We start from the raw sequence: 144,179 nt of genomic DNA, 5'->3' as shown, positions 1-144,179 counted from the left end.
TTGACCAAAGATCGCGGACTCTGCAAGTTGCCCTGCAACTCCTTTACCAACGATCAACTTCAAAGTGCGCCTGTTTTACAGATCCCTTATACAATTGAGTGCATTGATGGATGAACATGGACAAAAGTAGGACACAACCTATCTTTTAACGTTTTTTTGACTATTACAATTGGCCATCACATAGCCCATCTTCAAATGTGAAATGTAGGTTAAAGCTTGGGCTACACAGTGACATTTTATGCGTGATTAAAAATATCATTAAAATTGTTAGACAAAAACTGCGTGATTTTGATGCAATTGTGCATGTCACAGTGATTCTATATGGATGTGCCTGCGATTGCTTGTTTTTTTTAAACTATAATATAAAGATTGAAATTTGTTGTCTACCGCTGCACAAATTCTTAAAAAACAACATGCAATAATATGGGCTGTGAGCAAAAGTAAAGGAAAAATTATAAAGAAAGTAATTGTAGTCGCATGCGAGTCACTGCCACATGTGACACAATTGATGCGTATGTTGGATTTTTTGCGACTGTTGCATCTCAGTCGCAGCATGTCACCATAGAAATGTATTACATTTTTTGTCTCATGTATTTAATGTCAATTTAAGTAGCGTGTGTAGCCCTTAACTAAAGCAGGTGGCACACGACCGTGTGCTAACCGTTGGCTATGAATGAACAACACAGGCGGCACGCAGGCTGCACATGGATTTCATCTGTGTGCCGCCTGTTCTTCCAAAGTCCCTTTCATTCAATGAATAGAGCTGCGAAAGCAGGACCACATGAATAGGACCTGTTCCATATTTTATGTCCTACACACGGAACCGTGTAATTGTTGGTCATGTGTATAGGCCCATAGTAATGAATGGGTCAGCGTGCTAGCTGGGAAAAACCCAGCTAGCATGCTGACCATACATACAGTGTCTGCAAGGAGGCTTAATCCTGAGGTTTTGGGTTTAGTTGCCATTAGCACCCAGGTGAGCTGCGTAGTAACATGTGCTACTTCTTAGTGCAATAAAAGACATACATGCAGCTCTTATATAAAAAGGTGCTGGGAAGGTACAACCTCCTGGGTTTGGGTGCTCTGAGTCAAGGGTAGGGGCCTGCAGTGGGCTGCAAGTTGCTTATTGTCTCCCTGTTTAGGGGTGAAACCTTTACCAAACCAAGTGGCCCCTGCAGGTAGTGATAGTGCCAAGATGGAGTTTATAAGCAGCAATGTACAAAAGCAAGCTGAAATCTTTCAGAGACAAACTGAAATTCGCCTGGCTGGGGAACAACTGAGGTGAGGGCCTTTTGTTTGGTTCCTTAAATCAATTGTTCAGTTGTATAAAACTAAGCCTAATCCCTGTATAATGTTCAGCCCCTACCCCACACCATGGTATGATATATTATATCCTCCTATAGAGTTAAACTACTAGAACTAATAAAGCTTTAGATGTGCCCACCAGTCATGCCATAGGCCCTGTGTCATGATCACACCAAGATGGATGGCACAGTGGTAAGAAGTGGAGTACGCACTCATATCCTTTAAATTTAATCTCTATTTTCATAAAAAATTGGTTCAGGCAACTACTCCACTTTGGCTTTGTACCATTTGATGGGTTCCAGTCAGACTCTTCTGTTCATCTTCTAAATCAGGAGTAGAGTATGTCTGGCTTACAAATATTGATGAAATATTGCTGTGTGAATGGGGCCTGTACTCTTACTTTCTTGCAGACTGCGACTGCACAATGCCAAGCTGATAAAGGACAGAGGTGTTCAGAGGTTCACCTACCCAAGCAGCTTTGTGGCAAAGGAAGTAGTTGATTGGTTACTTGCCCGTAAAGAGGCGCCGCACAGTGAAATCGCAGTCAGCATCATGCAGAAACTCTTTGAGTCTGATGTGATCCATCACGGTAAGATCTAGTGGTCGTCGTGCTTCTAGGATAGAAGTTCTGAATGCCTAGCTTCTAGTTATAAGACCCTAAATGCTAGAATACTGCCCCCGTATAAGAATATAGCTACTTGATGTCCTCAGAGGTCTGGAGAACATTGCTATTGGAGAACATTGCTATTGCAGTACCTCTGACACCCTCAGGTTTAGACTATTTCTTTCTCTCCACAGTGTGTGATGCACATGCCACCTTTAAAGAAGACAAACTGTTCTACCGGTTTCGAAATGATGATGGTACCTCAATCCCTACTAACCAGATGAGGATGGCTGTCCGGTGTCAGCGGATTTATGAGAAGTGAGTATTTAGCAGTTTTCTAAAATAATGCCCAATAATACAAGGCACTTGAGGGGAGTTTTGTAGACAGGGCTGTAACAGTTATGGTACTGATGCTAGTGTCCCTGTGTAATATAATATTGGAGTAGGGGAGAGGAGTGGTGCACAGTTTGTTTCCTAATGTATCAGGTTGTCTCTAGTTTTAGTACAAAGTGTTCCAGCGAGCAATGACGCTTATTAAAAACTGGCTTCTGCAGCTTGGAAGTCAGTCTCTATAAATCTGTGTATAGTAATATTTTATACTGGAGAAAAACCTCATTGCTTTGAGTCACTATATGCAGAAACAATAATGAGCAAAACTCCAGATGTCGGATATGTTAACACAACAATCCATGTGCTGAGAAAATTCTGTCTTCTCCAAACTTATTTAAAATGATCTGTATCTATACTATGTGATAGAGGCAAGAACAGCCTGTCATGGCTAACATTAAAGGGCAAACCACAATGTCTCAGTGGCCCCAACACACAGTATAATGTACCATAGCGGCCCCAACACACTGTATAATGTACCATAGCGGCCCCAACACACAGTATAATGTGCCGAAGTGGCTCCTACCACAAAAAAAAATTTGGGTTTTGTAGAACCTGAAATGTTTTTGCAATTCACTCCCTGCAAACTATATACTGGGGGCAGACTCTCTTCAGACACTAGAGTATGGCATTTTCAGTTCAATGGACAGCAGCAGTGACATAAGTAAATGGGGCCAGTTACGGCCTGCCCCTATCCACAGGACTTGTATCCCACCCAACTGACGGGATAGTGCACTTGTGTGACCAGTGCTCCACTTATAAGGAAGCTTCAGGGAGACTGCAGGACTCGGCATTGGGAAAGAAGTGTCCTTAACAGCACAGGACTTGAGACTATGGCTTTATTCTTCTCAGGAAGTGTCTGTTCACATGGCATTGTCACATCTCCATATCTTTAAAATGAAGAAACCTTAGAAGAAAACTTTCTTTTTTGAGGCCTGCACAACCCCTTTAAGAAAAAAAAATCTCTAGCTATAATTAGTCCATTAAAGATGACCTTTCATGTCTTTGAATTCAGCGGACTAGCATGAAATACCGCCATGCTCCAGAGTACTATCAGCTTTGCCACTGTGTGAACCCTGGTGCTGTTAGTTTCAGCTCTGAAATCCCATCTCTGTCAGAAAGGTTGGCCTTAGACTAGCATCATTGCTAGGCTGTGACAAACTTTGACAGCTCTCTTCCATAGCCTTGTACTGTCTGGCACTGGGGCACATACCGGCAAAGCTGGCAGTGTGCTGAATTTGGTTTTCAGCTTTCTAGCAGTATAAACGCTTATCTCAGAGGACATGAAGGTCCTATTTAAAATATGGAGGAAAGGTGGTCATTGCTACCTGCTGCACGTGGTAGAACACAACTTATCTAGTGTACAGTTCATGTACACAATGTATATCCAAAAGGTATAATACATAACACTACAATAACAAAGCTTCAACCCATCAGTCCCTAATGACGGTGTGAACATCATAGTAACGTATCATATACCAACCAGGGTAAAGCGTACCCATTTACTGGCAGTCACAACCTAGACCCAACCTGCATCTCATCTAGCTGCTTCTTCTGGAGGCTTCATATAGGCTGGTGTATATCTAAGATTATGACAGTATAATAAACTAGCTAGTATGTCTATATGCTGTGCATGCACTGGAGTGAGATGACCTCTAGGTGCAGAGTTGGGCCACCAGTTTTCTTCCCAGATCCCAATGTCCAGTTATGCTGAATCTTTCTGCTGCTGTGTAGGTGCGTATCCCTGGCTCAGTTAAGGGGCCCTAGCTGTATGACAAGCAGGCTGCTGACCAGAGGCAAGGGCTAGGCAGTAAGCTACTACTTGAAGGATGGGAGATTGATGGGGAATGTCAGCAATTTTTTTTGGAATATGCAAATGTCAAGTGAAACTTGCACTGGCTATATAGTGTGCCCCAGAATGAATCTTGCTGGTGGACAATACAGAAAATGTTTCCTTTTTCTTCCCAACTCTACTCCCACCCACCCCCCTGCTATTTCACAAGGATGATAAATGAGGATAACTCAATAATTAAAGTTCGGACGGAAGGCTCACGGCAATATAGAAGAACTTTCTTTGGTTCTGAGATCTTGGACTGGCTGGTAAAACATGGTGAAGTTCACTCTAGAGCAGATGGTGAAAAGTTGTGCAAAACATTGGTAGACTATGGCCTCATCCGACATGGTAAGTGATTTGTGACTTGTACATGCAGCTATAGACCTTCTCCGTGCAATGTATTACGGGTTGGAGGGTGTTTAATATGGTAACTTCCTATTCGAATTGTATTCAATTATGGTAATGGCAAACTGCTACTGCAGTTAATGCATTCAAAGCTGCTGAAAATACTTTTTTTTTTGTCCAGTACTCCATGTTAATGTATTGCAAATGCCAGCCAGAGCTCTTAAAGTAGATGCATAAATATAGATCTTTACATATACGAGATATGAATATTGTACCCCATGTGAAGCAATGTTGTCTTCCTGATTTTAGTAAAAAAAACTAGATCCTTTTCCTTTTATTTGCAAGTTTTTGCCTTAGTCCAAGCATGATGGCACCTGCTGCAATGCACATATGAGAGAGATTAGTGAACACTTGCATGCTCTGCATCCTTTCCCTGCCAGGCTCTTGCAGAATTGTAAAGACAGTTACCCCAAGATTAGTCTCTTGTTTGCCAATGGATAGAATCATGAATGCAGGAACTTCCTATGGTCAAGGGACTTGCCTGAAGCCCAGCCATGATCTACTGTGGTCAGGTTATCAGGCACACACTACACATGAGAAGCTAGCACAGCTACATAAGGAGGTCATGGACTGGCTTCTGCCAAATATGACCATAAAGTTATTGCGTTCATGGTGGCTTCCATTGACAACCAATGAAGACTATCTTGTCACCACAAAGATGACTTCTATATTAAATTCAAACTTATCTATATTTGTTACATTCCTGGAAAGAAAATAGCATCTGATATACCCCTCTTCTCTCCAGTCACAGGGCGATATAAATTCTGCGACTCAAACATGCTTTTTCAGTTCACTATAAATTTTCGACGTAAGCGAAAACTAACTGAAATCCTTGGTGACCCTGCAGAGGCTCGACAAGACTCTCCTGACAGTCCATTCAGCCTGGAAAAACTGAGTGATGAGCTTCCCCAAAGCAGCTTTGTATGTGGTAAGAGAATTCAGGATAGATTTTAAAGGAACATTCATGCAAAAATCCTGAAAATCTCTCAATCTTCTCAACTAGTTGTAACCCGCTTTTCATCTATGGAATGAGTTCTTACGACAATGGGTAGCCCACAATGCAGGGATTCCTTCTGTAGCACATAGTATCCCTGCACTTTGGGTTATAGTGGGAATTTGAACTTTAACCCTTTCTAGTGCAAGTGTTCCTCGTTTTGATAGGAGTAGATCTTCTAGACTGGGTATTTTGCAAAGTCAAATTGAGTGCTTTGTAAAAAGGGGTTACCCACAATGTGCTGTATCAGTTTGATGGAAATGCTTATGACTAGGGAGCAAGTGGTAGTGTTGGCATAAAGCTCTGCATCCCCCAAAAAGGGTGTGTTACAATATCCTACACCCTCCACGTTACTTAGAGTCAACATATGGGAGGGTGGAAAGAAATGCCACTGCGATACCTTATTTCCAAAGGAAATGGCATGCCTGCAGACACATCAGAGGAATAAAACTAAAATGAGTCACCTTGTCACAATTCTACATTTTTTTTTATTTTTTTTGTACTAGAATGATCATTGTTTTTTTTTTGTTTTTTTTATATACAGTAAAATGGATACTAGTTACATGGACACAATAAATTGCATAAATGGACCTTTATAATTAGTGATCTGCAAACTATAGCCAGGTGCAGTAGCTATAGGAGAGATATATGCACTTGGGACCTGGTGCCCAAATGGTTGGTTGCATTCACAATGGTGGTAAAATACAGTACCTCCTGTGCATAAATGGCACCTAATAGTTCCTATTGTTACTCTGGAACTTGGCTACCTAGTTCAAAACTGGAAATAGAGTAACAAAGTATAACAAACCACTCATGCAATCGGTACAGGTAAATATGCGCTCTGCCCTTCTGTGACTGGGTGAGGGTGCTTCTACAAAGTTTTGCCCAAGGTGGCACCAAAGCTCTTAAATGTCCAAGGCGCTTTAAAGATGTATTCAACACTGTCCCAAATAGGGATCGCTATCTAAATTCCCTATCAGTATGTTTTTGGAGTGTGGGAAGAAACCGGAGTACCTGGAGGAAACCCACACAAGCATGGGGCCAAACAAAGTCCTTGCAGATGTTGTCCTTGCTTGGGTTCAAACCTAGGACTCCAGCACAGCAAGGTAACGGTGCTAACCACTGAGCTACTGTGGGGTTCATGCTGACTTCAATGGCTAACTGAAGATATTTAAGGTGCTTTTGACATGAAAAATATATATCCTCGAACTAAAGGATGGATGATAAACCACTGATCAGTTAGGGTCTGACCACTGAGACTTCCACTGATCCTAGCGGCCAACCACAGTGGATGTTGTACACTACCACTACCATGCACTTAAATGGGAATACTGGAGTTGGCAGAAGTGCAGAACCCTGCTAAATCGGTGCTCCTACTGAAGTCAATGGGAGCATCTGTGGTTGGGGCTTGGTTGCATTCACAATGGGGGTAAAACGCCCACTGTTCTCCGTGGTCAGACCCCCTTCCCTCCAGGATAAGTTGCCTTTCATCCTAATTGATGTCTCTCGTGGCATAATGCCTTCTATTTCATTACTTTATTTTTGTACACTTTACAAACCGGACAACACCTCAATTTCTTGTTACATTTTTTTTTTTTTTTAATTCCCATTCCCTTTGGAGCCAGCGACCCAGATCCTATACCTCTTTCACCCACAAAAAGAAGCGGTGTCGGAAGAATGGGGAATATTGTTAGCTACATGTACCAACCAACCAATCCCTCTCCTGCAAAGGGGCTCCCTTCAGGTATTGTGGCTGCTAATGTTAAGTATCCCCTATATCTGGCAGAGGCAGACCTTTGTTGGTCCCTGAGGTGGGACATAATTTTAAAACCTTGGAGTTAACAGCTTGTTCTGTCCTAGTGCTGAAGAAACCAGTAACTTTGGAGGAACTACTGGCACCAGGGGCACCGTATTTCATGAAGAAACTCACTGTGAGTATGGAAACTATTTTAAGGCATTTTTCTGGATTAGAAAAATATGTATGTAATCAGCTCACCAGTCCATATAAAGTTGAACTCTCCTGGGAGACCAGATGTCGGAACGGACTTTTCCCGAAGAAATATTCCACCAAAAATAGTAAAAATTGGCTCCAACCAGGAGGACAATTCCAACACGATCCGAGGTATATTACTTATTTTAAAAAGTATAAATTTTATTAGTAGAGCCGATTTTTACTATTTTTTGTGGAATTTTTCTGGATTAGTTATACTCTGCACTAGGCAATAGGTGTTGAATCTAGACTTATTCTTCCAAGACCTACACTGACATCTAGTGACTTAATTTAAATATTCACAAGTTACAACCAAAGCGGTGTTCAAAATTCTTATGGCTCTTGATGGAATGATTCCAATCCCCAGCTGCAAACCTACTCCTATGGGGTACTTCCTCTGACTCTAGCTGTTGCCTTATTTTTCTGGATCGGAGTCTGATATTCATCCTTTTGAAATGGAGAATGATAGAACATTTCTGATCTGATATTAAAAGCCTTATGAAGCGCCGTGAACGTAGAGGAAGTTGAAACAGTCACAATTATATGTTTAGAGGGCCTCAATACCATAAAGAAACTAGCTCTTCCCATTAAGGAAAATCTTAAGGCGCTAATGAGTAGAATTCCCTGGAATTAAAAAATGGGCTGCTTCTACAAATGGGATGAACTTGTCAAAACTGGCATTAAAGTGGCTAGATTTACAGTTTGAGGACACTGCCCAAATAAAATCTGTAAATCTCACTCCCTATTGGAAGATTAGAGAAGCAGCCTTGGAGAATCTGGATTAATGTAGCAGCTTCCTCTATAATTGATATTAAAAGCCATAAACTCTTACCATTACAAAAATCAAAGCATGCAATAAAGTATTTGCTCAAATGACATTTGGATCAAGCAAAAAAACTAACCAACCCCGTTCCCAAGCACTTATGGAAACCCTCCACAGGCCAGCCTTAGTGGGGTATGAATACCATTTGTAGATAGTAGAAAATGGAAGGGGGGGGGGAGAATGTATTCGCGTTGAATGGAAAGTGGAAATTCACTAGCAACTGGATAACTTATTCCCCTGGTGCTGACTACACTGTCGTGTCAAGAGAAAGGAGGAAATCTCCTATTTAATATAATTTAGTTGTAGAAGCCTAAGACCCCACGTTAAATGAACAGTTTTTTTTGTTTTTTTTCCTCGCCAATTAAATGGATCAGTTAAAACTGACACCATAACACTAAATCCTATAATATTCTTACAGGTTGTAGGTGATGATCTTGGCTGGGGATTTGTGGTACGAGGTAATGGCCCATGTCATGTTCAAGCACTGGATCCTGGAGGACCAGCTCAACGTGCTGGAATGAAGGTACTTCATGGGACATGTAATTTGTCTAACTGTTCCTACGCTGTAATTTTGAAATGTCGTCTTTGTGTTAAGATCCGCCATTTTATCAAGAGTGTCAATGGGTGTGACTGTCTAAAGTTTCCTTACCAGAAGATCAACCAGCTTGTAGGTTACGGTCCTAAGCATGCCATCATAGAAGTACTGGAGCACATTGACTGACCCACACTGTTCCAACATCCCACCCTGAAAATGTTTAGATGAGTATAATGGAATACCAATTCTCTCATGAGGAGAACTGTAACAATTACTTTGGTTCTGGTTCCCTAGAAAGTTCTTAAGTCTGTGCCCTGTTTTTATTTGTGCAATTGTCAATTTCTAATAAAATCAAGCATGAGTCTTACTAAGTGTGATGTCTAGACAGCATTTCCAAGTAGTTGGGGGGGGGGGGGGGGAGAGAGAGATGCAGTAGTTTACAGGATCAACTTAGGTAAGTGGAGACACGTGAAAGTTTGCCACAGGGCCCCGCTGTTCCTAGTTATACCACTGTATGTAAGTAAGGCTGTGGGTCTGCAGCAAGAGTATTTGTTGGGTGAAATCCAAACAAATACTGGTGTTATACTTGGTGGGGGGAATGTTGGTCTTTTTAGACCCCAAAGTATAATGATCAGAGGCCCAGGGGAGGTGAGCTAATATAAAAACCAGTAAGCCATATCTTTGTTTATGATGTTGGGAGAAGCCCCCCCCACACACACACTCAAGTCAGTTTGCTATGGGGCTCAGTGTTTGCTAGTTCCACTCCTGGTTGGAAATGGTGAGAGGTTCTGTTTTGAGGATCACAGGCCTATGATATTACTATTGCAGTTATGATGCAGTCTATGGGACTTGTAGTCAAATGATTTCAGGGTCAAGATCCCTAGGGGGTCTAATAAAATGTGTGAAAATCTAAATTAACCCCCTTTCCCTAGAATACATCAAGTAGAAAATGACAGTGGCTGGGATCGGTAAGTGACTCATTGGGCCCCACAAACATCATTCTACTCAGTATACGAGTCTAATGATCGGAGGTCCAGGTAAGGTAACATAAAAAAATTAGGCAGGTTCGGGCCTACTTCTGGATGTTCCCTGACTTCACATGACCTGGGACACAGGTGGTGTGACGTCATTGAAGAAGGCAGACACCACTGAGGACTGCAATAGAGCTGGAGATAGGTAAGTAACAGATTTTTTTTTTTTTTTTTTTTTTTTTTTTATGTTGGTATCCACTTTCGGTCTCAGATTATACTCTGGGGTATGCACAGTGGGGCATAATAGTGTTTGTAGGGGCCACCATGGGGCATAATACTGTGTGCAGGGGCCACTATGGGGCATAATAGTGTGTACAGTGGTCACTAAGGGGGATAAGAGCACAGGGGTGTGTGTGTTGGGGGGTGTAGTCAGTCGGGGGTCTTCGACAGGTGTCGGTCGCCCCCCCCATGTCAAAAGTTCACCACGGGGCACCACAGTTCCTAGTTACGCCACTGCTGGAACACATGGGTAACCCTGTGTCTGAGTGCCTGATCTACACACTGATAAATATTTTTCCAGCACAGTGAACTTTTTTTTTTCTTTTTTTTCCCCTAGTCCTTTGATTTGAATAAAAGCGATCCAAGCAATAGACCTTCCCAAAAATAAAACTAAAAGGTACACCTGACCCCTGTGGAAAATGACCCATCTCCATACAGCTGCAGGGTCACCTGTTAATGTGGCCTTGCAGCTGTTGCAAAACTACAGCTCCCATATGTTAAATATTTTACCACTTTTTTTTTGCTACCCCATTTTCCTGTTCTAAAACCTAAGTGCGTTTTATGGTCCAAAGAAATATGAATGGTGGTAAAAGTAATAACTGTTTGCCATCTTGCCTTACAAAATGTGGAATAAGTAATATGCATGTCTCATCCCACAAGACATAAACTAATTCGGTCAACAGAAAAGTAAAAATTGTGCACTTGAGGTGATAACCCCCCCTCCACCCATGGCTTTTTATTCTAGAAATTAACACTTAAAGCCAATATAAGCTAGATATCACCATAGCCATTCAGATGCATGGAATAAACACTACCGAACATCAAAAACGTAAAAAAAACTAAGAAAATTCCCCCCAACCAGTGGATGTGATAGCAAATTTATAGGCACTAGAGATGAGTACTGTTCGGATCAGCCGATCCGAACAGCACGCACGCATTGAAATGAATCGATGTAGCCGGCACGCGGGGGGTTAAGCAGCTGGCGTCAAAGCGGAAGTACCAAGTGTTTCCATTCATTTAAATGCGTGCGTGCTGTTCGGAACAGTACTCGCTCATCTCTAATAGGCACCTCTCTCAAAAATGGCATCATTAAAGTGTATTGACCCCCCCCCCCCCCAATAAAAATAAAAAAATAAAGATTTGTGACAGCAAAGGAAACATAGAAGTGTAGCGTACATATCAGGGTATACCCCAGGTTTAGTGATTTAGCTAGTATGACAAGGACGGAGGATTTGGTGTAAGCCATTTATATTTGGCTTTCATATCTTTTGCAGTGTTTGGATTTGGGAAAACTAATGCCCACTGAACCCCTTAATAAACTCTGATGGGTCCAGTTATTAAAATGGGCTCTGCAAATGTGACATGCATTCAAAATTTGCAAACTTCGTGGGCTTCTCTTCTGAATCTTGCTGTACCCAAACAGCAATTTTCATCCACATTTCTGTACCTGGAAAAAATTGCATATCAAACTTTTTTTTTTTTTTTTTGTGAAAAACTTACACTACAGTGCCTATTTGTAAAAATGTCATTCTTTGTTAAAATCTGAAACTGTGGGGTAAAAATGCACACTATGCCCCATACTAAATTTCTAGAGGGATGTAGTTCTCAAAATGAGGTCACTTTTGGGTTTTTCCACTTTACTGGCACCCCAAAATCTGTTTTAACCCCTGCTGTCTATTCCTACATCAATTTTAAGGCCACATATGGAGCATACCTGTGCTTGGGAGAAATTTCATATCTTGTGAGATGCAGATTCTCCATTAGCCCTTCCAAACTTTCACTATAATAGTACACAGTGGCGTAACTAAGAATGGCGGGGCCCCGTTGCGAACTTTTGTCATGGGGCCCCCGCCCCCTACCTGACCGACACCGAAGACCTCGACCGACCGACCCCCCCCCCCCCCCCTGCAAGCTCTATTATGTCCCATAGTGGCCCCTGCACACAGTACTATACCCCATTGTGGCCCCTGCACATGGGATTATGCCCGATAATGAACACCCATAAACAATTATTATACTCTGGGGTATTTTCAGACCCCAGAGTATAATAATCGGAGACCGAGGGGAGATACAGACATAAAAAAAAAGTTACTTACCTGTTTCCGGCTCCGCTGCAGTCTTTGGTTGTGTTTGCCATCTTTAATAACACACTGATGTCACATGACATTTCATACCCTCCCTCCATCTGCCCCCAGTTTCATGCACCCCACATTTTCATGTCCTCCCCTCCATCTCTGCCCCTAGGTTACTGTTGCTCCTCACCACAAATACATACACACTCACACATACACACTCACACACACTTACACACACACACAGACACTTACACACAGACACTCTCCATCCTGCATCTCCCTTCCCTCCCCCTCCCCTTCATTACCTAGCAGCACAGCTCTCCTTCTCTTTCCAGGACTGTACGGGCTATAGACACGCCCACCCAGTCATGTGACGGATGACGTCACACAAGGTCCTTCCAGCTTTCCCCTGCTCTTATCGCAGTTAAAACAGTTTGTCTGCGATAAGAGCGGGGGTAGCAGAGGTAGCTGTCGCCGGGCCCCTAATGTCCCGGGCCCTGTGGCAGCTGCCTCTGCTGCTATGGTGGTAGTTATGCCACTGCGCTGATCATTATACTCGGGGGGGGTCTGCAAAGACCCCTGAGTATAATGATAGTGTTTGTGGAGCCCGCGGTGTCACTTGCCGATCCCGGCCCAGCCAGGATCGGCAAGTGAATGGGGCCCGTAACGGACTATTTAAAAAAAAAAAAAAAAAAAAAAAACGCAGCGGTAGCGGCTGTCACCGGGCCCCCACGGTAGTTACGCCCCTGATAGTACAGTAGATATTAGGTATTTTAATATGGCAACCATTCACTGCTACCATATTATACAACAGAGACCCGGGCTAATGCCTGTGGTCAGTGTCCGCAGTGATTGCCAGCATTAAGGTCCCCTACGCCTCAGTCAAAGGTGACAAAGACACCATTTTTCTGGGGTTTGCTGGCCCCCTGGAGCTAGATCTAGAACTGGATCCTAGTTCCCTTGACAACCAGGGACCTATTGAAAGTCTCCCAGGCAGTGGTGAACCTAGCCTCTCTGCTGCCTGAGGTGGATGATCAAAAGACGCCCCGTTACTGAGTCGGGGGAGGGGGGGAGGGTGTTGGCGTTCATCTCTTGATCGTTCACCTCAGGCAGCGGGGGGGGGGTTGGGGGTGCTAGCGCTAACATTGATTAATAAATAAAATGCAGTAGTACTTTGTACAGTAATACTCACAGGAGACGTCTTCCCACATTTCCCGTATCTACCCTTTGGACTGCCATGACCACTTCTTGCAGCTGTGACTTGTCTCTGTAAAGTCTGGAACAGACATCTTTGACTCTTCACTTTTCCACGCACCTATGTGTTTACCACATTGAGCATAGAGAAAAGAAAGAAGACCAAAGAACTGTCTGAGGACTTGAGAAGCATAATTGTGAGGAAACATGAGCAATCTCAAGGCTACAAGTCCATCTCCAAAGACCTGAATGTTCCTGTGTCTACCGTGCGCAGTGTCATCAATAAGTTTAAAGCCCATGGCACTGTGGCTAACCTCCCTAGATGTGGACGGAAAAGAAAAATTGACGAGAGATTTCAATGCAAGATTGTGCGGATGGTGGATAAAGAACCTCGACTAACATCCAAACAAGTTCAAGCTGCCCTGCAGTCCGAGGGTACAACAGTGTCACCCTGTACTATCCGTCAGCGTCTGAATGAAAAGGGACTGTATGGTAGGATACCCAGGATGACCCCACTTCTTACCCAGAGACAGAAAAAAGCCAGGCTGGAGTTTGCCAAAACTTACCTGAGAAAGCCAAAAACGTTTTGGAAGAATGTTCTCTGGTCAGATGAGACAAAAGTAGAGCTTTTTGGGAAAAGGCATCAACATAGAGTTTACAGGAAAAAAAAAAGAGGCCTTCAAAGAAAAGAACACGGTCCCTACAGTCAAACATGGCGGAGGTTCCCTGATGTTTTGGGGTTGCTTTGCTGCCTCTGGCACTGGACTGCTTGACCGTGTGCATGGCATTATGAAGTCTGAAGACTACCAACAAATTTTGCAGCATAATGTAGGGCCCATAGTGAGAAAGCTGGGTCTCCCTCAGAGGTCATGGGTCTTCCAGCAGCACAATGACCCAAAACACACTTCAAAAAGCACTAGAAAATGGTTTGACCGCCTGCTGCGACCATCGCGGTCGCGGCTTTCCCCTCCGCTGTCGGCTCAAATGAATGAGCCGACATAGGAGGGTGCTGCCCTCCTATGTCGGGTGCTTTCCTGAAGAAAGGACATGTCGCTGCTTTTCTCCGCTAGCAGCAGCCTGCTGCTAGCGGAGAAAAGAAGCCTGGCTGTCTGCATAGAGCACCATTGTAAAGGGGAGGTTTTTGACGCGAAATCCGCTGTCAAAAACCTCCCCTTTGCTCACGTGTGAACGAGCCCTTAGGGTCTCCAATTATTATACTCTGGGGTCATACAAAAAGGATTTTCCTATGCTTTGACTCTCAGGTTCCTTTTAGAAAGGGAAGGTTATCCTTTCATTGTCTAGATGTCAAGAAGTGTCTTCTAAGATACTTGGCAGTTTCTTTGGAATGGAGGAAGAATGAGAATTTTGGGGTAATAGGCAGAGCCTTAAAGCTCTGCCTATGCCACCATTGCTAGATGGATTAGATTGGCCATATGTCTTGTATATTACCCCACTCCAATCCTTCACTCCTCTCGTGGGGTTTGTGGCTCACTCCACCAGAGTGTTTGCTGCTTTTTGGGTGAAGAGAGCTGATACTTTATTTTCTTGGATTTGTAGAGTGGCCACGTGAAGCTCTCCAGGTACGCACCTCTAATGAGGCGACACTATCAGGAGGGGCGGCATGGAGGAGCACTGGTCTGCATGCGTCCTGTCAGGTACATCACTCTGCAGGTAACTTTACCTCACAGGACACACGCAGCATAGGCTTCCCTCCTACTCCTAGACTGCCCTAGGCCATTAATATATGCTTCACTGTTAACTAGATCGGCATCTGCAAGACACCAATCTAGTTAAAACTAAATCTGTGACTGTATTGTAAACTGCAAGCAACTGCGGTTTACAAGACACCGAGAAGACAGACGCAAGACGTCTGCTTCTCTGTGTAGGAGACACGATGCTATGACATCACACGCCTCCTACACTGAGACGCAGACGTGATCCTGGGTGATGAAGAGGAGACGGCAGCTTTTTTTTTTTTTTTTTTGCCGAGTAGTGGGTGTATTAAGGGGTTATTAGGAGGGGGCACTTTATATATTAACAGGTGTTATTTATATAAGGGCTATTAGGGGCATTATTAGCCCATTTATGCTGGAGGTTGAAATTTTTGAGTTGTGTGCTATGAGGCTGCTATTCCAATAATGGATCTCTAGGCATAAACGGGTTCATACAAGGTATTGTACTGTGGTCATGGCTGTCCAAAAGGAAGAGATGAGAATGTTATTGCACTGTATTCACTGTAATGTTACCAGTAGCACCTCCCTTCCCTGGTATTCAGTCCGGAAGGGGTGGGGGTTCTTTCTATCTTCCGCCTCAGGCAGCAGAAAGGTTAGGTTCACCACTGGACCTCTCCCTAAACTTTCAGCACTATAGTCTTAACCCTCCATTGGATTTGACTGTCTCCTTTGGAAGGAAAGAATAAAACAGCAATTACTCTTACCGTTAATCATCTTTTTTGGAAGCCCATGACAATTCTGAGTTCTTTCCCTCCTAGTTTCTTTTTGTTAAGGGCAGTCGCCTTTTTTTTTTTTTTTTTTTGTTAGGGACATAATTTTCCAGACTGGTTCCCCGTTTCTTTTAGGGAGATTGGGCAGGCTCCGTGCCCTTCCTGGGTTAACTTTTAGGGTGCGTTCACACGATGTAACGTGCCGCGTGATGTGGCACGTATATGGCGTGTGAGAGTTTGTGCGCCGTAAAAGCTCCCATTCATTTCAATGGGAGTTAGGATCGTATACGCCGCGTTATTTTGCGGCCATGATTTTGCGGCCGCAAAATAACGCAGCGTATACGATCCTAACTCCCATTGAAATGAATGGGAGCTTTTACGGCGCGCAAACTCTCAAACGCCGAATACGTGCCACATCACGCGGCACGTTACATCGTGTGAACGCACCCTTAGAATTCTTGTTCGGTTGGGACCCCTCGGTCTGTCCTCTTTGTTATCTGTTTTTTTTTTTTCTTTGTTTTATTCTTTATCTACTCTCCCCTCTGGGTGGTAGTCTTGCAAATCTGAGGTGGTTGGAGATGTGGTCTCTTTTTATATGTTCCAGGTTTCCTTTCCCCAGGTAGGCAGATTCCTCCTTACATGGGTGTTGTCATGGGCTTTCAGATCGGCAATTACCCTTACCAGTAATTGGGTATTTCCAATATTTCTGCTTGCTTACAGTAAATGTCAACCAGTACTTTAAAGAGACTTGGAGTTTTTCTTCTGAATCCTTCAAGGAGCCATGTCAGGACAGTGTAATTGGCATCAGTAGTTTCTCATTTAGATCTCGTCTCTAGAAGATTATAACTTGTTATTGGTCATAACTTTTGTTCTAAATCATTCTTTAATGAATGCCTCTCAGCGCCAGTGGAATGCTGCACAGCAGAAGCTGACTTGACTCTTGCATTGTGTAAACTGTCTTCCCACTCATCCTCCCCCGCATCAACCATTGCAGTATCCTTAAATAAATCTAATAAAATCTGTGTCCTCTGCCCGACACATTAGGCAGTTCTTATATTTCTGTAACTCTCTTCTACCGTATTCATCCCATTATGGTGACACTTAATTTTATATAGCATTATATTTTGTACAATAAAAAGGGCCCTATACACTGCAGTACATGCAATGGATTTTCAATGCATGTTTTCTTGTGTAGATGGGAGTAAATGTGGATCATCTTTTGACTCAAGGCTTGCTCTTGTGCCGAAGAGGCGCCACAATGATCCTTCTGTACTGTCCCCCCACCCACCTGCTACTTTTTGTGAAGGAATCTGGCACATGTATAACTCAAGACAACTTTCAGACGCTATAGCAATCTCGTATGTTAATTCCTGTGCACATGAGTGTGGCTGAATTACTAATGCAGCGTCCCAGAGTGAGCTGCTATATGTTTTATGTTTGTTTACATGTACCCTGGGGTTGTCCTTTTTGTCTTGTCTTATATATGTCTATGGTAAATGCAATATGTCTGCCATTTTACTGTACCTATGCACTTTCATATAATGCTGTTCTATCTCATGACCAATCACAGGCCACTGGGCGTGGGTTCTAGGAAAGTGTTTATATTCTCTGGTAGCTCTGTTGCCAAAGTTTGTCCAGGGTGTGTCCAGGATTAGCTCAAGTCCAGTCCAGAGCAGATCCAGTATCTAGTTGCAGAGAATAGAGTTCCAGCATCATTCATCTTGCATATATCCTGATGTGAGAAACAGTAATAGAATTCAGCTGAGTCCCTTCAGTCATCAGCCCAGGTTCTAGGAGTGAAGCCATTTTATTCCAAGGTACAGCCGGAGGCTGCCTGGAATTAGTGAGTGAACTTTGGGGAATCTTGAGAGACATTTGTATCCATGCCATTAGGAGCTACAGAGGTACCTGACAGGAGTATTCCCTATCAGGGCTCATAGCCCCACTACAGTCCCCTATCTGCTGAGTTAGGAAGTGGTACGAGAGGAGAAAAGTATGTCAAGTACTACAGTGTCTATAGTGCCTTTGCTAAACTCTTAAGTCGTGGACATTTCATATTGAACTGTATGCTGTATTCATCTTGCAAAGCTGCTGGAGCATCTGTTGACATTGTTCAATAAAAGTTATTTGGTTTACCCTGCAACCCTGGACTCCTGAGCCGTTGCCTGCATCACCATCAGGACAGCTCCTGAACAACATCCACACCGTCTCAGTATTGAGAGGACCCCTCTCCAACAAGGAGTGCCCCGGGGGGGAAACAAGTACTCTACTGCATCCAACAGGTAGTTCTGCAGGACCCCGCTTTTCTGCACAGCTTTGTGGAGGAATCGGAGTGTGTGAGCACCGTTGCAGGCCTAGTAGGTGGCACAGACCGTGTTGTCTCATTTCACTCTCTCTGTTCTCGTCTGCTGGGTTGCTGCACTAAGAGCCTGGAGCCTCTTACTAATTCAAGCACAGTAACTGCCAGTGGGGGTTTACAACTGGTTTACAGAGTGCCAGTTTTAATAAATCTCCCCCCCCCCATATTTTTGATGCACAATAATACTAATGTCGTGATGGTGTACATGTTGAATTGACGAAGTGGGTTTAAGTCATTACCATATTTGCTATAACTGCGCAATCCGATGAGTTGTTACATTTAAATCATGCACTTGCCATGGAGTAAATGTATGGCATGGTACAGAAATGGATTAATCTTTCAATCGTGAAAAGTTCTGCAACTTTATTAAATGTAGTGAACAACACAATTAGAGAGTACACAGAGAATAAGGCTTGGTTCACACATGCTTATGTGATCAGTCCGTTTGAATTCAGTTTGAGACTAAAAACGGACTGATGCACATACTGATTGCATACTGACACCTTTTTATGCTGATAGCAAATGCTGTCCATTTGAAATGTGTCAATTAATCTTGGAGAAGACTTGACTAGAGGACAGATAAGGGGATTAAAAGTAGAAAATTGTAAACAGAGTAGAGATAAGGACATATAATTATCTCTAATGCCCGAATGATTCGTGCGGGCATTACGCGGTAAGCACACGGACCCTATTATACTCTATGGGGTCCGTGCGCTTTAACTGCACAGCGCTAGCAGTTGCGCTTGTATTACATCCAGGGGGGTCCTGATGCGGACTCCTTGCAGACGGAACACATAAGCTAGTGTGAACCAACCCTAAGGCACACATTTACCAGTATCTTTGCACATGAGCGAGCGGGTGGGTATCACTCCTGTTCTCACTGGTGATGCTCCTTGCCACACACACAGACTAAGCTTTCAACCTCTTGTGGCATGTTGATTGCCCCCAAAAGGCTTGCAGAGGCGTAAAATGATGTGTCAGGCCCAGGTTCAACTGCACCCTTTGAACTCCCTGAAGTTACTCACCTGGTAGTTTGTTTACAGCAGGGGTGCCGAATACGTCGATTGCGATCTACCGGTTGATCGCGAAGGACGTATGGGTCGATCGCAGGATTGGTGTCTGCTTGTTGACAGCGCAGGATGAGAATCATCTCTGGACATTGGCAGGCCGGGGCCTTGTACTCGTTCGCAGTCAGGGCTGCTGTGGTTTCCGCCTGCCAGTGTCCGGAGATGATTCTCAGCCTGCTTTGTGAACAAGCAGACACAGGAGAGCTGTCTCTTGCTCTCACGCTCCGCCCACAGGCTCTGCCCCTGGCCTGCCCTGGCCCCGTCCCCAAGAAGTGGGTAGTAGATCTTATCCCTTGATCAGTTTCTAAAGTAGCTCACATGCTCAAAAAGTGTAAGCACCCCTGGTTTACAGGGTGCTTTTGCCCCGACATAACCCAAGAATCTTGCTGCATTCAATGCGGGATCATACTACTAGACATACCAAACAATTCTTCCAGTTGTGCACCCACTGTTCTGCCCATACATTTTGCACCTGCAAAGGAACCACATTATTATACACTTTGCATTACACAGCACATCTGGAAAACATACACAATTGAACAAAATCTTGAATAAACAGAAGCTCTGTGTATGACCATTTGCAGTTCCCCAAGTAAGGTTGCTCAGCTAAGGCGGTCACCTTGACCTTCTTACTTCTCTCTAGGGTATTCTGTTGCTCCTTCATTGTCTAAGTTAAGCATGCTGTTGTTAGGGATAACAGTAAACATTTACCCATGCCTCATTTCTACCCATAGGTTACCTCACCCTGGGTAAACCAAGGGCCCCACAACAGTTTGTTGGCTGCCAGAAAGTGGACTTCAATGCTGTTATAGGGGTTTACCTCCCCCTCTACTTAACCCTCTAGTATTTGGAGTAGTATGGCCCTGACATGGGTAACTGCTCAGAGGTGACCTGCTACTGGAGACTGCTGTGCTGCTAAACTGGGATTCTCTTGCAATAACCAACAGCTATATGTCTCAGCAAGGTCTACACACTTCAGGCTCCAGGAGATATTTCCACCACTGACTCAAGCTCTAAGTAGGACCACTAATCTCACTAACTTATCCTGGCCTTCTTGTTTTCCAAATATCACTGTACATACATATACCGTAGGTGCAGAAAACCATTGGGGGAGGGTGGGAGGAGCAGTGCTATGGTCACGGTAACTAGAATCTCACCCAAATCCACTAGCTCTCCTCCTAAGCTGGTACAATACTGAGGGAGCCTACAAGGTATCTAATAGTAGTAGCAGTGTTTTCCCTAGGGTACCTTCTAGTTGTTGTAAACCTTCCTGAAACTGATTGGGTTTGGAGTGCTTGTGATGGTCGTATGGAAATAAGACTCAGGAGACATGATGTTTGTAGTACACCATAACTCACCTTTATTTTTTTTTTATATATACTTGAGGGTAACAATATCCAGTTACTGGAGGTACAGTTGTTGCTTAGTAAAGACTGCCGGCTAAGCTGGTTGTTGGTACTAGGCGTCTTCATTGCTGGGGCAATTCCATGTTACCTAGTGTGCTATTCTCTCTCATAAAGTGTACAAGTTTCTACTAGTTTTCAACTGCAGGGTGTAGATATTTAAAGGGATTCTACCATTAAACTTCCTTTTTTTTTCTAATGAACATGTCGGAATAGCCTTAAGAAAGGCTATTCGTCTCCTACCTTTAGACGTGATCTCCGCCGCGCCGTTCCGTAGAAATACCGGTTTTAACGGTTTTTAGCCATTTTTGGGTAGCCGCTCTTGCAGTTCAATACAGGAGCCGGCCGGCGGCCATTTTGGGGTGGCCTCTCTATGCTCCTGTATCGAACTACAAGAGCAAGAGAAGCCAGAAGAGGTGGAGTTGCTGCAGAACAAGGAGGCGGCGCAGGAAAGAGCTCTCGGGCAGCAACGGGGATGCATACCTCCCAACCGTGTCAGCTCCTCGCTTCGCCGCTGCCGCCGGCTCCTGGCTTGTAGACGCGATGTACAAGCCAGGAGGCGGCGGCAGCAGCGAAGCGAGGAGCTGACACAGGTCAGCTCCTCGCTTCAGCCGCATGTGTCAGCGAGAGAGAGAGACGCAGCGGCGAAGCGAGCACGCGAGCAGCTTCAGCCGCGTGTGTCAGGGAGAGAGGCGGGCAGCGGCGAGGGAGCGGAGGAGAAGGTAAGTTTAATGTGGAGGTGGAACGTGAATCTGGGGGCAGATGAAGGAGAGGACGGCATGACACTGGGGGCAGAGATGGGGGGACATGAATCTGGGGGCAGAGATGGAGGGACATGAATCTGGGGGCAGAGATGTGGGACATGAATCTGGGGGCAGAGATGTGGGGACATGAATCTGGGGGCAGAGATGCAGAGGACATGAATCTGGGGGCAGAGATGGAGGGACATGAATCTGGGGGCAGAGATGGAAGAGGGACATGAAACTGGGGGCAGATGAAGGGTGTATATGAAACTGGGGGAGAGATAGAGGGGGGACATATAATTTACGGGTGACTGTAGGAGGATTATACTGTGTGCGGGCACATAAAAAATTAATGAATGGGCGGGGTCAACACAACAGTGGGCGGGGTTAAATTTGCCGCGGCGCACTATGCGCGCCGCACATTTTGTCCCTCTTTCGGTTCTTCAAAAGTTGGGAGGTATGGGGATGCACTCGTCGGCCTTTCAGCGCTGGGGCCCGCCCTCATTGCTGCGGAGAGCTCATTTGCATAACGGTTAAAACCGGTATTTCTACGGAACGGCGCGGCGGAGACCACGTCTAAAGGTAGGGGACGAATACCTTTTCTTAAGGCTATTCCGACATGTTCATTAGAAAAAAAAAAGGAAGTTTAATGGTAGAATCCCTTTAAGGTTGCCCTGTCTTTCCTGAGGCTGCAAATGGGGTTGTAGCTATAAGGGGCATATAACTTATCTTCATATCCTGATGCTTTTCTCTAGGTTGAGCAAGAATAAATCCCAACTACTTCTGAATGACACAAGACTGTTCTAGATGGTTTTGCTCCAGTCTAGTTTTGGGCTGTAATGAGCGCATGGCAAAGCCAGGTAGTTGCTGGAGCCCACTCAGTTTCTGCAATGAGGGCTTCCATCAATATAATCCAGTTTTTGGGATCCTAGCTCAGTCCTTTCACAGATCGTGGACAGGCCATATCACAGAGAAAATCAAATGTCCACCTTATTCAGTTTTTATGTCAGTTCTAATTAACTTTTTCCCACTGGATGGCGCTGTCCAGGGTCTGTACTGGTTATTAGAAGTACCAGGAAAAAGGCTTTAGACTGTTTCCTTGTACGGAGTGAGGTTACTAGGCAGTGCTATATTTTCCTACCTCCGAGCTAACGTCAACTCACCAGGAGTCTCCCAGTTTTCGGGTGACCTGGCTGCCAGCTCGTTGGCATTCAATGCACTGTGTGGTCACCTCAGTGCAGTGAATACTAATAAGGAGGTTACTTGGGGATCTATGTTTTGATCAGATCTAGTGAAGATGTATGGGGGCAGCCACCTTACTGCTTGCACGATGGCCTCCATTATTGTGAAGCTGGTTAGGTGTGATATTTGGTGTAGTATATAGTTTTATGGTGTTAGCTCATTTGGTGCTGGTCTGTAGGTCACACAGTGATGACACAATTCACAATTCCACAATCCAAGGATGGCTGAGTCTCAAAGTCTCTGAACTTGCAGTTTAAACAACGTCCCCAAACACTTTTTCACAGTATTAAGAACAAATCCAACATGGTGACTCACTTGACGGATGTAATACTCTCTTCAGAGCTGCAGCAAGCTATTTGTACAAAAGAGTACCATATATTGCTCCCAATATGGACGATTAACCTCACTTGTTCTGGAATAAATGTAATCCACATTTTCTGCACACCTCCATAGAACATCAACCCCAATTACCAAGTCAGCCCCCTTTAGGGCTTACATAGTAACAAATGAAGCATATAATTGGCAACTTGAAGTCTGTCAAATAACTTAGAGGTTGCGCAGCAGAATAATGGCTCTAGTACAAGGCACACAGTGGTTCAGAATCCAGTTTGGGACACCACTAGAGATTGCAGCAGCCCATTGGAGGAAGCCAGGATGCTATGAGTAGTAATACTGTGTCCAAATACTCTAACTCTTCTCTTGGGCTGGTTCATTGCTGAGTAAGTCTATCCTTATGGTGGTAGTATTTTCTCCCCAGGGGATTATCTAGACATTGTAAGTCTCCCAGAGCCTAATGGGGTTTGGAGTGCCATTGACGGTCACACAAAAATGAGACTCTGTAAAACAGCATAACTCATTTTTTACTTGAGGTATGACTGTATAACAGCATCGAGTACTGGAAGTACAATTCTTACAGAGCTTCCACCGTAGGCTGGGGCTAGGCTACTCCTGTTGAAGGTAATCCTGTCGACATTCCATATCTCCCTTGTTATACCCTCTCTCGCAAAGGTCAGAACTTTATACAAATTGCCAACTGTGGGGTTTACATACTCAAGGTTGCCCTGTCTGCCCTGAGGCTGCAAACCGGACCATAACTATGAGGACCATGTAAAGCTTATTCTAATGTGGCACACTTTCCCCTGTCCACAAGTTGAGCAGGGATAAATCTCCTCTTCTCATTGCTGAATGACACAGGACTGTTCTAGCTGGTTCTCCTCCAGACTATATCAGGTCTCTGACTTTCAGCTCCTCTGTGCATACCAACACATACCATCCATGTTTCCTTTCTTTCCTAGACTTCCCTCTGTCTCGGTCATACCATCAACTCAGCACCCGTTCTGAAGTTGTTTGGTTCAATAAAGACTCCGTTACAAATAAGGGGGCGTTCACACTACCGTCAGTGTCTGACAGGTAGTGTCCGCTGCTAGTGTCCGTTCAAAATCTCGCACAGACATTAGGAGCGGACACTAGCTGTATCCGTTACATTTTTCATTCATTTAAATGGCGATCGGGTGCGTTGTTTTACACTCCGTGTCTGTTATTAAGTGTCCGTTCCTAAAGATGTCCGACTATTCAAGCAGACAGCAAAACCCGACATGTAGGTTTTTTCTGTCCACTTGAAAAGTCGGACATGTTTACGAAAGGACAGTTAAGGACAGGCACGGAGTGTAAAAGAACGCACCCGATCTCCATTTAAATGAATGAAAAATGTCATGGACACAGCTAGTGTCCGCTGCTAATGTCCGTGCAAGATTTTGAACGGACATTAGCAGCGGACACTACCTGTCGGACAATGACGGTAGTATAAACGCTCTCTAAGTTATACACAACAGCGCAAACATGGTTTCACAAAAGCTTCTAGAAAATGGGACATTCATAGGCAACACATAAACAATGACCATAATAACTTGGTAAGCTAAATAAATAAGTAATCACTTCATCTTCTGTTGTCTTCTTCTGGGCCTTGGCTCCTCCTTCCAGATGTAATAGGCAATGGCAGGAAGTTACCAGGATGGTGGCAATATGACTGCTCCGCTGACGTCACATTCCTCCGCAGCCTGTGTGCCGTTGTTTCGGGTGTGTCTCCAGCACAGGGCCATACCACTGCACTTTCCAGGCAACTTCTCATGCTCTGTGGTGCAACCAGCGTTTTGTCCACATACATTGCATCTGCAAAGGAACCACGCTATTATATACTTTACATTACCAAGGTTAGGCCCTATTCACATCTGCGTTCAGGTTTCCATTTGGGGAATCCACTTGGGGTCTTCCCGAACCGAAACCTATATGCATTAAAAAGCGATTACCTGGGAAACCCACAGATACCATTCACTATAAGATGCAGAGAGAACACGAAACATGCAGAGAGAAAAGTGCTGCTTGCAGGACTTCTCTCGCCACATGTTTCACGCAGAAACTGAGTTGAAACCTCGCGGATCCCATTATAGTCTATGGGGTCCACGCAGTGGCGTAACTACCACCATAGCAGCGGTAGCAGCTGCCACAGGGCCCGGGACATTAGGGGCCCGGTGACAGCTGCTACCGCTGCTATCATTATTCTCGGAGGTCTTTTCGGACCCCCGAGTATAATGATCGGGGCCCCCTGCTGGTGGAATACTTTCTGGCTCCTGTGAGCGCTTCAGGACGCTCCCCCTCTCTCCCCCCTCCCTTTCTCTGCTGTCCTCTGCCCACCAATGAGAGGAGGAGGCGGGGCTTATCCCTGCCGAGCTCCTGCCGTCCTGCACTGGAGGAAGAAAGGAAGAAGGAAAATGAAACTAAAGCTACACAGGTACGTACTGGGGTTACTTATTAATGTCAGGCATATGGGGTGATTACTTGTGTTTTAGTAACTCCATGTGCCTCATATTAATAGCAGTTAACCCCATCTCCCTCACATTAACCCCTGTGTGCCTCACCATAAGAGTTACTGATATGTGAGACATATGGGGGTAATAGTAATGAAGATACTTTATTATTACCTCCATGTCTCTCACATATCAGTAACTCTTATGGTGAGGCACACAGGGGTTAATGTGAGGGAGATGATGGGGTTAACTGCTATTAATATGAGGCACATGGAGTTACTAAATTGTAATGCACATGACCAGATTTTTTATCCACAATTTGTCCTGGTATAGCGGTCAGCGGGTGACGTGACAGTATTTAGTCCTGTAGGGGCCACTATTGGGTATAATACTGTGTGCAGGGGCCACTATTGGGTATAATACTGTGTGCAGGGGCCACTATTGGGTATAATACTGTGTGCAGGGGCCACTATGGGACATAATACTGTGTGCAGGGGCCACTATGGAACATAATAGAGCGCGCAGGAATGCGTAGGAGGGACTCGGTCGAGATCTTCGGTGTCGGGGGGGCCCCATGTCAAAAGTTCGCCACGGGGCCCCGCCATTCCTAGTTACGCCACTGGGTCCACGGGTTTCCTGAAGGCAACCACTATTTAATGCGTATAGGTTTCCGTTCGGGGGGTCCCCAAGCGGACTCCCCGAATAGAAATTCAAACGCAGATGTGAACCGGGCCTTACACAACACACCTGGAGAACAAACACAATTGAACATTAAATCGAATAAACACAATTATTACTCAGATTACAAACCTTTCTGGGCAGGGACCCTATATGTAGTCATTTATGGTTTCCCAACTATGAATTCTTTACTTTTACGTACTTACAAGTTTCTTTCCATGTAAACCCCTGTTGACAAATGTCAGGTCTTTCACATTTATCCTCTCATATACTCTGGCATCATCTAAGCAGTTATTTTGGGGGAGTGGGCTCTCTCCAGCGACTAAACGGTCCCTTGCAACAAGAGCAGTTCAGTTGCTAAGGCAGCTGAGAATCTTCTAAAGGAGCTCAATATAAATATAGCAATTTTACCTCAGATTGTAATACTACAGTATTGTAGTCTATGGTATAAGGGATTAAATGATTGATTCACGTTTAAAAAAAAAAAAAAAAAAAAAAAAAAGGGATTGGTGACGTATGTGAGTTATGCTACCGGTCCTTCCTAATGCTATTCTATTCAATATATTCCAACAAGTCTTTCTTGGTGTATTATTTATTTTGTCAAACATGTACCTTAATTAGGGAATGATGTGGCAGAAAATAATTATGAAGATATAAAGTGCAAGAAACCAAATGGTTGCCAATCATTTTATCTACACGTCTGCTTAGTCTTGTAGTTTTCCTAATTACATCCTGGAAAACATATCTGCATATTCCCCAGAATCCCCCAGTGGAGCAAAAATGGCTTGAAAGTCTCCATACGCCTGAATGGCACTCTCCTTAAAGAGGACCTTTCATGGTCCGGGGTACACTGCTGGAAAGCTGACAGTGCGCTGAATTCAGCGCACTGTCGGCTTTCCCGATCTGTGCCCCGGGTAAAGCGCTATCGGTCCCGGTACTGTAGAGCTTTACAGTCAGGAGGGCATTTCTGACAGTTAGCCAGGGACGCCCTTCTGCCCAGCAGCGCCTATCGCGCTGTAGAGAGTGAGCGAGGAGGAACTCCCCCCTCCCTCTGCTCACAGTGCTCGTCCATAGACGAGTGTTATCAGGAGGGGAGGGGGCGTTCCTCCCCGCTCGCACAGCACGGCGCGATAGGCTCTGCTGGGCAGAAGGGCGTCCCTGGTTAACTGTCAGAAACGCCCTTCTGACTGTAAAGCGCTACGGTACCGGGACCAATAGCGCTTTACCCGGGGCACAGATCGGGAAAGCCGACAGTGCACTGAATTCAGCGCACTGTCAGCTTTCCAGCAGTATATAGAACTGCCTGTGCCCAATCTGATGAAAGGTCCTCTTTAAGGCATTTTCTTAGTCCCTGACCCTAGTCTTGTAGTGAATGACATCCTATACTACAGTACGTCTCTTTTACTAGATAAAATGACTGCTCAGGTATAGGAATCTTGGCTAACCAAACTTATTAAAGGGGCTGTCCCATCTTAAGGATCCTATCTATACTGGTAGCTAAATTTAAGCCGATTCCTAAATATATTGCTTTAGAAATGCTGCTTTGTTCTCCTGTTATGTGACCTTATTCCTCACATTGTTTACACAGCGTTGCTATAACCACAGACTTATAGGACAAGTGACGTCACTCACTCACTGCTCTTGCCGGAAGGACAATCTGTTCAGATAATTGCAGTTATCTCATAAATCCGAGTCTGTTATCTCCGTATGTAAACACACAGATAACACTTTGTTTGTTCTCTACAAGAATCTGCAGATTTTCTGACCTGCACAAGTTTTCTGTGTCCTGTTCAGCAGGAGGGAAGGGGAGGGAGAGAAACACAGGAAGTGAGAAGCAGACACTGCATGCAGTCTGGCTGAAAGGCTGAGCTGGGAGAACCCCTTTAATCTCTTCTTAATTCCTTGACTTGAATGACAGAGAAATAAATATAGATATGTTGGAAGGCTGGTTGTTCTTGAATTGTAGTGACAGGAACAAAAAAAAAAAGAACAACTAAAACTTAACGTTTATTCTATGAATCCCTAAAAACTAGGTAGATAAAACCAAAACTCATGGGGAATCAGGCATGCATGTTACCGGATGTAATTGATTTTTCTTAACTGTAAACATGGCAGTAAATAGTTGTATAGAGCTGCTCAGGATCCAGAGTAGTGTTTGATGTTAGTCATCTTTAGATATATGAACTCCAGTGCAATGTCTAATAAAAATCAGATAAACGCATAAAGTGGTAATAGCTATGTCTCATACACTCTATGGAGATATACAATCTACTATCATGGATATGATATGTACAAATTTTTCACTAATACTGTTCTCAAGAGCTACAGATAATCCACTTGCGCTATCTGTGATGGATAATTTGTGTGAGGACTATCTATTTCACTAGTCTCAGACCCTGAAGTGTAGACTGGGCCCCAAAGCAAACTTCTGACTTGCTCCTCCCCCACTGCAAAGTGCACCCTTTCTTGGCCCCCACACAGAATAACACCCCATTTACACACACTATAATGTCCCAAAGTTGCCTCCAGTTAGTATAATGTCCCATAGCTAACCCTCCACACACTATAAAGTCCAATAGCGACCCCTTCACAAAGTATAATATCCCAAAGCGTTCTCTTCACATAGTATTATGTCCCATAGTGGTCCGTCTACACAGTATAATGCCCCATAGCGGCCTCTCCACTCAGTACTATGTCCCACAGTGGCCCCTCCACATAGTAAAATGACCCATAGTGGCCCCTCCAAACAATACTATGTCCTAAAGCCTTCTTCAATCATGTCACAGATGTTACACCGGTATTGTGACGCTGGCCTGGCCCATGTGACATCTGTGATGTTACTAAAGAAAAATTGGCAGGGATTGTGCTGGAGCCCAGGAGAGGTAAGTAACACTGGTTTTAATGTTTGTCACCACCCCTGGGACTGAATTCTTCTACTTTGGGGTCTGAAAATAATAGACTTTGTGTTGGAGTTCGCCCAGGCAATACTATTGGCGCAGGCCCACAACCTTACTTACAAACCCCTGCTCACATCCACCTCCCCTGCCACACATCCACTGCTCTCCAGGGGCCCCAGTGATGTTATATGGTACGCAGAAGGGGAAGAGAAGGCGGCCATGAGCAGCAATGGGGATCGGTAAGTAAATAGGGCCTCTTACCTGATGGAGTAATCCAGTAGGTAATGGCCTATAAAAAAAAAGTAAGAAAAAAAAAAGCACGAAGGCCACCAGGCCTCTAAGGTCACAGACCCTGTAGGAGCCGCTATGGCTGCAACGGCGATAGTTACACCACTGCTCAGACTCCTTCACAAAGCACTCCCTGACCTTGCTACTGATGAATAAATACTGACCATTGGCTGCTACAAAACCTAAATAAATACAGACCCCACACATGAACCCCTATTATAAATCTGACACTATTGTACACTCCTGAGACTTGGAAACAGTTACTCATTCTTTGATGAGTTTCCTTGCAACTTTTTATTCTGGCTTCAGGACCTGCACACATAAAGTTATATGACCTTTTATGTGCATGTCCTTCTTTAGTAACAAGACCTGCACAAATGTGATCAGGTGACCATGTGTGTGCAGGTCCTTCTACGGTAAAAGGTCCTTTATTAATTTGTGGCTTAAGAGACCTCACATTGCAGCATTGTCACAATTATAACCAGCACTTATACTATACTAGACAAAAGCATTATTTGGGGGTATAGGGAAGCTAGATGACAACACCTGTGGAAGCTATAATAGTTGAACTATCCCCAGGTATCCCATACTTTTGCCTATTTTTTGTAGTAAACGACACTGAATCCCTTGTTAAGTAGGCAAATTGATGTTAAAAACTCTAGAAAAGCGGGATTAACACTTTTTAAATCTGTAATGGTCTCCCAAATAGTTGTTACCTAGGCTTGATTTTAGGGGGCATAACTCAATTCCTTACGAATTTCTGAATGTCATGAACTATTCCTTCAGCTGCTGCTGCTGTCCCCTGGTGTGTGCAGTAGGAGTGGGATGTAGGATCTGAGAGATGAGCTTCAGGGTTGGGCAGTGGGAGGTGTTGAGTTATAAACTGTCATCTCTCCTATATCCCGCAGACAGTGAGTTTGGGTCCTGCTGATGTCATGAAGAGACTAATGGGACAGTGAGGAGACACTGCAACTAGTGGGTGAGTGTAGGAATGGGGGCATAATATTACCTGCAGGTTACAATGGGCATGGGGCACTGTGTTGAGGGAGTTGTAAATTAACAATCGCAGGTTTAGAACTTAAATCACTAGCTGTTATTTCTACATTGTATTGCATATGTAGGTACTTAGTGGCACTATTATGGAAGCACTGTGTGGCACTTTTGTGTAAGGCGGTATAAAAGAATTTTAGTTCTTTAGATATTATCATATCGGCGTGTCTTTTTATGGAGCATAAACCTAATTTACTATGAAGGTGATTTGTAAGAAATATTTATTAAATTCACATCCAGATGAAATTGTGGTGTTAGATATTGTGCACTTCATGCTGCCCTCATAGTACAGTGCTGTTGCACCATTGTAAAATGTTACTCCAGATGAATCACGGACATCAATAAAGTGATGAGCCTTGTGTAAAAGTCATGCAAACAGATGCAAAAGGAAGTTAATTCCTGAGCATATTGCATAACACAGTAAAAAAAAATATGCAGAATAAGAAGAAAAACGTTCAATAGGCTTTATAAATCCCCTGCCTCATGACTGTTTCCATTTACTATCAGCAAGTAGAGGTCCGGTGAAACACAATGTATAGTAGGATACATTATGGGTTTTTAGATGCAGCTTTTGAAACCAAAATCAGGTGTGGATCATAAATGGAGAAAAAGTATAAAGAACATCAGATACTTTTCTTTTTAAACTGGCAGCAACTAGAGGGGAACATTAAACTGAGGGCAGCTGGCGGGACATTAAACTTTTAGGGTTAGCTGGTGGGGGAAATTAAACCGTGGGGGCAGCTGGAGAGGAACATTAAACTGAGGGAAGCTGGAGAGGGATATTAAACTATGGGGGCAGCTAGAGGGGTACATTAAACTGACGGCAGCTGGAGAGGGACATAAAACTGTGGGGGCAGCTGGAGAGGGGCATAAAACTTTGGGGTTAGCTGGTGGAGGAAATTAAACCGTGGGGGCAACCGGAGGGGGAGATTAAACTGTGGGGGCAGCTGGAGGGAGAACATTAAACTGGGGCAACTAGCAGGGGACATTAATGACAAGTTATGCTGAATATTTTCCCACAAAACTATATATCAATATGCTCAGCTCCTCCTCTATAAAATACTATAAAATACTGTCTGCAGATTACACTGAATTTTAATGGTTAAGGTTCCCTTTAGGGTGAAGGTTTTAACCCCTACCCAACATCTATCATAATAGTATGGTGAATACTACAGATGAGCGAACAGTAAAATATTCGATATTCATTTCGAATAGCCCCTCAATATTCGACTATTCGAACGAATATCGAACCCCATTATAGCCTATGGGGAAAAAATGCTCGTTTCAGGGGACTCAGGAGGGTCACCAAGTCCACTATGACACCCCTGGAAATGATGCCAACACCCTGGAATGCAACTGGGACAGCAGGGGAAGCATGCCTGGGGGCATCTAACATGCCCAAGTCACTGTATTATGTCGGGATCCTTGTCAGCTTGCGATATGCGGGAGCTGACTTTTTCCCATAGGAATACATTGACCAGAGTACAGCATTCGGCCAATCAGTGCTGGTTCTGCTGGAGGCTTGTCTGTGAGGAGGCGGAGTCTAAGATCGGACCAGAATGGAGACTGCTGTGTACTGATCTTAGACTCCGCCTCCTCCGGTAGAACCAGCGTTGATTGGCCGAATGCTGTACTCTGTATGGCATTCGGCCAATCAACGCTGGTCAATGCATTCCTATGCTGAGATGTAGCAGAGCTGGCCGAGCACTGAGCTCTGCTACACCCAACAATCCCTCCTGTGTGAGTGACATTCCCACCTAATAAAGGTAATCCCTAGCTAATCCTGCCTGTACATCTATCCCTGTCTCACAGTCACATAGTTCACAGTCTCAGATTAACCGAATGTTAAATCCACCATTCGTATAAATTGGAGGTCTCCTGATTTAGCCAGACAATTACTTTTTCCGATTTTTTTTCGATGCCTCCATTGTCGTAGTTCCTGTCCCACCTCCCCTGCACAGCTATTGGTGCAAAAAAAGCGCCAGGAAAGGTGGGAGGGGATACAAATTTTTACTGCGTTTGCTTCGTGGTATTCGATTGGAATTGAATACCTCAAACGGCCTGATATTCAGATATTAGAATAGATATTTGAGCGAACAGTGTTTGCTCATCTCTAGTGAATACCAGATATTTAAATATGGCAGCTGCCCCTGGGGCCTCCGTCAAAGCATGGGCACTGCTATTTTGGCGAGGATCACTGCACTTGGAACGAGATCTGGGGCCATTGATCCATTACCATGACAGCCGGGAGCCTATTAAAGGTTCCCAGTCTTGTCTGGCACTCATTTGTATATCAGGCTGCTTTATGCAACCTGTCATACAAATGCTAGAATTTTGCAATGCATTACAATTGTAACACATTGCATTAGTGATCAAACCCCCTGGGGATGAAGTCCCCTAGGGCGTCTAACAAATAAAGTACGCATACGCATTAGGTATCCTAGTATCTGAAAAAAAAAATCAAAAGTGCCAAACCGCCATTTTTCACTGTTTCACCTCTAATAACAATTAGAAAAAAAGGGATCAAAGCAATACACATTCCCCAAAATGGATTAAAAAGTATACCTGCCCCCGCAAAAACCCCAAACACCTAATACATCCTCATACAGGGAAAAAACTTATAGCTGTCAGAATATGGCGACTTAAAGAAAAAGTTTTGCAAAGTTTTTGAATTTTGTTAAGGGTTTAATAAGTAAATAAAACAATATAAATGAGGTATCTTCAGAATCATACTAAGACATAGAATACAGGTGAAATGTCATTTTGTGTGCACAGTGAACAACATAAAAACGAACCCCGTAAAAAAATTGCACAAATGTACTTTTTCTACAATTCCACCCCATTATGATTTTTTTTCCATCTTCTCAGTACATTTTACATTTTAATAAATTGTACCATTAAGAAGAATAATTTGTCTCAAACTCTAAGCCCTCATATGGTTCTGTGAATGGAAAAATAAAAAAGTTATGGGGTTTGGAAGAGGGGAGAGTCGTAAACGAAAATCGGAAATTGCCCCTGGGGTGAGAGGGTTAAAGAAGATGCCTGCTGTAGACAGAAGAGTAACTATAGAGGATGCAGGGGAAGCACTCATGCCCAAAAGCTTGAGCCAAAGAGAGTCCAAAAGGTTCCTCAGAACCATATGATGAGACAGGTTCTTTTAACATGTACAAATCTGGGCACTAATACAAATTGTTCAGATTTTTAGGAAAACTCATCTATGTATAAATAAATAAATACATAAATAAATAAATAAATAAATAAATAGCAATTTTGGACAATAGGGCTTGACATTGAAATTGTGATAGCAAAGCTACTGCTGAAGATATAAAGTTAGACGTATTGGTGATCACACAGCTTTCCTAGAAAGCAATATAACATATCTTCTGTGAGTGCAGGTTACTAAGGAAGAAAGGAAGGGGAGATATTACAGTAAGGTCTATAAATATGAGATATTTCTGGATTCCGTCCTAAACATCACCTGTCTCATTCCATACATCCTCACAGATCAGTTACCATGATGCTTCCATCCTGTCTGCTCCTGTTCACTGCCATTTCCATCCAAGTTGTCAGAAGTCACCAGAACCCAGGTAAGATGATGAGACCCTAAGGGAGAGAGTTCAGACTGTACCCCCAGGCCTGAGATTTCCACTCCACCCACAATGTCAATTCTAATATTTATTCAGCTGAATCTGGGTCTTCTCCACACGTAGAAGCCACTAACCATCAGAGGATTTCTATCATTTCTATGTCTATTATAAATATGAAATATTATTTAGTGCTCTAATGCTGTTCAACTTTGTTTGATGGTTACATTCTTTGGGTTGTGCAACCTGTGTAACTGTGAAGTGCCACGGTGCACATCTGCAGAGAGTAATGGGAAAGCATCGGTGTGAGTCACTCCGTGACAGCTGGTTCAGTTGTTCATACCTCTCTCTTCTTCATGTTTCTTTATCCCCCCCCCCCCCATTGCATTGGCCCTCAACTGCACCTTGTTCCTGTTGGAGATTGTCCTGCTGTCACATTAATAGAAAAGTATGCATATTTTCAGAGGACTTTACTAAGATTTTGTTTGATACTTAAAGGGAGTCTGTCAGTAAGAAATATTGAGATAAAGTACACACATGACTGTTCGATTCTAGATTGTGGTGCCTACTGTTGAACTAGAAAAATCCCCTCCTCTAACCCTAGTCCACCACTTCTGCAATTACCCATAACTCCCCACACAGCCCCTCCACTCTGTGTGACCCCCGATTAACTCAGCAGATGACACAAGAGACTTCTTGTTGGATAATTTGGCCACAGCAGCCAGTTTTTTTACAAAACATATATATAACGTAAAAAAACATAAAACCAATTAAATATGTACAATCCAAACGGAGGTCATTGGAGCTACAAAGTAAATGAGCTGGCACCCCCCAACGTATATGGCCACATTATACAAACTTTGCCATCAGCCGTTACCCCCAGCTCGGTGACACCGAACCTGGCCAACAAATTAAAGAGACTCCCACTTTTTGAGAGTCCCACCCTGCGCCAGATCACCCACCGCCATAGTCATACCACACTTATTAACAATGACCCCCCCCCCTCAAATTCCGCCAACTCCTGCCCGCCACGACCATTGTGACACCAGTGAAAAAACCTGGACAGCCCGTCAGGAGGACAGCTAAGACTCCTGCAAGAGAGAGCACATTACAGCCAAGGTGAACACATTTAAATCAAACCAAACATAAGGGAGGGACAGCTTTAACCGCTCGAAGTTATGCACAAGTTCTGCCCCTCACTTCCAGCACTCGACGCGGGAGAGCAGAGTGGCGCCATGTTTATAAGGGTAAGTAAAGCGCAGTTTTACTCTACCCACCGAACCACATTACAAACAGCAAGTTATCCTGGCACCCGCTATGGGCCTGTGGCCTCCCATTCCGGCCCTTCCTTTACCTTACTCGCCTTTGTATGCACTTACAAAAGATGTGTTTATTGTATTTGTGCAAGGCTCCATTATTCTGAAAAAAACTACTTTTAAAAATATGCAAATTAGCTGTAATGAATTTTAGGGGTGTATCATTTTTGCTATTGGCTTTGGTGGTGTATTTACTAACCACCCCTAAAACCCATGTATAGGCCACATAGTTCCGCCCTTTGTCCGGGCTTAGGTTTTGCATGTGCTTGGCGTCACGCTACACCCAGAAGTGTTCTGCAGTCATTTTTTTTTTTGTTGTCACATTTTAAAAGCCATAACTTTTTCATTTTAATGAAGCTATGTGAAGGCTTGTGTTTTTTTAACACAATTAATTTTACTTGGTTCAATGGTAATCATTCATAATATTTTACTGCTATCAGTTCGATTACTTTGATGCAACTATATAATTTTTTCCTTTTATGTTGTATTACATTTGTACAATAAAATCTCCAGAGCTCACACTGAAGTGAATAGGAACAAGGGTGCGACTTTATCAACAAAGGTACCAAGGAAGGGTTTGGCTACTTTTTCTGTGGCTGCCTTTACAATAGGGGTAAAACACCCGGATCTGAGTGGTCAAATCCCCACAATCAGCAAATGAATTACCATATTATATTATCTATCTCTAGCCTATGGATGGAGGATAAATATTGTTCGTAGCATAACCCCTTTAACTGTACTGTGCAAATGCACTCTAAGTGATATGACATGATCCTGCATCCAAGGTCAGCAAAAGAGGAGAACTTTGAGTTTTGTGTGCTTATATGTATTTTGTATTTAAACACATTACATGAAGCTCCTCGGCCCAAATACACCAGAATCCCAGCTATAATGTATCATCTATAGTACTGATTTCCTCTTATTGGGAAGAGACACTGTATGGATCATCTAGTGCTCCTTGGCCTCAAACTACGCCCCTGTTTGTATCCAACCCTTTATAGACAATGGCATTTCATTTATGCAAGTCTTTGATAGCTGACTAATGATTGTTCCCTTGCTTTTACAATACAACATATACAGTATATTGCATCCTGCATGTAGGATTTTTTTGTCTGTGAAAAAAACGGACATGTGATGGATTGGGTGTATATAATGGACATCAGGTAAAATTCCATTGAAATGAATGGAAAGTTCAGCTAGTGTCCATTGCTAAAATCTTGTAACGGATAATAGCAACGGACACAACTGATGCCTTCTTAATATAACAGGAACATGTAGTCAGCAGTCCCTAAATTTCACTACATTCCTATTATATACAGAACCGTATACAGTGCATTGCATAAGTATTCATACCCCTTGAACCTTTTCCCACATTTTGTCACGTTACAACAGTTTTGAAATATTTCGCAAAGAAGAATGGACAAAAATCCCAGTCTCTAGATGTGCAAAGCTGGTAGAGACAGACTCCAAAGACTTTTAGCTTTAATGGCAGCAAAAAGTGGTTCTACAAAGTATTGATATGGAGAAGGTCTATCACTTAAAATCTCAATAAAATATATTCAAGTTTGTGGTCCAAGGCCCGGTTTACATCTGTGTTAGGTATTCCGTTTGGGGAGTTTGCTTTGGGTCTATGTAGTTTCTTAGCTAACTGCTTTTTAATGCGTTTGGTATTCCGTTCGGGAGGTCCCCAAGTAGGCTCCCTGAACGGAATACCGAACGCAGATGGAAACCGGGCCTTATTTGACAAAAAGTGAAAAAGTTCAAGGGGTATGAATACTTTTGCAAGCCACTGTACATGGGTTTGTCTTGACTGTACGCTCCCATTTATAGCATCAGTCCTTACAGGTGTTTTCCAGGCAAAAAATGTTGTTGTTTTTTTTTTTAAAAAAAGGACTGTTAGTCGGGAAGGAATTTTTTCCCCTGAAATAGGGCAATTAGCATGAGCCTCATGGGTTTTTTTTTGCCTTCCCCTGGATCAACACTGTAGAGATTGTAGGGTTATAGGTCTGACTTGATGGACTAATGTCTTTATCCAACCTCATCAGCTATGTAACTATGTAGTGCTATTAATGGGTTAATAAATGCACCCATATACCTTTAGCAGTGTTTTGAGTGATTTCTGGGTGTCTCTGGGAGCTCCTGGTATCTTCTGCATGGTTCAAATTCCTGCTATGTAATTTTTCACCTCACTACTTGCCTTTTCTCTCTCCATCCCTCCTCTCTCCCTTCCTCCCATAAACCCCCTCCCTGTCTCTCTAGTTATTCCCCTCACAACTACTTGCCCTATCCTACCTACTCAGCTCAACCCCCGACTCCATTATTTTCTTACCACTCTTTTTTCAAGTCTTCCTTCTGCGGGAGGGCCCATCCTTTTTTTTTTTTTACTGCCGGCGCGTGCTATAGATGCAGGGCTGCTCTGTAGCAGACGATCGACCTCTACTGTGCAGGTCTCTGATGCTACTTTGATGCTTGCGAGGTAGAGGTGGAATATTGGCTTCAGAGCAGCACTGAATATATAGCATGCGCCGGCAGGCAGAAAACAGAGAGTAGCTGTCCCACAGGAAGAAACCTGGAAGGAAGAAGATAGGTAAGTATGATGGAGTGGATTGGGAAGGGGGAGTAGTAGTGAGATTCCATTTCCAGAATTGGAGAAGCGGATCGTCACCGGATAACTAGCAAATGTTCCTGTGACTTTCACGTGACTGCCCCAGGGGTAAGGGTAAATATACAGTTTTGATAAATTATGTTATTTAGAAAGTAGGTGGAGGGAGAGTGTATAGATTAGTGTAGGGATTTAATTTTATTCTGGACAACCCATTTAATACATGTATACATTGCATCCATTTTATATATTTAGGGGTCACTCCAGATACATCCAGTACACAAGCCCTATTGAAAGGTGCAAACTGTAATGTGCCCTCCAATATGTACATGGAAGACTGGTCCTCCCATCCAAATAGGCAATAATGCAAACACATAGGGAGCTGGATACAGTGGGAGCTTCATTAAACCCAAACATGTCATACTCCTCGATATATATAGAAGAAGGATTCCATGTTACCCATTGTGCATTTGAATGGGATCTGCAGTAGAGGGTAGATATAGACATATTATCTATAAGCTATTCTAATTATATGTATGTATATGGATGTAGCAGTTATGCCCCATTCACACTTGCACTCATTGTCCAGTTTGTCCATTCCGTTTTAAAACACATTCACTTGAATGGGTTTGCCAAGGTGACCATCCGTGTGCGTCTTCTGCCTGTCCGCGGGGAAACCATTTTTTTTAGCCGGGGCAGAAGATGGAAACCCAGCGGAATACATAAACTGGACAACAAGCGCAAGTGTGACCCCCCTTAGCATTCACCTGAACTGATTAAAGTGCTGCTGCCTTATATCTTATGTTATTTGTAATCTTATTGTTTTTGTTGTCTTCTGTGATAAGATATCACACTGGCTGTTACTGTTATGGAGATGTTGACGAACACTGTAGGGACACTGTAGGTGATACTGTTATGGGGATACTGTTGTAATCACCATTGGGGGGTACTGTGGCTGTAAATAAAACAAATTTATTAAAGGGATCCTGTCAGGTGTTTTTTCTACCCTAAACTGGTCCCGGTGTGTGTAGCATCAAGTAATGCCCTTTCCTATGATACAATGACCTCTTGACTAGATGAAGCTGCTGCCCCACTGACTAGTTGAGGTAAATTTGCATCAGATTTTAAAATCTTATAATGTGACTTTTCAATAACAGAAAGTTTAGTCAGGGGCACCATAGGAAAGATCATTACTTGATCCTGACAGATTCCCAGTTTACCAGCGTAAAAAACATCAGGAACATTGAGTTTAGACTTTTGGCATATTATTTGTGCCAAAAATTGTTCCAAGTAGTATTTTTATGTTGCCCTTGCCCTTATGAACAGGGCATGTGATGAGGGTATGCTGTGTGTTAGCCATAGGACCCTTCAGATTTGTCATCATTTACGCCATTTTCTAGTTTTAATAATCGCTGAAATCTATGCACGTAATATTGGTGCATGGCCTGCTGGAGGAGGTGCCTTGTCATAAATTAGTTGCATTCTCCACCAGTGCAGGAATGGTAAAGACTGGTGTGGAAAGTGACGTTCTTGATAAATCACTCCTAATGTCGGTGTTATGGGATCACTATGGTATAGCCACTATGTACACTTACTCTTCCATTTTCTTCTCCGGTCACTCTATTTAGCTGCTTCTTCATCCATGTTCGGCCCGTACTGGACTATCAGATCTTCTAGGCTTTCAGGTATTAGGTAACGTTACTCTTCTGGCCTGCTTCCTTCAGCTGTGTGTCTATGTTGATACAGCAGTAATGGCTGTATCCACAGCTATTGTTACTAGCGGTATGCATACATGAAGACATCTTAGAAAACAATTGTCAGAAACAATTTAAGAGGAAGTTTGTTGACATCTAATTTTCAAAGTTATGAAATGTGTTTACTTGCGAGCTTTGTGATTTTTTTTCTGACCCCAGGTCACCCGCTTTGCTACAATTAGATTTCAACCAAATATGTCCTGACACATTCCTAGGTTGTGTCTGCAGTAACAGGGTGTGAGGAGGGGGCCCCCGACCTGTCAATGTCACACTGTCTCTGACCTCAGACACTGGGTGAGGACCCAGCTGGGATACAGCAAGTGCCTAAGTGTGAGCTGGATATAATGGCCGCCATTGTTCTCTACAGACAGGCTGCCCTTGTTCTTAGAACAGAGGTGCCCTCTTAGCATAAGTGGGGAAACAGCGGAAATCCTAAATTCACCAACATTGTAGAAAAAAGAAGATATAGCCGGTACATCCATGTATTATGCAATGATCTGTTGCTGTTAAGCAAAAACTTAAAAAAGAATAAGAACTTCTTAGTACACGTTTTCATCAAGTTGTGCAAGCCCATTTGCCACTTCAAGTGACCCATATATTTTAATGGATAGTTACTTTACTGGGTGAGGCACCGCATGGCGACCACCACCACTGCAACACTCCAGGCGTATTGATCCAGCAGCCCAACAGCATCCTTGCAACCAGGCTAGACCCAATTGGATCTGGTCTACACCACCCCACAAGCACTATGTCACAGCAACCACCTGAACAGATCTAAAGAGCTTACTTTTCTATGTGCTCTCAGACTGTGAGCTAGTCGGAAGATACCCCTAGGGGCTATTTGCACAACTGTGTTCCATTTATTTGTGTGCCAGGGCTATGATAATGGTAGGACAAACCACTGACCTGACACCTCTATTTTTACACATCACAATTCTGACTCCTTCTCTATCTATGACTTCCTTCATACTTTCCTTTCATTTTCAGACAGAAGCCGTAAAGCTCCTCTAATTCACAAAAAAGCCAGTCATTGCATTTCTATAAAAGCTAATATGCCATAAACTATTAAAGGGGCTTTCTGGGACTTGATTATCTATCTTTAGGATGGGTAATCAATTGAAGATCCTGAGACCTGGGACCCTTTGGATCAGCTGGTTGAAGCAGCATCGGTGCTCCCTGTGCACTGCTTCCATTTCACAGGCCATGTGATGTCACAGTCTTCAGTCACATGGCTTGATCACAGCCTCATTCAAGTGAATTGGCTGAACTGTGATACCAAGCACAGTCGCTGCACAGATGTATGCAGGGCCGCCATCAGGAATTTTGGGGCCCCATACAGCCTAAGTGTCCGGGCCCCCCCCCCGCCATTTTAAAACAACCTTATTTTGCGTCATACCAATTCTGTATTACATTTCCCTTTATTTAGCAGCATTACAAGGCTTAATCAGATTCTATTTGCAGGTAAAATCTGCTACGTGTGTGAGCCCCTATAGAGAGCCAACACCATCTATAAGAGCTCTCCTAATAAATCCTCAGGGCTTATTCACATTGCGTTTTTGGCCTCCCTTGCCGGGATACGTTGGTAACCAGTCAAAATCAGCTGTCAACTTATCGCTGCACGAAGAACTGGCCATTAAAAAAAAAGGGGGGCCTGCAGTTCTCCGTGCAGGGATAAGTGGGGAGCTGATTGTGACTGGTTACCAACGTATCCCGGCAAGGGAGGCCAAAAACGCAATGTGAATACTCCTTTACAGTGAAAGTCCCACCCCCAAACAGGCTGCTATGCTAGTAGCAGCCCCTACATCATTATTATTCTCCAGCTAAAAACTTATATATTATATATTATTGCCCCAGTTCCCTCTCCGCAGTGCCGCACACCCAATGTCCCAACAATCCCCCCCATCCACCCTCTAACATCTTTCCATTGCCCCCTGTACCCATACCTCCCAACTGTTGAAGAACCAAAAGAGGGATAAAATGTGTGGCGCACTTTGCGCGCCGCGGGAAATTTAGCCCCACCCAATGTTATGTTGACTCCGCCCACTCATTAATTTTCATGTGCCCGCACACTGTATAATCCTCCTACAGTCACCCGTAAATTATGTCCCCCCTCCGTCTCTCCCCCAGCTTCATATACATCCTTCATCTGCCCCCAGATTCATGTCCCTTCCATCTCTGCCCCCAGATTCATGTCCCCCCATCTCTGCCCCCAGATTCATGTCCCCTCCATCTCTGCCCCCAGATTCATGTCCCTCCATCTCTGCCCCCAGATTAATGTCCTCTCCATCTCTGCCCCCAGATTCATGTCCCTCCATCTCTGCCCACAGATTCATGTCCCCTCCATCTCTGCCCCCAGATTCATGTCCCCTCCATCTCTGCCCCCAGATTCATGTCTCCTCCATCTCTGCCCCCAGATTCATGTCCCCTCCATCTCTGCCCCCAGATTCATGTCCCCTCCATCTCTGCCTCCAGATTCATGTCCCTCCATCTCTGCCCCCAGATTCATGTCCCCTCCATCTCTGCCCCAGATTCATGTCCCCCATCTCTGCCCCCAGATTCATGTCCCTCCATCTCTGCCCCCAGATTCATGTCCCTCCATCTCTGCCCCCAGATTCATGTCCCTCCATCTCTGCCCCCAGATTCATGTCCTCTCCATCTCTGCCCCCAGATTCATGTCCCCCATCTCTGCCCCCAGATTCATGTCCCCCATCTCTGCCCCCAGATTCATGTCCCCTCCATCTCTGCCCCCAGATCCACGTCCCCTCCATTTCTGCCCACAGATTCATGTCCCTCCATCTGTGCCCCCAGATTCATGTCCCCCCATCTCTGCCCCCAGTGTCATGCCGTCCTCTCCATCTCTGCCCCCAGATTTATGTCCCTCCATCTCTGCCCCCAGTGTCATGCCGTCCTCTCCTTCATCTGCCCCCAGTTTCACGTTCCACATAATCAACATTACACTTACCTTTTCCTCGTTCCCCCGCTGCTCTCTGCGCGCCTCTCTCTTACTGGCGCACAGTTGTAGACGCGATGTGACGTCATCACATCGCGTCTACACTGCCGGGTAGCCGGCGGCAGCAGTGAAGTGAGGAGCTGACACAGGTCAGCTCCTCGCTTCAGCGGCTGAAGCGAGCTGACCTGTGTCAGCTCCTCGCTTCGCCGCTGCCGCCTCTCTCGCTGACACATATGCGGCTGAGCCAGCCGCATATGTGTCAGCGAGAGAGGCCGCAGCGGCGAAGCGAGGAGCTGACACAGGTCAGCTCCTCGCTTCAGCCGCATGTGTCAGCGAGAGAGGCGGGCAGCGGCGAAGCGAGGAGCTGACCTGTGTCAGCTCCTCGCTTCAGCCGCGTATGTGTTCAACTCAGATCTGCGTCCTCTGGACGCAGATCTGAGTTGATACAAGCAGGACATACAATGACTGCTGCCGGCGCCAGGGGGCCCGGACCCCCCCAATTTTTAAATTTGGCCGGGCCCCTGACGCCAGTAGCAGTAGTACTGGCCTATCGGCGGCCCTGGATGTATGGCGCTGTCCTTGATAAGTACTGAAAATGCCCCAGTGCTCACCAGAACACTTCAACCTCTTCAAACAGCTGACTCCGCGTCTCCACAGCCCTAGTGTGAAGTGTATTTCCTGAACTGACCACGACTGTGTATATGCCACTTACTCAGTACAGTAGTAGCCAGAGACATACTAGAGGTTTAACACACAAGGGCAAACACATGCAGGTAGGACCCCAACTCAGGTACACCAATAATAGCCAATAATATGGTTAACTATATAGTGTAGATACTGCTCTATCCATGGCTCTGCAGACAATTTAGTTAAATAGAGCATAGGGAAAATTTAGTGACTGACAGGTGACATCTCTGACTGTAAACTGTAAGCTTCAAACTGATAATGTGTGCCCTCAAATTAGAAAAGTCCCTTATCCCATTTTTAAATAGTGCCATTTATTAGCAAGTAGTAGAATACCCGTGGCTTCACTCACGGAAAATATGTTAAATTGTTGGTTATGCTAGCTAAAGTAAAATTTTCAGTGTCACACTAAAATTGACATTTTTAGAGTGCTACAGTGAAAATTTTTTATTATTTTGACATTTTACTAATTTGTCGTAACATTGATGTGAACAACAACTTTTTTTTTTATTTCAACATTTTTTGAACAACAATTTTTTAAAAATAAAAATTAAAATGTATGCACCTTACACAAACATATAAAACCTTTACACCCAATTAACAACATTGTGCAACCCTTCCCCCTCCCTCCAGTGTAATCTATAGGTAGTTCACAGACAAAAGAGTAAAATTGGTTTCCAGTTACACAACTATCTATTGTGGTGCTTTTTTTTAAACAATGTTTCTGGTTTTACCTTCAGGTGCATACCTGTATATGAAAAGATTTTTGGGGTTACCCACTCTAGAGCCAGCAACGTACAACTGTCCATGTGAAAAACACGGGCTCTCCAAATTGATGCTGGCTATTTTAAGTGATTGACCTTGTGTTTTGTTTATAGTCATAGCAAATGTAAGTCGGATTGGGAACTGCAGATGTTAAAAATTGAAGGGCCTGCCGCTTGGTATCAAAGAAATATGCAGAATAAAAACATTTGCTCCCTTAGAGTATCCCATAAGAATAGTGGCTTCAATAACATTGGGCAGGAGACTCTTAATGCACAATCTAGTGCCATTACATATTTTTGGTGGGTCAAGGTTTCAATGCAAAATTAAGGTGGCTCCTATTTTTAAAGTGAGCTTATGCGGTGTCATTCCAGGAGGCTCCAAAGAATTCAGGAACTCCAATGGATACGTTATGGCTTGTTCAATCTCTATGACTGAATCAATGAACATGTATGTGGTTGCTAAACCAGGCAGCCTTCCCTGAATTAGTACATTTATGGAGCTGACACTATCATTTTTAGACGCAAGGATTGCACATTCACAAAGCCACTGATGGTTGTTAAAATATCAAGGAAAACTTGGTCAATAAGCTCCATTACCGAAGTTGTCATTTCACAAAAATCTTCTGGAAAGATAATGAGACCAGTAGTGGAATCAGTAGGGAACCTGTCATTTCCAAGACATAGTAGCTGGTGTGTAAATTTTTCCGCAGTTGTATTTCCCATCAAATTAATCTGCATATTAGTAGTAAGAGTTTGCTTCTGAACTTGTATCCACAGATAAGAAGATTTTAGACAGGCATTCTGCTTATCTTCTGGTGTTACTCAATTAAGAACAGGTAACATCAGGCAGAAGTCACCTGCAAAAATTACAATTCCCCCCATTAAACAATCAGTTCCCTGCAGATCTTTCAAGGTGCGTTCAAGGGCCTTGACAGCTTTCTTGTGCGCCATGGTAAGCAATTACTTTGCAAGTTTGTAATCCCTTAGCTTTCCCAGAGCCCTTAGGCTGGGTTCAGACAGGATTTTTTGGACCTGATTTTGACACAGAGGCCGCCTCAGAGTTTGGTCCAAAAAAATGGGTGGCCGCGACTGGATGCCAGTGCAGTGCATACAGTGCACTGGCATCCAGTTGCGGCATTCCGCTCTGGATTAGGCCCAAATGAATAGGCCTAGTTGGAAGGGAGTGTTGCACTGCGGACATCCGCGGATGATTCACTTGCAGAAACCGTGTCTAGAAAGGGCATGTCGCTTCTTTTTTCCGCGAGCAGGAACAAATCGGAAAAAGGAACCCATTGAATTCAATGGGAGGCGTTTTTTTGAGCTGGATTTTGATGTGGATTCTGTGTCAAAATCTGGAACAAAAAAACCCATCTGAACCCAGCCTAAGTAATATTACAGACAGCGCTAGATTAAAGGTCAATCCTAATGCTGAATGAGCCGTGCGCCCTCCATCTAAAAGAGTGTCCACAATCCCAGATGATGCAACAGCCAAGGCAATGTCATTGTTTAAGCCAATTTCTGCAAGCAGCAAATTAATTAAAAATGTTTTACCAGAACCTACTGGTGCGTCTAGGAAAAATAGTCCCCCATTTCCATTGGAAATCTGAGCCACAGTTGCCAAAATTCACAGCTTTGTGCACAAATAAATCTATGGAACGGTCAAATCCATGGCCTGGAGGCCCGTGAAAAATAGTGTAGTGTGCAAACAGCCACTAAGGATACCACATGTGTTCTGTCAGTGCGTGTCGTGAGTGTGTGTGCATATGTGTGTGATCCATGTGTATGTATGCGTGTGTGCATGCATGTGTGTGGTCTGTGTATATGTATATATGTATACTTGTGTGTGCACGCGTGTGATCCATGTGTATGTATGCGTGTGTGCATGCATGTGTGTGGTCCGTGAATATGTATGTGTGTATGTGCGCATGTGATCCATGTGTTTGTGCGTGCACAGTGCAAGTGTCTATCTGTGCAGTAGTTGTGTGTTAGTACGCATGTGCTCTGTTCGTCCATATGCGTAGTGTGCATTCATCTGAGTGTATTTGCGTGCGTGTGTGGTCCTTGCGTGTGCGTGTGTGTCTGTGTATGGGGTGTGCATGTGATATTTATGGGGTGGTGTTGTGGTATTTGTGAGGTGGTGTTTGTGTTGTGTGTCTCTAAAGTGGTCTGTGGTGTGGTGTGTGTTTTGTGTGGTATTTGTGTTGTACTTGTGTGTTGGTGTATGTGTGCTGTCTGTGTGATGTTCATATGGTGTTTGTGAATTGTTTGTGTGTTGTGTGTGGTGGTGCGGCCCCTTTAGCAGCGACTCTTTGGCGCCGTCGCAATAATCCGCCCCTGTCAGTCACAACTGTTGTTTTTCCCTCAGCACTTTCGCTTTCACTTTTCCCCATTATATGTATAGGGTCTAACTTTGGGGGCCCCAATCTCATGACGGGGGGATGCTAGTGAGATGTAATGTGCGCAGTATTCTGCTCTTGCGCGTGGAAAAGGGGCATGCCAAGTTACACCCAAATCGGGCGAGAACTGTGGATTTGTATAGATCGGACTACTACAGATTTTGAGTTTTATATATATAGATGACCCCTGTATGGCCCTAACTAACGGGTATTTCAGCTTATTTTTATTGACGACCTATCTTCAGCATAGGTTATCAATAAAAGATCAGTGGTGGTCCAACACTTGGGATCCTCCCGATCTGCTGTTTGTAGAGACTGAGGTGCTTGTGCAAGTGTGCTCTACTCTTTCTCTGTGTTGTCCATTTGATAGCAGTCGTATGGTGTAACTACAGCCTCATCCTATTCACCTCGATGGGACGAGGCTGTAATTATGTCACACAGTCACTATAAAAGACAGAATGCAACGTAAACAGTGAAGACATCACTGGGCTCGCACGTGCACTGTGACCAATTAAATCAGCTGATGAGTGGGGTCCTAGGTGTCTGGCCCCCACTGATCTCTTATTGATGACATACCCTAAGGATAGAGTTGGAAATATCTGTAAAGCACTGCGGAATATGATGACTCTATACAAGTCAGCATAATAAATAAATAAATAAGCTGGACAACTCCTATAATAAAGTACCATTATAATTAATATTGCTGAATTTTCCACTTAGATTATACACCCCATAAATACTGTTGCTGCTGCCACATCTTCTCGCTTCTTGTTATTAACTTGTAAGTTGTAATCCACTTCAGGACTGTGACATACAAGACGTCTTGTCTGTGGTCATGGCACCTTATATGCACGGGCCTGAAGTGACTTGCTGCTTACATGATATAGAGAGGAAGAACAGGAAGCCCATGACTTCCTCGTCTTCCATGTGTATCAACTGTATTGGTGTCCTGAAGACACCTGCCTGCTATATTGCCCTGTCTAATAGGGTCTTAAAGGGGTTGTCCAGGATATTTTGAAATCCCTACACTAATCTAAACATCCTTCCACATCTACTTTCTAAATAAAATTATTTATAAAAAATGTATATTTACCCATATTCCTTGCGTGTCATGTGCCCCAGGGACATTTTCTGATTATCCGGTGACAATTTCCCAATTTCCGGAAACAGAACGTCACAACTACTCCCCCTCATCCACTTCACTCATACTTACCCATCCACGGCTTCTTCCGGCAAGATGGCTCCTCCCTCTGTACTGGCAGGGTGCACACTCTTCTCCTAGTACTGTGCGCACACTGCTACCGGTAAATCACCTCTGCTGTGTGTCTACGCATGCGCAGTAGAGGTGACTCATTGCTGGAGAAGGACACACACAGTATAGGAGGAGAAGTGGCCATCTCACAGGAAGAAGCATGGAGGGTAAGTATGTAATTTGGGTTGGGGTTGCGCTGAGTTTGTAGGGAAGGACATTTAGGATAGGAAGGATAGCTAGAGAGACTGGGAGGGGGGAGAGAGGTAAGAGGGGTTAGGAAGTTACATAGCAGGAAGTAGAAGTATTTAAACAAAAGTAGGAAACACTAGGAGCCCCCAGAGACACCCAGAAATCACCCAAAACACACTAAAAAGTATATAGGTTCATTTATTAACCCATTAATAGCACCAATAGACATTTTGTTTTAAACTTTTTTGCCCAGAAAACCCCTTTAACCACTTCAGTACCGGGCCAATTTGTGGTCCAGGACCAGACACATTTTAGGTTTATTATGTATATGCAGTTTTGAGGTCTGTAAAATTTTTCTCGTATGTCTTAGTCAACAAATTTTTGCGTCTTTTTTCGGGGACACATAGGGCTTTATTTTTATGTTATTTTTATTTTCAAATGTGTTTTAATTTTTTTTATATCCAGGAAAATATAAACAAAATAGGAGGGAAATTGTGTCTGGTTTTCAATTTATAATTTTTTTTTTATTTAATAACACAAAGTGTCACTGAAAAACTTTATAAAATAGTTTTTCCTCTCCGTTACGGTAATTTTTATTTTGTATGGTGTCGTCGGGGGCGGGGCTATAACCTTTAATAATGGCGGTTTATTAGCGTATTATTTATTTATTTTTTATTATAATTTTATTTACATTTTTTGAAAACTTTTTTATTATATTTTTATTTTATTTTTTTTCCAGATTGTGTCCCCATAAGGTAATAAGAGACCTTTGGGGACATCTGATCACTTTTTTTTTGTACTTGAGGCTGATTTCTCCTATAACTGGCGCTGGTACATTTAACCTCAGTTACAGGAGAAATACAGCCTCCTGCATGCTGCTATACACAGTATGCAGAGCTGATCTGAGTCCTGTAGGACCCAGCAGCTCTGGCAGGACACTGAGCCCCGCGGATCACGTGAATGCCGGGTCAGAGGGCAGCTGATTTATGGCTGCGTCCATAGCCGTGTATACAGCACTCATTGAGTGCTGTATACACAGCGATCGAGAAGGCAGGGGAGGTAATAAATCTGCCCTGTCTTCTCTCTAGGAGCTCCGGCTGAAGTTACAGCCAGCTCCTAGTGAAAGCAGCTACACGATCTCCGTGCAGCTGCTGTGTTCTGGTGGACGTACAGGTACGTCCGGTCAGAACTAGACAACCACTTCCCGGATGTATATAGTCTATGGGCGGTCCGGAAGTGGTTAAAGGGGTTGTCCCATCACAAGGATCCTATCTATACTGCTTGTTAATGTGGATGTAAGACTTTTCCTAAATACACATTCTTCAGCAAAACTGCTTTGTTTGTCCACTATCTTACTTTATTCAATTCATTGTTGACACAGCCCTTGACTTATCTGCTCAAAAGTCAAGTGATGTATCTGCTGCTCTCAGGGGGGAGGGAGGAGGGGCTAAGTGCAGGGAGCGAGCCTGTGTTTCTAGCTATTCCTGTGTCTACACCACATGACCTAGCTTCCTGCTCTCAGATAGGGGAGAGGAGCTGCTTTCATTTCTGAACTCCTCTTCTGTTCTCCCAGTCATCAGGCTAGCTAATACAATTGTGTTCATTATGGCAGAGACAGGAAGTGTCTGTATGTAACACAGAATGGAGTTGCTGCTGCCTGTACTTCATAGTCCAATATGGGTGGGCAGAGCTACACGCTAATTTTGGGGCGGAGCTAAACGGCAGGTTGCATGTGAAACCCCGCCCACCAAATAATGCAAGAAACCAGGAAGAAAGAAGATTTTACAGCAGTGAAGACTGCTGAGTATGCGACGTGGGAATACCCCTTTAAGTCCTTTGTGACGTGACACACAATGCCACATCCTGTCCCCCATTACCAGTTCTTTTATTTCTATGTAAGCGAAACATCAATAAATTTCACCAGCACATCATTACAGGTAACTACAAAACTGCACAGCCTGCATCGAAAGGCAGAGGTATGCAATTGGTGATTCACCCATGGCTGGGGAAAGGATGTGGTTATAGCTGCATAAAATTGAGAGGACTCTTATAGGGTATGTGAAAATGGGTTTTCCAAATATGTCAAGAGGCATATGGAAAATTGTAGAACTCTTTTGATGGGAAGGGGCTAGAGCATTGTACTGTGTACATCAGATCTATAGCGTAAATGATGTTTGTTGGCATGGTCTATATAAAGAGGTTTTCTTCCAGGCACCATTTGAAAGAATCTGCTGGTTGATTTACTTATTTGGCTTTCTTGGGCATTAACTTTGCAAAGGATGGAATAATAAAAAAAATTCCAAAATTTGAAGTCTATAAGGAGATCAGAATCAAATTTCTTTGAAGAAAAATAGTGGAGCATACTACTGGATCTGTATGTTTTTTACCAGCCTATCCATAGTCTCTCCTGCAACTCTGGTAGTTACTATGTACCTATACTGCCACTCACAATGTACTTATACCAGTACCGTCTAGTAGTGTTCCCAATATAATCGTTGATCTTTGGCTATGATTATTCCCGGAATCTTTTTGGAAATATTTTAGAATACTTAAGGTAACCCAAAAATCTCCATCAATAGAAGCACTTGGATCTTGTGTCTTGCTCATAGTCTGGTTAATATACTTACATCCTGACTCGGCATCAATCAGAGCTTCTTTACACCAGTATTGTAGATGTGACATTTACACAACCAGAAGGGTTAATCTCTCGCAGAAGGGAAGATGTAGCTTTTTGAGGACAATGAATTCAGTTTGTCTGTGAAGATGGAAGGAAGAAGAGACGTCACCCCTCAGGCCAAAATCATAATGGATGCTGTGACTATTCATGTATTACTCCCAGCGGCGGAGGAGGGGAGTGGTTGTTCCCCATCTCTACATTTCAGATCTAATATGAATTGTTCTGCACTTTGAAATGTGTTCCTAGTCCCCGCAGCAATGATGTCCCACCACACAGCTCTCTATGGCCTAGCTTGTGCTGACCAAGCGTACAGCTGCTTAACCTCTTGGATGTAATGAGATTGGGCATTGTCAACTCATAATGTCTGCCGGCAGTGATAGCATGGAGACAGTGCAGACTGGTAGTAAAATCACATCCATATCAGTCCTCAAGACTCCTCCAGCCTTGTGTAAGATCTCAGCTATCCAATTTATGGCACTTTCCACCCTGATAGAGCTCAGAGGCTGATGGGGTCAGACAAGTGCTGCTCACATCTAACAGCTTCTCAATCCTATCTATCTATCTATCTATCTATCTATCTATCTATCTATCTATCTATCTATCTATCTATCTATCTATCTATCTCTATCTCTCTGTCTATCTATATCTTATCTATCTATCTATCTATCTCCTATCTATCTATCTATCTATCTATCTATCTATCTATCTATCTATCTATCTATCATCTATCTATCTATCTATCTATCTATCTAGCTATCTATCTATCCTAATATATCCCTCTACTGTATGTCTATAATTCTTGCGTTCTCTATCACTCTATGCTTTCTATTTGTTTCCTATACTATTTCCATCCTTCTATCCCTCTCTTCTCAATCCCCTTTATTATGTACAGTATTCACTTTCCCTATATTTATCCCTCTCTTTACTCCTTGTACTGCTACATCATCATTCTTTTCTTTGCTATTTATTCTATTCCCTTTCTCTCTCTTTACAAGATTCCCACCACTCTCTCTCTTTTCTCCTCTCTCTTCCTGCTCTTCTGTCTTTCTCTTTATTCCTCTGGTCTCCTTTCCTTCGCTTCCTAGGCTTCCTTACACTCCGGACACTTTCTCTTTCATCCTTTTCGCTCCCACCTACTTTTTCTATCCTTTTCTTCCTCTCTCTATCCTGACCTGGCTTCTTTCTGGCCTAGCCCTGTCAATCTCTCCTCCCTTCTTGTCTTTTCTCTTCTTTTTTCTCTTCTACTGCTCTTCTAATCCTTGGTTTCAGGAGCACACCTCGCGCCATGGTCTGTGCAGTGCACTGATGCTGTCATTGCTTCTTACTTCCACCTCAGTCTCCGGCAGCTGTCTTCAGGCACCACAGTCCCAGCTGGAGAGAGGTTTGTGTGCAAGTGCCTAGGCTTAGAGCAGTGCTCACATATTGGATATCATGCTTGCAGGCACATATAGATATGTTACCTACTATGAACTTTCTGCATTGCATGAAGTGTGTATTAATTATGCCTCAAATACTGTACATCACATATGGTGGTATACCACTCTCTAATGGGGTCCAGCTCTTCTTGCTGACGTATGCCATCACTCCCCTGCTTTTAGTACTTAACTTTTACAAAGAAAGAAAATAAGCTTTATTACTATTCAAGAAAATAATGCAGTCCATCACTTGGAATAAAATTTCCTTGTTATTGGTAATATATCAATCAAAACATCATAATACAGCAATTAGAATCCATGCTTACACATTTTGGACATGAGGTTCTTGACCAAACCATTTATTCTTGTTTTTCATCACCAAAGTGACAGTTTTGTTGTCCCTGTGGAGAAGGGGAGCACATAGACAGATGCCAACGCCTAATATCATAGGGAATTCTGAGTAAATTGGGGGAGAGGGTTCCAACATTCCATCACAAAAAACACCTCTCTCTCTCTGTTAGACCTAGCATGCCTGTACATTTTATACAGATGGCTCTTTGATTTAAATGGCCATAGCTGGGGTAATGCCTGATGTCAAACAGACTGCACCATGGGAGAGCAACATATAGCTTTTCCTACAGTGCAACACTTTGGCACATCTTATTTCTGCTTAGAAGGAAACATAATGTGATCTAGTTCCTGAAAGTTACAGGACACAAAATGCGATACCCTCCACCAAAATGCACATGTATAAAGTGCGCCTTCCAACACAAATACAATACAACCCATAAACGCTACCATGCCAAGTTGTGATACACTAGCTTGGTTAGCACTGTGTCTTCATTGCTCTGACAGGTGCAGTGGGAAAAGGGGTCCAACTCTTCCCTGTGCAACAGGTGAACTGTTCAATGTGTGCTTCTGAAACACATTACAATCATCTCCTTTTTTCACACCTATTTAGCAAAAAAGAGTAGTCCATAGCAAACATCCCTTTTGACTGGTTGCTTAGTTTAGTTGTTTATATCACTTTCTGTTCTAATTTTACATATTTCCTGTGTATGAGTCATATAATTGGTCTTTCCACTTTTTTTGGTACCAATATTTTTGCTTCTTTATACTTGAATTTCTGGCTGCACCGTCGCTATGGTAACAGTGGCCCATTAACTAGGTGACCTCCATAACCGCTGACATGACTGTACTTTCCAAAGCTGTTGCAGTTTTTGTCCTCCCTTCATCATTCTCGTATATGTACTAGCTCCTGTGAGATGATTTGCTGATCAGTCACTGGAGAAGTCAATGAAAGGTGGTATCCTATTTATGCTCCTAGTAAATGGGTATGCAGCATCGAGGAGTACTGCTATTTTTGTCTGTTGTGCCTCCAGGTTATGTTGGTATGTCCCGTCTTCTATGTTCACTGTTATGTGTCACTGTTTGCAGTTTTTCCCTTTTACTTTTCCCACCTTCACAGTTCAAAACCCTTGCCTTGGTTCAGCCCTGGTCAATCACAGGACAGTGGGTGGGGTTGTAGGAAGACCACAGTCTTCCCAGCGACCGCTGAAAGTCAGTCTAGTGGAAAAAAGGAAAAAGGAAACTGGAAAACTAGAAAAAGGAAACTGAACTTATATTTCTTACAGCAGAGGGTTTGTTACAAATTTATACAGTCTAGATAAACCTCCATAAGTAAAATTTATAAGTGGGGCCAAATTATAGAGCTATAAATTGGACAATAGCCCAGAGGCCACCTCTGTAGGGCCTGAAAAGTGGTACATGACTGCTATTGTTAATGTTCTTTCATCTTCTATGGCATACTCCTCCCAACTCTTACCTCCCAACTTTCTTGGATTTTGAGTTTTGTCCTGGGAAGCAGGCAGTATGTCCTGTTTTTAAGGTAGAGTTGAGGGATTGGAGTGTCCCTTTGTTGGGGACACATTATAATATAAGGGGGCCAAAAGAAAGAGGCATCACACTATGTGGATCAAACCATATAAGTAGAAACCCACAGCACTCTGAATAGGTTTTACTTGCACGTTAGTATTTAATTAGTAACAGATGTAGGATCATCCCATGGCACAATAGCACAGATGTAAATCTCATTATGAATTTATATAATGTATATCATTTGCCCATCAGCAGAATGTTTTGGTCATAAATCAGACAAGAGTCAAATATGGAGAAGTAGGTAATGTGATATACCACATTAACCGACAAAACAAACTAAATGGGATTGCGCTCCCCACAGGCACTGGCATAGCTGTAGTTATGTAGAACAAACGGGACAACCAATGTCAGGGTGCTTTCACACGGAGTTTACGCTCTGCTCATTCAGACATGTAAACACGTGTCAAAGTGACCGCTGTTAAACAGAATCCCATAGACTTCAATGTGTGCCGGTCTTACGCGTGCTACACATTGAAATCAATGGGAGGCTTTTAAACCTTTTTTTTTTTTAAATAATCTTTTTTTCCCTTAGTCCTAACAGCAGCATAAGCTTCCCCTCCCTATATACAGTCATGGCCAAAAGTTTTGAGAATGATACAAATATTAATTTTTACAAAGTCTACTGCTTCAGTTTTTCTAATGGCAATTTGCATATACTCCAGAATGTTATAAAGAGTGATCAGCTTAACAGCAATTACTTGCAAAGTCAATATTTGCCTAGAAAATGAACTTTATCCCCCAAAACACATTTCAACATCATTGCAGCCCTGACTTAAAAGGACCAGCTAACATCGTTTCAGTGATTGCTCCATTAACACAGGTGTGGGTGTTGATGAGGACAGGGCTGGAGATCAATCTGTCATGATTAAGTAAGAATGACACCACTGGACACTTTAAAAGGAGGCTGGTGCTTGGCATCATTGTTTCTCTTCTGTTAACCATGGTTATCTCTAAAGAAACACGTGTAGTCATCATTGCACTGCACAAAAATGGCCTAACAGGGAAGAGCATCGCAGCTAGAAAGATTGCACCTCAGTCAACAATCTATCACATCATCAAGAACTTCAAGGAGAGAGGTTCCATTGTTGGCAAAAAGGCTCCAGGGCGCCCAAGAAAGACCAGCAAGCGCCAGGACCGTCTCTTAAAAGTGTTTCAGCTGCGGGATCAGGCTACCAGCAGTGCAGAGCTTGCTCAGGAATGGCAGCAGGCAGGTGTGAGTGCATCTGCACGCACTGTGAGGCGGAGACTCTTGGAGCAAGGCCTGGTCTCAAGGAGGGCAGCAAAGAAGCCACTTCTCTCCAGAAAAAACATCAGGGACAGACTGATATTCTGCAAAAGGTACAGGGAGTGGACTGCTGAGGACTGGGGTAAAGTCATTTTCTCTGATGAATCCCCTTTTCGATTGTTTGGGACATCTGGAAAACAGCTTATTCAGAGAAGACGAGGTGAGCGCTACCACCAGTCTTGTCTCATGCCAACTGTAAATCATCCTGAAACCATTCATGTGTGGGGTTGCTTCTCAGCCAAGGGAATCGGCTCTCTCACAGTCTTGCCTAAAAACACAGCCATGAATAAAGAATGGTACCAGAATGTCCTCCAAGATCAACTTCTCCCAACCGTCCAAGAGCAGTTTGGCGATCAACAATGCCTTTTCCAGCATGATGGAGCACCTTGCCATAAATCAGAGGTGATAACTAAACGGCTCAGGGAACAAAACATAGAGATTTTGGGTCCATGGCCTGGAAACTCCCCAGATCTTAATCCCATTGAGAACTTGTGGTCAATCATCAAGAGACGGGTGGACAAACAAAAACCTACAAACTCTGACAAAATGCAAGCATTGATTGTGCAAGAATGGACTGCTATCAGTCAGGATTTGGTCCAGAAGTTGATTGAGAGCATGCCAGGGAGAATTGCAGAGGTCCTGAAGAAGAAGGGTCAACACTGCAAATATTGATTTGCTGCATTAACTCATTCTAACTGTCAATATAAGCTTTTGTTACTCATAATATGATTGCAATTATATTTCTGTATGTGATAAAAACATCTGACAAACACACATAAATACCAGAGGACAGTAGGTCATGTGAAAATATAAGATTTGTGTCATTCTCAAAACTTTTGGCCATGACTGTATATTGCAGTACTTTTGATTACTGGTGAAGGAAATTCTTATATGTTGAATTATTTTGCAGCAATTACAGCTGGATTTGTTACATCTGTAGTTTATGTTTATGGAAGCGCCAATAACAGTGGTCTTATGGGTTTGAAAACAATCTACCGGGAGCGATGATCTCCTTAATAGTGCAAGCCCATCTAAATGTAATCATAGGTCTTTCAGGGATTCTGCCCTTCAAAAATGGGTCATTTAACCAGATCTGGTTTCCCTTCTTGTTCTGCAAGGACATAGCCGTATGTCATTGAATTTTTAAGAAGCTACATGATTTTGAACTGGGGAATCGGCTGTAACAGCTAAAGATCCTAAATAAAACAAGGCAAGGATAGTTTTCTACTTTGTATACACAGCTATGGGAGACGCCATGTTGCAGCTCCCCTCTGACCCGGCAGTCAAGTGATCACCAAGGATCAGAGACTTTTAGAGCTGTTGGGTCCTAGAGGACCCAGATCAGCTTTGCAGTTATGGAGAGGAGGCTGCATTCCTCCTGTAACAAAGGTTATATATATCAGCTCCAGTTACAGGGAAAATCAGCCCCCCACCAAAATAACCCAAAAATGTGTCTAGTCCTGAACCAGAGAAATTGGCTCGGTACAGAAGTGGTTAACAAAATAGGCCATAGATCCTCTAAAGTCCGTCTTATAATTTTATGTGATTCATTATAATTAGGAATGAAGTTATGTTGGAAGAGCGTATCAGTCTCACACCTCTTCTTAGGTTGCAGACATTCTTTGTGTTCATGATTTTGCTCTTTCACATGCTGATTTAATAAGCTTATATGGGTTAAATATGAAAATATATGCAAAATAAGTGCTGTCACTGATAAAGGTCTGAATTATGACCAAAACTTTCTACTGATGGGCAAATGGATATATAAAAATACATGATGCCGTACTGCCACGTGATGATCCTATGTCTATTACTAAGAAATACTAATGTGCAGATAAAACCTATTGAGAGTGCTGTGGATTTCGACTTACAGTCCTATGAAAAAGTTTGGGCACCCCTATTAATCTTAATCATTTTTAGTTCTAAATATTTTGGTGTTTGCAACAGCCATTTCAGTTTGATCTATCTAATAACTGATGGACACAGTAATATTTCAGGATTGAAATGAGGTTTATTGTACTAACAGAAAATGTACAATATGCATCAAACCAAAATTTGACTGGTGCAAAAGTATGGGCACCCTTATAATTTTATTGATTTGAATACTCCTAACTACTTTTTACTGACTTACTGAAGCACAAAATTGGTTTTGTAAGCTGATATATATTTGTATGCTCACACTATGTGGAGGCCACATTGTGCCATGGGGGCTATAATAAGGGAGCATTAGACTCTGTGAGGATTACAAGGGAGGACATTATAATGTGTGAGTGTTACCAATGCACCTAGCGGTTTGTCACTTTATGATTGTTAATAAATCTGTCCCACTGACTCTTGACACCATAGACTTCGCTGCAGGGTTCTTTTCTTGGTAGCAGATGTTCACACCACAGCAGAAAAGCCAGTGCAGCAGCTGAATAATAGAACATGATGTTTGTTGCAACAGGCAGTTGTCCAGATCCCGGCAATGCGGGGATCTGGACAACTACGACCACCTCCTACGAACCCATGTTGATAAGTAGAGTGTGACTGGTGTCCTCAGTTACAGGAGCCAGCTGACATTTCTGGGTCACTGTTGTGCCTCCTCTACTCAAGCGGTCCCCGTGCACAGACCTACAAGCAGTGAGCCGCACTCTTCTCCAGCAAGCTACACAAACTCCTCCACCCAGAGCAGGAACAGGCCCTTAATTAGGGCTCCCCTATCACCATGAGTGCCCGGAGCAATCCCAACCATCAATGAGTTGTCCTGTGGAAGAATAGCATACAATGTGTCCAGTAGTGCAACTCTTAGGTGCAATGCCCATTAAGAGGCATTGCAAAATCTGTCTAGTAGGAACTTACTAAAACTATGACTGATTAGTTACCTGCACCAGTTACAGTGGCACGTACTAACCAGTATCGCAACGTGCAAGTGATATACAAACACAATACAGCATGCAACCTAAGTAACAACAATATAGAACCATGATGGCAAACCTATGGCACGCGTGCCAGAGGTGGCACTCAGAGCCCTTTCTGCGGGTACCCATCTGTGGAACAGATTATACTGTGTGGGGCCAGTTTGCAGCAGATTACTGTGTGTGAAGCAAATTGTACTGTGTATTGGCCACTGTGGAGCAGATTTTACTGTGTGTGTTAGTGTGTTTTATAGCAGACCAGTGATATTATTACAGACCATCCGTAACTGTCCACAATTGTGGATCCGCACAGTATTAAGGTTAAATTGCCATGTTGGCACTTTGTGATAAATTAGTGGGTTTTGGGTTGCAGTTTGGGCACTCGGGCTATAAAAGGTTCGCCATCACTGGTATAGAATGAGCCAAGTTGTGTCACACTGTGGTTGAGTATCTGCTCTGCATATCTGCACAGCTGTATGTGCAGACCAAGGGGAAAAGAATTATCTATTTAAGGTGTGCGGGTGTCATTATACTGAGTGGAGGCTCATGGAGTATTATACTATATGGGACAATAAAGTGGCATTATACTACATTGGAATATAAAGTAACTTGATGGGATTGGGTGGGGTTTAAGGGTATGCATAGGGTTCCAGGCAGGTGCGTAACTACCGTGGTAGCAGTGGTAGTTACCGGTAGCCACAGGGCCTGGGACATTAGGGGGCCCGGCAACAGCCGCTACCGCTGCGTTTTTTTCTTAATAGGCCGTTACCGGCTGGAGTTACTCCAGCCGGTAACGGGCCCTATTTACTTACCGATCCTGGCAGAGCCGGGATTGGTAAGTGACACCGTGGGCCCCACAAAGACTATCATTATACTCGGGGGTCTTTGCAGACCCCCGAGTTTAATGATCGGAGGCCGGAGAGAGGTAAGAAACATAAAAAACACTGTTACGTACCTCTCCACGATCCGGGCAGGCTTCAGACCTAGTTGTCTGACGTCTCTGACGTCACATGAGCCCAGGCCTGCCTCCCGGGTCATGTGAGGTCTGACGTCACTGAAGAAGGACAAACAGCGGAGGACTGCAGCGGAGAACAGTGTTTTTTTTTATGTTTGTATCCCCCCGGGTCTCCGATTATTATACTCTGGGGTCTGAAAAGACCCCAGAGTATAATAATTGTTTATGGGTGTCCACAGTGAAGCATAATACTGAGTGCAGGGGCAACTATGGGACATAATACTGTGTGCAAGTGTAACACTCAGGAGGGCCAGGACTGATGTCATGGGTAGTATGTCAGATGTGGCCGGCTTGTAGAATGACCCTTGATCCCAAATGTGCACAAAGCCTTTTTGATGTCCCCGACTACCCGTCCCCACGTGGTACCTGACAATGACAACAGACAACCAGGTCTCAAGGGTAGTCATTGCTCTTTTTACTAGCAGGACGAGGTAATACAAATGTACAGATGATGGAGTAATTCTTCACATACAATACTGTGATCCCTGCAGGTAGTGTCCAGTTAAGCAGGTGATGGAGAATTGAGCAAAAATACTTTGGATAGTTTAACTAGTAGTTGCTTGAGTAGTTTAACTTGTATATACTTGTAAAGATGGCCTGTATCCACGGGGTTGGTCCTCAACAAACTGGGTACACGTATGTAGAAGAGGAAATAGGGGTGTTGACAGCGGGAGACCCTCAAGTTCTGTCAGACTAGCTATGGGCTCCTTAAGTATAGACTTATCCCAAAGACTTACTTGCAGAAGGATACGTGCAGAGTTCCCAGATGTATGGATAACAGGTCAGTATACTTTAGTACTTGCAGACTTGGGTCTTCAGAGGAAAACACTCTCTGAGGAGAATCTTGAGCACAGAGGAAGAGACATCTCTGGTTGAAGTGCACTGATGCTTGGCTAACATGTGCAACTCTGCTCCACATGTGCAGCTCTCTCTACACACACCAATCAACAGGGTTTCCAACACTCTCCAGAGAGGGCTGTAACTCAACTCCTCCTCCAGACCAATCAAGGGAGCTTGATTGGTTCTAACGGTTACCTGATCATACTGGACACTCCTTTACATTAACACACTAGGATGATGCAATCACAGACATAAATTAAAATGAAAAGTATAGGCAGGTGCAGTTCACAAAACATCCACAAGATGGTGAATTAATAGACCTCCATGTGTGCTGACTTTTGTGATCTTGTGAAGTAAATATATAGGTTAAATATATAGGAAGGAATGGGGAGATACCTCTTTACTTCATATGCAAATGTCCATACCATCTCGGTCTGCAAGGACTATTAAAGGGAATGGGACAAGCAGTATCGGGACATTACACAGGGGCCAGTATGGGGACATAATAATGTGTGCAGGGGCCACTGAGGGACATAATACTGTGTGCAGGGGCCACTGAGGGACATAATACTGTGTGCAGGGGCCACTAAGGGACATAATACTGTGTGCAGGGGCTACTATGGGACATAATACTGTTTGCAGGGACCACTAAGGGATATAATACTGTGTGCAGGGGCCACTAGGGGCATAATAGAGCGCACAGAAATGCGGAGGAGGGGGTCGGTCTAGGTCTTCGGCGTCGGTCGAGGTGGGGGTGGGGGGGCATGTAAAGCCATGGAGCTCCGCCATTCCTAGTTACACTACTGGTTACATTTATCATATGCAAATTTACCGGTTATGTCGGTTATGTTTGAGAAAGGGGCAAGGCTCTGAAATTTTGCTGGGCGTGTTTTTTTTATGAAGGCCTCCTGCAACATGGAGTGTTCATACTGCTGTATGAACTATGTTATGGACATTGTGGGATTATGCATGAGGTCTAGTACAAGACAACAGGGGACGCACATATTCAAGTTAGGCCGGGGCCCCACGTGGAGTTGTACAGTGCAGGCAAAGTGGAAGGGATTCATTCGAATCCCATGCCCACTTTGTGGAAGAAATCGCAGCGCAGACACGCTGTGATTTGCAAAGCCGTTGCAGCTTTGCAAATCGCAGCATGTCAATTATATCTACGGAAATGCCGGCGGCTTTCCCATAGATCATTGTAACAGAAAGTCTGCGGAGGAAAACTCCGCAAACTTTCTGTTGAAAGCGCTGCGGAAAGAACCGCAGAGAGTTCACGCCGCGCTTCTTTCTGCAGTGCTTTAGGGCTGCGATTACGGCCCGTGGAGCCTAAGGGTTGGTTCACACTACCGCTTGTATTCTGTCCGCAAGGAGTCCGCATGGAGACTCCCCCAAACAGAATACCAACGCTAATGCAAGCGCTGTGCAGTTAAGCACACGGAGCCCATTATAGTCTATGGGGTCCATGTGCTTTGCAAGCACATCGTTTGCAATTGCGATTGCATTCCGTCCGGGGAAATCTCCATGCGGACTCCTTGCGGACGGAATACAAGCGGTAGTGTGAACCAACCCTTAGCCTAATTTAGATTTATAATGAGCAAGTTGTCTATATTTTTTTTCCGGCTATTTTTGTGAATTGGACCATTCAGACTGCAAGCACAGATCTTGAAAATTGTGAGGCCGTACATTTTCATTTAGATGGAGCCATTACATTGAACAGTATGAACAACGTAAACATATATGATAATCTTTGAACAAGGAGCACTTACACAATACATTTCAGTGGATCGGATCTGCCATACCACATGTAACCTGTAGATATGTGTGGGGCTTATTGTGGAGCTTCCATGTTTTCTAATCCTGAAAATCCCTTTAAGAACCATGGAAAGAATAATTCCCATTGCAGATGTTGCACGACTCAATCACATGGATCACGTTTATTTATAAAAGTTTTAATTTCCCTCATTATTAATATACCATCATTGGTTGTTGTCACTGCTGATGGTGGAACATTTGCCAATTTGACGCTAGTTACAGCCAATTATAACACCGACTGATGGTAATTGAAACTGATTATTCCATTTTATAATACAAATTGCGATAAAAGTTCAATCTGCTGAAAATAGAGCCATTCCATTCCCAGTGTCGTGGATTTGTGCATTCATTAAAGTCTTGACAAGTAGGATAACATTTCTTGCTGCAGCAAATGTTGGGTGAACAGAGACCGAGCACAGCTTGTGTATTCCCTTAAATGCGTACTGTATTTTCACCAAATTTCTCTGTCCACTTATCAGGCCCATTGATCCTTAGCCCCCACTTCCTAAATTAATCACTCACTTTGATTTCATTGTTAAAGCCATCTTTAGAAACTAAATGGATTATCAATTTACTTACGAAATCAGATTTTATACAGAAGTCTATGGACAGGGGGAAGAGGCAGCAGTTTCAACTTTTCATGCCTAACATAAGTGAAAGTCGCGTAGTACAGATATTGTAATATAGCCGATTTCATGCAATGTTTCAAGCATATGCAGGGCCATTGTTAATGCCTTAGTTTCTAGACATGAAGTGTGGCAGCTGGAGCAAGGTTCCACATGGGCTTTTTTTTAAAGGCAGAGCCTGAGACTGTATACTGCAGGGGTAGGGAACCTTTGGCTCTCCAGCTGCTGTGAAACTACAACTCCCAACATGCTCCATTCACTTCCATGGGAGTTCCCAGAACAGCAGAGCCAGTATGCATGCTGGGAGTTGTAGTTTTGCAACAGCTGGAGAGCCGTACGTTCCCTACCCCTGGTATACAGTGTCCTAAAGGGTTTTTTTGGCGAGACAAACCCTTTCAGGATCCATTATCCATCATGAAGAAAACTATAGCAAGTAGAAGAAAAAAAAAAAATAAAAAAAAAATAAAAAAAAAAAAATATATATATATATATATATATATATATATATATATATATATATATATTAAATATTATTTGCATAAATGTATTTAAAACATATTTTCACTTTAGCTTCGCCATAAAAAAGTATGTATAATTGGTAAAATAATATAAGGAAAAAAAAGTCTTGGGTCACAGATGCGATCTTCAGAAAGGCCAGTAGGTGTCACCCTGACATAAACCTCACTTCTAAGTGTCTAAGGGTGAATTCACACTGAGTAAACGCTAGCTTATTCTGAACGTAAAACACGTTCAGAATAAGCGGCGTCTAAAGCAGCTCCATTCATTTCTATGGGAGCAGGGATACGAGCGCTCCCCATAGAAATGAATGGTCTGCTTCTTTCACTCCGTGCAGTCCCATTGAAGTGAATGGGGAGTGCCGGCGTGTACGCTCCGGCATGAGCAGAGCTTGCCGTATACGCCGGCACTCCCCATTCACTTCAATGGGACTGCACGGAGTGAAAGAAGCAGACCATTCATTTCTATGGGGAGCGCTCGTATCCCCGCTCCCATAGAAATGAATGGAGCTGCTTTAGACGCCGCTTATTCTGAACGTGTTTTACGTTCAGAATAAGCTAGCGTTTACTCAGTGTGAATTCACCCTTATATGTTCTCATATAGCTTGCACTTAGGGATGGGATATGGTGGGGGGCCAATATATGGGTGATGCCAAGGCTTGGTGCTGGAGGGGCACTTTTGCAATATGCAAAGGCACCAGCATTATAATTAATGGGGGATTCTGTGTTTGTGTGAGTATGGGGAGGGGTGGGGGGGCAGAGTCGGTGGAGGGTTATGTTACAGATTTTGGTCTGGGGCCCAGAAGCTTCAAGCTACAGAATACACACAATATATAATACCCATGATATAATTTGGTCTCTGTATTTTCTGCAGTTTATTTAGTGGATTATCCACTTTAGACAGTTCCCTTTTGATACCAGGGTCTTCTACTGGTAAACTGGGGTCCTGTTTCTAAAGACTCCCATATGCCATCAATAGTTGTCAGCGGAAAGCTTGTTCATCTGACTATTGCTCCTCCTTGAACCCCCTTTGTAAAAGGATTTAAAACTCAGTTTGACTAAGTGTGACATAAGACTCAGTTTGAGTAAGTGTGAGTTTAAACTCCAGTTACTATTTACATACTTCTTGTTCCCTCTCAAAGGTCCTGGGAGATTAAGACTTTTAGTTCTTGCTGAAGATCGACTACAGATGAAATGGAGGGAGGCAGAAGGACTCAGCAATGGCTACAAGGTCCTAGTTAAGCCTTTGACAGGTGGGATCATGACACCTAATGGAATCCTAACTATTATCTCTTGTCAACAAGACTAAGACCTTCTCTTTGATTTCAGGGGACCCAGAGCAGGAGGTAATGCTAAAAACCAAGACCCCCAAAGTAACAGTAGGTGGTCTGGACCCTGGGAAGGAATACATTCTTCAGATACATGTGATCCAGGGGAAGAATGACACTCTCATAGCCAAAAAAAGATTTATTAGTAAGTAGTCTGTTGTGTGAAATTAAAGGGGGGAATCCACACAAAAGGTAGGCCATTAACGACATCCAAAAGTGCATTTTAGGCTAGCCCACGTTTTTTGTTTAGATTTTGCAGAATGAACGGCAATTATCAAAGAAGCGTTTCCACTTCTGTTGAATCCACTTTTGGCTTTGCCACAAAACACAGAAACACCCCAATTTTCTGCAACGTGGGGCGTTAGGGCCAGTTCACACGGAGTTAACACGCTCGCATTCTGGCACGTATACAAGTGTCAGAATGTGAGCGCTCAAAACAGATCCCATTCATTTCAATGGGTCCTTACGGGCGTATAACGCGCATAATTTTGCGGCGGATCTGTTTTGAGCGCTCACATTCTGACACGTGTATACGTGCCAGAATGCGCACGCGTTAACCCCGTGTGAACTGGCCCTTAATCTAAAGGAGTTTTACAGAATTAGACTGCTATCTTCCACAAACAGCACCGCACCTTTTCTTTTGTCATGTCTATTATTGCAAATCAGTCCCACTGAGGTGAATGGGGCTGAGATGCAATACCTCAAACAACCTGTGGACGGGTGTGACACAGTTTTCGGAAGCAGCATTATTATTATTTTTTTTTAAGTGTAGATTGTAAACCCCATATGTCTTTGGAGTATTGGAGGAAATCCACGCAAACACGGGGAGAACATACACACTCCTTGCAGGGCTAACCACTGCAGGGCTAACCACTGAGCCACCGTGTTGCCCCAAGGGCAGCATTATTTTTTTTAATCCTGTACAGCCTGAATAAAAATCTGTTAAGGCTAAAGCTCCATGTAGCAAAACACAGCTAATAAACGCAGCAGGAAAAATGCATTGCATTTTTCTTTTCCTTATTAAATATATAGTGAAAATGCTTGTGATGTAGCAGCCACTTTCACAGCAACTAAAAATGCAGTATATTTGTAGCAGAGGGCAAAAAATGCAAGTCCCATCTACACATTACAGAAAAATACGTGCAGCAGAAATGCTGCAATTTCCAAAACTACTGCGGTTTAGGAAATTCCAGCATGTCAACTATACCTATGCAAACGCTGGTAGTTTCCCTATGGATATAATGGAAGCAGAGTCCACAGAGGAAAACTCTGCACACTTTCTGTGGATAATGCTGAAGGAATAACTGTGATGTGTTGCCGCTGTGGTTTTTCTCACAAGGCTTTTTATCTGAGGTTCACTACATTGGGTCTTAGCCTAAAGGTATTTTTCCATCTCAGGATTTCAGTTTCCCTCCTACTCTCCTCCACTTCCTGGTGTTTAATCCAGCAGTCCTTGTTGTAAAGTGCACAGTTAACTCTGAATTTACAGAGATAACAGAGATCGATAACACCGATCAAGAAGCTTTTCTAGCACTTATCAGCAACTGTGAGCCAGAGACAGACAGACAGACAGGCTATAAGTGGCAGGAGTAGGGCCCAGGAGACTGGCAGAGGGAGAAAGATAGATAAAGCAGGTAAACACTTCAGTTAGCTTAAGATATAAGTTTGCTATGTTCCTTAAGATTGGGAATACCCCTTTAATGGGGAAATAATATGCATTAAGTTGTGGATATGAGTTTTGGTGTATGAGTATGTTTATAATGGATTGTGTCATTCTGTCCATGCTATGACTGTAGTAGATGACTTGAAAGCTCAAATGAAGAACGATAAGAAGAAACTGGAAATAAGCACAACTCCGAGGCCCCCCGAGATGCAAGCGTCAGCTCCTGTGGAAAGCAGCACATCTGAGCCAGGTCTGCAGTGCAGTCACAGAATAAGTTTATACTTTTCTCTAATCCTTCTTTTCCTGTTCTTTGTTTTCTTTTTCCACTCTGTTCTTCTCCACTTATATATTCTCTTCTCTTCCCTTCTCTTATGTGTTCCCCTCACTCCTCTATTCTTCTTCTATCTTCTTTTACCCTCTTCTGTATTTTCTCCCCTTTTATCATCTGTCTCTCCTCTCTTTTTTTCATATACTTTCTTCTCCTCTCTTCTTTTCTTAATTTTTTCCAATACTCATTTCTTCTTACTATCTTATTCTCTATTCTGTGCTTTTTTCTTCACCTCTTCCCCAATATCTTCTTGTCATTCCCATTTTCTCTCCCCTTTCTTACCTCTCTTGTTTTCTCTTCTCCTTTCCTTCTTTGATCTTCCATTGTCTTCTGTTGTCTCACCTCCACTTCTACTTATTTCATCTCTTTTCTTTTTCATTCTGCTTTTCCCTTTTTTTTATCTCACTTTTCTTCCATTCCATATTTTTTATTCATACACTGTAATGATATCACATGGCTTAAAACCTATAGATATGTGTAGAAAGCAGAACTTGTTTCTTTCTAGACAGGGCTACAGAAAGTGACCTTACAAGTGCCAAACCACATGGACCTGATATAAAGAGATATAGTAGTCAAAATGCAACTATGGCAACTATGGTTCCAAAACCTACTCAGAAGATTTCCTTCAAGATGGAAAGAGATGCTCCTGCTACAGCTGGTACTCCACGAAGAGGTGATGAGTCCTCCACTTCCTGATAGTCAGATAAAGATCATTACCTGTCCCGGAATAAATTGTTCTCTCTGTCTGTCTCTGCAGGATTCTTGCACCAGTGTGACACTGCGCTCGAGTGGGACATCATATTATTAGTAGACAGTTCTTGGAGTGTAGGACGCACTAACTTCAGGCTCGTGAAAAACTTTCTTTGGGGAATACTTAGTCCTCTCCACATTTCCAGGGACAAGATTCGCATTGGTACTGTGACTCTTATGTGACCCTAGGGGATAAATAGTATCAATTAACATAGTTTGAGACAATATAGCATATTGATAAGGGACTTGAGTATAGTAGTTGGTGAAAAGCATGTATAGGGAAAGAACCTCTAATACTCTGCTTAGAGATGTAGTAGTGACTCACAAATGGTACCACTGGTCCTTTTACTTGTACTTGTTATTCTCTGACCCCTCTATAACTTTCATACCTGGTACAGGAGTAGTAACACTGTATCATATAGTACTTTATCCATGTGAGTTAAAGAAGAGTAAAAGAGGTGTAGAAATTGTGAATAACTGTCAGAGATACTTCATGATTTGGGGCTGGAAATAAAAACATTGTCATGGAAAGATGCTGAATCCGATCTTTGTCAAGTTCTGGATTCCCTTTCCTATGTATGAATGCAAAAATATGTAATACTGTGACTGAAGGTTTCCCTTTAAAGAAACAGTCAGACAATAGATTAGTTAAACAGAAGAGCATACGATACAGGGACCTACTAGACTTCTGCTTTGGCTATTACTCCCAAATTATGCCTTAGGTTTATTTGAAAACCATGCATTTATGTAAAGGGAGCTGTCTTCCAAAAGGTGGCGCTAGAAGCAAGTCCTCTTTTCCACCAATGAGGTCTTATTTGCATTTTCCTTACACAGACCTTGGAAACTGTGTTGCCTTCACAATGAACTTGTCACAATTAAATGCCAATTCACAATGTGACTTAACACAACTTTTGTTCTTTAAAGCGTAACTGAACTTTCTAACAACTTTGATATTCTGACATTTGGGCCATTAATAAATTCTGTAATATACTTTATTAATAGATTTTAGCTCCTTTCTGTGAAATCCTGCATTTCTTTCATCTTTCCCTTGCTTCTCTTTTGAGAGTTGTATTGTGCTTCTTATGGTAAGGGGGAGATAGGGTCACTTCAAACACATGTTATACTAGCTATAACCTGCGACTTCGTCGGTGGCCCTCTGATGCCTGCGCAAACCACCTGCAGCGCGGGCTGTGGGCCCCAATGCCCCTCTACTTGTGGCCAGAGCGGGCCTGCCCCCAGTATCTTTTCCCCCCCATCTCAGCCCCCAGTATGTTGTCCCCCCATCTCTGCCCCCAGTATGTTGTCCCCCCTATCTCTGCCCCCAGTATCTCCCCCCCATCTCTGCCCCCAGTTTCTTCCCCCCATCTCTGCCCCCATCTTCATGTCCCCCCATCTCTGACTCCAGATTCATGTCCCCCATCTCTGCCTCCAGATTCATGTCCCCCCATCTCTTCCCCCAAATTCATGTCCCCCCCATCTCTTCCCCCAGATTCATCTCCCCCCATCTCTGCCCCCAGTATCTTGTCCCCCCATCTCTGCCCCAGTATCTTTTCCCCCATCTCTTCCCCCAGTATCTTGTCCCCCCATCTCTGCCCCCCAGTATCTTGTCCCCCATCTCTGCCCCCAGCTTCATGCCCCCCCTTCTCTGCCCCCAGTTCACTTCATGTGCCCCCAGTGTCTTGCCCCCCCATCTCTGCCCCCCAGTCTCATGTTCCCCCATGTGAGTGACCCACATTTAAAGTAGCCTATTGCACTTTCGTGGGAAATATGTAGGTGTGTGTGAAATCTCCCCAAAATCCATTCAGCCGTTTTGCTGTGATTGAGGAACAAACATCCAGACATCCAAACATCCAAACACACAAACCCACAAACTCACAAACATTCACCTTTATAATATTAATAGGATGTTATATGTTATATCTTTGGGTAAAAGGGAGTTTCTGGTATTGTATAAAAGAGAAGATTTTCATTCTTAGCTCTATCTTTAAAGATTTAATCAGTTGAAAACATTGTCGGGATTGATAACAGTTGCAGCTTTATATAAATATACATTTTTATAATGTCTGAGATATAACAGTTTGAAGTAACCCTTTCCCACCCATATTGTCCCTGCCTTACACACAAGCCCATACACGCTACACAATAAGAAGCAAGGTACAGCTCTTACGCTCGGTTTACACTTTCATTCTGGTTTCCATTCGTGGAGTCGTGGAGGACTTTTTTCTCACCATTTTTTAAGCAGATCCAGGGACGGAAACCCTGAATGGAGACAGGGCGAAGGTGTGAACCTTTCCTGAATAAAGAAGGAAGGACAAGAATATAAAAATGCTGGATTTCATAGAAAAATCCAAAATTATATTACAAAATTTTATTAATCAAACAAATAGTGGGAAAAGTTGTTCAAAAGTTTAGTTATGTTTTCAAAAATAGGAGCAATACTTTACAAACAGGTACAGTAGCTCAACCTCCCTCTCTTACAATTTAGTTTAGTACATGACAAGATTGAACCATTCAGGCAAAGCCCCAGGCTTCTGGGTAGCCAATCTCTTACTATTATGCTGGATTCAGATCCCACGTCCCTCCAGGTCCCAAATGTAGACTTCTCCAAGGTTGAAGCCTCTGTCAACCCTGTCTTCCATGGCTTCTCTTTGGACTCATGTCTCTCAGCTGATTACTCCTAGGGCTGACACCATGGTCATCCCAGGCTGCTTCTGCAACATCCTGAACAAGGCTCTGCAATCTTTCCCTTCCTAAGGCTAGACTATCCTTCCCCACAACCCTAAAGCAAAAAAAGATTCTTGTTGTCAACTCACGATCTGCTTCCCAGTCCATATGAGGTAATACCATGATGGCACTTCTTGCCTATCAGTTGCTAAAGAGCATACCCAGTAGCCCTATTTGCATTATCTCCACAGGATCCTTTTCAGTCATTCTGGCCTTCAGTTGACCACCTCTCTCTTATGACAAACAAGACACTCCAGCCTCCAGTTTACTGACAATCTTCAATGAACAAGTTCACTGTCATGATCATGATGGACAACCAGGTCCAGTTTACAGTTCTGGGGTTTACACTAACACTAGAACGTCCTCCTGTTAGCTGACCACAACCATGGGCATGGTGGTGCCACTAAGTTTTGTAGCCTACCAGTTTAACGAACATATACAGTACATGCATGGCACATGAAAACCATCATAAAATAGCATACTTACATATATTACATACCCTGGTATAACTGTAGGAGTCGCAATGGTCGCAGCTGTGGCACAAAATGACTACTATATGGGAAGCACTGACAGGAGATGGGAATGATGGGAAGCTTGTATGTACAAACATGTTGTGAGCAAGTTTTCATGGAGACCTGGGCCCCGATAGTGAAGGAAAGGAAAATGTAAATGTTTCTAAAATGCATGGACACAGCCAATGGATGTGAAGAGAAGTTGTGCAGAAGCTCCCAAGCTAAGCTTTTTCAAGAGAACCTATGAGACTTTAGTTACGTCCCTGAGTAGTTCACCTTTAATTTGCAATTATAGGTCCCCATATTTTGATATATAATATTACCAAATTTATGTACCAATGTTTTTATGTGTAATAATTGATCCCCATCTTAGGTCTTTCTCAGTACAGCAGAGAGCCACAGACAGAATGGGACCTGAATACTTATTCTTCCAAAGCTGAAGTCTTAGATGCTATAAAAAGAGTTAAATACAAAGGAGGAAACACATTTACTGGTATGTAATGGGATACTTCTTGTGATTCTACCATAGTCCTTCACCATTCTAACTTGTATGATTGGTGTATGACTAGGTATGGCACTCATCCATGTCTTGGAGGAAAATCTCAGAGCAGCCTCAGGGGCCCGCTCATTGGCAGGGAAGGTGTTAATCCTATTGACAGATGGGAAGTCACAAGATGATGCAATCAGTGTTTCAAAAAGTCTCAAAGAATCCGGAATCTACATATTTGCCATTGGTAAGTATATCCTGAGGCCTTCTAATCCCCTGTGTTTTGTCATGTGACCACTATAGATGTTTATCTGGCCACTTTGAATTTGCAGGGGTTAAGAATGCAGATGAGTCTGAGCTAAAAGAAATAGCCTCAGAGCCTACGGAGCTGACTCTGCATATGGTACCTGACTTCCCAATGCTTAGCTCCTTAGTGGGAGATGTGTCTCGAGCCCTCTGCATGAGGCTAAAGGAGAAAAAGAGGGAAGCAGATTTTGGTAAGGCATCAGGGATTGGGACTCAAGCTTGATACTAACGTTGGTTTGGCTTCTAAGTGATACCTGTGGTTCTCGTACAGGGTCCTGGAATGTTGTAGGACCAGGGTCATATGACCCTCATCCTAGCCCTACGCATCTTGTAGTCTCAGATGTAACAGCTAAGAACATGCGAATCTCTTGGACGCCGCCACAACAACCCGTCAGGAAGTACCGTATAGTTTACTATCCATCACGAGGAGGGACCCCTCAAGAGGTGTGGTATTGTTTTTTCTATTGCTTGGCTCAACTCCATTAATTCCCTATGAACATGTCTATGTCATCGCTTTACCTAGAGTTGTCCTATACTGGTCTACTCTTAATATTCCACCCTTTCACTTGGCGATCTATCTCATGTTCTGTCATAGCCCTTACTCTATTACAGAATACCCTCTTTCATCTGACCATTTATTTGCAGGTAGTACTAGATGGAGACTCTTCCTCTGCTGTTCTGATGAACTTGACCTCTCGCACGGACTACCTGGTGTCAGTGTTCCCCATCTATGTCAGCGGTGTGGGTGCAGGACTTCGTGGAATCACCTCAACCTGTGGGTTCCCATTAAACAAAATAACTACAATATTTTTTCCCTATTGTCTTAGTTGTTACTTATCTATAAGCTGAGTCGGCAAGGCTTAAGACAAGTCTGTGTAATAGTCAGTGTCAGTCTATTGTGTAGCACATAGAGATTCCTATGGCCATTTCCCACAAGATCATGTACCAAATGTTTAACCAGACAAGATGTTAGGTGTTTACTAGCAGCCCAAGTATAAAAGGAGTAAGGGACTGTAAGAAGAAGTATAACTATTAGAGATGAGCGAACACTAAAATGTTCGAGGTTCGAAATTCGAATCGAACAGCCGCTCACTGTTCGTGTGTTCGAACGGGTTTCGAACCCCATTATAGTCTATGGGGAACATATACTCGTTAAGGGGGAAACCCAAATCCGTGTCTGGAGGGTCACCAAGTCCACTATGACACCCCAGGAAATGATGCCAACACCTCTGGAATGACACTGGGACAGCAGGGGAAGCATGTCTGGGGGCATCTAACACCCCAAAGACCCTCTATTACCCCACTATCACAGCCTAACAACTACACACTTTCCACATTCCAAAAAACCTCTATCAAAGTGGGAAAATACCTGGAAACCTTCTTTACTCCCCAAATGGATGGACACAAACCCCAATTTAAGCTCAACAAACAGTAACAACCACCCCTTTAAATCACGTTCCCCATGACAACCACAGATGGAATAGACAATGGGAAATCCAAAAGCCCTCACCCTTAACTGTCATTTTGAGTGTGTGTATGTGTGTGTGTGTGTGTGATGTGGTAAGACCTTCCAAAATTCACTTTTCTAGCCCTTAACATGAGCCCTTCCAAACAAAGTTACAGGACCGTAAGCTGAGCTACCAGCAGAGATTGAGGCCCTTGGCATGAGTAGAGCCTTGCACCAGCAGTGTTTTTGGCACTTAGGGTGAGTTGAGCCTTGTACCAGCGTGTGTCCCTTAACATCAGGCGGGCCCTAAGTTCTGCGCTTTGCACAAAAGTTCCACATTAACTAGGCTGAATGGTACAAACATTAGTAGGCCCAAGAACCAGGAACAGGTCTTGCAATGGCTGTCGGATAACGCTTAAAGCACATTGTCCACCAGCCAGTCAGCCTCTACCTCCTCTTACCCAACAGTCTTGTCCTCCTTCCACCCAAAATTCCCAATCTTCCCAGAACAATAACCCCAACTGTCCCTGCTCCCCAGAGCTGTTCTCCCTTCCTTTGACTGTACCACAACCTGCCCCTCCATTTCGCGATTCCACGGACCTAACAGACGAGTATCTGTGTCCAGATGCTCAAACACTAGAGTCTCCTCCATCTCCGGTTGATTTGGTGGCGGATGACCAGCAACCCACCCTCATCGACGACGATGAGACGCAGTTGCTGTCAGGGCAGCCAGTTGACATGCGCATTGTGCAGGAGGAGGAGGCGAGACAGGAGTTGGAAGAGGAGGTGGTGGACGACGAGGACACCGACCCCACCTGGACAAGGCGGATATCAAGCTGGGAAAGTAGTGTGGATGTTGAGGCAGGTGCAGCACCAAAAAGGGTAGCTAGAAGCAGAGACATGTCCAGAGGCAGAGGTCAGCTGCTTTGCCGAAGCCAGGCCAGACCCGGAATGTCCGAAGATGTTCCCTTTTGTACCCAGCCCAGAAAAACTCCCCCATTGAGGGCACGTTTCTTGAAGGTGTAAAGTTTTTTCAAGGAATGCGCCGAGGACAGATATAGTGTCGTCTACACAATTTGCCTCTCGAAATCGAGTAGGGGCCCTGAGAAGAGAAACCTGTCCACCACTTCAATGCACCGACATTTGGAATCCAAGCACTGGAATCAGTGGCAGGCAGCAACGGCAGGACAAACGTCGCCTGCCGTTCATGCCACTGCCTCTGCTCACAGTGCTGGCGATGCACTCCAGAGGACGAGCCAGGACATCACTTCATCTGCCTCCGCCACTTTGTTGACTTCTCCCTCATCCTCCCCTGTTTCTGTCTTATCTCCTTCTCCTGCACCATCAAAGGCACCATCAGGCGCTTCTTTACAACAACCCACCATCTCTCAGACATTGGAGCGCCGGCAGAAATACACCGCTAACCACCCACCCACGCAAGCCTAGAACGCCAACATCGCTAAACTGCTGGCCCAGGAGATGTTGGCGTTCCGGCTTGTTGAAACTCCCGCCTTCCCGGACCTGATGGCAACTGTGGCACCTCACTATGCCGTCCCTAGCCGTCACAACTTCTCCCGGTGTGGCGTCCCCGCCTTGCACCAGCACATGTCACTCAACATCAGGTGGGCCCTTAGTTCCGCGCTTTGCTGCAAGGTCCACTTGACCACCGACACTTGGACAAGCGCCTGTGGTCAGGGATGCTGCTTATCTTTAAGGACAGGCAGGGTGAATGTGGTGGAGTCTGGTCCCGGGGTGCAAACTGAGGTACCCTATCTCCTCTCCCAGGCCAAAATTCATGGAAGGAGTAGACTGAAACCCTACGACGCTGCAACCTCCACCCCAGCTACTAGCGGCAAACGCTAAAACACTGGTGTGGGGAGACGTCAGCAGGCGGTGCTGAAGCTCATCAGCTTGGGGGACAGACAGCACAGTACCTCCGAGGTCAGGGATCCCATCCTGGCTGAGATGGCATTTTTTTTTCCCTGCTACACCTGGGGCCTGGCATTTTTGCGCCTGTGATAATGGCTGGAACCTGGTAGCAGATCTGGAGCTTGCCAGACTCAAACACGGTCCACGCATGGCCCACGTTTTTCAACTTGTTGGTGCCATGTTTCTTTGAATTGTGCCTGATATACAGGTCAAAGTGGGGCCATTTTCGTAAGTGAGAACTAGCCTCTGCTAGGCAGAAAACATTCAGAGCACACTCCTCTCATCTTCACACCGTTGGCTGGCGGAGGAAGACGAGGGGGTTGGAGTGGCATCTGATGTCCCTGTCCCACACGAGGCTAGAGGGTGCACTTCAGTGCATCCCATTGCTTCACCACAAATGGTGTGAAGGGGAGTGGAAAATGGAGGAAATGGAGAGTGACCCTTACAGTTGGGGCCAGCAAAGGCATGCCAAGTAACACACTGGCACACATGGCTGACTTCATCTTGGGTTGCTTTTCAACAAATATTTCACATCATGAAGAACAAATAATACTGGATTTTTACAAGCCTCGAACCCCGGTCTAGGTCTAATGTCTGTTCCTTTCTTATATTAGGGGAGAGGGAAAAAAAATTACTTCAGTGATACGTTTAGCGTACATAGACTGACTATTAATGTGTATCCCACTTAGTGTTGTTAGGGTTACACACCGTCACAACCTGGCTAAAGCTTCTATAGCTGTTAATAAAGTCAACATAACTTTACGGTATCCAAAAAGACAGCTGGTACCGACAGAGAGCAAGACAAATGTCAACCAAAGCTGTGAGCTCTGAACACCCAGAGTGACTTTGGCGTCATCATCATTATAAGGGAGCGGGTGGTAATAAATAACTTGGCAGTGCCTAAAACCCAAAAAGCTTATACAACTATATTTACATTAAGATACACAAATGACACTTTTTAGTAGCATGTCATGAGACAAGCTGATAAGATCTTCCTTTGTGCAGTGCTATTTGAAAGTTAAACGCTACCTTTATTTTAATTCTGGAGAAGGTGCAGACATTAGATTTAGAACATGTTGTCTTCATTGTCCAAATCCTCTATATAGGTAATGTGTTTTTCGGGCCGAGCTGTCTGGGAACGAGCTGGTGCAGCACTGACAACCTGGGTGAATATGGCAAGAGCCTGAGATGTAGGGTGAATGAATCCCCAAATTATTTGGGGAATTTCCACTCAGAAACTGGCACTATATACCAGTAGCAAAAATTGTGGGTGCACGTAACCCCAATATATTCTTTGAATTCCCAGTCACACAATGGCACTATATGGCAGTGGCAGGACTTGAGTGTATTTGTAACCCTAATATATTCTTTGCATTCCCAGTCAGAAACTGGCACTATATGGCAGTGGCAGGACTTGAAGGTATTTGTAACCCCAATATATTCTTTGCATTCCCAGTCAGACAATGGCACTATATGGCAGTGGCAGGACTTGAAGGTATTTGTAACCCCAATATATTCTTTGCATTCCCAGTCAGACAATGGCACTATATGGCAGTAGCAAAAATAGTGGGTGTATATAGCCCCAATTCTATTGCTAGGGGACTTGCTGGGTATTTCTGGGGTGAAGGTGGGGGGGGGGCACACCGTTGGAACGGGGATCGGGGGTGTATATGTAGGGTATACGGGAATACACTGTCAGTGTATTCCATTCAGGATCCTGGGAAAGCTGGGTTGCGGTGATTGAGCCCGTCAGTGCCACGTTACACTGACAAGCTTCTCCCTGGAATTGAAGTTATATGTAACCCCAATATATTCTTTGAATTCCCAGTCAGACAATGGCACTATATGGCAGTAGCAAAAATAGTGGGTGTATATAGCCCCAATTCTATTGCTAGGGGACTTGCTGGGTATTTCTGGGGTGAAGGTGGGGGGGCACACTGTTGGAACGGGGATCGGGGGTGTATATATAGGGTATACGGGAATACACTGTCAGTGTATTCCATTCAGGATCCGCGGAAAGCTGGGTTGCGGCGATTGAGCCCGTCAGTGACACTTTACACTGACAAGCTTCTCCCTGGAATTTAGCTCTTATAAGAGCTGTTGGTTGTCTTCTCCTTCCTATCCTAGCCTGTCCCTGCCTACCCAGAATCTAAGCCCTAGCTAACTGGACGGAAACCTCCGTCCTCGGTGAATTGCAAGCTCAGAATGACGCGAACCTGGGTGGCGCTGTTCTTTTAAATTAGAGGCCACATGTTTTCGGCAGCCAATGGGTTTTTCCTACTTTTTTCAACGTCACCGGTGTCGTAGTTCCTGTCCCACCTACCCTGCACTGTTATTGGAGCAAAAAAGGCGCAAAAAAGGGGAAGGTGGGAGCTGAATCGAGTAATGGCGCACTTTACCACGCGGTGTTCGATTCGATTCGAACATGCCGAACAGCCTAATATCCGATCGAACATGAGTTCGATAGAACACTGTTCGCTCATCTCTAATAACTATATATTACATAATACTAATTACTGAATTAGCTAATTGCTCTTATAAGCTTCTAGGCTGCAGTAGGGATCATTTTACCTACTTGAATAAAACATACAATATATCCTTTCTTTCCATTCTAGTACCACTGACAACTCCCCGTGCTCTCACTGTGGATCATGTGACAGGCACATCCATGCAGTTACACTGGCAACCATCGGATGGAGCCACACACTACCTAGTGACCTACTCTACAGAAACTGATCATGGTTTGGAGGTGATAGAGGTAATGCTGCTTTCACTGAACCCCCTTAGAGTTTGACCAAACCAGTTGAAAACTAATAATTTCATTGCAGAACAAAGTGGAAGACACAAAGTACTCTCTCACTGGGTTATGGCCAGGGACCCTGTATAGTGTGACTGTGGTGGCAGTGTCTGGAGAGGAGTCCAGTGACTCTGTCACTATTCAGCAGAGGACAGGTATGATCTAGTGTTGTGGTCATAATCGAATATATCTTGGATCAATCAGTCAGTCCAAATTAATGAGCATATTTGTGCTAAGAATGAGACAGACACTGAGTTCCGTTTCAATATCAGCTAGATGCTCTTCTCTCAGCCCTTACAAGCAGCATTGCTGAAGTTTATTGAAAAGCTCACACACTTACACAACAAAGGAAAGGAGGGGTTAATTGTACGACAGGAGTTTGTCTGACATTCCTGAGCTGCTGTCCATCTCCCATTGGCTCCAGACCTCTGACATCCAGCTGGGCACCTCCTTGCTGTAACCTGAAGACTTCTACCACGAGGCATGAAAGACAGGATATAAGTAGAGATGAGCGAGCACTGTTCGGATCAGCCGATCCGAACAGCACGCACGCATTGAAATGAATGGAAGCACCTGGTACTTCCGCTTTGACGCCGGCCGGCCGCTTAACCACCCGCGTGCCGGCTACGTCCATTCATTTCAATGCGTGCGTGCTGTTCGGATCGGCTGATCCGAACAGTACTCGCTCATCTCTAGATATAAGCTCCATCTTGGTTTTAAGATCCTTTGTCTCAGAACTATTTAACCTTATTGAGGGAAAATTTGTATTTCTATGACATAACATACAATATAAAGCATAAGAATCTTGATTCATGTTCTCAGACTTGACACTAGTAGTAAATATGATAATATTGATAATAATAACATTGATGTCATTAGGATCTTTGCTGAAAACAAATTAAAGTAAAATTTTTTGGGCCACTCTGGTCTTAGAGAGGGACCAAGGAATGAAGCTGTCCTAATACGGTACTTCCCTAACAATGGCAACATTTGGTTCCAAATAACAGTTGGATAAGTATTACATATAATACATATTTTTACATATGGTACTTAAAGGGAGTCTATCACTACCCCAGCTACTTCAAACTGTCTAGAAGGATGAGCTGAGTGCTGGATGGGCATGTTTAGAGATGATGCAGCAGTGCTCAGTAATAGAAAACTCCCCCTGTGCTCCAAGATCCTCACTGGGATAAATAATAAAATTGCTTCTTCTATCCATCCCTGGGGCTCTGAAACAGAAGAAAGGTATCACTTTCTGCTAGCATCATCTACAGCACCATGGGAGCAGTTTAAAGTAGCTGGGGGCAGTGATAGACTCCCTCTCATGAACAGATTGAGGATGAATGTGAACAAATGTAAAGTTATGCATCTGAGTAAAAATAATCTGCATGTAATATCTGATTGTACTTGTAGATCATAGATTAATAACAGCATGCACTGTCAATCAGCTGCTTCTAATGCCAGCAGGATATTGTCAAGTATTAAATGGGATATGAACTCGTGGGACATTGATATAATATTACCACTTTATAAGTCATTGGTGCTGCCCCTTCTGGAATACGCAATTCAGTTCTGGGCACCAATTCATAGAACAGCTGTCCTAGAGTTGAAAAAGGTTCAATGGAGGTCCAAAAATCTGATATTGGACATGTAAGACATCAGTTATGAGGAGAGATTAACCCCTTCCTACTCAGTTAATACTAATAGCAGTGGAGTACACATAATAGTACGATGTCCAGTGGATGGCGGAAAAGGAAAATATGAAAAAAGTCGCCGAACATTCACGTAAAACTACCCTGCCCCCTTAAAGGTTTAAAGGAATTCAATTTGTTTAGTCCTGAGAAGAGGGAAGATATGATAAACCTTAATAAATATATAAATGGCCCATATGAAAAAAATATGGGGAAAAGTTGTTCCGTGTAAAATACCTTAAAATGACAGGGCAGCACTCTCTCTGTCTGGAGAAAAAATGGTTTAATCTGTAGATGCCACAAACCTTTTTCCTGTAGGAAAAGCATACCCCGGGAGCTGGTCACAGCTGGCTGACAGCCTCAAATACATCTTAGCAAAATAGCATCGATGCCTATGGAAATGTATAGAACGCTTATTTTCTTCATTCGTCCCTTCAGTCATTACCTTTTCCATCCCTTAGTTGAACTTGACAGATATAAGTCTATTTTCAACCTATGTAAATAGAGTGCCTTAGGGCCCATGTCCCTAATAATAGAACAAGACGTGTCTCACATCAAGTGGTGCCTACGTAGTAGTGACATGTGGTGCCAACACAGCAGTGTCATGTAGACTTTACATAAAGATGTGGCAAACTTTAAATTAAACATTTCAATTGCTTGTGATAGGTTACTGTCAATGTTATTTATGGATTTTCTTTTTTTGCTTTATGAATTTTTGTTGGTTTTTCATGAATAACATATAAGCAACCATAGTGAAAGAAAGGAACTTATAACATAGGGGTATGTGTCTGGAAGTATTGGCGAAAATGAGACTGAGTGTGTCGTTCAGCATGTAAGATATGAATTCGCCTCTCCCCGAAACAGCTCCACTCATGTCTAGGGTTGTGTCAGGTATTGCAGCGTAATCTCATTGATATGAATGGGTCTAAACTGCAGGATCCCACCAACAACAATACAAATGTGGTGCTATTTGTGGAAGAAAACAGCCATGTCTATCTGTATCTATAACTGTGAGTTATGATGTTACTTCTCTGACTACTGGGTGTGGCAAAAGCTGACCAAGGGTAGATTCACATTACCATTCTAATAGTCAATTGCTTTCATAAGTCATAGGCCATAGAGTGACTGATGCAGATGGAGCCTCCATTCCCCTTCACTCTAATAGAAAAATCATGACTTAAGCTTCTTGCCGTCAAGTTTTTTTTATTTTTCTCATGTGCACACAGGGCTTTTCTTTCCATTAGAATAGTAAGCAAACATGATGGAAGAAAGATGGGTGAAAGCAATGGACTATGATAACAGTAGTGTGACTATCCCCTAACTCCTTTAAATATCTTACAGAATCAGTACCTCGAAACGTAGACTTCACCAATGTCACACACAGCTCAGCCACTGTCAACTGGGAAAAGATGCCTGATGACGGACCAGTCCAGCTTGTCTCATACACCCCTCACTTATACAGTGCCAATCGAAAGGAGGTGAGTGTGAAGTGTCAGCCTTGTGGTCCACATCACTCTCTGTGAGCATCTCTCATATTCCAGGGCAGCTCTATGAAGATGATGACAGTGACATGCAGCCCCTTTGAGCAGAGATGATGATATCAGCAGGCCCCAGGATCTAGTCACAGCTAATCCTTTGCATGACAGGCTTGATGCTTCTAAATTATCCATCCCCAAAGGTGACACTGTTTATATTGTGATTCATCCTGTTCTGGAGATGACATGACTGTTCTTCCCAAGATCTCTGCTTCCAAATCAGCAACAAACTGTAACCCTTAGCTTTCAAGTTTCTTATCATGTATCTCTATGCCATAATGAAGCAACCATTATACCAATGACTACACCTATGCTGTCTATTGTAGACAAGCTCTCCTTATCAGGGCTATAGCTATATGGTGAAGGGGTGACAGTCCCACTTGTAATCCTGGTAACCAAGGGGCCCCTGCGCTTTATTAAGAGATGCCAGTATTATAAATGTCTTATGGTAAGCAGTGGGCCGTATTATAGATTTGCATGGGAGCTGCAAGATAAAACCTAAAACCCCTGATTGTAAACTGAGGCCTCTAATCCGATCGGATTTTTCTGTTGATAAATAGCAGATGTTCCATTTCCATACAGTGTCCCTACAGGACGAATGAAGCATTACTCAATTTCCATTGAAATCATGGGCACCTAATGTAATGTTTACTTGTGCTGGGTCTTCCAGAGGGGATTTTTATATCTACTCCCTGTCCAGACTAATGGATGAGGTTCTTGAATAAGGCAACCTCCTCTATTAACTCTCTAGCATGTTATTTGCAAATGGGTTTTCCAAACAAAAATTCCTCTAGAACCACTGCCAGGAAATTGGATAAGCAAATATGATTTTATTTCCTGCTGTCCAATATAGAAATCCAATGGTTGGACCACCCTATAAACCAACGGTTAATATCTATATGCAGAATCTAAGGTTCCCAACATGTAATGGCATAGCGCTTTGAACAGATTCATAGTTATACATTTTGGCAAGATAGCAATTGCAACAAGCAGATTGGAGATTCATCGTCCGCCAGCTACATAGGTAAAACGGGTTAGAAATTGTTGCTTTAAGATCTAGATCAAATGCTTTTCACAGCTGAAGGTTTGCTACAATTGCTTTAAATCTAGTTTCCCTAGTTCCCTTGTGGTTTCTTTGTAGATCGAAGTCTCGGATGGAAGCTCCTCCGTGTACTTGAAGTCTTTGACCTCTCAGACTCCCTACACTGTCACTGTCACTTTCCCATACAGAAGTTCAAAGACCTTGACTATGCTGACCGGGAACTTCACAACTTGTAAGTGACAGGTGATTACTCTCATGCCATTTCTGTTCTTGGCAATGCCAGGGTCTCGAAGGAGTCATGCCCTTGTCTGTCCTCGGATTTGGAAGAAACTGTTTACCTTTCACCGTCTTTGCTGCCACATGCTCTTATGAGGGGAGATGTTTTGACTCAAGGCTCCTCGGTCAATTAGTTTTAATTACAGAACTCCAGAATGTCACTTTTAATGGCTGTTCTATTGGGCGCTAAGGGACAAAGGCAAATTGACCAGCGAGGACAGACATATGGCTGAATGCATTTCTATCAGCAGCTTTGGTTTAGTTTGAGTATCATGTATTTCAGTACAGATATTATTATAATAATGATCATTTCTGTATGAAATGGCAGATAACAACTTCCATGATGTATTTAAGTGGCTGCAAACATCTGCTGTTCACCACAGTTGTGATGACTTGTAGCCCCTGTTTCACTAATCTGTGCACCCACAACTATAACCCACATTGAGATGATAACTGTTAATGGTAAATATTTTTTTCAAAATTGAGGCCAGTATGCAGTAAGCTCCCTCTAGTGGTGGCTGCAGGCAGACAAAAAAACTTAATGACATAAATCTAGGTGCAGGCAGAGGAGTTGGAGCTCTGTATCAAAACACAACTTGTAATGATAGTGAGTTACAGGGTGTATACTGCACAGTAACACTTACTATTGTGCTAGTGAAGTCATATTACATACTGATACTGAGTTAAAGACAGTATTATAATTGAGAGCTGCATTCACATTTCTGTTCCCGAAAACAGTGTACACATTTTTGTTAGACTTGACTATGACACCACTGGCTTCTATAATTTAGGTAAGGGCAGTTGTCCTAGGGGTCTCAGCTGTGTAATGAATGTGCAGCATGAAAGGAGACCAAAAGGAACATTTCTTTATGAGAATCTCACTGCTGTGTGGACTAATGGCAAAAGTGCTTGTGTCAAAAAAGGCATTTAGGGCCTTACTTCTGTAGCTCCAGAGCTTATTACCAATGGCTAATGCATGTTTTGAATGGACTCGAGGTCCTTCTATCAATAATGGTACTTAGATAGTGTTGGGTTGTCACTGGCCAGTCTAAAAATTGATTCTCCGTTATTTCCTACATGCTGTAGACCCATGTAGTCTTGGGTAGACATAATTGCTGAAGTTGTATTTTGCAGTAAAAGTCCCACCCCCTAGTGGTGTAAAAGTGGAAAATCTATCTGGAGACAAAGCAACAGTATCATGGGATCCTGGAGCAGATGATGTGGCTTCCTATCTCATCAAGTGGATTCCGCTCAGTGGTGGAAGACTAAACCAGGTTTATCATGAAATACATTTGTACCAAGTATAACCCAAATATTACAAAATAACCTCTTAAACAAGAAAGTCATGATGTTGATTGTAATCTCCCTTTTCATCAGATGTCCACCACTGGCAGTGAACACACAGCGGTCCTTTATGATATGGAGTATAGTACAGAATACCAGGTGTCAATATCTGCACAGTATATAGATGGATCCCAGAGCGATGCATCTTCAGTACGCTACATTACAGGTAAAACGAGATCTCTGTCCATTCATCTATCAGTACTAAAATACATGTGCCCCCTCTCAATGCGTGTGACCCATCTAGTGGGTCCTAGTGCAAGTCTGTAACAATGCCCCCACCTAGGATGCTTCATTTGTAATAGTGGTCAGGTGCCGATGCCTAGGCCCATAGTACTAAGGTTGCTGTTTAAAAGAATTGGTGCCTATGGGGATTTTCGGAAATAGGGGTACATATTCTCATTAGTTCTGTTCTAGGTTATTAAGGGTGTGATGGTGTCAAACAGAACCTGTAAGTGTCTCAACATCTGCCATGTGCCCCTCCAAACTCTATGCATGAAAGTTGCTAGTATAGAAAAAAAAAATAATGACCCTTCATTTTTCTTTGGAGCAGCAGACAACCTCCGAAAGATGCCCGTGGCCCGTGGTGGGTTTACATTGAACCGTATGGATGGTGAGTAATCCTCTAAGTCAGATGACAGCTGTCATTCAATTTAAATGGTGGACAGACCTGAAATCATATTGCCAGAGCATTGTAAACTATCAATAAATAAAATTAAGAAAATATATATTAAAAAATAATAAAACAAAATTGTATTTTCGTTTTAATCGTTTCTGGTAATTCCATATTAAAATTCCTCTATTTGCGTCCGGGGTTATGATGGATTTACTGGAACACAAATTACAATTTGATTACAATTTAGAAAAGTTATTTATTCCCTAGAAGTGAAATGGAGGCATAAGGGGAAATGAGCGGTGCTCATCATGATACGGCTTTTTCTGTGCTACCGGATACGAATAATTACCATTGAATTGAAGAATAAATAGCATCTTTTGTCTGTTTCCTGTAGATTTAATATAAACATCCATAGAAGGCTCCACATATGCATGATAAAGTACAGCAACCCCTTAGTATGCCTGACAGGGAAGGGTTATGCATTTGAAAGTGAGCGGGAACTTGATTTATTAGTTATTTTATTCAATGATAAACCCTACAGTTCCCTGTAGGGTTTATCATTGAATAATAATTGTTGAATAATTATTGAATAATAATTGTTTGCCCTATGTACTTAAATCTAAAAAAGCAGAAAAAGATACAATGCCACCTATGGCCTTATGTAGTGTAAGTTGAATATAATAAAAATTTGTAATACCACTTGTGATCACCGGTGCTGTTAATGAAATCTTATATGTATATTGGGTATATAAGAGAAAAAACCTGCAATACCACCAATGGCCATATGGTGCTGACAATGAAACCAATTGTCCCATGTAATTTGTAGTCTTTCCGGGTAAGATTCAGGTTTAACATACTCACAGTTTTGTTAAACTTTCTGTATATTTATTCAGGTCATATAATTCTACAAATGTATACCATAGAAAATGGGTTGCCTTGAGGTAGGAAACTACTGTATGTAGGGCAAGGCTTTGTAAACAGGGGAAGCATATGGAGCATATAGCCCCTAGCAGTGGTGTTGATCTTGAGTTCCCATGCTATATAGGTTGCATTACTGTGTTGTTTGTATCTTACAGGATTGTGTCCACTGGTTGAAGACAAAGGACTAGACAAACCATTTCATGGTAAAAGACATCAGGGTTCAAGACAACCAGCTTACGCTAAACTGTCGCTTGTGACATGAGCTCCTATAACACCTTTTGATTCTGTATAACCGATATGAGATTGCTTTGTCCTGTGGCAGCTGCTATGAAGCCTGTCAAGGGGTCAAACCTCCGCAGTTTCCCTTTTTCCTGTCTTATAATTTACATAAAACTACCACTAGGGGGAGGTCACCAAATGCGGATTTTTACATCTCTCATTGAACTGATTTCATCAGTGAGACCACCCCCCTCTCTCCATAGTGGGGGTTGCAGGTAGTAAAAAAAGTAACTATGGCTGTGCAATTCCCAATTCAACATTTAACATAAACCTTTGCATCATTGTCTTAGATTCTTAATAGATAGGAAATATCTGTTGCTGGGAAAGCTGGGTGAGGGCAAAGCCAATAACCATTGCTTCTCCCAAAGTTTTACAAATCATCCTTCCTACAGTGCTTAACAGTGGTGGATATGACTCAGAAAGTAGCAAGTAAGCGGGCCAGTAACTCGAGGAAAGCTGGGTGAGGGCAAAGCCAATAAACATTGCTTCTCCCAAAGTTTTACAAATCATCCTTCCTAGAGTTCTTAACAGTAGTGGAGATGACTCAGAAAGTAACAAGTAAGCGGGCCAGTAACTCGAGGAAAGCTGGGTGAAAATCTCTGTGGGGAGAATTAGTTATCAGTTGTATCACAAACAGATATAATTTATTTGACCTCATAGGACGACTCAAGGACAGATATTTCACAGGATTTGACATTATTTAAGGTGGAAATGTTCCAGATAAGAACACGCTTCTAAAGTGAAGTAATGACTCTTTTCTGGAACTACTCTGAGGAGTCTTGTACTTCTTATCTATACAGCCAATTCAATCTGTCTCAACATTAGATCTCAGTGTCAATCAGCGGCAGTAATAAGATTGTCTTCATCTGTTCTGTGCCAGAAAATAGTGACATGCAGTGAAGATATTATAAGAAAACCTGCAGCCAGGAATAGAGCTCTTAAAGGGGCATCTACTGCTTCTACACACATTTATTCAGCTTGAAGGAGGGCATCTAGTTTCAGAATTGAGGGTCAATGTCAATCAGTTAGCTCTAAGATACATTACTCTTCACTTCTGAGAATTATGTATAGTTATAGAGGGTGCAGAGAATGCTATTGCACCCGACCCTGGTGCCTGAAGAACCCAAAGACGCAGCTCCATAAATTAATAGTGTATAGGCGCCGAAACACTGGACATATATAGCAGTGTTGTATACTAAACAGAAGACTAAAATAGTCATGACAGTTTCCAGGTACAAAAGTAACACACGTTTGATACATGGCCGTTTGTGGCAAAATATATGCCACTTTTTCGATTTTCTAGCCTACTCATCACTTATGAGAAAAGTAGGTGAGGCAATGGCAATGATCAACGCAGGCCGGGATACTCTTGGTCCTACAAATTTACTATAACTCATGCCAGAAAACTGGATAGAGTTATACCTGAAATCTATGGCAGTGACTAATTTCTATTGCACAGTCCGCGGTAAGGCTGGGGTCCCATATTGTGAAAACGCAGTGTTTTGCAGTACCTGCAAAGTGGATGGGATTCTGGCTAATCCCATCCTCACATTGCAGAAGAAAATCCACATCGGAAAAGCTGCGTTTTCAAAAACACCCGTGGCATGTCAATTATACCTCCAGAAACGCTACCGCTTTCCGTATCGATATAACAGAGGTAAAAAGTTTTGCAGATGAAAACTCTGTAGGCTTTCTGTGAAAAACAATGCGGAAATGTGTTTCTGCTGCATTTTTTTGCATTGTTTTTTGCTGCAACTACGTGGGGCCTTAGCCTAAAACAGGATTATTTAGAAGCCAGAACCTCTTAATTATGGTGCATCTGGCACCAGCGCTCTCGATATTAAGAACAACAGACTATGCAATGGTCTCAATAAATTGCCCCGGAATAAATGAATCTGGAGTCCAGGTTATTCAATTTTAAGGGAGTCTGTTAGCATTGAAATTGATTACAAACTATTGACAATACCTAGTACGAAGCTTCTACTCTTTCCAAAGATGCCTTTCCTCATACCTCCTAACTTTCAAAGACACAAAAGAGGTAAGAATGTGCAGTGCGTGTAACGTGCTGAAGAAAATTTAGCTGCACCCACTTCTATGATGACTCTGCCCATTGCCATACATTTCTCTTTTTGCCCCCACACATTATAATGCTCCTACAGTCTCCCTAACATTATATGCCCCCTTATAATGTTCCCTCCAATTGCCCCCACAAGATAAAGTCCCTCCTCTGGCTGCCCCCAGTGTAATATCCTCCTTTAGCTGCCCCCCAGTTAAATGTCATTCTTCATCTGCTCCCTCCAGTTTAATATCCCACTTCATCTGCCCCCAAAGTTTAACGTAAAAAGACACAAAGACTTCAAACACCTAATATTAAAGGGGTTGTCCCATCACAAGGATCCTATCTATACTGCTTGTTAATGTGAATGTAAGACTTTTCCTAAATACACTGCTTCAGCAAAACTGCTTTGTTTGGCCACTATATTACTTTATTCATTTTTTTTGTGGCCACAGCCCTGACCTAGCTGCTCCTGAGTCAAGTGATGTATCTGCTGCTCTCAGGGGGGAGGGAGGAGGGGCTAAGTGCACAGGAGCGAGCCTGGAGGCGGGGGGTGGGGTGGGGTGTTTGTTTACCCTTTGGGGGGAAGGGGCCGTCAATACAGGGTTAGACGCCGGCACAGGTGAAGCCAGCAACATCGCTATGCTTCTGCCCTGCATGAGGCCAGCAGCGGCAGAAGTGATGCTGCTATTCCGGGGGGGGAGCGGAATAACAGCATTGCTTCTGCTGCTGCTGGCCTCATGCAGGGCAGAAGCATAGCGATGTTGCTGGCTTCACGTGTGCCGGCGTCTAACTCCCCGGCATCCGCTGTAATAGAGAGGCGGATGCTGGGGACTGTTAGACGCCGGCACAGGTGAAGCCAGCAAGCCGGCAGAAGCGATGCTGTTATTCCGCTCCGTTCTGCGGTCACATATGCAAAGCCAAGCGGCGAGATGCCGCCGGCCCTGCATGCACGCTCATAGACCAGTCTAGCCTTCACAATGCGAATACAGACCCGACACCTCGGGTCTGTATTCGCATTGTGAAGGCTAGACTGGTCTTTGAGCGCGCACGCAGGGTCGGCGGCATCTCGCCGCTTGGCTTTGCATATGTGACCCCGACCACCAATGACGCAACAAAGCCGGAAGACAGAAGATTTCACAGAAACGAAGACGGGTGAGTATGCGACGTGGGACAACCCCTTTAAGGAGTGGTGGAAGGAAGAGATCAATAAATGCTGCTTTGCTTCCAGAGACTTCAAGGAACTGTAGATGCAATGTGAGTGACGTCATCACATCTTGCCTACAGCTCCTGGGCTGGGGCACTCAGGGGCACAGTGGTGAGGCAGGGAGCGGACATACCTTGACATACCTTCCTAGGTCCTATTTTTTTTGGGGGGGTATCACTGAATTGACCCTATTATGAATGCTATAATTCAGATCCAAGATCCAACAGAAAGGAGTTCATATTAATCATCCTCAAGTTTTCCCAAAAACAGATATAACGAACAACTAGAATTGTCCTGAAGAGACGTGGGATCTTTTACTCATAAGAATGCTGTCTATATAACTATCTATCCATCTATCTGTAACTGATGACATATCTTCTCTGTTAGGTTACAATATGATGACACTTTTTGGCTTGGATGAGAAGCATTACTCTTCAATCAATGGGGTATCTCTTGACGCCTTTGTTTTAGGCGGGTCCAGAATTTATAGAATTGCTGAGCACATCCAGCTATCCCTATGGACCAGGTAATGGCAATGACTATATAATATATAAATGATATAATCATGTAGCAAAATAACATTAGTATCCATTAGCTTGGCAGGAAATGCTGCAGCCTAGTCTTGTCCAAAGCAGCGGGCATAAAGCAAGGAACCCCCTTGTAATACATCTATATATCATAATAAACAACCTCTTTAATCATTGTGTAGCAAGTAGTTATACAACTTTCTCACTTTCTCATGTGCTCCACGTCCTTCTCTGTTTTCTCTCAGTAAGTTGGAATGTTAATGTTTGCACTTAAAGGCAGTGGCGCAACTACTGCCATAGCAGCAGAGGCAGCTGCCACTGGGCCCGGGACATTAGGGGCCCGGTGACAGCCGCTACTGCTGCTGTCATTATACTCAGGGGTCTTTTCGGACCCCCGAGTATAATGATTGGCGGACCGGGAGAGGTAAGAAACATAACAAACACTGTTACTTACCTCTCCACGATCCGGGCAGGCTTCGGTCTAGTCGTCTCACGTCTCATGACCCTGGCCTGCGTCCCGGGTCATGTGACATCTGGCATTGAAGATCGACTACTTTGGAGGCCGACAGCGTAGGAGCTGGGAGACAGAGTTTTTTAAAATGTTTTTCTCCCCCTGGGTCTCCGATTATTATAATAATAATTGTTTATGGGTATCACCAGTGGGACATAATACTGTGTGCAGGAGCCACTATTATTATTATTTTTATTATTATTATTGTTTATTTATATAGCACCATTAATTCCATGGTGCTTTACATTTGGGGGTTACATACAGTACACAGAATATACAGGTAGATATACTAACAATGACCGACTGGCACAGTGGGTTAGAGGGCCCTGCCCGCAAGGGCTTACAATCTATGGGGGAAGGGGGATAGAGACAGAAGGAGAGGGGGAGACAGTTCAGATGTTGGTGTAGTGATAGTGTTATAGGTGAGTCTTCAAGGCCTTCTTGAAGCCTGTGATTGTGGGGATCAGTCTTATGTGTCTTGGTAGGGAGTTCCAGAGTATGGGGGATGCACAAGAGAAATCTTGGAGGCGGTTGTGTGAGGAGCGGATGAGGGCAGAGTGGAGTAGGAGGTCATTGGAGGATCTGAGGTTACGTGTGGGCAGGTAGTGGGAGATTAGTTCAGAGATATATGGAAGGTTGTGGATGGCTTTGAACGTTAACGTTAGTAGCTTGAACTCAATTCGCTGGGCTTATGGGTAGCCACTGGAGGGACTGGCAGAGGGGAGCAGCCAATGAAGATCGGGGGGGAGAGATGAATTCAGCGAGCAGCGCAGTTTAAGGTGGACTGGAGGGGGGCGAGGGTGTTTGCTGGGAGTCCATGGAGAAGGGTGTTGCAGTATTCTAAGCGGGAGATTATGAGGGCATGGATGAGCATCTTGGTAGTTTCAGGGGTGAGGAAGGAGCGGATTCGATGGATGTTCTTGAGCTGGAGGCGGCAGGAGGTGTTGAGGGTTTGAATGTGTGACTTGAAGGATAGGTCGGAGTCCAGGGTAACTCCAAGACATCGGGCCTGTGGGACAAGGGAAAGTGGGGTTTCTTTGATAGATGGGTCAGGTGGAGGGCCATACGGGGTGGGGTGAAAATGATGGGTGGCAATACTGTGTGCAGGGGCCACTATGGGGTATAATACTGTGTGCAGGGGCCACTATGGGGCATAATAGAGCGCGCAGGAATGCGTAGGAGGAGGTCGGTCAAGGTCTTCGGTGTCGGTCGGGGGGGGGAGGCCATTCCTAGTTATGCCACTGCTTAAAGGGTCACATGAGAAGACAGGGACACCAGTATTATAAATAGTACATAGAAGGATGGGAGGGTGGGTGTTACAGATTTTTTTTTACTTTGCCCCAGAACCACTAGACATATAGGAAGGGCTGGAGCAGGGGGCGCACCCCTAAGTGCAAACCCATATTAAATGCAGTCTCCAGTCTGGAAGAAGGAGGCTTGGCATAGGCTGAACTTACGCCTGCTGTACACTGTAAAGTGGCAAGATGCCAATGAGAATAGTCACCTGTGTCACAGCTTTCTGCTATAAAGTAGTAGAACGCTGCCATAGCCAGCATTTAGGATCTCCTGGGGCAACTCAGGGCTGCTGCCGGCTCACTATGGGAGAATTGGCCTGGGTCCCAGGTAGCAGGAGTGCTTGGTGGGAGTGCCCCAGCAGCCCCATCAGAGCGGCCCTCTCGCCGGGTGCAGCCTCTGACGTGGCTTAGTCCCGATATGGTGCCCAGAGCGTCGCACCACAGAAGCGCTACACGTGACCCTCTGGACCAGGTTCCTTGTACCACAGCCCAGGGGTTCAGGTGTTGGAGAAGGAATCCTATCAGGCAACCGCCTTCAGTATGAGTGGTTGGTTCCCATGGGAGGAGTGCAGCCAGGCCTGTCACCACTCCCAGTCCTCGGTTTACCGCAGCAGTTGTTATGGCAGGTTCTCTGGTTCGGGGGCATCATCATCTTTGGGATTTTCTCAAGTTTCTACCTCACCACCTGGTGTGCTCTAGTCTACATTTTGCTGCAGCAAAGATTCAACCGTGGTGGGGGGCAATGAATCGTTTCTATGCAGCCCGGTGAGTATGTCTCATTGTCATGTCTGTTTTGCTCTGTTTATGTCTCAGGCTAGCACAGAGGAGGTTAGGATTAGTGTGCCCACTAGTGGTATGGTGGATGAGAGGTCAACTGAGGATAGCGTCAGGGAGTTGTTAGGCAATGTGACAGTGTAACTATCTCATTGTGGTCAGATCTTTTCACCTTCTCCGTTACCGAGATGACTCCCTGGAGATTTGTTGGCAAAATCCGACATTGAGGCGGCTTTTCGCCTCTTGCCAGTTCATCCACATAGTTGTTAGGGCATTTCTGGGACACTGTATGTTACATAAATTAATACCTCCCTATGGTGGTTCTTATTTTTAGGCTTTTAGTTCATTTTTTGAATGGATGATGAGGGACGTCTTTGGCATTCCTTCTGACATTCATTATCTGGACAATTTCCTATGCATTGGTCCCGCTAATAGTGTTCGGTGGGTAGAACAGAATTTCTGTGTCCCACTAGCTCCAGAGAAAACTGATGGGCCCTCTACCTGTTTGAGTTTTCCGGGCATAACTATTGACACTGTGCAGATGGAATTTTGCTTTCCGAAGGATAAGCTGAGGGACAAAAGAGGAAGTCTTTAGAGCTCGGCATTTGTGTAAAATTACATTCTGGGAGCTGCAGTCTATCCTGGGCTAGTTAATTTCACAGCCAGTGTGATGCCTATGGGCAGAATTTTTTTCCTGTATATTGGCTAGTGTGACGACCACAACCTCTTATCTGGTTGTCAGAAATTCATAGGGAGGACCAAGTGGTATGGGCTGATTTTCTGGAGCAGTACTACGGTAGATCCCTGTTGATGGATGAGGTTGTGGATAGTTTCGACTGCGATCTATTTATGAATGCAGCTGAGGGCAAAAGTTTTGGTGCTTTCTATAAAAGGAGTTGGTGTGTGGTGCCAAGCAGACGACCAAATGGATGGAAAGAGGGTTGACTGGTAATATGGCCTTGTTGGAGCTTTTTCCCATCAAAGTCGCCATCACCATCTGGGGTGACCTTTTTAGGAACAAAAAGGTGAGATTCCGCTGTGACTACATGGGAGTGGTCATGGCCATCAAATATGTCTGTGATAATGGATGAACATTTGGACCACTGACAGGATAGCTGTAGAGTAGTCTATCAACTCTGCAAGTTATGGTGTTACTATATTAATGCAATCTATCATTTACGCTAGTTATGCATTAGTTATATTTGAACTAAGTTGCCTTCCTTGGATCATCCCCTGATGAATCACAGTATACCAGTGACGAAACGCGTAGGGTGAGAAATTGAGGTGACACTTTGACGAGGGACAGCTGTGGATTGCCCTTGTAAGGGCAGGATCTTTTCTTGGGGCTAGGGACTGTATAGACATATTACAGGGTAAGGGGAAGACTGCAGCTCCGTCTGATACCAGGATGGATGGTCCCATTGCCTGAACCTTGGATTGATGCTCCTGCCCTTGGTGAGATCAAACCTTTATTATCATTGTTTGCTTGGTCTCCATGTTGGTCCTTTTGTCTATATATGAGGAGTGGTTGTCTGTTTAACTTGTTATGCCTTGACTGTGGATATATCTGTCTGAGCTTGTATCCATTATCATACGGTCAGTAGACAACTATCTGTTAACACCTCTTAGTGTTTTGAACTTGCTACATTTTTCCTGAGTTCATGAATGATTTCCTCAGGTGTTTGCATGTGATATGTAACCATATAGTTGTCCATGCGGTAGATAATATCATATGCATGCATGTGTTTTATTAATTATTTTGTTCACATGGTTTTATTCTCAGTAAGTTTTTTCCACTCTGCTGTGAGTCCTTATACAATTGTGGATTTGCTACTGTGGATATTTAGTTCCCTTGTCATCTGTAGCCTTTGATGTTTATATTTTAGAATGAGAGATTTTGCAGAAGTTTTCCTGGTCCATTGAGGTTTCTGCAGGGGTCCAAAGATTAAGGATACATGATCCCTGATTTTGTTTAATATGTTGGGGTGCTTATGCGAGTGGTTGGGTTCAATTTGTGTTTCTCCGTACGAGGCTGCCCTATTTCGTCTTGCTTTTGTTTTTGCTTTTTGTGGTGCACTGTGTGTTGGGGAACTGTTCTCGCTGAGTACCAGTCTTCAGAAGGGTTTGTTGGCCAAAGATTTGTTGCTGGAGACAAACGGTTTAATTTTGGATTTGATGGTCTAAGACTGAACAGGTAGGAAGAAGAAGGCGTGTGGTTTTGGGAGCTAATCGTTCTACAGAAGTTAACCCTGTTGCATGTTTGTGTGCTTTCTGACCATTAGGTACATCCAGGGAAGGTTCACTCTTGTGCTATGTGGATAGTTCTTCGCTATCTAGGTATGAATTTGTGGCCATCTTGCGTCAAAGTATAGATAGCCTGAGCTTGCATGAGCATTCTTATGCTTTACATTCCTTCAAGATTGGTGAGGTGATGGCGGCTGTTGACAGGGGTCTTTCTCTTGGAATGTTGTATAGAATCGGTAAATGTGAATCTTTACGTTACAAGTTATATTTGTACCACAAATTGTTGCGATTGGGGTATGGTATGATTATTGGGGGTTTGTACATTTTTGCTCTTACCTTTTTTATAGATTTTTTGCAGGTGGCAAGATTTTTGGGCACTTTATTGTGCATTGGCGCGCAGAGTGCGCAGACGTTTGGGCCCTTGGTAGACAGCTCTGGTTTGACTGAGCAATATTTGTACTTAGAATCTGAACAGGGCGATTTTCGTCTCCAAGATGGAGTGCATTTCAATGCCGTAGGTATTGATATGTGGTTGCTTGGGTTGCAAGAAGGCATTAAGAAGGCCTTATATTTGTGGGGAGCATCACATGTATGAAGTTTCAAAGCAAGTTCGCTATGGTTGATGGGGGTCCTTGCAGTTGCTTGAACTCAGTGTGTGTGTGGAGGGGAGTCATTGTGTTGGGGACTGCTCATGTGGATGGTGGTCTGGCGCACGGTTGGTGGATGTCTCACAAGAGGGGAAGTCCATTTAGCTGGGTAGTCAGCCAGGTACGGTGCCACTGAGCTTGGGGTAACGACTGGTGGAAAGATATGTGCATATGTGCCCATATTGGTGCCCAGACCATTTATGTAGCTCCAAGGCTGGTATTTATACAACTGTTTTATTTTGGTTGTTCATTTGTTTATATCTATATTTGATAAAAAAAACTGGTTGCTGTGGCCAAAATTATCCAACAAGTCTCAGTGCTGTTTGTTGTGGTAATGTGAAGGGAGGGTTGGCTACGGGTGGGGATTGGAGGTTGGAACATAGAGTCTATTTCCAGGTTTATAGTTTAATTTTAATTGCACCACACTTCGCCATTGAACAGTCATGTAGCACACCTTTAGCTGTGAACCAAGTTGTAACTTGAATGGGAAGTCTGGAATGAGGCCTCTAGCTGTATTGTATCATTTGGAGTAGTGGTAGATTTTATACGTCAAAGAAACCTTTGGGAACTCCCTCAGGGGCCATTGCATCCCTTATATCTACATTACATAGCTGTACAAAGTATCACATTTTCAGCCTCTAGATGTGAAGAAGAATATTCCCATTCACTGACACCAAGCAAAGATCTTTCAAAAGGTGACAATTTGAAATACAGAGGCTAATAGAAGGCTGCAAATCTTCATTATGCAATACTATAGCTTTAGTTTCTAGACTTTGATTGTCCCCAGTCAGGTTCCAGTTTGATGCTGCTACATAATCTCATACAACACATGGCTATGCTGTCCTAATCTGAATCCCCTCTCTCACCCTCAGCACATCCCCCTCACTATCAATTCCTCACTATAATTTCCAGTATTCTCCATACTATGTCTCATCCTCCTTGCTCCTCTCATCTTCCAGGAACCTCTTTTCCCATCGTTTCCAGTTCGCTTCACTTTTCATCTCATTTTCTTGGCCTATGTGAGACCCTATTTCTGGTGGATATGAAGTTAATTGGCAATGTGAGCCACGAGCGTCCCAGGAATCGGTGATAGGTTCGCCCTTTTCATGTTGCCTCAGCTCTTAATCCTACAAAGCTATGATAACAAGAATCTCCTTTATGTGGAGGAATTTGTTAAACACACAGCACTGGAGTGCACAAATCCCACAGACCTTTGGGGTAGGGGAGGGGGTAATTTGACTCCTATTCTATCAATTAAGCAAGTGCGATAATTGAAATATGCTGTCATTTTTTGTCCTAATGCTGCAGCACCCCATATCACAGGTCACACATTGGGCTTCGCCATTTGATATGCTAATTCTACCTAATATACATCTCAGAATCTCACACTATTTCCGTTATCTGTGAATGCGGCTTGCAGATTGCGATCTCCTCCTGCTTTGGGGATAATCTAGTATTTCGACTCGCTTCCTTTCCCCACCCATTAAATGCAACATGGTTACTCAATCATTGCTGATAATATTTCAGCCATTTGGCTCTGTGAAGATAGGCAGCATTCTGCTTCTGGTCTGCAGTGGGCGCCACACTTCTGCAGGGGGAGAGGGCTCTGTTGGGTAATGTCTTTGCTGTAAAGACTTTAATCTACATTATTAATTTTAGTTTATATTATTCTACAATGAAGGGAAATATGTCATTGACTGTCTCAAGGCAAATGCGTAGATGTAATTGTTCAATCCAGTGTTACAGGGGAGTAACTGTACAGGGGGAAGAGGTAATGGTCTGGGTCCTGATGTTTTGAGTATTATAAATGGCATATATTACATTACAGGGCCTGTTACAGATTTTGCCCTGGGGATCAAGAACTATAACTTATGTCTCTGTATTACACCTTCCAGAAACAGCATCTGAACTGTCTATTTATCTGGTTTTGTAGTTCTTCTCCATTCAAATAATAATAATAAATAATAATACATTTTATGTATATATAAGTATCGATAGAGCTGAACTGAAAAACCATACACAACCCACAAAGAGCTTTGGTACTGTTTCTGAAATAAAGCAGCCATGTTTGTTTTGTTTTTTCAATCCTGGACAATTTATTTAAAGAGGACCTTTCACCATATTTGGGCACAGGCAGTGTTATATACTGCCGGAAAGCTGACAGTGCGCTGAGTTCAGCGCACTGTCGGCTTTCCCGATCCGTGCCCGGTGTAAAGAGTTTACGGTGCCGGTACCGTAGTGCTCTATGGTCAGAAGGGCGTTTCTGACCATTAGCCAGGAACGTCCTTCTGCCTCGCGGCGCCTATCGCGCTGTGCTGTGGAGCGGGGAGGAACGCCCCCTCCCTCTCCTGATAATACTCGTCTATGGACGAGCTGTGTGAGCAGAGGGAGGAGGCATTCCTCCCCGCTCCACAGCATAGCGTGATTGGCGCCGCGAGGCAGAAGGACGTTCCTGGCTAATGGTCAGAAACGCCCTTCTGACCATAGAGCACTACGGTACCGGCACCGTAAGCTCTTTACACCGGGCACGGATCGGGAAAGCCGACAGTGCGCTGAACTCAGCGCACTGTCAGCTTTCCGGCAGTATATAACACTGCATGTGCCCAAAAGTGGTGAAAGGTCCTCTTTAAAGGGCAACTCCTCTGCAGTAGGCACATACATAACATAATAGGATTACTGGTATTACATTCAATCATATATTACATTTGTCTATTTCTTTTTCCACAGCACCCTCTCCTCTTAGTCTGCAAGTTGTGATACATCAGGTTGCATAGAAACCACTTTAAGGGTGCATTCACACAGCTGCAGGTCAAGAGAATTATATACTGTAGTTAGTGCCAGAGAGTAGGTTTTTGTTATATAGGTCCCTGCCAAAGGCAATCCTGAAATAGTTTTTGCATAAATTCTTTATTTTAAAGAATTTAACTATGTTTTAAATAGCAAATTTTTAACAGGTGTGTTTCAATGTTTCACCTTTTTCAAAATCCCTGCTTGGTGGTGAATGAAAACACTCTTGCAGTGTGTCACTCTTACTGTGTGTATCTTACTGTGTACATCAGAGCTCTCTCTGGTTAATGTACATGCTCTGCTTGCCACTAACTTAGGATCTATTCAGATGACCGTGATACAAAATGGATATGAAAAACAGACATTTTTCACAGCTGTTTTGTTTATCCATGGAGCATCTTTATTCATTGGGTCTCACATATCCTTGAGTGTATTGAAGAATCTGTGAAAATAAACAAATTAGGATATGTTCTATTGAAATCAATTGTTTTTAATGCCTCTGTGTGACAGCTGTTAACCAAGTATGGCTCTATTCACATGAACATGATTATCTGCCCAGTTTACTATTAATCTCTCTTTTCAGAGAAGTTCATCCTGACGGACTTCCACCCGAACACAGCCTGAGTTTCCTTCTTCGTCTACCACCAAATGCTGCCCAGGAACCTTTTGCTGTGTGGCAAATAACAGATGAAGATTTCCAACCTGTCATGGGGATTATCCTGGACCGTAAGGTGTTTCGAATATGGTATATGGGATCTTGAATCTAGGTGGAGGACTGACAAATGGCTGGAATGTGCTAAGTAGAAGGGGTTAATATTTAGTTATTTCAGTTATTACTATTGCTTCCACAATGCTCATGTAACAGTATGTTGGCCATGTGACTTCTATATAATGCTTTCTCATCGAGTAGTTTCCTATTAGAAAAGGTTGGCCTATGTTGTTATATAAGCCTAAAAACTACCAGCCTCCTCAACAATGGTAATCTTGAAGCTGTTGTGATCATCATAAGATCATGTGGTGTCATCTGAACTCGGACCAACCTCCACAGAAGGACAGGCAAGGAAGCGCTCACCAAATTGATCCAACGATAAATTTATTAAGCACGACGCGTTTCGGGCTGCTCAGGCCCTTTTTCAAGTGCAAAATGTACCTTAAAACGAATACAACATGTAAAAACATACATAAATATAAATTTAAAAGTGTCAGATACAATGCATGGCTGGATAATTAAGATGTTGAAGTACTATTAATTCAATAGAACCAGAAGCTTCAAATACAACCGGTGTGTGTGGATTTACAAACACAAGTTTCTAAAGGCATGTATAGACAGATCTATGCATATCAGGGACATACATGTTAACCCTGTATATAGTGTATTATACTGGACCATTAAAGTAAGCAATCTCTCAGGCATATGAGATTAATATAGATTTGGTAGAACAAAACAAAGTTAACTGTGTACATAAATCTGAGCACACAACTCATGTAAACAATTTGGTGAGCGCTTCCTTGCCTGTCCTTCTGTGGAGGTTGGTCCGAGTTCAGATGATGTTCTGACGTCCCTGTGACGTTTCCTCAGCTGCTCCCTGATTGGTCCTTTTCCCTATATTTAACTTTTAGTTCTTGTGTCCCACGCAACCACATAAGTGAGCAGCCAATATTTGCTTACCTTAAAAATCAATTTTTGTTCTAATTTACTACACTAGGGTCGGCTCGGTGCTTTGTCTCTTATCTTTTCATTCAAGCTCATGTGATAGTCACCAAAGACCTTATCCTGCCTTATTAACACATCACACCATTACAAATTGGACTAAGCTGGTTAACTTAACCTAAAATCAGGTCTCAGTTGGTCTTTCAAAAGAGTAGCCAAATTAGATAGATACTCCTTGGGTTAGGGTTATGGTTTATATATAGCTTTCTACAGATTTCTTCCTATGTCTCATGAACAGCAACTAAGCAGTCTCTGACGTACTTCTACCCTGAATATGAGGGTAGATTACAGGAGGTGACCTTTGATCAGCAAGAAGTGAAAATGATCTTCTATGGAAGTTTCCATAAGGTAAAATATTGTTTATATGATTTACTACTTGTCTATTGAATGACCACATAAGATTGAGCTTTATTGTCTACTGTATCATATGGTGGGCCAAACCAAAGCATGTCAGCAGGATTGACAATTGATATAGACATGGTGGAGGTCTATGAACACCAACCCTTTTGATGAAGTACTTGTATATTCTATAAGGGGGAAAAAGAACTGAGTCCAGTGAGAGACTTTCTTATTGTTCTTATCTCTGTTGCTGGTAGCACCAATCATGGTAATGGACACTTATAGAAATTATTACCATTTCTCAAGGAACACCTGTCAAGTTACATGCAGTAATGTCTCAGGCAGATAGGTTAATTATTAAGGATGCGCCTGATTAGACACTGTCTTGTTATAAGAGGGCATAAAAGTGCTTACCTGTAATGGACCAGGTCTGGTTCGGAGTCTTTTATTACAACCACTTGCGGTAATTGCAAGGCTGTTCACGTAGACAGGAGGAAGCCAATGGTAGATACACAGGATGAGTGTCAGTATTAGCATCTGGGCAGGAGAGATTCACTAGATTACAGGATGAGAGCACAATAATCTCACAAAGCAGGAAGTCCAAGACTGGGTTTAAATAGGATGTTCAATCAGGGAACAGGGTGTAGTAAACCAGAGAGGCGAGAACTGAAACTAGAGGCAGCAGGAACAGGCTTCATATCAGCACAGATGTCCAGGAAGTTGAATAGCTGCAGCCTGGGCCCCCTGAAGTCCCTGGGTTCAAGTCCTGGCAACTTCACTGCTCTATAAAATCACAGAGACTACTTCTGGGTAGTGTACTTTTCAGTGAGAGATCGTTTACCACTAGACATGCTTCTATGTCACGCTCTTAAGACATTTTGCGAAGTTTTCAGACTTTGAGTTGAGGTGAATCACTTGACTGAGAGAAGCAGTATGGTTGCTTTACCAAATTGCCCACCATCTAGACTTTTTTGACCTGGATCTTTGAAGGTCATGCCGATATAGCGAACAGAATCCAGAAGGTCTAGAACAGGTGTCCTCAAACTGCGGCCCGCGGGCCACATGCGGCCCGCCAAGCACTTCTGTCTGGCCCCGCCAACAACACCGGCAGGCATGCATTTATAATGAAGCTCCTGGGGAGCTCGGGCCAGGCCATGGAGCGCACTTCACTTTACATATTGGAGGGCACCGCTCCCTATGTCTGTGTGACCTGCTCTGCCTCCGGCCCACTGTTTAAAAAGTTTGAGGACCCCTGGACCAGTACAGAGAATCATTTGATCCAATGACAAGCACGAGCAGTTCCCATAGTTTGCTTGTCCACCATCCAGATACAGGAGGTACTTTTATTACCTAACTGTCTCTGCCCAAACCTTTACCAGGCATTTAGAAGAAATAAATATGGTGCCATAGAACCCATTATGTGCCTTGCTATAGGCAACCATTCACTATTGCCTTCATTTGCAGTGGTGACATGAGCAAGTAATTGGAGCTGTTACGGACTGGAACCATATTGTTCTTAGGGATGAATTCCAGAGATCCATTGTTTGTCACTTCTGAATATGGAGGTGAGCTCTGTGGTGAGCTCTGTCCTAACTGCCAGTGTGATCATCTGGGGAAGCATCACATATGACAGTTGGCTACTCCTAGTTGTGATACGAGGGACACCAACAGGTTAGCAACTTGTTAAAGACATCCTGCGGACACATGTGTCACCTCTCATGAGAGGGCTTCCAATTGGTATATTTTAGCAGGATAATGATGACTCCACAAACAGCAAAGGCATCTCATGAAAATCTCTGCAACACTTCTTTGGCCTGTAAGGATTCTAACTGAATTGCTAGTATTTTTGGGACCACCTGGGACACCAACTTTGGCAACCTATGAGAGTGCAGGATTATTGGTACAGCTAAAGCATCCTTGGGAAAATGTTCTGCAAGATACCGTATGGCAACTGTATGCCTTCATACCCAACTATATTTCATCTTACATCCAGGCTAGAGGATGAATCAACAGGGTACTAGAGCCTCTTTTCAATTGCACAGTTTTTCCTAATAAATTTAACCTAATATTGTAATCATTTACATATATTATTGTTACATTCACACATAGAACGTTTCAAACAATTCCTCTTCTTCATGAATTTTTTTTGTCAATGAGTGAAAAATGGGGAGCATTAAAGTTAGAGTTTTTGCTTAGGTTACAGTGGAGCTTGAAAGTTTGTGACCCTTTCAGAGTTTTCTATATATCTGACCTAAAACTACGTCAGATCTTCTCACAACTCCTTAAGGTACACAAAGAGCAAAATCAAATAAACGAGTCAAGAATATTAGACTTGGCCATGTATTTTTTAGAGGTAAATGATCCAGTATCACATATCTGTCAGTGGCAAAAGTAATGTGAAACTTTAGAATTAGATAATTTGAAGGTGAATTTAGAGTTCAGTTTAGTATTCACTGGATGACAATCAGGTGTGAGTGGATAAAATGTCTTATTTAAAGAATGGCGATCGATCTGCTCTTCAGAACACATTTGTGGAGGTGTATTATGACACCTACAAAGGAGATTTCTGAGGACCTCAGAAGAAGAGTTGTTGATGCTGGAAAAGGTTACAAATTCATCTTTAAAAAGATGATGCACCTTGACAAATGGCAGTCATTTCAATAAATTCCTAATTGGTGGTACCATCAATAAAGTTCTTCAGGCCCATTAAAAAAACTGTCAACTGTAAAACACCACTCTGTTTGCTCTCTTGGTCCAGGTACAACTGGCTATTAATGGAGTAAATATCAAGCTCCATGTGGATTGCCAGAAGGTGGCAGAGAGGGCAATGAAGACCATGGGGAAGGTGACCACTTTGGGATTTGAGATGTTGGGAAAACTGACTAGAACAAGAGGTCCAAGGAGTGGCTCCTCAGCAGTAAGTATGCCTGATACTAGATTTCCAAGTCACGTATGCTTTAACTTTATTCCTTTGTGTCACCATACTTTGTACTATCCTGTCTTCTGGCTTTATATCAGTGTAGCATAAAAACAACACTATGTGCAATATAGATCATTATAATATGTATGTTGACTGAACCCACCAAGTTTAGCAGGACCATCCAACTAGTCCGTATTTTCCGGACTATAAGGCGCACATAAAAACCTCAGAACTACCTGAACTACCAGAACCTCAGATTTCCTCAGAAATCGTAAGTGCGGCTTATAGTCCGGTGCGCCTTATATATGGATGGAAGCGGCGGCAAAGTCTGCGTGCCGCTTCCATACATACATAAAAGGCACCGTAAGGGTGCATTCACACTACGGAACGCCGGCGTGTATCACAGCCGTACACGCCGGAGTTACAGCAGGGCTGCCGGACACTTCCTATTCATTTCTATGGGAGCCGGCATGCGAGCGCTCCCCATAGAAATGAATGGACAGACACTTCCCATTCATTTCTATGGGAGCCGGCATGCGAGCGCTCCCTATAGAAATGAATGGAAAAAAGCAGTCCATTCATTTCTATGGGGAGCGCTCGCATGCCGGCTCCCATAGAAATGAATGGGAAGTGTCCGGCAGCCCTGCTGTCACGCCGGCCTGAAACAGAACGTGAAACTTACCGAGCGGTACAGGGCGGGCGGGCGGGCATTCAGGCCTCCTCTTCCTCCGATGTTCCGTCCTTCTCCTCCGGCGCTCGCTGATAATGGCCTGGGTGCATGCGCAATATCATAATGCTTCTACTACGGCTACTGCGCATGGGCCAGGCCATTATCAGTTAGCGAGCGGCGGAGGAGGAGGACGGAACATCGGAGGAAGAGGAGGCCTGAATGCCCGCCCACCCTGCACCGCTCGGTAAGTTTCACATTCTGTTTCAGACTTTTATTTTAAAACGGGGGGGTAGTGTAATCTAACTTTTACGGTTGGGCTCTATCAGCATGATTTTGCTGATAGAGCCCCTCGTCGCCTGCCGAGCGCTTCCAATAGAAGCGGCTGGCACGCGGGGGGTTAAGCGGCCGCTGGCAAAGTCTGCCTGCCGCCGCTTTCAATAACATATAATGCGCACCGGACTGCGGCTTATAGTCCGGTGCGCCTTATATATGAACCGAGACGGACTATAAGGCGCTCATGGGCAATGCGGCTTATAGTCCAGTGCGCCTTATAGTCCGTAAAATACGGTATCTAATGTGTATGGGGCTCTACCAAATCTTCTTCAATGGCATATGTTGAGGACAGATAAGAAACAGGCACTTTTATTGCACGTGACCCATTCTTTAGTTTTTTTGAAGAAATAAGATGCTGCTGGAGGTGTATGACAATGACTTTCTCCTCTCTTCCCCATCAGAACATATGCCAATTGTGCACGAGTGTAGTGGACTTGGGCGAGATAGCTGTCAGCTAAATGAGTATTGTGCCAACAGTGGTCCAATGTTTATAACCAGATATACGTTGTTCTCATACTGGTCAATAACTCTTGACTACAATGAGCAATGAGATGTTTTCCTGTCCTTTTCCTCTTATGTACAGTCAGAGGATATATAACCTATACTAGCTGTACATATACACTCACTGGCCACTTTATTAGGTACACCATGCTAGTAACGGGTTGGACCCCCTTTTGCCTTCAGAACTGCCTCAATTCTTCGTGGCATAGATTCAACAAGGTGCTGGAAGCATTCCTCAGAGATTTTGGTCCATATTGACATGATGGCATCACACAGTTGCCGCAGATTTGTCGGCTGCACATCCATGATGCGAATCTCCCGTTCCACCACATCCCAAAGATGCTCTATTGTATTGAGATCTGGTGACTGTGGAGGCCATTGGAGTACAGTGAACTCGTTGTCATGTTCAAGAAACCAGTCTGAGATGATTCCAGCTTTATGACATGGCGCATTATCCTGCTGAAAGTAGCCATCAGATGTTGGGTACATTGTGGTCATAAAGGGATGGACATGGTCAGCAACAATACTCAGGTAGGCTTTGGCGTTTCAACGATGCTCAATTGGTACCAAGGGGCCCAAAGAGTGCCAAGAAAATATTCCCCACACCATGACACCACCACCACCAGCCTGAACCGTTGATACAAGGCAGGATGGATCCATGCTTTCATGTTGTTGACGCCAAATTCTGACCCTACCATCCGAATGTCGCAGCAGAAATCGAGACTCATCAGACCAGGCAACGTTTTTCCAATCTTCAATTGTCCAATTTCGATGAGCTTGTGCAAATTGTAGCCTCAGTTTCCTGTTCTTAGCTGAAAGGAGTGGCACCCGGTGTGGTCTTCTGCTGCTGTAGCCCATCTGCCTCAAAGTTCGACGTACTGTGCGTTCAGAGATGCTCTTCTGGCTACCTTGGTTGTAACGGGTGGCTATTTGAGTCACTGTTGCCTTTCTATCAGCTCGAACCAGTCTGGCCATTCTCCTCTGACCTCTGGCATCAACAACGCATTTCCGCCCACAGAACTGCCGCTCACTGGATGTTTTTTCTTTTTCGGACCATTCTCTGTAAACCCTAGAGATGGTTGTGTGTGAAAATCCCAGTAGATCAGCAGTTTCTGAAATACTCAGACCAGCCCTTCTGGCACCAACAACCATGCCACGTTCAAAGGCACTCAAATCACCTTTCTTCCCCATACTGATGCTCGGTTTGAACTGGAGGAGATTGTCTTGACCATGTCTACATGCCTAAATGCACTGAGTTGCCGCCATGTGATTGGCTGATTAGAAATTAAATGTTAACGAGCAGTTGGACAGGTGTACCTAATAAAGTGGCCGGTGAGTGTATATTTATATACCAGCAGATGCCTAGATTATAATAGTAAGTGAATTGTTGCAAATTTGTTAACAGTCACCATGGCACATTGTTTTATTCCTCTTGCAGCACAGAAAGGGTTAACCTGTGTCAATTTCCTGATAGTGTCCAAAACAGGCATCAGTAAGTCATTCATTGTTCTCCCTAATGCAATGTCACCCTTGTGTCAGCGCAGCCTCCCGGCATATCAGTCCCGGCACAGAACGCCTTATTTTCATCCGTCATCTAGATTTATTTAACCTGAGACATTTTAAATTTCCAGTGATCAATGGGTCTCATTTGGAAGAGATTCAGGCTCAGAATGATTCCCGCATCTCAGGGAATGGAGAAGAAAGAGTCCAGCTCTCCAGAGGGCGTTTAAAAAGAGGCGATAGCATCTGGCTATTTATAGCGGCGTGGGTCAGTGGAGAGGGGACCGCTGATGGGGGACAAAATGAGAAGAACGCCTCGCTAAATCAACGTGTTCATTTAATTATTAACCGTGGGAGCTGCCTTGTAGCATCTGTCCTTAAATACCATCACAGCGTGTCCGAGAGAGCAGCTATGATTACATAACATTGTACTTATATCTGCTGGTCATTTGTTTGATAAAACATATTATTACCATCTTATTATAGCTGGTTTTGCCAGACTGCACACTTCAAATGAATGGAATCGCAAATTTGTATTACTAAAGGGGTTTACAATATATTTTTTTTTCATTTACGGCCTGTCCTCGATATGGGCCATAAATATCCGATCATTTGGGTAGGCAGCCAGCACCCGCATGGACCAGCTGTAAAGTAATGTATGCCGTCTGTATACTATACAGTGCCTGGAGTTCGACACAGATAACTCCATGGCCTTTATAGTGGCCAGGTGCCGTTAGTGCAGATTTAATCCCATTAAAGTCAATAGGATAAATATCTGATTCAAGGGGGGCTGACAGCTGCCCCTTCAACAGATAAGCTGTTCTGGACTGCATCAGATTCCTGGACTATACAGGACGCAGAACTAAAAGCCGATAGTCTCATACACTATACTTAGTTATGGTACTGTAGTTCAGCTGGAATTCCTCAGTTGGCACTTACTAATGTTCTTCTAATGTCCAGGTGTTTGTTTTTGTTGTCAGGTCTGGGCTATCATACACCTCCATAGGACCCTCCATTCTTGGTCCCCTGACATAGCTCGTGCATGTAAGGAAACATCATGTTGAGGGAGCCTTCAAACGATGTAACGCTGCGCTCATTCTGATCGTAAAAACATGTTCAGAATGAGCACGTAAAAAGCAGCTCCCATTGACTTGAATGGGAGCCGGCATACGTGCGCTTCCCATTGAAATCAATGGGAGGCTTTTTTCCCTATTGCTTTCAATGTGATACGCGCATAATACTTTGAAAGCATAGGGAAAAAAGTCTCCCATTGATTTCAATGGGGAGCGCACGTATGCCGGCTCCCATTCAAGCTTAACGCGCTCATTCTGAACATGTTTTTGCGATCAGAATGAGCGCAGCGTTACATCGTGTGAAGGCTCCCTTATGCAAGCAAGCATGGCAGGCAAAACTTTGCTTAAAACAGTTCAACATGCAGAATTCTCAGTATCAAATGTTGGGAAGGTGTTAAAAAAGCACTAAGGGTATGTTCACATGGAGTTTTTTGCAGGCGGATTTTGATAGGGAGTCCACCTCAAAATTGACCTGCAAAAACGCCTCCCATTTATTTTAGTGGGAGTTTTTTCCCACTAGCAATTTTTTTCAGCTAACGGGAAAAAAAAGCAACATGCCCTTTCTTCACACAGATTCCGCAGATGAGTCAGCCTTGATGTCCACAGCTTGAGACTCCCTTCTGATTAGGCCCATAAGCAGTACATATTTTTCTTTGTGCTCTACATTTAAAAATGAGCCTGTATGTAGTGTAATGTTATTCAATTATTTACTGACAACTTTATTGTGAAATTATATGCTCCCTCTACAGCAGTGACCATCTCTCTGATGTAATTTATTAAACAAAGTACATCAGTTTTCTGGTGTAAAATTATAATATAAATTATAAAAGTATAATGTATTATAATACATTCGGGATGGGGAGCAGCTGCAGCTGCATATGAATATGCCAATCCCAACTTTTAGCTGGTGTTATCTCTGGAAATTTTATCTCTGAAACTGCGACCTTTATGTCATAAGACAGATAAGAATCTCATCTTTCATATGTCAAAAGAAGCATTATTGTAGGTATTGTAGGTTTTATAATGCCTAGACCACAATTGACCAGGCTTAATAACCCCCTCCCCTCAGTGTTTCCTGTGGGAACAGGTTAAATTCACTATTCACATCTATTAGAGTCTTGATCTGACTCCCATAGACCTGCATTGATAGTTTTACCCCCTGTTCATAAAGGAAACCGTTGTGTGCATCAGTGCGCCAGAGGGAAGCACATAACTTGAATATAAAACTATTGGGGCATTTTCATTTTTAAATGGAGGGGACACAAATACTGGAGTTCTTCTTCAAGGTGGAGGCACCGATTTAGATTGTAGTTATGGTTTATATTTAATTCTGCATTACTCAGAACTAAGGCTGAGATATAAAGTCAAGACAAGCAAAGGGGAGCGTAAAGGGCAATAAAATATGGAGTTCTGATATCATTGATATTGTGAGTGAGTATTGAATGTTTAAAGCAATAATTGTAACAGAAAGAAAAATAGTTGCATTTCCCAACATATAATGACATTACTAGTCGTATAACAGTCAAGTGAATTCATAAAGTGTCCAAGGATGGGAAAAATATGCATGAATATGTACTGAGAATATTTGCTACAAAGACTCAAGGAAGGGAAGATGTCAAAAATACCTTATGACAGTTAATATGGTTCAACAAGAGTAGCTGTCTGACATCTCCTTACTCTCCCAGGAACTGAAGGCAGAAAAGCCATAATGCCATAATTCCATAATGCCCAAGTGGTCAGTCCATCCCTGAATCAAGCTTTTGTATTTGTCTTTTAGCTGGAACTCCAGTCATTCCTGATATTCTGCACTTCAGAGATTCCAGTAGGAGACAGGTGCTGTGATGTCCCATCCAAGGTGAGGACTACAGTAGATGAATGCAATGTGCTGCTGCTGTCCTGCACTATATCCCATGTCCAGTGCTGCTTAGCAGCTCAACCCAATGTCACGTTTAACTATGGAAAACCTTGCTGCTGTTCTGTAACTACCCCCCTTGGGGATTATAGGTTCCTTAAATTCAGTCTCCACAAGTTTCCCAATGAAAATATAAAGTGATGTCTTTACAGTGACGTTTTATCACACTGAATATCCTTAGAATAATGAAATACTGCAAAGTACTAGGAAATACAAGTCACTGAATAGATCTATAGGCATGGGATGATGACTTATACAGAGGGCACTAATCCCCATGATATGTAGGTTTATGCAGCAATAGCATTAATTATTTCTTAGGTTATATGTTTCAATGGATGTAGTCTACAGTTATATATTCTACTATGATGTGTATTAACAGTGATCCTATGGCATGTTACATAGCAGCCATTTAAATATAACAAAATCATTTATATTATATAGGCACAAGTAGAGTATGTATTGTATTCAACATGGCAGCTATTTCACATTTATTGGTCTAATAGCTCCAGATTGGTAATTGTCCACCTTGGCTAGGTAAGATCTCAGATCTTCTCCTGTGCTCTCTCTCCTTTCAGATGGATAAGGACAGCTGTCCAGCTCCACCATCTGCCTGCACCTGCACCTCAGATGTTCAAGGACCCCCAGGGCCCCCTGGACTCCCTGTAAGAATCATACCATGGGACATACTGTATCACTGGTATATTGTATATAAGGGATAAGACACATGTTCCTTGTCTCACTCGCGGACTAGGTCCTGACCTTTTTGTTACATAGTAGCTGCTTCCTAGGATAGTGTGGATGACCAACTAAAAGCAACCTCCACATGAATAACTACTCTGGAATTGCATGAAAGTTGCTCATACACAGCACACCTAACACCGCAATAGCAAAAGTGTTATACCAGTTACCACAGGGTCATACCACTGCATACGCCAGGCAACTCATCCCATGCTACAACTATGGGCAACTAACATTCTGGATGTACACGTTGCATCTGCAAAGGAAACACAACACTTTGCATCAGCAGCAGCTATACAGCACATCGGGCCAAGTGTGAAAATAGAACATAGCCTCGTATAAACACTATTTCTCCGGAGACACTGCATACGGCATCTACAGTTTCCCACCTAAGGTTGCTTAACTTAGAAAGTTAAGTCACGTCCTAACAATTTTCCTTCTGCTTTTTCAGGGACCGCCCGGGCCTCGAGGACCCAAAGGAGAGCAGGGTGAAGCTGGACCAATGGTATGAAAGTTTGTACTACTGTGTTCTGTACACTGGGAATATGTTACGTTGTAAAGGATGTATCTCTCAGTTTCATTTTTAATGAATATGTTCATGAAAGGTATGAGGAACCAAGGCAACTTGGCATGCAACCTCTACGTCTGGAAAACACAAAGAATGTAAAAGACTGTATGTGCCCGTTCCTTCTTACCTAGTACATAGGGACAAGCAAATGTATTTCTAGCTCTAATAGGGAACTAATAACGCAAAGGTGGACCGGTGTGAACCAGCGAGGGAAGAATGCTAATATATGCATTCAGACTAGGGCACATGACTTTAGTCTTTGCACCCTCTTTTATGAAAAATTCACAGTGAATTTTTTTTCCCCAAATGTCTCTTGAGGTGTCTAATTGTTGTCATGGTGACATACCTGAGTTACCAAGGGAATTGTTTTACTTTTTATTGGTCTACATGTATCTTATATTGCACAAAGGCATCAGGTAATGGGGACTCTGCTGTATTTTCTGTTATTTCTCGCACACCATGACCTATAAATGAGGAATTTTTTTTACTATCATTATATGATGTATCCGTCTCTTCATGCTGTGGATAAGATTGTGCTCTGGGAATCGAGTGAAACTTTGTATTCCTCACCCACCTACATTAAATCAACACATCACACTTTGGGGAATGAACTGAGAGGGAATGTAATCAACACAAGGGAGACGCCGGGCTAAAATGGTGATGAAATGGAAAACAAGGTGACAATATCTGTAAAGATGATTTTCTAGCTTGCATATTGCAAAATCTGAACCATCTGTTTTTTCATTAGGGAGAAGCTGGAGTATCTGGACAGATGGGCTCAGAAGGTCTTGGAGGGCGCATGGGGTCTCCTGGAGCTCGCGGGATGATGGTTACTGGACCAATGGTATCAACAGCTATAGTCAATTTCTAATGATTCAGCCACATGGAAGTATTAGAAAAGAGTAGGAAGGATGCAACATTCAATCAACACTGCCTCTATGCTTACTGTACATCGCCTACTGTCCCTCATTTCATATTGTACATTGAATTCTATGCTTTGAGCATTGACATTAGTCAGAAGGGCTACTACGTCTCCTTTTCAGGCCATCTTTCATTGTGCAGAGTCTTGCAAACCATACATACTCTGCTAAGATTTCTGGGAAAACAATATTCAAATAAGTGATGCTTTGACCTAGCATCATGATGTTGGTGTGCCCCATGTGACTACTGAGACGCAACAGGCCTCAACAGTGATTATTGTAAAGGAGGCATATCTTAACTCCCATTTACTATAATACTAGAATGGAGTCCCTTTGACTTTAGTGGAAACAGTTGAGGTCCAGGGCATGAATTGCACCATGAATAAGGCTCAACCTCCTTCCCTGGCTGCGTGCATGACATATAAAGTGCCCCCTCTGCATCCAAGGTTGAGTATCCCTTCTCGTCCTCCTCTTCCCAGTTCCAGTTTCTCCACCATAATGTCCCTGACCCAAATCCTTATCCTCCTCCATCAACCCAGAGAAATTCAGCTGGAGCTCCAGTAGAGAGTATTCGTTCTGGTTCCCGTCTTCCTCGCCTTTAGCCCGTACAGGCGTGCATCAGCCAATCAATGGCTGAGTATTGATGTTCTCTTCAAATGGAGTATCAGTGCTCACCCAGTAATTGGCAGACATGCTCACTCACAGGCAAAAGGTAAAGTAAGATTGGGAACCCAAACTGAGACTCTCAACTGGATTCCTCTCTGAATGGACAGGTAAGTATATGGTATTTGTTATTTTATATATTTCTATACCATAAAAAAAGAACTGGAACTCCCTATTTAAGGCCTAATGAAAGTGACCACCTAGTAAGTCGGGTACAAAGTTGTGGAAGGCTACCTGATATTTCAACTTAATGACCAAATTTGATCATAAATTTATGAAACCACAAAAATGTTTACTCTAACTCATAGTGTCCTGGTTAGGGGAGTTCAAATGGTATGAGAACTCCATTTCGCCTTGATATGTTGATAAGACTTTTTGAAGGTTCCAAATCTAAGAACAAAGGCCAAATGATCCTGAAAGCATCTTATGGCTATGTACTTATCACAGCTGGCTTAATTTTCTGATACTTAGTGAAAGTGGAACTTATACATAGACTACCAGCACTTTAGAGTTGTTTTCAGTGTAGATAGTAGGTACCTGTGCAGTCTTTGCACTCAAGGTGGCATCTGTGTAGACTTGTTAGCATGATGGACTGGGAAGTCAGAATCCTGAATGAAAGTAAGTTGGGGTAATGGTTCCCTAACTCATTCTTTTCACTAGGTTTTAGGACACTTGTGCTGCATCACAAAAACACTGTTTTATTTCAGGGCCCTCCAGGTATGAAAGGTGAGAAGGGAGACACTGGAATTCCTGGACAGCAGGTAATGGTCAACAATGGTTTCTATATTTACATGTCTATCTCTGTCTCCTTTCTCTTAACCTTATGAAATAAGTCTGACTTTATAATTAGTATATTAGTCCATAGAAATTAATATTGGGGTTTCTGCCATTCAAACATTTATGGAACGTGAGAGAAGTGGGTAGTTGAAATTGTTGGTGTACGGGCTGTAGTCATGCCCAGGCCCAAGTGCCCAAAAGGCCCCTCTGAAACATAAGAAAACACCAGTATTATAAGTGGCACATGGTCGGTGGGGACTATGTTGCAGATTAAATCATTATACTGCTCTTTTAGGGTCCCCCTGGTCCAGAAGGAATGCCAGGAAGAGATGGGATGATGGGACCAAAGGTATGTTTGGCTCTGTGGATCTTAGAGGCGTGCTTGCTTTATGGATTGTGCAGTTATTAAAGGAACCTGTTAATGTTGCTGAACATGTGTTATCACAGCTCCAGATGTGTTTGGCTATATATACGACTTGTGTATGTGTGTGACTTAAGCTATTTTTATCTCTTTGTGATGTGTTCTGTCGCTATGCTTTAAGTAATATTTCTGAATGCTGTTTCACCTACAGTATATGAAATCAGTTTTCCATATATGTGGTTAAAGAGTCCAAACTACCTGTAGTAATCCTGTTGACTTTGGCTGCATCTGTGCACTAGGCCTAAAGTATAAATAGCCGAGGGCCCCGAGAACAATTATGGGCCTGTGTTTTGTAATAAGTCACTGTAGCACTTTATTCTTTGCTCTTTACTATACTGAGGACCACCACAAAAATATACATTTCTTTTTAGGACAACTCTGACTCATAGGAAATAGGGAGTCTCATAATACACAGATGACTTTTTCTGCTCATTTTGTACTTTTGGTCATCTAATTGAATCCTGTATTTCACCTTTGAGGCTGGGTTTACATGTTAAAGGGGTTGTTCTTAACTTCTAATTACTTACTATATTTTCCCATATACCTGGCACACTTTCTGATAATCTGGGGACATTCTGTTTCAGCATTTCCGGAAATGTAATTTCACCAATGCTCCCCCTTGACCCCATCATACTTACCTGTTTTCAGTCTTCTGGCACAAAATATCACTTCTTCTAGCTATATTGTACAATCGCTGGTAGAAGTGAAGAGTTCCTACCACGCATGCACAAAAAGTCCAAAGAAGTCCACAGAGAAAGGAGCCAGCGGGACAGAAGAAACTGATCTCCAGGATACAGAAGACAGGTAAGTATGATGAGATGGGTTGAGTTAGTTAGGTAGGTAGGTAGATAGTGCTAGTAGTCCCCAGGCTTACTAAGGAACCAAGGAGGGGCTGTGAGAGAGGGAGGGGGAAGGAGTGAGAGGGGGATCATGGTAGTTGTAAGCTAAAACAGCAGGAAGCTACCCATGTAAATAAATGCAGAGGATGCCAGGAGCTCCCAGAAAACTCAACAATTGTACCAAAATACCTTTAGCAGTGTTTTGAGTGATTTCTAACCCATTAATAGCTCTAAAATACTTTAAAAAAAGGTTCGTTTTTTTTGCCCAGAAAGCCCCTTTAAGGATTTTTATGCAGTTTTAGAAAACAAAACTAGGTATGATGGAAAAGGGGAGAACCTATAAATGACAGATGGAGCTTTCCATCTTTTTTCAATCTACATGAAGTTTTAGCTCCAAAAACTGTATCAAAAGCCTGAACAAGTAAACCCAGCTTTGGAGGGCATCCAGTACTGGCAACGATACATATCTTATGTCCTGCTCCTGTTATATTTTAGAATGGCAGAAAATAGTCTTACTGTCTCACAGGTATACATTTGTGGAGGTACTGACACGTGGCTGACCTCAGTGGGATTCAATAGCCAATGTTAGTCCAATAGGGTGTTTATTACATTGACTCAGTGACTAGTTGTCTATTGGTCGGCTATAGCCTATATCTATCGAGTTTACTGTGAGTTTGGCTCTTCTGCTACTCTACAATATTTCCCAATGCCATTAGTTGAACAAGCAGGGCTGAGATTTTGCCATCATAACTTTTTCACTGCTTAAAGTCATTGAACATGTGAATTCTTTGCAAATTTTCGTCACATAGTTTTCTAAATTGTCAACATTTGCAGCAAGACACGCATCTCAGTGACAGCTCATTATGCTTCTGAAACTCTCCAGACAAATGTGACCTTTTAATATACACTTGGATTTTGCTTACTGCAGAGAACAGCAGCTGTTTTTTCAATAAATCACTTTTTTTTCTGTAATTTTGATAAAAAATGCTAATAGTCGTGAACATTTTGTGTTGACTCATAGCAAGTGAAGGCTTCTATAATCTTTTATTAACCATATGCTGGTACCCACATCTGCAATGGTTTTCATATGTATTCATACTAAATTATTTGACAAAATATATATTTTTAGGGTATACGAGGTGTGGAGGGGATATCTGGAATGCCAGGACCACCTGGGCCTCGGGTAAGAACTATGAACCATAACTTGAATGTAGACACATTTTCTGGTGATCCTTTTCTCATTATTGAAATATGAGGGTCAGATACCACAAGCTACTTATGCTCGATTCATGATGTTCACACAAATCCGTAACAAATATTAAACCCTTATCTATGGATCTGTAATAACACATAGCAAACAAACTAAAATTACAGTTGAGTGCATAGGGTCTTGGTCTTTCTCAGACATCTGAATCATGGCTGCAGTGCTCTGACCCATTCACATTTCAACTGGATCTGACTTGGGTCACTATAGTTCTAAGGTCCACAGAACCCAATTTAAATGATCATTGGTGGCCTATGTATGGCCATATTAATTCTGTCTTTTTCCAGAGCTTAATTTGAACTTCCACAGGAGATTTTTGGATTAATTAAGCACATAATAGATATACAAATCTGTTTTTATATGTCAGCACAACACAGATATCTAGGGAAATGGCCAAAAAGGAAAAAAACACTAAAGAATCTTCTCTATCATTGTAGAAAAAAAGCACATATCACACGTTAACATCTTGTACATAAATATATCAGTAGAAAGATAAATAAAATAAAATAAAAAGCAGGTTCTTAGTACACATTTTGATCAAATTGTATAAGCCCAGTTTAGTGAGTATAAGCCCAGTTTTGGGTGTTGCACTGCATGATAATGGAATCCACAGGAGTAACCTAGTAGTCCAGCAGTCAAGCTAAGTCCTCTTGACTCTGGACCACATAACCTCACAACAGCCATAATGCAATAAGGCATGATGTTAACAGATCACAAAAGCTCACCTTTCCATGCACTCTATCCAACTACAAGCACTAGACTGCAACTTAGCACTCTCTACTGAAGCTGTAACAGCTCCCCAGGAGACCTAACACTCCCAGCCCCAGCCCAATGGCCTGTGCTAAGATTAGGGGTTTGAAGAAGGGAGAAACTAAAGGGAAATTATATCAGGGAGAGCTGCATAACAGTTACATTTAATATACAACATACAGACAGGACATACAAAACATAACCCATAGGCACAAAGACAAACAGAATATAAGCAGGAGCACTCTGCTGTGATTGATATATGCCTGCTTTACTTTATGTCCTTAGTAAACACTGGGTAAGGAAATCTTCTTAATGAGTTTCTCTGGGCTAAATAATATTTTCTAATTAGACTAGTTGAGGTGAAAGAAACAAACAAAAAAAAACCCTATTCACCTGTTCCCAATTCTCCAGTGTCCTCCCAGGGAGTTCCGGTCGGGTTGGCTATCTCCTTGTTCCTGAATTTCTCACCAGCTGTGATATTACTGCTGAGGCCAATCAGTGGCCTCAGTGGTCTCAGGAAGGGAATCTGAGACGTCACAGATAGTGATGTCCCTGGTTCCCTTCTTGAGGTCACCGATTGGCCTCAGCGGCCACAAGAAACTAACAGGGGATATCATAGGTAGCGACGTCTCTGGTTCACTTCTTGAGGCCGATGATTGACCTCAGCTGTCTTGTGGGGTGGGTACTTCCCCGGAAGACAACAATGGACCTGCAGGACCGCTGGAGCACCGTGGACATATGAGTTTGGTTTTCTTTTTTTTTTCACCTCCACTGGCCTAATTAATAGATAAAATTTAGCCCAGACAGGCCAGTCCTTTAAGATCAGATACTTTTAGAAGAGCGAAACTAGACTTAAACCACCATACCGTTCTATGGAGTTTTATGGAGTTCTTATGTTCTGTGGAGCTACAGTAGTCCAGTTAAGAAACGCTTGTTCAAATGGAAAGCATTTGATTTTTTTTAAACCAGATCTACTGTGGAATAGAATAGAATATCTATTTGTCATAGTGTCAACAAGCTTTCTATATAGGGCAACATTTATTTATAGCATTCCTATAATGCATAGCCAGAGACCAGGAATGCAGGCCCAGGAAAATACTATGTTAGACATTTGAAATTGGCCTCATTATATATAATATATTACAGACATTTAGAGCCGGAACACCACACATCCAGATAAATCAGAAATAAGTACATTGAGATATATCTGCTCTACGAGTAAAGGTGACCAAAATTAATGGCTTTTCTTCACAGTCAGTTCCCTGTATTCGGAGAGGAATTCTATCTGATTCGCACAGATAATCATCATCTGTGGTCCTTCTCAGCACTGAGCCTTCTGTATAAACTTTTAATGGATTGTGCTGAGTTAGAAAACCATGGGTACTTTCTTCTAAAATCTGTCCTCATGTTGTGTGTGGTGTTGCTCAACCCCATTCTTTTCAATGGCGCATAGCTATAATACTAGTTATCATGACCCATGGACAAGCATGGTTCTTTTTCTACAAGATTTAGGCATCTTATTCTATTCCTGTACAACACTTTTCATTTCTTTATGTTTCCTCACTGCTTTCTTGCATTACTGCTTTATCTGTTTGATCAAGAAATAAACATAAAAATTGCTGAGGCATATATTATACTAAGAAAGTGAAGCTGATATTGCTACATCCACTTATAACATTCCATACATATGCTATAGGCAACTTGTTGGCATTGGATGTCCATATGTTGGCAACTTGGCGCTTAACTCTCCATATATGATTGTTTCTTATAAACACAACTAGACCTTGCTTTGTGCCAGTGGCATTGATACACCAACTGGAAATGGCCTTGCTCAAACTATTGCCATTGTGGGTTCTTGGTTGAAAGACTAGCAACCAAATACGACACAACAATCCAGGTTTTATGAGCTTGTGTGGCACCACTCCATCACTGAGTTTATTTTTGTACTGATGTCTTGTTAGGAGTATATCTTCTGATAACTGTGCCACATCCAAGTCTGCCTTGCTTTTCATTACCACCTATAACATGGCTGATCTCTGCCTTTTGATCTGTTGATGTTACTTGACTGCTTGATTTTATCTACCTGTTGGCAGTATGCGTTGATAAAAGAGAAGTCCAAATACTGGGTATGTAATGTATGCAAAAAATGAGGGTATATTTAGATTATATTACAATTAACGACATGATTGGCATTGTTGCCTTGGAACACTGAGGTCTTGGATTAAAAGCTAACCAGATATGAACACTAGAAAATGTAGGGAATGTATGTGCTGGAAACCACTGTGTATATTTAATAAGCACCTATATCTTTATTGGAACAATTTATTCTTGGCATGACCCATGGCCTAGGGGCTTCTATTGGAGGGAGAATTAGGGGACAGTTGGTCTCTTCCTCCCTGTAAGAGTAGAAAGCCTCTTCCTCTCTGAGCTAGGAAGTTCTCCCCAGTTAGGCTCCATGCACAAAAACATTTTTCATCTCAATGAACTATTATATTGTAATGGCCCCACATACATGCCCATGTATTATCATGAACCTATGTACACTCACCGGCCACTTTATTAGGTACACCTGTCCAACTGCTCGTTAACACTTAATTTCTAATCAGCCAATCACATGGCGGCAACTCAGTGCATTTAGGCATGTAGACATGGTCAAGACAATCTCCTGCAGTTCAAACCGAGCATCAGTATGGGGAAGAAAGGTGATTTGAGTGCCTTTGAACGTGGCATGGTTGTTGGTGCCAGAAGGGCTGGTCTGAGTATTTCAGAAACTGCTGATCTACTGGGATTTTCACGCACAACCATCTCTAGGGTTTACAGAGAATGGTCCGAAAAAGAAAAAACATCCAGTGAGCGGCAGTTCTGTGGGCGGAAATGCGTTGTTGATGCCAGAGGTCAGAGGAGAATGGCCAGACTGGTTCGAGCTGATAGAAAAGCAACAGTGACTCAAATAGCCACCCGTTACAACCAAGGTAGCCAGAAGAGCATCTCTGAACGCACAGTACGTCGAACTTTGAGGCAGATAGGCTACAGCAGCAGAAGACCACACCGGGTGCCACTCCTTTCAGCTAAGAACAGGAAACTGAGGCTACAATTTGCACAAGCTCATCGAAATTGGACAATTGAAGATTGGAAAAACGTTGCCTGGTCTGATGAGTCTCGATTTCTGCTGCGACATTCGGATGGTAGGGTCAGAATTTGTCGTCAACAACATGAAAGCATGGATCCATCCTGCCTTGTATCAACGGTTCAGGCTGGTGGTGGTGGTGTCATGGTGTGGGGAATATTTTCTTGGCACTCTTTGGGCCCCTTGGTACCAATTGAGCATCGTTGAAACGCCAAAGCCTACCTGAGTATTGTTGCTGACCATGTCCATCCCTTTATGACCACAATGTACCCAACATCTGATGGCTACTTTCAGCAGGATAATGCGCCATGTCATAAAGCTGGAATCATCTCAGACTGGTTTCTTGAACATGACAATGAGTTCACTGTACTCCAATGGCCTCCACAGTCACCAGATCTCAATCCAATAGAGCATCTTTGGGATGTGGTGGAACGGGAGATTCGCATCATGGATGTGCAGCCGACAAATCTGCGGCAACTGTGTGATGCCATCATGTCAATATGGACCAAAATCTCTGAGGAATGCTTCCAGCACCTTGTTGAATCTATGCCACGAAGAATTGAGGCAGTTCTGAAGGCAAAAGGGGGTCCAACCCGTTACTAGCATGGTGTACCTAATAAAGTGGCCAGTGAGTGTATATGTATAGTGCAGTGAGTCTGGATCAAAACTCAAGACAGATTCTATGCGGTCCATTTTGTGCCTTGGCTTACTGAGAGATATTAATGTTACAGTTCCTGGTTAGTCTGGCCTCAAACCAGTTCAAAGACAGTCTACGCGTCGTTTTGCAATCAGGAGATGGGAATAATCCCTGCTCAGGGACGCAACTAAAGACTCACAGGCCCTAGTATACAACTCATCTTGGGCTTCTCTGCACAACTACAGACCCCTTTTCGTGCCTTGACTTCTTCTACAGAATCCATTCCTGACTGCTTCTTTAGGCACTAAAAGATTCATTTTCTTCTTGTAGAAATCAATTCGCTGTGTATAGACTGTCAGCCATCAAGGGAAATCAGAAAGGAGATCAAAGACTGTTATCAGTCTTAGTGTGTTAAGGGTGATATGTGAGCCCCGGGCTTATTGGCCTGGTGGCAGCTGTGACCACTGTCATCCTTATAAATATGCCCCTGTTGATGATCTGCCTAAGACTCTTGCACCCTCTGTACCACTTCAAGTTATGCCCTTGCTGCTCAGTTCTGTGGATATTTTGTGCAAGAGTATACAGTGAGGGTAACTTTATTTGGACCTCATAGCTGTGAACCTTTTTGTTTAGCTCAGGCAGGGCAACCCTTTTTGGATCTGCAAACATCTTGCCATTGCAGACATCTGGTGGATTTAGAGAGAGAAATCATACTTTTTAGGCTGTTCTTACACGGCCGTAATGTAAGCTCGCAAATGGTTTGCAATTGATGGTTTTCAATTGCGGACCATTTGTGGACACATTATATTCAATGTGGCCTCTTACACCACCGGATATTTTATCTGTGGTGTGGCCGGGCCGCAACCGTGGTCCGCAATTTATAGGACATGTCCGTAATGGCCATGAATTGCGGCACTGCACGGACTCACCCATAGAACTCTATGGGCGAGTGCGGCAGATCACGGACATCTGCGGAGCCTATCTTGCCGATCAGCAACTAGTGTTGCTGATCAGCAACTTGCGGACCGTACATTCAGTACAGTTGTGTAAGACCAGCCTTAAGTGGAAGACTGCCTAAGTAAGAGAAGTACAGACTTCCATCGGAAAAATCTTAACACGCAACTCCGGTTTCAGTGGATGCTCCTAAGACTTGTACCTCCAGTATCTGGAAGGAATTGTTGAGTATTCTCACGCAGCTGCAGATATATAGCAGTCACTGCCTGTATACAGATTATAATTGATCTACCCCCTACCTTATACATAAGTGTAGTCATACCTCCTCCTTTTCATTCACGCTGTCATTTCTTTTACATGAATTAGACTCTTCACAAGCTCATAGCAATTGTTCTCAGCAGTAACCCCTATATCAACAAGACCCAGCATTGGTGATATTTCCATTAGAATCAGATTCACTTTTCTGGCTTTTGATGTGACTTTGAATCCTATGAGATGAATTTGTAAAATGGATATATCTGTTTGTTAGGTTGCTATGGGCAACTCAACATCAAGCAGAGAAATTGCATTACCTGTCCGTATCCTATACACTATCTTCAAAGCAATACTTCAAGGCCTGGTTTATGTAGAGCAGTAGTCATGCAGCTCGTAATGGCCAAAAAATTACAGCAAAAAGAAGCTGCCATAGCAAATGTTTGCAGAATTGCTTGTATGGAAGATTGCCCTGCGGTACCTCATCTATATAACCTCTATGTATGGTCACATCTCGCTGCAGAGCCTGAGAGTGGATTTACCTGCATAACTTAACAGTATGGTGAAGATGGTACCTGACCCTCCCCCCCCTTTATTTACCTTGCCAATACCCCCTTTTTTAATAAATAAAGTTTTATTGGGTTTTCTTAACAAACAGAAAGCAATACATGCAATACATACTGTATAGCACATATATAAATGGCAATGATTCCAAGTAAGGAGCACAACCATAAGGAACTTAAACAGCATTACAAGAAGAACATCAAGGCTGTAGAGTAGAGAGAAGGTAATATTCACGGGTCTCAAGTAAAACGGCCTTTAAGCAGAGGACTCCCACAAGTGTGCCCAGGTAGGGTCTTTAGAACACCATGGTGGCCATATAGAATTAAATTTTGGGTAAGTTTGGAGCTCCAAATATAAGATCTCCTCCATATGGACTATTTGTGAGTCTTTCCTGAGGTAATGAGGAGGGGATTCTGTCGCCTAGTAAAAGGGGCAAATGCTTTGGCTGCTGACAATAGTTGAATCCATAGCTCTTTATGGGACTTAGGAGGGAAGTCATGCCATAGGTTCATGAAGATGCCTACAGGGTTCAAGAGGATGGAATGGCTACATACCTGGTGAAGGACCCGCTGAACTTATTTGTAATAAGGAACATTTATTTTTACATTCCCACCATATATGAAGGTAGGAGTCGGTAGCCTTGTGGCAATGCCAATACAGGCGTGAAACATCAGGAAAGTATTTCTGTAATAATGCAGGAGCTTTATACCATCTGGCAACCAGTTTATAGTTCGATTCTACAAGTGCACACACCTTGAGGGTCCCATAGAGTGTCCGTAGACTGAAGCTATTTTCACAGGATATAAGGATATCTGTAGATCAGTTTCCCAGGCTCATATGCAAATACCCATTTTAACCTTGGGTAAGTTTTGTAGAACCCTAAGATTCAGGGGCATACATGTTGCCTGTACTGCTGCACAAGGACCCTTAGAGAAAAGATGTCCTTTCCAGATGTCTCCTTCATATATCTGATCTGTAGGGCTGCTTGCTTTCTTAATGATTTTTTCAGTAGAAGGGCAGTGGGAACCTACGAACCCGCAGATAACCCTTTATAGCATCCTATCTATCTATCTATCTATCTATCTATCTATCTATCTATCTATCTATCTATCTAATAAAAGAAAAAAAGGCAGCAATCCACATTTGAAAAACAATGCAAAAGTGTATCTTTTTCCATACCTACCTTTTGCCATTGAGACTACTGGTATATTTTATGGGACCTTTGAGGCCCCCTCTGGGTTTAGGGCCTGGTAGCAACTACCACCTATGCACCCGCTATATCTATGTCCCTGCTACAGTATGCATTTAATCAATCAATCAATCAATCTATTTACTGCATATCTGCTTATCCATTTCCTGTGTTTACTTTTTCACTTTGTATCTGTACAGTACACACATGTACAGTTTATGAATATTTGCCATTTGTTTATATCTTGTACATTGGAGTATACTGTATTTGTGTATATTTTATACATATTTCAAAGTAATATATAGTAGGTGTATACATTATATATATATTTATATATATACATATATATATATATATATATTTGTACGATTATATATATATATATATATATTATATATATATATTATATATATATATATCTGTATATATATATCTGTATATATCTGTATGTATATATATATGTATGTATATATATATATTATATATATATATATATATTATATATATATATATATATATATATATATATATATATATATTTATACGATTTGTATACATTTATATTTACAGTCCTATGAAAAAGTTTGGGCACCCCTATTAATCTTAATTAGAGATGAGCGAACACTAAAATGTTCGAGGTTCGAAATTCGATTCGAACAGCCGCTCAATGTTCGTGTGTTCGAACGGGTTTCGAACCCCATTATAGTCTATGGGGAACAGATACTCGTTAAGGGGGAAACCCAAATCCGTGTCTGGAGGGTCACCAAGTCCACTATGACACCCCAGGAAATGATGCCAACACCTCTGGAATGACACTGGGACAGCAGGGGAAGCATGTCTGGGGGCATCTAACACACCAAAGACCCTCTATTACCCCAACATCACAGCCTAACAACTACACACTTTACACACTCAATACCACCTCTCTGACAGTAGGAAAACACCTTGAAACATGTGTATTTGGCACTTGCAGTGAGGAGAGCTTGTCACCAGCAGTGAATTTGGCCCTTGTAGTAAGTTGAGGTTGGCACCAACATTTGTTTTGAAAATCAGGGTGGATTGAGCCTCTAACCAGCAGAGTTTGGGCAAATTCATGGTGGAGGGAGCCTCTAAACACCCCAGTTTGGGCAAATTCATGGTGGAGGGAGCCTCTAAAAACCCCAGTTTGGACCAATTCATGGTGGAGGGAGCCTCTAACCAGCCCAGTTTGGGCAAATTCATGGTGGAGGGAGCCTCTAAAAAACCCAGTTTGGACCAATTCATGGTGGAGGGAGCCTCTAACCAGCCCAGTTTGGGCAAATTCATGGTGGAGGGAGCCTCTAACCAGCCCAGTTTGGACCAATTAATGGTGGAGGGAGCCTCTAACCAGCCCAGTTTGGACCAATTAATGGTGGAGGGAGCCTCTAACCAGCCCAGTTTGAACCAATTCATGGTGGAGGGAGCCTCTAAACAGCCCAGTTTGGGCAAATTCATGGTGGAGGGAGCCTCTAAAAAACCCAGTTTGGACCAATTCATGGTGGAGGGAGCCTCTAACCAGCCCAGTTTGGACCAATTAATGGTGGAGGGAGCCTCTAACCAGCCCAGTTTGGACCAATTCATGGTGGAGGGAGCCTCTAAACAGCCAAGTTTTGGGAAATTCATGGTGGAGGGAGCCTCTAACCAGCCCAGTTTGGACCAATTCATGGTGGAGGGAGCCTCTAAACAGCCAAGTTTTGGGAAATTCATGGTGGAGGGAGCCTCTAACCAGCCCAGTTTGGACCAATTCATGGTGGAGGGAGCCTCTAAAAAACCCAGTTTGGACCAATTCATGGTGGAGGGAGCCTCTAAACAGCCCAGTTTGGGCAAATTCATGGTGGAGGGAGCCTCTAACCAGCCCAGTTTGGACCAATTAATGGTGGAGGGAGCCTCTAAACAGCCCAGTTTGGGCAAATTCATGGTGGAGGGAGCCTCTAACCAGCCCAGTTTGGACCAATTCATGGTGGAGGGAGCCTCTAACCAGCCCAGTTTGGGCAAATTCATGGTGGAGGGAGCCTCTAAAAAACCCAGTTTGGACCAATTCATGGTGGAGGGAGCCTCTAACCAGCCCAGTTTGGGCAAATTCATGGTGGAGGGAGCCTCTAACCAGCCCAGTTTGGACCAATTAATGGTGGAGGGAGCCTCTAACCAGCCCAGTTTGGACCAATTCATGGTGGAGGGAGCCTCTAACCAGCCCAGTTTGGACCAATTAATGGTGGAGGGAGCCTCTAAACAGCCAAGTTTTGGGAAATTCATGGTGGAGGGAGCCTCTAACCAGCCCAGTTTGGACCAATTCATGGTGGAGGGAGCCTCTAAACAGCCCAGTTTGGGCAAATTCATGGTGGAGGGAGCCTCTAAAAAACCCAGTTTGGACCAATTCATGGTGGAGGGAGCCTCTAATTAGCCCAGTTTGGACCAATTAATTGTGGAGGGAGCCTCTAACCAGCCCAGTTTGGACCAATTAATGGTGGAGGGAGCCTCTAAACAGCCCAGTTTGGGCAAATTCATGGTGGAGGGAGCCTCTAACCAGCCCAGTTTGGACCAATTAATGGTGGAGGGAGCCTCTAACCAGCCCAGTTTGGACCAATTAATGGTGGAGGGAGCCTCTAACCACCCCAGTTTGGACCAATTCATGGTGGAGGGAGCCTCTAACCAGCCCAGTTTGGACCAATTCATGGTGGAGGGAGCCTCTAAAAAACCCAGTTTGGACCAATTCATGGTGGAGGGAGCCTCTAAACAGCCCAGTTTGGGCAAATTCATGGTGGAGGGAGCCTCTAAAAAACCCAGTTTGGACCAATTCATGGTGGAGGGAGCCTCTAACCAGCCCAGTTTGGACCAATTAATGGTGGAGGGAGCCTCTAAACAGCCAAGTTTGGACCAATTCATGGTGGAGGGAGCCTCTAAAAACCCCAGTTTGGACCAATTCATGGTGGAGGGAGCCTCTAACCAGCCCAGTTTGGACCAATTAATGGTGGAGGGAGCCTCTAACCAGCCCAGTTTGGACCAATTAATGGTGGAGGGAGCCTCTAACCACCCCAGTTTGGACCAATTCATGGTGGAGGGAGCCTCTAAACAGCCAAGTTTGGACCAATTCATGGTGAAGGGAGCCTCTAAAAACCCGTTTGGACCAATTCATGGTGGAGGGAGCCTCTAACCAGCCCAGTTTGGGCAAATTCATGGTGGAGGGAGCCTCTAAACAGCCCAGTTTGGGCAAATTCATGGTGGAGGGAGCCTCTAACCAGCCCAGTTTGGACCAATTAATGGTGGAGGGAGCCTCTAACCAGCCCAGTTTGGACCAATTAATGGTGGAGGGAGCCTCTAACCACCCCAGTTTGGACCAATTCATGGTGGAGGGAGCCTCTAAACAGCCAAGTTTGGACCAATTCATGGTGGAGGGAGCCTCTAAAAACCCCAGTTTGGACCAATTCATGGTGGAGGGAGCCTCTAACCAGCCCAGTTTGGACCAATTAATGGTGGAGGGAGCCTCTAAACAGCCAAGTTTTGGGAAATTCATGGTGGAGGGAGCCTCTAACCAGCCCAGTTTGGACCAATTCATGGTGGAGGGAGCCTCTAAAAAACCCAGTTTGGACCAATTCATGGTGGAGGGAGCCTCTAACCAGCCCAGTTTGGACCAATTCATGGTGGAGGGAGCCTCTAAACAGCCCAGTTTGGGCAAATTCATGGTGGAGGGAGCCTCTAAAAAACCCAGTTTGGACCAATTCATGGTGGAGGGAGCCTCTAATTAGCCCAGTTTGGACCAATTAATTGTGGAGGGAGCCTCTAACCAGCCCAGTTTGGACCAATTAATGGTGGAGGGAGCCTCTAAACAGCCCAGTTTGGGCAAATTCATGGTGGAGGGAGCCTCTAACCAGCCCAGTTTGGACCAATTAATGGTGGAGGGAGCCTCTAACCAGCCCAGTTTGGACCAATTAATGGTGGAGGGAGCCTCTAACCACCCCAGTTTGGACCAATTCATGGTGGAGGGAGCCTCTAACCAGCCCAGTTTGGACCAATTCATGGTGGAGGGAGCCTCTAAAAAACCCAGTTTGGACCAATTCATGGTGGAGGGAGCCTCTAAACAGCCCAGTTTGGGCAAATTCATGGTGGAGGGAGCCTCTAAAAAACCCAGTTTGGACCAATTCATGGTGGAGGGAGCCTCTAACCAGCCCAGTTTGGACCAATTAATGGTGGAGGGAGCCTCTAAACAGCCAAGTTTGGACCAATTCATGGTGGAGGGAGCCTCTAAAAACCCCAGTTTGGACCAATTCATGGTGGAGGGAGCCTCTAACCAGCCCAGTTTGGACCAATTAATGGTGGAGGGAGCCTCTAACCAGCCCAGTTTGGACCAATTAATGGTGGAGGGAGCCTCTAACCACCCCAGTTTGGACCAATTCATGGTGGAGGGAGCCTCTAAACAGCCAAGTTTGGACCAATTCATGGTGAAGGGAGCCTCTAAAAACCCGTTTGGACCAATTCATGGTGGAGGGAGCCTCTAACCAGCCCAGTTTGGGCAAATTCATGGTGGAGGGAGCCTCTAAACAGCCCAGTTTGGGCAAATTCATGGTGGAGGGAGCCTCTAACCAGCCCAGTTTGGACCAATTAATGGTGGAGGGAGCCTCTAACCAGCCCAGTTTGGACCAATTAATGGTGGAGGGAGCCTCTAACCACCCCAGTTTGGACCAATTCATGGTGGAGGGAGCCTCTAAACAGCCAAGTTTGGACCAATTCATGGTGGAGGGAGCCTCTAAAAACCCCAGTTTGGACCAATTCATGGTGGAGGGAGCCTCTAACCAGCCCAGTTTGGACCAATTAATGGTGGAGGGAGCCTCTAAACAGCCAAGTTTTGGGAAATTCATGGTGGAGGGAGCCTCTAACCAGCCCAGTTTGGACCAATTCATGGTGGAGGGAGCCTCTAAAAAACCCAGTTTGGACCAATTCATGGTGGAGGGAGCCTCTAAACAGCCCAGTTTGGGCAAATTCATGGTGGAGGGAGCCTCTAACCAGCCCAGTTTGGACCAATTAATGGTGGAGGGAGCCTCTAAACAGCCCAGTTTGGGCAAATTCATGGTGGAGGGAGCCTCTAACCAGCCCAGTTTGGACCAATTCATGGTGGAGGGAGCCTCTAACCAGCCCAGTTTGGGCAAATTCATGGTGGAGGGAGCCTCTAAAAAACCCAGTTTGGACCAATTCATGGTGGAGGGAGCCTCTAACCAGCCCAGTTTGGGCAAATTCATGGTGGAGGGAGCCTCTAACCAGCCCAGTTTGGACCAATTAATGGTGGAGGGAGCCTCTAACCAGCCCAGTTTGGACCAATTCATGGTGGAGGGAGCCTCTAACCAGCCCAGTTTGGACCAATTAATGGTGGAGGGAGCCTCTAAACAGCCAAGTTTTGGGAAATTCATGGTGGAGGGAGCCTCTAACCAGCCCAGTTTGGACCAATTCATGGTGGAGGGAGCCTCTAAACAGCCCAGTTTGGGCAAATTCATGGTGGAGGGAGCCTCTAAAAAACCCAGTTTGGACCAATTCATGGTGGAGGGAGCCTCTAATTAGCCCAGTTTGGACCAATTAATTGTGGAGGGAGCCTCTAACCAGCCCAGTTTGGACCAATTAATGGTGGAGGGAGCCTCTAAACAGCCCAGTTTGGGCAAATTCATGGTGGAGGGAGCCTCTAACCAGCCCAGTTTGGACCAATTAATGGTGGAGGGAGCCTCTAACCAGCCCAGTTTGGACCAATTAATGGTGGAGGGAGCCTCTAACCACCCCAGTTTGGACCAATTCATGGTGGAGGGAGCCTCTAACCAGCCCAGTTTGGACCAATTCATGGTGGAGGGAGCCTCTAAAAAACCCAGTTTGGACCAATTCATGGTGGAGGGAGCCTCTAAACAGCCCAGTTTGGGCAAATTCATGGTGGAGGGAGCCTCTAAAAAACCCAGTTTGGACCAATTCATGGTGGAGGGAGCCTCTAACCAGCCCAGTTTGGACCAATTAATGGTGGAGGGAGCCTCTAAACAGCCAAGTTTGGACCAATTCATGGTGGAGGGAGCCTCTAAAAACCCCAGTTTGGACCAATTCATGGTGGAGGGAGCCTCTAACCAGCCCAGTTTGGACCAATTAATGGTGGAGGGAGCCTCTAACCAGCCCAGTTTGGACCAATTAATGGTGGAGGGAGCCTCTAACCACCCCAGTTTGGACCAATTCATGGTGGAGGGAGCCTCTAAACAGCCAAGTTTGGACCAATTCATGGTGAAGGGAGCCTCTAAAAACCCGTTTGGACCAATTCATGGTGGAGGGAGCCTCTAACCAGCCCAGTTTGGGCAAATTCATGGTGGAGGGAGCCTCTAAACAGCCCAGTTTGGGCAAATTCATGGTGGAGGGAGCCTCTAACCAGCCCAGTTTGGACCAATTAATGGTGGAGGGAGCCTCTAACCAGCCCAGTTTGGACCAATTAATGGTGGAGGGAGCCTCTAACCACCCCAGTTTGGACCAATTCATGGTGGAGGGAGCCTCTAAACAGCCAAGTTTGGACCAATTCATGGTGGAGGGAGCCTCTAAAAACCCCAGTTTGGACCAATTCATGGTGGAGGGAGCCTCTAACCAGCCCAGTTTGGACCAATTAATGGTGGAGGGAGCCTCTAAACAGCCAAGTTTTGGGAAATTCATGGTGGAGGGAGCCTCTAACCAGCCCAGTTTGGACCAATTCATGGTGGAGGGAGCCTCTAAACAGCCCAGTTTGGGCAAATTCATGGTGGAGGGAGCCTCTAAAAAACCCAGTTTGGACCAATTCATGGTGGAGGGAGCCTCTAATTAGCCCAGTTTGGACCAATTAATTGTGGAGGGAGCCTCTAACCAGCCCAGTTTGGACCAATTAATGGTGGAGGGAGCCTCTAAACAGCCCAGTTTGGGCAAATTCATGGTGGAGGGAGCCTCTAACCAGCCCAGTTTGGACCAATTAATGGTGGAGGGAGCCTCTAACCAGCCCAGTTTGGACCAATTAATGGTGGAGGGAGCCTCTAACCACCCCAGTTTGGACCAATTCATGGTGGAGGGAGCCTCTAACCAGCCCAGTTTGGACCAATTCATGGTGGAGGGAGCCTCTAACCAGCCCAGTTTGGACCAATTAATGGTGGAGGGAGCCTCTAACCACCCCAGTTTGGACCAATTCATGGTGGAGGGAGCCTCTAAAAAACCCAGTTTGGACCAATTCATGGTGGAGGGAGCCTCTAAACAGCCCAGTTTGGGCAAATTCATGGTGGAGGGAGCCTCTAAACAGCCCAGTTTGGGCAAATTCATGGTGGAGGGAGCCTCTAACCAGCCCAGTTTGGACCAATTAATGGTGGAGGGAGCCTCTAACCAGCCCAGTTTGGACCAATTCATGGTGGAGGGAGCCTCTAAACAGCCCAGTTTGGGCAAATTCATGGTGGAAGGAGCCTCTAACCAGCAGAGTTGTGGGAAAGCAGGGTGGAGGGAGCCTCTAACCAGCAGAGTTGGTGGAAATCAGGGTGGAGGGAGCCTCTAACCAGCAGAGTTGGGGGAAATCATGTTGGAGGGAGCCTAGTATTAGCAGAATTGTGCAACGCTTATGGTGGATGAGTATGAGGATGCGGAGGAATTGGAGAGGTTGAGTACAGACATGGAGTTTCATGTTGGGGTGCTTTACACAGGTGGGCACAAAAATGAAGGCTCTATCCAGTGGTGGTTCATTTTTATCAAAGTGAGCCGGTCGGCACTCTCAGCTGACAGACGGGTGCGCTTGTCAGTGATGATGCCACCGGCTGCACTGAACACCCTCTCAGATAGGACGCTGGCGGCAGGACAGGACAGCACCTCCAAGGCATATAGGGCAAGTTCAAGCCACAGGTCCAACTTCGACACCCAATACGTGTAGGGCGCAGAGGGGTCGGAGAGGACAGGGCTGTGGTCGGAAAGGTATTCCCGCAACATGCGCCTATACTTCTCACGCCTGGTGACACTAGGACCCTCCGTGGCGGCACTTTGGCGAGGGGGTGCCATCAAGGTGTCCCAGACCTTAGACAGTGTGCCCCTCGTTTGTGTGGACCGGTGAGAACTTGGTTGCCTACTGGAGGAACTGCCCTCCCTGCCGCCACTGTCACATGCTGGAAACATCTCCATCATATTCTGCACCAATTGCCTGTGGCAAGCATTGATGCGATTGGCCCTCCCCTCTACCGGAATAAAAGACGAGATGTTGTTTTTATACCGGGGGTCAAGGATAGCAAAGATCCAGTACTGGTTGTCCTCCATGATTTTGACAATACGCTTGTCGGTTGTAAAGCACCCCAACATGAACTCAGCCATGTCTGCCACAGTGTTAGTTGGCATGACTCCTCTGGCCCCACCGGAAAGTTCAATCTCCATTTCCTCCTCATCCTCCATGTCTACCCATCCGCGCTGCAACAATGGGACGATTCGAAGTTGCCCGGAAGCCTCCTGTATCACCATCACATCATCGGACAACTCTTCTTCCTCCTCCTCCTCCTCCTCCTCCTCCTCCATTAAACGCAGTGAAGCGGACAGATGTGTGGACCTACTCTCCAGCTGTGACGGATCGGATGCTATCCCTAACTCCTCTGTGTGATCTGAGTTATCCCTGATGTCAATCAGGGATTCTCTCAGAACACACAAGAGCGGGATTGTAAGGCTCACCATCGCATCCTCAGAGCTCACCCTCCTTGTGGACTCCTCAAAGACCCGTAGGATGTCACAAAGGTCTCTCATCCATGGCCACTCATGGATGTGAAACTGAGGCAGCTGACTTTGTGGCACCCTAGGGTTTTGTAGCTGGTATTCCATCAAAGGTCTCTGCTGCTCAACCACTCTATTCAACATCTGAAACGTTGAGTTCCAGCGTGTGGGGACGTCGCACAAAAGCCGGTGTTGTGGCACATGCAGGCGTTGCTGGAGAGATTTTAAGCTAGCAGCGGCTACTGTCGACTTGCGAAAGTGGGCGCACATGCGCCGCACTTTCACCAGTAGCTCTGGAACATTGGGGTAGCTCTTTAGGAAACGTTGCACCACTAGGTTGAAGACGTGGGCCAGGCATGGAACATGTTGGAGTCCGGCAAGCTCCAGAGCTGCTACCAGGTTCCGGCCGTTATCACAAACGACCATGCCTGGGCCCAGGTGCAGCGGCTCAAACCATATTGCCGTCTCATCGAGGAGGGCATCCCTCACCTCGGAGGCAGTGTGCTGTCTGTCCCCCAAGCTGATCAGCTTCAGCACAGCCTGCTGACGTCTACCAACGCCAGTGCTGCAACGTTTCCAACTCGTAGCTGGGGTCAATCTAACAGCGGAGGAGGAGGCGGTGGCGGAGGAGGAGGCGGAGGAGGAGGCGGTAGAGGAGGAGGAGGAGGGGGGTGTTCTTCTCGTGTCCCTGCCAGGAATGTTAGGCGGGGAGACGAGGTACACCGGGCCAGTTTGGGAAGCAGTCCCAGCCTCAACTACATTTACCCAGTGTGCCGTCAGTGAAATGTAGCGTCCCTGTCCGCATGCACTTGTCCACGCGTCGGTGGTCAAGTGGACCTTTGTGCAAAGCGCGGAACTAAGGGCCCGCCTGATGTTGAGTGACACGTGCTGGTGCAAGGCGGGGACGGCACACCGGGAGAAGTAGTGACGGCTAGGGACGGCATAGCGAGGTGCCGCAGTTGCCATCAGGTCCAGGAAGGCGGGAGTTTCAACAAGCCGGAACGCCAACATCTCCTGGGCCAGCAGTTTAGCGATGTTGGCGTTCAAGGCTTGCGCGTGTGGGTGGTTAGCAGTGTATTTCTGCCGCCGCTCCAATGTCTGAGAGATGGTGGGTTGTTGTAAAGAAACGCCTGATGGTGCCTTTGATGGTGCAGGAGAAGGAGATAAGACAGGACCAGGGGAGGATGAGGTAGAAGTCAACAAAGTGGCGGAGGCAGATGAAGTGGTGTCCTGGCTCGTCCTCTGGAGTGCATCGCCAGCACAGTCAGCAGTGGCAGTGGCAGAGGCAGAGGCAGAGGCAGTGGCAGTGGCGTGAACGGCAGGCGGCCTTTGTCCTGCCGTTGCTGCCTGCCACTGATTCCAGTGCTTGGATTCCAAATGACGGCGCATTGAAGTGGTGGACAGGTTGCTCTTCTCAGAGCCCCTAATCAATTTCGAGAGGCAAATTGTGCAGACAACACTATATCTGTCCTCGGCGCATTCCTTGAAAAAACTCCACACCTTCGAGAAACGTGCCCTCGAGGTGGGAGTTTTTCGGGGCTGGGTACGAACTGGAACATCTTGGGAGATTCCGGGTGTGGCCTGGCTTCGCCTAAGCTGCTGACCTCTGCCTCTGCCTCTAGCTACCCTTTTTGGTGCTGCACCTGCCTCAACATCCACACTACTTTCCCCGCTTGACATCCCCCCTGTCCAGGTCGGGTCAGTGTCCTCATCATCCACCACTTCCTCTTCCAACTCCTGTCTCATCTCCTCCTCCCGCACAATGCGCCAGTCAACTGGATGCCCTGACGGCAACTGCGTCACATCATCGTCGATGAGGGTGGGTTGCTGGTCATCCACCACCAAATCGAACGGAGATGGAGGAGACTCTAGTGTTTGAGCATCTGGACACAGATGCTCCTCTGTTAGGTTCGTGGAATCGTGACGTGGAGAGGCAGGTTGAGGGACAATGAAAGGAGCGGAGAACAGCTCTGGGGAGCAGGGACAGTTTGGGTTATTGTTCTGTAAAGCTTCGGAATTTTGGGAGGAAGGAAGACAAGACTGTTGGGTAATAGGAGGAGAGGAGGCAGAGTCTGACTGGCTGCTGGACAATGTGCTGTAAGCGTTCTCTGACAGCCATTGCAAGACCTGTTCCTGGTTCTCGGGCCTACTAAGGTTTGTACCCTGCAGTTTAGTTAATGTGGCAAGCAACCCTGGCACTGTGGAGTGGCGCAATGCTTGCTGCCCCACAGGAGTAGGCACGGGACGCCCTGTGGCTTCACTGCTACCTTGCTCCCCAGAACCATTCCCCCGACCTCGCCCACGGCCTCGTCCACGTCCCTTTCCGGGAGCCTTGCGCATTTTGAATTCCTAGTTAGAAATTGGCACTGTATACCAGTAGTAAAAATTGTGGGTGCACGTAACCCCAATATATTCTTTGAATTCCCAGTCAGACACTGGCACTATATGGCAGTAGCAAGAAATGAGGGTATTTGTATTCCCAATATACTCTTTGAATTCCCAGTCAGACAATGGCACTGTATACCAGTAGTAAAAATTGTGGGTGCACGTAACCCCAATATATTCTTTGAATTCCCAGTCAGACACTGGCACTATATGGCAGTAGCAAGAAATGAGGGTATTTGTATTCCCAATATACTCTTTGAATTCCCAGTCAGACAATGGCACTGTATACCAGTAGTAAAAATTGTGGGTGCACGTAACCCCAATATATTCTTTGAATTACCAGTCAGAAACTGGCACTATATGGCAGTAGCAAGAAATGAGGGTATTTATAACCCCAATATATTCTTTGAATTCCCAGTCAGACAATGGCACTGTATACCAGTAGTAAAAATTGTGGGTGCACGTAACCCCAATATATTCTTTGAATTACCAGTCAGAAACTGGCACTATATGGCAGTAGCAAGAAATGAGGGTATTTGTATTCCCAATATACTCTTTGAATTCCCAGTCAGACAATGGCACTGTATACCAGTAGTAAAAATTGTGGGTGCACGTAACCCCAATATATTCTTTGAATTACCAGTCAGAAACTGGCACTATATGGCAGTAGCAAGAAATGAGGGTATTTATAACCCCAATATATTCTTTGAATTCCCAGTCAGACAATGGCACTGTATACCAGTAGTAAAAATTGTGGGTGCACGTAACCCCAATATATTCTTTGAATTCCCAGTCAGACACTGGCACTATATGGCAGTAGCAAGAAATGAGGGTATTTGTATTCCCAATATACTCTTTGAATTCCCAGTCAGACAATGGCACTGTATACCAGTAGTAAAAATTGTGGGTGCACGTAACCCCAATATATTCTTTGAATTACCAGTCAGAAACTGGCACTATATGGCAGTAGCAAGAAATGAGGGTATTTATAACCCCAATATATTCTTTGAATTCCCAGTCAGACAATGGCACTGTATACCAGTAGTAAAAATTGTGGGTGCACGTAACCCCAATATATTCTTTGAATTCCCAGTCAGAAACTGGCACTATATGGCAGTAGCAAGAAATGAGGGTATTTGTATTCCCAATATACTCTTTGAATTCCCAGTCAGACAATGGCACTGTATACCAGTAGTAAAAATTGTGGGTGCACGTAACCCCAATATATTCTTTGAATTACCAGTCAGAAACTGGCACTATATGGCAGTAGCAAGAAATGAGGGTATTTATAACCCCAATATATTCTTTGAATTCCCAGTCAGACAATGGCACTGTATACCAGTAGTAAAAATTGTGGGTGCACGTAACCCCAATATATTCTTTGAATTCCCAGTCAGAAACTGGCACTATATGGCAGTAGCAAGAAATGAGGGTATTTGTATTCCCAATATACTCTTTGAATTCCCAGTCAGACAATGGCACTGTATACCAGTAGTAAAAATTGTGGGTGCACGTAACCCCAATATATTCTTTGAATTACCAGTCAGAAACTGGCACTATATGGCAGTAGCAAGAAATGAGGGTATTTATAACCCCAATATATTCTTTGAATTCCCAGTCAGACAATGGCACTGTATACCAGTAGTAAAAATTGTGGGTGCACGTAACCCCAATATATTCTTTGAATTCCCAGTCAGAAACTGGCACTATATGGCAGTAGCAAGAAATGAGGGTATTTGTATTCCCAATATACTCTTTGAATTCCCAGTCAGACAATGGCACTGTATACCAGTAGTAAAAATTGTGGGTGCACGTAACCCCAATATATTCTTTGAATTACCAGTCAGAAACTGGCACTATATGGCAGTAGCAAGAAATGAGGGTATTTATAACCCCAATATATTCTTTGAATTCCCAGTCAGACAATGGCACTGTATACCAGTAGTAAAAATTGTGGGTGCACGTAACCCCAATATATTCTTTGAATTCCCAGTCAGAAACTGGCACTATATGGCAGTAGCAAGAAATGAGGGTATTTGTATTCCCAATATACTCTTTGAATTCCCAGTCAGACAATGGCACTGTATACCAGTAGTAAAAATTGTGGGTGCACGTAACCCCAATATATTCTTTGAATTACCAGTCAGAAACTGGCACTATATGGCAGTAGCAAGAAATGAGGGTATTTGTATTCCCAATATATTCTTTGAATTCCCAGTCAGACAATGGCACTGTATACCAGTAGTAAAAATTGTGGGTGTATATAGCCCCAATTCTATTGCTAGGGGACTTGCAGGGTATTTCTGGGGTGAAGGTGGGGGGGCACACCGTTGGAACGGGTATCGGGGTATATATCGGGTATACGGGAATACACTGACAGTGTATTCCATTCAGGATCCTGGGAAAGCTGGGTTGCGGCGATTGAGCCCGTCAGTGCCACGTTACACTGACAAGCTTCTCCCTGGAATTTAGCTCTTACAAGAGCTGTTGGTTGTCTTCTCCTTCCTATCCTAGCCTGTCCCTGCCTACCCAGAATCTAAGCCCTAGCTAGCTGGACGGAAACCTCCGTCCTCGGTGAATTGCAAGCTCAGAATGACGCGAAGCTGGGCGGCGCTGTTCTTTTAAATTAGAGGTCACATGTTTTCGGCAGCCAATGGGTTTTGCCTACTTTTTTCAACGTCACCGGTGTCGTAGTTCCTGTCCCACCTACCCTGCGCTGTTATTGGAGCAAAAAAGGCGCCAGGGAAGGTGGGAGGGGAATCGAGTAATGGCGCACTTTACCACGCGGTGTTCGATTCGATTCGAACATGCCGAACAGCCTAATATCCGATCGAACATGAGTTCGATAGAACACTGTTCGCTCATCTCTAATCTTAATCATTTTTAGTTCTAAATATTTTGGTGTTTGCAACAGCCATTTCAGTTTGATATATCTAATAACTGATGGACACAGTAATATTTCAGGATTGAAATGAGGTTTATTGTACTAACAGAAAATGTGCAATATGCATTAAACCAAAATTTGACTGGTGCAAAAGTATGGGCACCCTTATCATTTTATTGATTTGAATACTCCTAACTACTTTTTACTGACTTACTGAAGCACAAAATTAGTTTTGTAACCTCACTGAGCTTTGAATTTCATAGCCAGGTGTATCCAATCATGAGAAAAGGTATTTAAGGTGGCCAATTGCAAGTTGTTCTCCTATTTGAATCTCCTCTGAAGAGTGGCATCATGGGCTACTCAAAACAACTCTCAAATGATCTGAAAACAAAGATTGTCCAACATAGTTGTTCAGGGGAAGGATACAAAACGTTGTCTCAGAGATTTAACCTGTCAATTTCCACTGTGAGGAACATAGTGAGGAAATGGAAGACCACAGGGACAGTTCTTGTTAAGCCCAGAAGTGGCAGGCCAAGAAAAATATCAGAAAGGCAGAGAAGAATGGTGAGAACAGTCAAGGACAATCCACAGACCACCTCCAAAGAGCTGCAGCATCATCTTGCTGCAGATGGTGTCACTGTGCATCGGTCAAAAATACAGCGCACTTTGCACAAGGAGAAGCTGTATGGGAGAGTGATGAGAAAGAAGCCGTTTCTGCAAGCACACCACAAACAGAGTCGCCTGAGGTATGCAGAAGCACATTTGGACAAGCCAGCTTCATTTTGGAAGAAGTTCCTGTGGACTGATGAAACAAAGATTGAGTTGTTTGGTCATACAAAAAGGCATTATGCATGGCGTCCAAAAAAAACAGCATTACAAGAAAAACACATGCTACCCACTGTAAAATTTGGTGGAGGTTCCATCATGCTTTGGGGCTGTGTGGCCAATGCCGGCACCGGGAATCTTTTTAAAGTTGAGGGTCGCATGGATTCCACTCAGTATCAGCAGATTCTTCAGAATAATGTTCAAGAATCAGTGACGAAGTTGAAGTTACCCCGGGGATGGATATTTCAGCAAGACAATGATCCAAAACACCACTCCAAATCGACTCAGGAATTCATGCAGAGAAACAATTACAATGTTCTGGAATGGCCATCCCAGTCCCCAGACCTGAATATCATTGAACATCTGTGGGATGATCTGAAGCGGGCTGTCCATGCTCGGCGACCATCTAACTTAACTGAACTTGAATTGTTTGTCCAAAATACCTTTATCCAGGATCCAGGAACTGATTAAAAGCTACAGGAAGCTACTAGAGGCTGTTATCTTTGCAAAAGGAGGATCTACTAAATATTAATGTCACTTTTCTGTTGAGGTGCCCATACTTTTGCACCAGTCAAATTTTGGTTTAATGCATATTGCACATTTTCTGTTAGTACAATAAACCTCATTTCAATCCTGAAATATTACTATGTCCATCAGTTATTAGATATATCAAACTGAAATGGCTGTTGCAAACACCATAATATTTAGAACAAAAAATGATTAAGATTAATAGGGGTGCCCAAACTTTTTCATAGGACTGTAAATGCGGCTCATTTTCTAAAGATGTATACTTTCTACTATTTCTTGTACAGATGTGGCAGGTGTTACATATTCCTTTGTGCCCTATGCTGGTATGCTCTAATGCCTTTTACTGTCTGTGTCCGTCCTGCTAAGAATATCATCATTTGTTTTCCTCAGGGTATACAAGGTCTTCATGGTCTCAAGGGCAACCCTGGTGAAAGGGGACCAGTTGGTGATGTTGGGCCTACGGTATGTATATAAGACGGCTGTAATACAGTATCCAACATATCCTTAGGGCATATACTATGTACACATTCCAACAACTGCATGCAGATGAAGCCCTGTTTGAAAAGTTAAAAACTTGTTGGCAGAGATTTTCCATCTTATTTTTTATTTTACAATGAAGGCAATCTGTCTGCATGTGTCATTCTCTCAGCTTTTCAGATTACTGTTCCGATCCTATATGTATTGCATTGGGATTGATTTTTTTCATTCGTTTGAATCTTGTATCTGTGTCTAGTCACAGATTTATGGTTAGGTGTCTCCATATTTTTGTGGAAGTGGGCACCCCCTGTTATTTGGTGAATTTACAAAAGACGTAGCAATCTGTACTAGACCTGGTGTACTCTAAAATATAACTACATCTACCATCTCAAAGTTCATTTACCATTTCAAGAGATCTCCCAAATAAGACCCTTTCTCAAATTGGGTTTTGTCTTGGACCATTTTTTTTATATTACCGTGCTCTGTAATCATATGTGGTGTTCTCTTCCTTCATAGGGCCTTCCTGGTACCCGTGGAGAGAAGGGGGAGAAGGTGAGTGACAATTAACACAAGACTAATTACTTATCTCTTGATTAAAGACATCTTCCTTATCCTTTGCAGTTTGAAGGGACAGGAAATCATTGCAGACCAGCTGAGCTCTCATCGCTGAGCTCCTGTCATTGATTGCCAGTCACTTGTAAGAATTTCAGGGACAGTAACGTAAAGGTCAAATCTTTTCCATACAGGGGGAACCTCAGGCTGTTGCAACAATTTACCACTTGGTGCACCAGGTGTGCGAGAGGCTAATCCAGGGTAAGTTGAAATTTCTTCGTCCCCTCTCCCCACCCCAATATTCTCCAGGGTCAACTAATGCACTATACTGTGGTACTATAGCTAAATTACATAGTATTGTAGTTTTGCTGGAGGGTTCTCTAAAAATAATATTTTAATATTATGTCTTGAAACAACCTGAAATTAAAAACTTCCCAATAATCTGCCTAAAATACTCCTTCCTATGTCTCTAATGTAGCTCACATGATAAAGCTGGATGCGGTGCTTAGAGAACAAGATATGCAGCCAGTTCCTCTCTGGGATACAGAATTAAAAGTTGGGGAGCCTGGACCACCAGGAACTCCAGGGCCACCAGGGGAACAAGGAGAACCAGGTCTTAATGGGGCACCAGGGCAACCAGCTAGAAATGGATATCCAGGACAAAGAGGTACTGTTCTCTATAGGCATACTGATCAAAATTTATTAAATAATTGATATCCTCTGCGCCAAAAAATAGGCTACTTTGTCAATCTTCTGCTACCACTTTTGAGAAAAGTCAGGAAGAACTTTGCGCTTGTTAAAGGATGTATATTAGTTACCGATGTACACCAAGAACTGGTGGAAGACACAAAAAAACCCTGTATTTTTGGAACTTCTGATGTTCTGGATGTTCTTTGTTGTGCTTAATCACAAATAACTGACTGGGATTTCTTGAGTCTTGTATTTGCCTTTTGGAAATACAAATAAGCTAATGTAGTTTTGAGTCCATTGCATCAATACATAAATAAAGTGAATGGCCCCCAAAAGCAACCCCTGGGAAGAAAGAGTCCTGAAAATGGATTGTTCTGGCTCTATAGTGTCCTGTTCAATGAAGGTATTTGCCATAGGTTTGTAGTAGTTGGTTTTAATACTAGACTGCAGCCTTGAGCAATACTGAAAGGTGTATTCCGAACTCAAGGATCATATTCAGACTTGTATCTGAAGCTAACTGAAGTGCTTTACTTGATTCAATGCTTTATCTATATTGCTCTGTTGCAGCTAAATTTCTCTCCTCATTACTTACAACTGGTTGCCTACGTTACAGTCCTGCTTACAGGTCAGGATGATGACTCCTAGCTATCTATAGTTTCTTCTCTCACTCAGTTTTTAAGGTAAAAAATATGCAAATCTATTCTCCAGGATGTAATTAGGAGAACATTGACTCTGTATGCTGCCCTCTAGGGACAGACCCCTTAACATCATGCATGACTCAGTTAATAAGCCTACTGACATGACGCAGGGTTTATTGCCAAATTAGTATTTCTATTCCAAAAGGAACAGATTCCCAGCTATGGACAGCGCTGTTTCGGTCTTTTGGACCTCTGTTTTTAAGCACCAATAAGTGCTAGATACATTTCTTTAAGGCCAGGCCCCCACGTTGCGAATATGCAGCGTCTTGGATGTAGTAGAAACATTACGACAAAAAATGTTGAGTTTTACATTACTTGCAAAGTGGATGGGATTCTAACTAATTCCATCCACACATAGCAAAAAAAAAGTCTGAAGTGGAAATACTGTGATTTTTGCATTTTTTGGCTGTCTTTTGCTTACGTGGGGCCTTAGTCTAAATGTGTCTCTGTTACCTGTGTATGTAAATCCAGAGATAACTGTGCCATTTAAAGCAAGAAGGAGTTCTGAGCTGGAAAGAATTGAAAAGCAGGACATGGAGGAGAGAGGAGACAAGAGAAATCCTGAGAGGAGAAAATCCTTTCAAGTCAGGGTCACATGTAGTGTAAATGCCGCAATTTGGCAAAAACCACAGCATTTTACAGTACCTGTAATCTGGGAGGGATTCTGCATCACACATTGCAGAAAAAAATCTGCATTGGAAATGCTGCAGTTTCAAAAACACTTGCGATTTTGTAAATCGCAGCATGTCAATTATACCTAGAGAAATGCTGGCATTTTTATTCTATGGCATCAGTAAGTCATAGAATGAGTGTTAAGAAGCAGAAAGGACTTTCTGTGAAAAGTGCTGCAGGAAAAGCTGCGATATGTTTCTGCCATGGTTTTTCTCATGGGGCTTTTTTGGCTGTGGCTTGCTACATGGAGCCTATACTGCTGCAGTGTTTCTGTGCCCACCTTGATCAGTGTGAGGAGCTGCTATTGGCAGGCTTTATAGACAGTGTTTCTGCTACTGTGTATTATAATTAATTGTCTGTTTTCCTATTGTACTAACTATGGACACTTAACATAAAAGTCATATTTTATTGTAGGACCTAAAGGATATCAGGGAGAGAAGGGTGCTTCAGGGCAAGGTAAAGAAGGACCCTCAGGACCTCCCGGTGCAATAGGTCAGCATTTACTTCTCATTTTTTTCAATTGTAATCCTATTAATATTATAAAGGTGAAAGTTTGTGAGTTTGTGGGTTTGCGTGTTTGGATGTTTGGATATTTGTTCCTCAATCACAGCCAAACGGCTGAATGGATTTTGGGGAAATTTCTCACACACACACACACACACACACACACACACACACACGCACATATTTGCCAGGAGAAGGTAGTAGGCTACTTAAAATGTGGGTCACTCACCCCAAATCGCCACCGTGACCCTCCAAAGACCCCTCCGGGCTCGGCTGTAGAAGCTGGCATTCCGCCAGCGCTGGTCTGTCCACACACCTCCTATTGGTGCATGGCAGGCTGTGGGCGGGCTATAGAGCCAGGGCTGCGGCCCATAGGTTGGGGGCTGAATCTGGTTGTGCCGATTGAGCAGGGACACAGTGAACAAGATGGCGGCAGCCCACATCGTCCCAGGGCCGCAGCTATACTAGGCCACCTGCACACATCGTGGACGGAGGAGGCTGCTGCACCCAACACTCCACATACAGGTCAGTGCAGTGGGGGGAGGGGGTGTCCCGAGGGGGGAGGGGGGTGTCCCCAGGGATCAACCACATTCCCCAGCTTCATGTCCCCCTCCTACATCGGTCCCAGTGTAGTAGCACTCACCTTGGCCACGCTCCCTCGCCGCTCTCTCCGCTTGCTCAGTGCACATAGTTCTCGGGCTGCTGCCTGTGTGTGTCGTATATGCAGCAAAGCGCGGCCCGGCGTCATAGCAATCTGACGCCGGGGCCTCGCTCTGCCACATATAGGACAAACACAGGCAGCAGCTCGAGAACTATATGAACTGAGCGAGCAGAGAGAGCAGCGGCGAGGGAGCGTGGCCAAGGTGAGTGCTACTACACTGGGGCCGATGTAGGAGGAGACATGAAGCTGGGGGCAGAGATGGGGGGACATGAAGCTGGGGGCAGAGATGGGGGGGACAAGAAACTGGAGGCAGAGATGGAGGGACAAGAAACTAGGGCCAGAGATGGGGGAAATGAAGCTGGGGGCAGAGATGGGGGGACAAGAAACTGGGGGCAGAGATAGAGGGACAAGAAACTGGGGGCAGAGATGGGGGACAAGAAACTGGGGACACAGATGGGGGGACAAGAAACTGGGGGCAGCGATGGGGGGACAAGAAACTGGGGGCAGCGATGGTGGGACAAGAAACTGGGGCTAGAGATGGGGAGACAAGAAACTGCGGGGACAAGAAACTGGGGGCAGAGATGGGGGAACAAAAACTGGGGGAAGAGATGGGGGGACAAGAAACTGGGGAAGAGATGGGGAGACAAGAAACTGGGGGCAGAGATGGGGGGACATGAAACTAGGGGGGAAGAGATGGGGGGGACAAGGAACTGGGGGCAGAGATGGGGGGGACAACACATATAAGCGGTTCAACGCCACCGCCAACCCGCAGACGAAGTCGCGGGTAACTGCTAATAGATAATATTTTCATGTTCTCATATTTTTACATCTGTTGCAGGCCCACCAGGTGTAGAAAGCTTTGGAAATCGTGGACCTATAGGTTATCCTGGGGTTACTGGTCCTCCTGGATTTACTGGGATCCCTGGCCATCATGGACCTCCTGGAGCAGCAGGAAACTGTCATTCATTTCCATGCATTCCAGGTACTTTCAGCATTGTAACTACCACTGCTTACTGGGCAGTCTACAGTCTCCTACATTGTGTATAATGTGAATAAGGATATTCCTAGAAGTTATAGAATGAGTGTTACAAACACATTATGAAACTGGTGACAGCTGTTGTTTATTCATCGATTTTTCCCATTAACATCAGTCTTTCTATCAATAATGCCATTGGGATCTCATTGGTTTTTCCATCTCTTAGTTTTAATATTTAAATCAATTAGACCATGGAAAAACTATGTTTCCCCTATGGTTAACAAAAATGATCTTCTTCCATTTCAACCCACATTGACTCCTTAAAGTGAACTAGTGTAACTGCATCGTGAACCTTATATTAAGACTCTGTTTTTATCAACCCTAACTCAAGCCCAATAGTCTACAGCCCTTATTTAGGTATCTATAATGTGGTTGCATTTTAGTCACCATATTATGGGTGTAGCTCTTGGGACTGATGACCCAAACTAACAGTATTATAGTAATTGGGGTCAATAGACCCACAGTAGGGCTGGAACTTGCTGTTGTAATATGCATACAAGAGGTATATAATTTAGGGATTTACACTATTTGACTTGAGTTAGAGTTGACATACACTCTTCCTCCTTCTGTCTACAGGTGCTCAAGACCCAAACTTCATACCCTGAAGCTTTTTCACATCTGAAGAGATGCTTGGATCCTTTATATCAAGGAGATCCATCATGAACCAAAGTCACCTTCTTTAATGTTGGAAGTTCCATCTTCATTTAGATTGTACCACAAATCATTACTGTTTTGGGTTCAAGTCATGACCTACAACTGACTTCAAACCAGTACCAAGGGAATAGCAAACTAACAAAGAGATGTTAGATATGTGCCTTAAAGGAATTTTACCTGATTAGAATTGCATGGCTGGTTTATTTCAGAAAAATGGCCACACTTTTGTCTATGGGCTGTGTTCGGCATTACAGAAATGAATGGGGAAGAGCAGCAATACCACACCACCTGTGGTCAAAGTGTGACACAGGTGGTCTGGTATTGTAGCCATTTGTTTCTAATCCTACAGAGATTAGACGTTTTACCTTGTTGGACAAAAAATAAATTGGCTCAACACCCTTAATTTGCATAAATTAAAGGGATTGTCTAATATAAAAAGAGATTGATTCAAAAAAAGTGCAAAGACACCGGCACCATTCTGTGGGTGTGACCATACACCAAATAACTGGATCTCAAGCTAGATGATCTGGCATTTTGGTGGTGCTCACTGTTGGCAGATAATGTAAGACAGTTCCATATAATACAAAAATAGAAAATCAGGGCACTCACCAGCCAGTAGTAAAATTTACGAAGCTTGAACAGCACTTACATTCGGGGGTAGGGCAGATGGAATGTGCAAAAAATGAAGCGATGACCATTTCGTGCTAAACGCACTTCATCAGGCTTCCCCTAAAAAGAGATTGATTTTTGTTTTATTTCAGTACACAACTCTTGTCCATAGGCTGTGTTTAGTAATACATATCAGTCCCATGTATCGGCTACAGTGAATGGTGTAATGAAATGGTGATGAAAACATTAGAGAAATATACAGTGAAAAGCAGCAGAATATTAGAGGTGAAAGATGTCAAGACAAGTATTTGTGGAATAGACTTCACAATGAGTTACTCTCTACAATAAAACTATATTTTGAATTAAACCTCTTTATTTCAGAGAATTTTGTTTTCTTATTAATGTGAGATTATATTCTTGTCTATAGCAGGCAGCATTATAGTAGTTATATCTTTGTATGTATGGGCAGTATTATAGTAGTTATATTCTTGTAAGGAGCTTTAGCCTTTATTCACACAAGAATTATGCCCTGCTTGATATTTTGTCACAGTGACATGGCAATGTTTGGTCACACAATGTGAGTTGCTGCCAGAGACGCTATGTCCCTTTCAATTGCATTCCTGGGTTTCTTAAGTGATCCATTGATTCACCAAAGCAATATTCCCCTCCGCCTTTAGGTAATAGTCCTCCAATATAGTTAGTGGTTCCTGCAGGTAATAGACCACCCACATACATAATAGTACACTCGATCAAATAAATT

The 144,179-nt window shown here is 43.8% G+C and overlaps 2 protein-coding genes and 1 pseudogene across 4 annotated transcripts; 2 read left to right on the top strand and 1 right to left on the bottom strand.

Annotated features, from left to right (window-relative positions):
* Positions 1 to 1,195: 1,195 nt before the first annotated feature.
* LOC142210029 (DEP domain-containing mTOR-interacting protein-like) lies at positions 1,196 to 9,063 on the top strand. The gene is made up of 8 exons (XM_075279058.1): positions 1,196 to 1,281; positions 1,716 to 1,894; positions 2,104 to 2,227; positions 4,300 to 4,478; positions 5,281 to 5,463; positions 7,390 to 7,460; positions 8,761 to 8,865; positions 8,938 to 9,063. Exons 1-8 carry the CDS (start codon positions 1,196 to 1,198, stop codon positions 9,061 to 9,063), a joined length of 1,053 nt encoding a protein of 350 aa, XP_075135159.1.
* Positions 9,064 to 30,235: 21,172 nt separating this feature from the next.
* On the top strand, positions 30,236 to 143,727 carry COL20A1 (collagen type XX alpha 1 chain). Of its 3 annotated transcripts, none has more exons than XM_075276998.1 (38): positions 30,236 to 30,299; positions 33,875 to 33,957; positions 64,027 to 64,137; positions 64,214 to 64,357; positions 66,009 to 66,125; positions 66,709 to 66,876; positions 66,961 to 67,116; positions 70,563 to 70,682; positions 70,759 to 70,923; positions 71,009 to 71,173; positions 71,254 to 71,426; positions 71,628 to 71,757; positions 76,974 to 77,107; positions 77,187 to 77,310; positions 80,188 to 80,324; positions 81,523 to 81,655; positions 82,834 to 82,973; positions 83,077 to 83,209; positions 83,594 to 83,653; positions 84,733 to 84,780; positions 88,507 to 88,645; positions 97,488 to 97,630; positions 98,854 to 98,963; positions 101,713 to 101,871; positions 107,729 to 107,806; positions 108,439 to 108,525; positions 109,053 to 109,106; positions 109,918 to 110,013; positions 111,460 to 111,513; positions 111,825 to 111,878; positions 113,919 to 113,972; positions 137,257 to 137,328; positions 137,860 to 137,895; positions 138,090 to 138,156; positions 138,374 to 138,562; positions 140,370 to 140,447; positions 141,959 to 142,102; positions 142,733 to 143,727. In XM_075276998.1, exons 2-38 carry the CDS (start codon positions 33,885 to 33,887, stop codon positions 142,759 to 142,761), a joined length of 4,074 nt encoding a protein of 1,357 aa, XP_075133099.1. In that variant the 5' UTR covers positions 30,236 to 30,299; positions 33,875 to 33,884; the 3' UTR covers positions 142,762 to 143,727. The 3 variants fall into 3 exon arrangements, with proteins under 3 accessions (XP_075133099.1, XP_075133097.1, XP_075133098.1); XM_075276996.1 differs by having other exon boundaries at positions 76,974 to 77,116; XM_075276997.1 differs by having other exon boundaries at positions 30,264 to 30,295; positions 76,974 to 77,116.
* Positions 42,706 to 42,849, bottom strand: LOC142211062 (small nucleolar RNA SNORA17; annotated as a pseudogene).
* Positions 143,728 to 144,179: the final 452 nt, after the last annotated feature.

This window comes from Leptodactylus fuscus, chromosome 6, assembly GCF_031893055.1.
Source record: "Leptodactylus fuscus isolate aLepFus1 chromosome 6, aLepFus1.hap2, whole genome shotgun sequence".
Lineage (NCBI taxonomy): Eukaryota > Metazoa > Chordata > Amphibia > Anura > Leptodactylidae > Leptodactylus > Leptodactylus fuscus.
The sequence above is the reverse complement of the archived record's forward strand: the minus strand, read 5'-3'. Positions and strand labels throughout refer to the sequence as shown.

What these genes read in the sequence shown, in the direction of transcription:
- LOC142210029 (XM_075279058.1), top strand. Translation starts at nt 1,196, where the DNA reads ATGGAGTTTATAAGCAGCAATGTACAAAAGCAAGCTGAAATCTTTCAG. An exon ending in TGTCAGCGGATTTATGAGAA is followed by an intron (nt 2,228 to 4,299) that starts GTGAGTATTTAG and finishes CTATTTCACAAG; the next exon opens with GATGATAAATGAGGATAACT. An exon ending in CTATGGCCTCATCCGACATG is followed by an intron (nt 4,479 to 5,280) that starts GTAAGTGATTTG and finishes TCTTCTCTCCAG; the next exon opens with TCACAGGGCGATATAAATTC.
- COL20A1 (XM_075276996.1), top strand. Translation starts at nt 33,885, where the DNA reads ATGATGCTTCCATCCTGTCTGCTCCTGTTCACTGCCATTTCCATCCAA. An exon ending in AAGCAGCACATCTGAGCCAG is followed by an intron (nt 66,126 to 66,708) that starts GTCTGCAGTGCA and finishes GTTTCTTTCTAG; the next exon opens with ACAGGGCTACAGAAAGTGAC. An exon ending in GCTGTGATGTCCCATCCAAG is followed by an intron (nt 107,807 to 108,438) that starts GTGAGGACTACA and finishes CTCTCCTTTCAG; the next exon opens with ATGGATAAGGACAGCTGTCC.